The 127824-nt window shown below is 42.3% G+C and overlaps 1 protein-coding gene across 3 annotated transcripts; it reads right to left on the bottom strand.

Annotated features, from left to right (window-relative positions):
• Positions 1-32369: 32369 nt before the first annotated feature.
• Positions 32370-90725, bottom strand: ccdc9 (coiled-coil domain containing 9). Of its 3 annotated transcripts, none has more exons than XM_034231860.1 (16): positions 90286-90725; positions 88950-89029; positions 88674-88778; positions 86696-86845; positions 77742-78302; positions 77288-77371; positions 73825-73989; positions 73547-73728; positions 73166-73227; positions 61584-61628; positions 59074-59194; positions 57555-57690; positions 56526-57021; positions 56195-56356; positions 52626-52775; positions 32370-34740 (listed from the first exon to the last, which is right to left on the bottom strand). In XM_034231860.1, the coding sequence occupies exons 2-16, from the start codon at positions 88950-88952 to the stop codon at positions 34736-34738; spliced, it is 2427 nt and encodes an 808-aa protein (XP_034087751.1). In that variant the 5' UTR covers positions 88953-89029; positions 90286-90725; the 3' UTR covers positions 32370-34735. The 3 variants fall into 3 exon arrangements, with proteins under 3 accessions (XP_034087751.1, XP_034087750.1, XP_034087752.1); XM_034231859.1 differs by having other exon boundaries at positions 88950-88997; positions 90286-90724; XM_034231861.1 differs by lacking the exon at positions 61584-61628 and having other exon boundaries at positions 88950-88997; positions 90286-90716.
• Positions 90726-127824: the final 37099 nt, after the last annotated feature.

Raw genomic sequence — 127824 nt, 5'->3', positions numbered from 1 at the left:
AGAAAAGTTTTTTTTAATTCCATCAACACATTTCATTGTGTCAACATACTGAAAAATGAAACGTAAAAAACGTACAACATTTTTTTGTGTAACAGTCGGTTCACAGGGTAATAAGGCGCTCACAGGGTATCAGAGGTCAGTTTAAGCCTGGGGAACTTTTCCATCTAATCCATTTGTTTTTTGTTACATATATTGACCCAACAGCTCACCCACTTACACTCACATCAGGCTGCAGCACAGCCAGAGCAAACATTTAAAAAAGGCCCCGGCTTGTCTGCAACGTCTTGTTGCGCTCAACATAAAAGCAAAGAACATACTTTGAATCCGGAGACAAAGCAGGGAACATTTTTGCTCATAGATTGAAACGAATAGAAAACAGACAGATTATTCCAGCGATCAGAGATGAGCATGCAGGCTACAGTGTGATGCAGCCACAATCAACGAATCTTTCAAGAATTATTATTCTAAATTATATAGCACAAAAAAGAAGAAGCCTTAGATAGCTTTTTTGGAGATTTTAACCTCCCTAGCGTCAGCTTGGCTGACAGATCTGCTATGGATGCACCTGTTTCACAAAGTGAAATAGAAACCGCAATATAGATGGGTCAAAGAGGGGGACCCTCTTTGAAGATGGCATCAGGAAAAACTCCAGGGGACGTCGGTTTTGGAACCGAGTTCTATAACTGTTTTAAAGAACAGCTTTCACCATATTTACTGTTGTTATTCAATGAAATATTACTCCATGAGCCAGGCCATTATTTCATTGATCATTCTTTGATGGGTAACCACTGCCCTTTAAGCCTTTTAAACTGTGACTACAAGATTCTGGCCAAGCTACTGGCACTCCGTTTGGAGAAGGTTCCATCTGTAGTGCATCCAGACCAAGTTTCATCCCAGGCCGCCAATCCTCAAATAACATGAGGAGGGTTTTTCAGATTATCCTAGAAGCAAGTTCCAGCAATTTGCCAATGATTGCAGCATCACTAGATGCTGAGAAAGCTTTTGACCAAATAGAATGGGCATATCTATTTTACACGCTCACAAAATGTGGCTTTGGGCCCAAGTTGATTAGCTGGGTAAAGGCTTTGTATAGCGCTCCCTTCTCTTCTGTTAGAACTAATGGATTCATCTCAAAACCTTTCCCCTTACACCGTGGCGTGAGGCAAGGGTGTCCAGTTAGTCCCATCCATCCATCCATCCATCTTCTCCCGCTTATCTGTGGTCGGGTCGCATATATAATACAAAAAAAATACATAAAAGCAAAGAGAACAAAGAGTTTTATGAGTGACCAAGACAAACGTTTTCAAATCCCAACATCTGTCTACTGTTTCGTGATTGTTTAAGTGACAGTAATAATATTTTACAGATCTGTATTAAAACGTAATATTCTGTCATGTCAAATATATTTAAAGATGTTGAAAATATGTCATGATAGATCACATAAAGTTTGAGCCAGTAAATATTGTCTGCCTAGGTGCAGGAATACAAATGTTGTGGGGAAAAAAGAGATTAAGTAGAGCATTAAAGCTATTTTATTTTAAAAGAGGCACACAAACATGTCACCCTTTAAAAGTGCTCATATCTCCCCACATCTACACATATCTTATGGACCATTATCTCTGATATTGGCTCTTTTCATACTGAATTACATATGCACAAAATGCACAGTTGTACTTTATTTTTTTTAAGTTTCTGCAGTGACTACTTGCTTTTAATTTAAAATATATCTTAATTTGTATGCACACTAACACCAAGTCAAACACCTTGTGTGCAAAAACCTACTTTGTTATAAACCTGTTTCCGAGCAAGACGTTATCCCAGTGCATTTATTTCAGCAATGTTGAAGCTCTGTCGACTAATCTTTATCCTAATTATTCGGTACATTTTCTTTGTTTTAAGGCCAATAACACATTTAACATATACAAAGTTAATATTACGTCTTTCTCAGGCAGAAGAACCAGACTGAGATCAGTTGGGGACAGAAACCAGACTGCATGACCTCCTCCAGACCGTGACAGAGGGAAAACTCAGCTCGGAGATACTTTCAAACTGCAACACACTGTCACAGCTGAAGAAATGTTTCTGGGACTGGTTATTGATTCTCCAGGAGACACAGCGGACGGACAGCTGCTGCTGACACACTGCAGGCTCCAGCAGTCCCCCAGTCACTCTTTGGGGTGTGCTGCATGCACAGAAGACATGGAGCTGGTGCACCATCATGGTATCACTGCTTACAATTGTGTTTATACTTGAGAGATAATTGACCCTCCGTTACAAGTACATAGTCAATAACAAAAGCAAAGAGAAAGGGACAAGACAACAATAAATATACAGAAAGAGGAGGCAATACAAATAGGATAAGCCAACCATTAGGAGAAACATTTTGATGAGTACATTAGGGTATTTAAGATAAATAAAGTATAGTATTAAAAAGCCCTAGAATGTTGGCATATGATAGATAGATCATATGACAGATATATTAATATGTGAAATAATTCTTTTTTTAAAACAATTACATGTAGGAGGTTGGGAGATTCTAAATGTTAACATATTTAACATATCCAAAAAGAATAACTAAACAGACTTTAAGGAGGTGGTATATGTTTGCTCCACTAGCCAGTTACACAAATTAAAATCTCAAGGCAGAGTGATAGTCCAGAATTTTGCAGCGTTAAGGAGGCTGCATGCCTATAAATCACGTCAGCATAGCCCAAGACACATGAAAACTGACATAACATTATTTGTTGTAACATGTAAAGAGATTTAATGAAAGTGGTTTTAGTTCTGTAAGAATAGCCAACCTTTCGCCTAAGGTGGCAAGAGGGATTGAGCAGATGTGGCTGCCTGGTGCTGATAAGTGCATCAGCAGAGGCCCTGTGAGGGGGACGAGAGAAGACCGCTGAGGGTCAGACTGTGGACAGATCTCTCTCTGAATCACTCAGGCTGCCTCATGTGTGACAGTGTGACCTGCTTTGAGCTGAGCATGTGATCTGCAGCCCTGAAACTGAAGGGCAGGCTGCAGAGAGCGGCACAGAGGAGAGCTGCAGCTGATCCTGCCTCTCCATCCTTTCTCTGGTGAAACAAGTCATGCCAAACCCTCTGCTGCTCTGCCAGGATGAGGAGGAGGCGGCGGGCTGCACCAGCATGGAGGTAAAGCTTCCTACAGGAGGAGATGAAGACACCAGGCTGCACCCTGACTCTGTGCTCAGCTGCAGAGTCACCGCAGTCTGGAGAAAGTGGATGAAGAGGAAATACAACTCTAAAAACTCCAAAGAACCAATCAACAAAGCTCTCCATGGTTTGTGGAGGCGCTTGGCTCCAAGACATCTGCTGCGGGCTGGACGTCCTCGCCTAGAGACCGCTGACCTCCACATGTGTCGGTCAGCTGCTCCCTCTGTGCAGCCTCGCTTCACATGCAGCTGCTCCGTGCACAGGGACAGATGTTCCCTGGATGACGGAGAGCTCATGTCCTCACATAAGCGCAGAGTGCTTGGAAGATTTTTCCTGGAGGCCAGCCCAATCCCAGTTGATCCTCCTGCCTCGGACCCAGGTCAGAGCCTCAGTGAAGGGGAGGATCACAGGGCTGTAGACAGGGCTTCTTCTCCAGGCTCCTGGAACGTGTTCAGGGCTCTACGACGGCACACGGCTCCTGAATTGAGATTCCAGCTTGGGGAGGAATCAGACTCGGACCTGGAGGAGCTGCTGGATGAGGATGGGGAGGACGGTGGGGCTGACACGGACTGAGAGGAGGGGGGGGTTTGAAGAGACTTTTTTCTGTACTGTACGTGAGCTCTGTAATCTGTACAGAGCTCACGTTAAACACTTAATGTTTGAATGTAGTGAGTATCGTTTTTGCTGATGTGATGTGAGTGGGTAAAAACAACCCATCGACCCCCCCTTTGTTATTGCTTTTTAGGTCAACAGGACAAATGCATTTCATTGACTGTTGGATAATCAATACAGCGATGGGCAGAGTGAAATAGTGCTGCCTTCACTGCTGCTCGTAAAGTCACAGAATAATTACTCTCTGTTTTGTTTTACAAGCAGCACAGTGTAACCAAGTACATTTACTAAATACTGTTTGAAGTACATTGTTGAAGTACTTTAACTCGACTTTTTACTCCATTTCATTTCAGAGTAACATTTTACTTTTTATTACAATACATTTATAACAGCTTCAGATTGTGCATTAAAAAATTGGATGAATTTGTCAAATTCGCAAAAAATACTAAATTACATTTCAAGGCAGGAACTTTACTTGTAATGGATTAGTTCTATGTAGCAGTATTGATACTTATACTGTTGTAACATATCTAAATGCTTCTTCCACCACTGCCTGAAGAAACAACAATGAATAGACACAAAGCTGACATGTGTCTTGATGTGTCTATTGTTAAAACAATTTGAGATGACCAACATTTGTCTAGGAGGAGTATCAAGTAACATAATATACTTCAGTAATAATAATAATAATAGATTTAATTTGTTAGTGCTTTTACAGGTGCTCAAAGAAGCTTTACAGATATAGTGAAGAGAAAAGAAAAGGAAGGAACAACAAATAAATATATAGTTAAACTTAAAGTCAAATAATACAAAAACAATCACACATTAAAAGCCAGATTGAAGAGGAGAGTTTTTGTGAGTTTTTTGAAGGTGGTGAGGTCAGTGCAGTCTCTGATGGGTTGGGGGAGTGAGTTCCAGAGGGAGGGGGCAGCGACGGAGAAGGCTCTGTCCCCCCCAGGTCCGGTGATTGGTGCGGGTGGGGATGGATAGGAGGTTGGCTTCTGATGCAGCGGGAAGGGGCGTGGTGGTGCAGCAGGTCTGTGAGGTAGGGGGGGGCCTGATTGTTGAGGGCTTTGTGAGTAATGAGGAGGACTTTGAAGTCGATTCTTTGACGGACGGGGAGCCAGTGGAGGTTCTGGAGGACGGGAGTGATGTGGTCTCGGGAGCGGGTGTGGGTGAGGAGGCGGGCAGCAGAGTTCTGGATATGTTGGAGTTTATTGAGGAGGTTGGATGGTATGCCGTAGAGGATGCTATTGCAGTAGTCGAGGCGTGAAGTGATGAATGCATGAATCAGGGTTTCAGCAGCAGAGGAGGAGAGTGATGGGCGGAGACGGGCAATGTTTTTGAGGTGGAAAAAGGCGGTCCTGGTGATGTGATTGATGTGATGGTTGAATTTGAGCTGACTGTCGAAGATGACTCCGAGGTTGCGGATGTGAGGGGGGGAGATAGAGTGTGGCTGTCAATGGTGAAGTTGAAATTCTGGATGTCTTTGATACGGGATGGGGGGCCGATGATGATGATGATGATGTCTGATTTGGCACTGTTCAGTTGGAGATATTTTGTTTGCATCCATGCCAAGTAGTGCATTTTCCTTCAAATGTATGGTGCACTCAGTTATGTTCCACCAGGCCATGTTACTGTATAAGCTATAAAGTGTTGGTGTATAGTTTTTATATCTCAGGCTCCTTGCATTGTTTAATGTGTGCAACACTGATCTCTAGTGTTTAGGTGCTCTTACTGCTCTATAATAAAGCTTCCAAACAGATCTACATCCAGGGGCTCAGTGTTTTACTTTAATGTGCTTTGAGTGAATGTGTATGAATGAATTGTTTGATTTTATCATTTCACAATGAAAGTCTTTAGAATATAAATAGACCCTCTGAGAGGCTGTACAACTCAGTACACTGATCTGAAAGTAAAAACCTGAAGAATCCATTGTCAACAACCAACATGTGTTATTGATTTGAAGGGGAAAGCATTCATGGCCATATCCACAGTGGTCCCTTGACCTCAATCCAATGCAATTATGCAGTTTTTGGCGCACCGTAGAAATGTTTTATTTTTCCCTTTCCAAAAAAGGGTTTATTTAAATATTTCTGCCGACGGTCTCCCCAGGCACTCCTTGAATTCCATACATTTGATTTAATTGGAAGGGTATTCCATTGTGTTCAAAGAAGGATTCAATGAGACAAAATGGTTAAATGTGGCACTAAACTTTTTAATTCAATTAGGCACCTGCTAAAACTTAAAATGAGTTTCTGTTTTTGGTCTCTGGATGCTTTGCAGGTTATATATTTTTTCTCCAATTATCTGTCTATATTAAATATCATGTCGGGGGTAAAGTTCAGGTTTCGGATTTAGATGTAATGAGAAGTGAATTAATCAAATTCAAATCGAATCACCGAAATCTAACAGCACAACATAATGCTCGCATACAAATGTTATCAGACTTTAATCCTGGCAATAAATATACAAATGTAAACACATGATAACCCTCCCCCGAAAAGAAAAAAAATGTTGTGCTCGAGCTCATTTCACACCCAGGGGCGCCGCCAGGGATGTTGGGCCCCAGGAAAATATATTACATTGGTTACTTAAACATTTTTTTCTTAATGTTCTAAAATAGTTTGGGGCCCCTGTCAGCCCTTAGAATCGTCCTAATTTTTCACCCCCTTACGGCGCCCCTGTTCACACTTATATATTTCTGTTCCGTAATATATGATCAAAAATGCATTATAAAGTAAAGTATTAAGAATTTGAACATAATACATTATTGTGGTCCTCTGTTTCGGGCTCTAAAATAAATCTTAAATATTTCTCTGAGAAAAACATGTTTAGAAATGGCTCTCGATGCTTTTCTCATTTAAAATCCATCATTAATTCATGCATTTTGTTCACTGCATAGATTTCCCCCTCACATCTTTTTCAAACTCCCACATTAGTTTTTTGGATGTAATATGTTTTACTTTAGACCAGGCATCCTCAAACTACGGACTCTGGTCCGGATCCGGACCGAACCAGCACTGTCTCCGGACTCTGAGCAAATTATACTTTTCATATGTATGATCTCTCTGTATTATATGTGAGACATCGCCACAACGGATTCGCAACGAGTCAAAATTCTCCGCTATGTCCACTGCAAACAGCGCTCTGCATGTCTGACTGTTCCACTGTGTTCCACCTGTGTGTGTCAACGCTTTGGTCCAATCACATTCAGCATCCAGTCAGCGTTTTTTTCCCCCAAACAATCTGCGAATCAGAGGCACAGTAGGGCAGGTCTTCGCGGAATGCGGGGGGGGGGGGGGGAATGTGTGTGTCTCTTTCAACCTGTCTAAGTCAGAGCGAGAATTAAAAAAAAAAAAATTCAGAGCGAGAGTTAACAGCTCATCTAGTTCCATCTGTACTGTAGCTAGTAGCCTAGTTTCACCTACCGGGGTGGCAACTGACACCCTAAAAATAGGCCTTGCCACCCCAGCTGCCACCCCAGTTGGCAGCTTTGTTTTGAAAGAAAAGTTGTGGCTCATCGGACATTTATGAGAGAAAGTCTCTAATGTCCGAGTGCAAGTGAATGCAGCACAAGATGCACGTCATGTAACCCCTCCCCCGGTCCTGGCGCGAGCGTGGACATACGATTTGGCGGCGATTTAATTTTTAACTGGACGGCGCAAAACGAGAAGCATTCGGACCCAAGCGCTGAAGGAATGAGGTATTTGCGGTCTACAATGACAGAGAAGAGACTGTCAGTTTGACTGTACTCAGCATTGAATCAAAACGCACTAAAGCTGTTGATCTTAATACGTTTGTGAGGCGTTTCGCTGAACAAAATGGTAATCGCCGCATTCAGCTGTAATAGACATGTCAACTTGATGCTCTGCTCACGGATGAGCATACAAAACTATTAAGATGATGACCTTACGTGTGTAAATATATTTTTTTCTTTGAGGGGGTCTGCCCCCAAAAAACTGTTTTAAGTCCTGAGAAAGTCAAATAAGACGGTGTTTAAAACTACACTGCCCAGCCAAAAAAAAGTAACAACTTTGATTGAACTAGGCCAGTAGGTAAGGACTTTCCACTGGATAATAACTGAAGTATAAAAGAATGTATGACTGAAGTGATGGAGACCATGTTGAAGGCAAACAAAAAGAGGAAATAACAGGTCAAATCAAGCAAATCCCCTCTCAGATTGCACAGCAACCAGAAGAACATAAATACTGGCTGGTGATTTGATTAATCAGCTTTGTGATGGAATAAAAAATGCACAGTGCATTTCCTTAGCTGTGGGTGAGTCCACTCACACCACTGACAATGCTCAGTTGCTGGTGTTTGTGAGTTTTTATGATGAGGCAAAGGGGGAGTTTGTTGAAGATGTGTTGGGCCTGACGAACCTCAGTGGACGCACAAGGGGGCAAGACATTTATAAAGCAATAATGGGAATGCTGAATGAAAGAGGGTGCAGCTGCCTTTATTCATAACTGTGCAGCTCTTACACTGCGACTCTGAGGGGTCAAGCACAGAAACAATAACAATGAAAACTGCTGCATACAGATTATTTTTGTTTTTGCAACCTCGTGTTAAGAATCTTGTTGCAATTGTTTAAAAGTTTGAATGACCGTAATAAACGGACCTTTGTCTTATTGAAACATTTATTTTGGACCTTTAAGATTTGTATTTGAGTACCCCTGCTTTAGACCTTTCTAATCATACGTTTTTCTCCTCACAACCAGCGTCATATAGAGAGAAGAGTTACGACAGCGGAGGTCGGAGGACCAAAATGCTTGATCGTCACGTGGTTCAGGGAGACTCAATAGTTCCCCGGAAGTTCGTGGTGGGACATTTGAATGCATGATTACCGGAGATAGAACTACGATTTTTGGTAATAAGTAGTGAATAAAGGTTTTGATTTGCAATATTTATACAAAATATCGATGTGTATGTAGTTACACCAATATTTGAAAAAGTTAAATTTGCTAATATTTGAGGATTAAGATAAAATAAGAAGTACTTTATTGATACCAATTTGGGAAATGTTTGCTTTGCTGCAGCAAAAGACAAGGCATTGTACATAAGACAGTTAAAAGACTAGAATTAAACAATCGAAAATGTAAACATCTCAAATAGAAATAAAATAGCAGAAAATATACATAGTGTGAACAGCTATCTTACCTGTTAACATATACATGGTTAAAGAGCCTGTTGCTGTTGTTTATTGCTTTGAATTGTTTAAAACAAATATTATCTTCTTAAACTTGAATGGTAGTCAGGAGCATCACTTCCTAATGTTTGATATATTTAGAGGGAGGGAGGGAAGGTTTCAAAATTCAGATTAGATTCATTTCTACAATTTCTTTAATTCATGGTGGTTTCAGTAATCCCCTGGTAATTGAGGACATAAGTCATCTAAATGAATAATGTCTTCTTTATGACTTTCAGAAAGGACAGGAGACCGGCAGGTGCCTATCAATGATTGTCAACTGACAGTAAATAAATGGAATTCAATAAACATTGAATAGCATGTCATGCAGTTTGTCTGTGCCTTTTCCTCCGTGTTGTCCGGCATATAGTCTCCCCCATGGTTTGCTGTGCTGCCGGGGGATGCTCCAAGCGCTCAGAGAAAGGAGTACACATACAAGTTTCCCCACTGACACAGAGAGGAGGAAAGAATGTCTGGCTCAAGTCAGCAGGAGCAATGTAACTATCACTAAAGACAACAACAGCAACAACATGTGAGGTAATCATATTTTTCACAAAACGAAGACCACACCATTGGGAAGCTTAACGTCTGTTTAATCAAAATAAGGAACAGGGAGAGGCTTGCAAAGCTCTGGGAGTTGAGACTCAGGTGCAGGGTGAGGGTCTCATTGCAGGTCTTCAGGCTCCATTGAATCCCCCTGGGGTTCTTGTGCTGAGAGAGGGAGACAGGAGAAAGGGTTAGATACATCTAGCAACCTATAGGATGGGAAATTGCTGACCTATTTTAAACGTACCTTGTGTTTTCACTCTCACTTAAGTCCCTCTCCCTTTGCCATCAATCCAAAATCAGCTGAGCTGCAACATAATACAGACAGGTAATAATCAACAGAATCACAAGGACATAATATGACTCTGCTAAAAACACTCACCCATAAGTTACGTTATTGTTTACTGTTTAGAAGTCTCAAATATGCACTCTAAATCCATATCAATAGCGATGTATCACACAAATAGCTCTCTTCCTTATTATTGTGTAACGTTAACTATATTATATACTAGCGTGAACTCCAAGATGGATATCCTCATTTCACCACCTCCACCCACTACAATCACACGCCCCAATGTTATATTTAACTAATATGTAACTCCCTCCACCCCGGATAAAAGCACGTTAAGAAGCTCTTTTTCTCTAATTCCACAACGTTGGAGGAAATAACATTAGGAGAACGGATTGATAGGCTGTTCGTGGTTAACGTGTGTTGCTAACTTTATCCGGTATCCTAGCCTAATCTGTTATCTGTAAACGTTAAATATACTGATTGAAGGGATAATCCACTAACATCCTTTAATACACGTGTAGTTAATTTGATTCAGATGTTCTGATAATATCCGCAATATAAATCTTTAAACGTCTTCTTACCTTCAAAAGTCCATCACGAACGGTCTATTATGCTTCAACCATAGACTGCTAGTATAGCCGCAGATCCTCTCAATAGTTCCCCGGAAGTTAGTTTGCCGCTAACTTCCGGGGAACTATTGAGAGGCTCCACGATCCGCCATTGCTGTAAAAAACTGGTCCATTGGAGTGAACGGAGATGTTATAACTCTTCTATTACATGGCTCTGCTCACAACTAAACCCAATTTTAGATTGTCTCCCTTACCCGTATGTGGATCGTAGTATGAAGAGTATTTATTTACATGGAAAAGCTCAGTTAACACCATTACAATGTTCTAACCTCCCAGATATCTGGAAACAAACAACTGATAGTCTCCTAAAATGACTCTTTGTTCTTTAAATGCCAGAGGTGTATATTTTAGGGCATTTACTTCAGTCTAAGACATTACAATGCATTCATTCAAACTAATAGACATCTTTTTTGCATTCAAACTTTTTGTAATATTTTTTAAAAGGATATAAAAACATTTGAGATGAGCTTTGGCAGGATCCTCTGGAAGCATTGTGTCGGCGCCTCTTCCTATCCCCTGCAGAGCAGATCAATATTCTCTAAATGTGCTGACGCAGTGGATTGCTGGTTCAATTCTCCAAGTTTATTTATTCTCTATTCCCTAGCTGCTACATTTGCTTTGGTGTATTTTATGTTTTCCTTATAGATTTCTACATTATTAAACATGATACACTGTGGATCACAATTTTCTTCTCTTACTGTTATAACCATGACTTTTTAATTGTATTTTCCCTACCGTACATAGTAACCAGGCTTGGGGTGTAACAGATTACATGCAACGTGTTTAACCCTTGTGTGGAGTTCATCCATTCATCCATCCATCTTCTCCCGCTTATCCGTGGTCGGGTCTCGGGGGTATCAGTTCCAGCAGAGAGCCCCAAACTTTCTTTTCCCTGGCCACATCAACCAGCTCTGACTGGGGGATCCCAAGGCGCTCCCAGGCCAGCGAAGAGATATAATCCCTCCACCTGGTCCTAGGTCTCCCCCTTGGTCTCTTTCCAGCTGGACGTGCCTGGAACACCTCCCTAGGGAGGGTGGCATCCTTACTAGGTGCCCGAACCACCTCAACTGGCTCCTTTCGACACGAAGGAGGAGCGGTTCAACTCTGAGTCCCTCCCGGATGACTGAACCTCTCACCTTATCCCTAAGGGAGACACCAGCCACCCTGCGGAGAAAACGCATCTCGGCCGCCATTGTTCCCTCACTCAGGAACAAGACCCAGAGATACTTGAACTCCTTCACTTGGGGTAAGGACTCATTCCCTACTTGGAGTGGATAGTCCATCGGTTTCCTGTTGAGAACCATGGCCTCAGATTTGGAGGTGCTGATCCTCATCCCAGCCGCTTCACACTCGGTTGCGAACCGATCCAGTGAGTGCTGAAGGTCGCAGACCGATGAAGCCATTAGAACCACATCATCTGCAAAAAGCAGTGGTGCAATCCTTAGTCCACCGAACTGCAGACCCCCTCCCCCACGACTACGCCTCCAAATCCTATCCATGTATATTACAAACAGGATTGGTGACAAAGCGCTGCCCTGGCGGAGGCCAACCCTCACCGGAAATGGGTCCGACTTACTGCCGAGGACCCGGACATAGCTCTCGCTTTGGGAGTACAGAGATTGGATGGCCCTGAGTAGAGACCCCCTCACCCCATACTCCTGCAGCACCTCCCACAGAAACTCCCTGGGAACTCGGTCATACGCCTTCTCCAAATCTACAAAACACATGTAGACCGGATAAGCGTACTCCCAGGCCCCCTCCAGGATCCTTGCGAGAGTAAAAAGCTGATCCATCGTTCCACGACCAGGACGGAATCCGCATTGTTCCTCCTCAATCTGAGGTTCGACAATCGGCCTGACCCTCCTTTCGAGTACCTTAGAGTAAACTTTCCCGGGGAGGCTGAGTAGTGTGATGCCTCTGTAATTGGCCAACCCTGTCATCTAAAAATTACGTTCCCACAGAACTAAACTGCATTCTGAATTACGTTTAGCTAGAAACGTATTTACTCCCATGTTACGTTCGTTATGAACGTATCTCAAATACGTTTATTTTCTACATATCTTCTAGAAACATATTTTCTCCCACGTCACGTTCCTTATGAACGTATATTAAATACGTTTATTTTCTACATATCTTTGCCATTTATTGTCTTGCTTATAATAATGATAATAGTCATTTATAAATATCATTTTAGAGCACACATTTGAAATCGACAATCGGGCTCGATATATGGTTAAATTAAAATCAGTAGGCGAGACTGTAATTTCGCCAGCTGTTACTCTCATGAGCGAGGCAGAAAATAATAGTTTTAACATGACAAAAAGCTGCTGTGTCGTTTATTGCACCTCAAACATTAAAACAAATCCAGAGTTACGTGTTTCTGTACTTCCTCTAAGAAGAAAGGACAGTAACAGAAGATCTCTGTGGCTTCAGGCTTGATCGCCGTTCAAATGACAGCGTTGGTTTCCCCAAAAGTGGGCGGGGCTGTAAAGTGACGTAGATCTATTATTCAAAACCATTCTATTTATTCTAACGTAAATTACATGCCAGTGTTTTATCTTTTTATTTATTTGTTTTTATTTTAAATCGTATAATGTCGGACTTTTTTTGTCGTCTGTGAGGAAAATAAATTAGGTTTAGAGCCTCAAAATACTGAAATCTGTATTTTTTAAAATCTTTTCCTTCTAATTTGTTATTCTTTTCTAAATAACACACTGTTATTTACTCAACAATAACACACAATTATCCTTTTTTAAATTTATTCGTTTAATTCTATAATCTTGGGCTTTTTAGCATGCTTTTTAGCCGTAAATAAAGTCACCAGAAACAGACGGGACATTTCGAGATTTAGGATGGCCGAAGACACTACACTACCCATAATGCCCAGCTATCGTTTGGGACTACAGTCCCGTTGACTAACCCCGTGATGTTGGAGTGGCGCCAAGGTTACGCCGAGCGTCAAGCTCTTTGAAATGGACCGAAACCACGGCAGACTATTCAAAACTGGACTCGAACGCCCCCCGAGAAATACACATGCTGGCTATTGTGTTTCGCAATATGTTCTCTATGGCACGTATCTACTGGGAATTGTAGTTTTAAAAGACGTTTTTCCCAAAATTAGAAGCCAGTATTAAACTGTGTACAGCCCTGGAGGTTTAGGGGATAGGAAACACATTGGTGTGTACACATTTAAAACATGTAATTACTAAATGGGTGAAAATCGCTTGTATCCATAATGGGCAGCATTAATATATACTCACATGACAGCTCATTGTTACTTTGTAATTCTACTCCACTACAATTCAGAGGTTAACCTGGTATTTTTACTCCACTACATTTATTTTAGTTACTTTGCAGATTCTGATTAATGATGTGAAATATAAACAACCCTTAAAGCAGACTTTAGTTACACCTGAGTAAAATTCAGGGGAAGGTGATTGTCAAGTGCCAACAATCAGGAGAGATATTTGATAGTTGGTGCTTGAGAAGACTAAACATGTATCTGCAGATCTCTATAAAGTATATTCATTACTCGTTATTCTCTACTAATAGTTAATTAAAAACTGTATAATGACTATTTTGCACATCCCTTTCAAGATTTCAAGATTGTCTAAGGTGTATTGATCATATACACAACTTGGGTCACAGGTTCCTCAACAGTGCATTACAAGACATCTATCAATATGTGTGTATACCTCCACCATTAAACTGTCATATTCTGCACATTTCTTATGCTATCTACATACATAAGAGTATAATTAATGTGTATAATATCAGTTAAAATAAGTGCTTCAACATAGTTAACATTGCAGGAAAGCAATATATTAGACGTTAAGTACTTTGTCAGGCTTAATATTCATCGGTAGATAGATACCCCCAAAGCTTTTTTCTTGTTTAAAAGAAGACCTTAACCTAAAGTATTCTTTAATGTGTTAATAAAGGTTAATTCGTTTTTCTGTTTTGCACATCCTCCTATTAATATCTTTGTACATCCGGCACTAAACTGTTTTATTGTAGAGATCACTTATAGTATCTTCTTGACTTTTTATATTCTATATTTCTATCATTGACCTTCTACTTTCCCCCTATGAAAGTATGTACTCTTAATATTTTTTTCATCAAATAACATTATTCAACAAAAATAACATTATTCAACAACAATTATTCAATAACGTGCTTTAACCACTAGGCGGTGCACACAAGGTACACACAGCATACTAATAATAACTTTGTATTATTAGTGTAGGACACTTATGTATAACATCTGAAGATGTGTAGTTTTATTCATGTTTTTACATAATTTTACAGGATATTGCTATACTATTTCTCATGTTTTACTTCTAACATTAATATCTGATTTGTAAAACATCACAGACAGAAAGGTATCTGTCATTTAATGGTAAGCTATTGAAATTGTGATTTCATAGATGTGTCTCCCGTCACCCAAAACCCCTGACTATTCTCTCAACTCAGTATTTACATTCTTATATTCAAAGAAAATCAGTAATATCTTTAAAAACTACAAGTCCTTTTCTATCAGCTGTGCACCGTTATGGTGTAAATATAACCTATTGGATCAAATATAAAAGTCAGCCGAATTAGTGTTGATACTGCAAGGGGACGTATTTTGTGAAAATAAATGCAAGGTGTTGTTTAATTGTTGATATATTTATGATCCACGTCAAGTATTCAGTTTTGGCGGCAGTTCTTCAAGTTTGTCCAGAAGTCTTCTCATTAGGGCTCTATAAATAAAGAACTACAGCAGATGTGTAATATTTAATGCAGCCGAACCGTGTATTACAATGGCGTTATGTGATGACTTTCAAAGAGAAAAGCAAGAACACACTGAATTAGGTATTATTTTATTTTTCGTTTTAGGATATCATATCTTATTAACACCATATCCCAGCGTGCATTGCGGCTAAAACATCCAATCAACGAGCTTCAAGCTGAGGATCTTGGGTTCGGTGGGTTTGTGGTGTGTATCGCTCGAAATGTCTCGTCTGTTTCCGGTGACTTTATTTACAGCTAAAAAGCCCAAGATTATAGAATTAAACGAATAAATAAAAACAAGGATAATTGTGTGTTATTGTTGAGTAAATAACAGTGTGTTATTTAGAAAAGAATAACAAATTAGAAGGAAAAGATTTTTAAAAATACAGATTTCAGTATTTTGAGGCTCTAAACCTAATTTATTTTCCTCACAGACGGGAAAAAAGTCCGACATTATACGATTTAAAATAAAAACAAATAAATAAAAAGATAAAACTCTGGCATGTAATTTACGTTAGAATAAATAGAATGGTTTTGAATAATAGATGAGAGTAAAATCTACGTCATTTACAGCCCCGCCCACTTTTGGGGAAACCAACGCTGTCATTTGAACAGCGATCAAGCCTGAAGCCACAGAGCTCTTCTGTTACTGTCCTTTCTTCTTAGAGGAAGTACAGAAACACGTAACTCTGGATTTGTTTTAATGTTTGAGGTGCAATAAACGACACAGCAGCTTTTTGTCATGTTAAAACTATTATTTTCTGCCTCGCTCATGAGAGTAACAGCTGGCGAAATTACAGCCTCGCCTACTGATTTTAATTTAACCATATATCGAGCCCAATTGTCGATTTCAAATGTGTGCTCTAAAATGATATTTATAAATGACTATTATCATTGTTATAAGCAAGACAATAAATGGGAAAGATATGTAGAAAATAAACGTATTTAAGATACGTTCATAACTAACGTAACGTGGGAGAAAATATGTTTCTAGAAGATATGTAGAAAATAAACGTATTTGAGATACGTTCATAACGAACGTAACGTGGGAGAAAATACGTTTCTAGCTAAACGTAATTGAGAATGCAGTTTAGTTCTGTGGGAACGTAATTTTTAGGAGACAGGGTTGAATTGGCACACACCCTCTGATCCCCCTTTTTAAAAAGGGGAACCACCACCCCGGTCTGCCACTCCTTCGGTACTGTTTCCGACTTCCACGCAACGTTGATGAGACGTGTCAACCATGACAGTCCCTCAACACCCAGAGCCTTCAGCATTTCTGGGCGGATCTCATCCACCCCCGGGGCTTTGCCACTGTGGAGTTGCTCGATGACCTCAGTGAGCTCCCCCCGGGAGATTGGTGTTGATCCCCCGTCATACTCCAGCTCTGCCTCTACTATAGAGGGCGGAGTTGTCGGGTTCAGGAGTTCCTCAAAGTGTTCCTTCCAACGCCCTAACACTCCATCAGTTGAGGTCAACAACGTCCCATCCTTACTGTACACAGCTTGGATGGTTCCCTGCTTCCCCCTCCTGAGGTGTCGGACAGTTTTCCAGAAGAACTTTGGTGCTGCCCGAAAGTCCTTTTCCATGGCTTCTCCGAACTTCTCCCACACCCACTGCTTTGCCTCGGCCACGGCTGAGGCTGCTGCCCTTCGGGCCTCTCGGTACCATGCAACTGCCTCGGGACTCCCCCGGGATAACAAATCCCTGAAGGCCTCCTTCTTCAGTCGGACGGCTTCCCTGACTACCGGTGTCCACCAGGAGGTTCGAGGGTTACCGCCCCTTGAGGCACCTAAGACCTTGAGACCACAGCTCCCCGCCGCGGCTTCGGCAATAGAGGCTTTGAACACCGCCCACTCTGGTTCATTGTCCCCAACCTCCACAGGAATGTCCGAAAAAGCTCCGCCGGAGGTGTGAGTTGAAGGCCTCCTGAACTTGGGCCTCCTCCAGACGTTCCCAGTTCACCCGAACTACACGTTTGGGCTTACCAGGTCTATCCAGAGGCTTCCCCCGCCACTCGACCCAACTCACCACCAGATGGTGATCAGTTGACAACTCCGCCCCTCTCTTTACCCGAGTGTCCAAAACATACAGCCTCAGGTCCGATGATACGATAACGAAATTGATCATGGACCTTCTGCCTAGGGTGCTCTGGTACCACGTACACTTATAAGTTATGAGCATCCTTATGTTCCAACATGGTGTTTGTTATGGCCAATGCATGACTCGCACAAAGTCCAGCAACAAACCACCACTCCGGTTCAGATCAGGGGGGCCGTTCCAATCACGCCCCTCCAAGTGTCTCCATCATTGCCAACAAGTGCGTTGAAGTCTCCCAGCAAGATTAAAGAGTCCCATTCAGGAGCCCAATACAGGACTCTTTCCAGGGTCTCCAAGAAGGCCAAATACTCTGAACTTTTGTTTGGTGCATAAGTACATACAACAGTCAGAGTTTTCCCCCCCATAACCTGCAGGCGTAGGGAGGCGACCGTCTCGTCCACTGGGGTAAACTCCAACAAAGAAGCACCCAACCGGGGGCTTGTGAGTATATATTTGTTATTCAGCCAGTGTTCGTGGGTCTGGTGGACCCGCTGCCTTTTTGGGTTTCAATTCAACACAATCAAACTATTTTATGTTAAAATACTCAACAGATGTTTACTTCATCTCAATTACAAGCAATATAAACAGCACATATGGTTAATATTTGCCCTTTTACATTTGTTAGATCACATTAATTAAATAAAGTGCTACTGACCGGCTGGTGCTGTGGCTCGTCTTTTTTTTGTAACTAGCTGATGCTCAATCTCATCCTCTTCTTCAAAGTCACTGTCAGACTCAGAATTCTCAGAAATGTGATCCTCACATTCTGAAACCTCTTCCTCTTCCTCTAGTCTACAACATCATCAAATGGTCTTCTCGCTTCCAAACTCAATTGCAAGGCCCTCTGAGCAGAGAATCGTTTGGCCATCTTGATCAGTTGTGATAAGGACCCAAACTGGCGAAGCTTTATTTATGTTGCAACCTTGTGCGGGAATGGCAGGGGCAGACACACAAAAGTCACACACACACACACACACACACACACACACACACACACACACACACACACACACACACACACACACACACACACACACACACACACACACACACACACACACACACACACACACACACACACACACACACACACACATACACATACACACACACACACACACACACACGAGGCTCAGACCTACAATTTTCCACACTTTTTGACCCGAACATCCTGTATGTAATGTAATTGTTTACATTTACATTAATAAACAGTTTTTGGTTAAAACATTTTTAAATAAAGATTACAATCAGGATTACAGAGTAACAAACAATACATTTTGAAATAAAATGCAACATATCATACGTAGACTGAATGCATTTTCTTTATGGTTTAAATTTAGGCTACATTAATTCTTCTTTATTTTAAATACATTTATTTTTTAATGCAGTAAATGGACACCCGATTTATGAAACAAAAATACAGTCTATGCTTTTAATGAATGTTTTAGGCTTAAACAGCATTTGTAAACTATTACTGTTACTACATTTTTTATTTGAAATATCTTGGTTACATTTATTGCTATTTATTTTCTCTTGTTTTTATTTGCATTGCATACTGAGGTAATCCAAACATAGGGGAAAGTAATCAGGTGACTTTTATATGTTGATACTCAGAATAGGTGATTACATGTTTTGACATGTAACTATGTAACGGATTACATTTTTAAAGTAACCCTCCCAACCCTGATAGTAACTTCATCTGAGTCTAAATGTAGACCCTCTACAACCGCTTTATCACGTCTCTCCTAAATGTCACAGCTCAGATGACAGTCCTGATTGGATGGTGCAGAGCTACCTCATCAATCCATCTGCCATCAACGGCCAGCTAATTAAATTAATGGGGGGTCAAGAGAATCAGACCAGGGTGGTGAAGAAGAGGGGGGGGACTTCACTGTTTCCACCTCACAAATCAGGTTTTACTGCCTGAAAACTGGAAGTGCAAAACCGTGAAATCAGAATTCCTGTCATCTGCAGGGAAATATTTGTGATGATAACTAAATTAAATCTATGTGTATGCACCATTGTCAGGCTAAACAGAATGACAACCCAAACATCATTGCTCTCCAATAAAAGAACAAATCAAATCATTTAACATTTGGAATAAGCCATCTGAATAAAATATCAGGAGGAAATATTAAAGCTAGATGTTGTGTAATATGCACAAAAAAGTAATAAAACATGTTTAATTCAAGTTGGTTCAAGTTTAATAAATCAATCTATCAAACTCTAAAACAAAACGTTCATGCATATTTGTGTTTTTCCCGTCACGAACAACAGAGCTGAGCCTAGACGTAGTGACTCTACACACTATCAAATAAACTGCTGGAAAAATAACATGTTTATATATTAATAACAATTTTCCACTGAGGATAAATGTTTGTTTCTTCAGCTTTCTGCCTGCAGGTGAGGAAGTTCTGAACCAACTTGTCTGAGGAGAAGCTTCATCATCGTCATCATCGTCGTCATCATTGTCATCTTTTTTTAAAACTTCTTATAATTAAAGAAATGCCCAACCTCGAGAAAAAGGCACTTTTGAAAAAAACAAAACATTTCATTTTAACTACAAACTTGATTATCCTATAGAAAAATGATGCATTGCTGTAAATCAAACTCAGTATCAAAGCTTTTACAATAGAACCTTAAACACATGCATTAAAGCAGCAGTCACATGAATCCAGAAACACTCCATACACTGAAAGAAACTGAACCGTTGATGTATAAATGTATTATATGTCAGCAGATTACACATAACTGTGTTAGGTTAGTGGAAAGCTACGCAGTAACATTAACTTTAATTACAAATATTAGGTCCAACTTAATAGTATTGCTTTCAGCTAACCTAATACAATTATTTGTTGCCATAATATATTTAATTAGAGTCACCATTTCTGTTTTTTCAGTGAACATGTAATAGTTAAACACAACTTAAATACATACTTAAGTAAGGTTTAAATGCAGGACACCATAGTGCAGTATTTTGACAGTGTTTTGTCAGTAGGCTACTCTGACTAAAGGATCTTCTGTCCGGAGGTTTCTGCTCTGCACCTGAACTCATTCTGGTCACGTTGCAGTTCACTGGCCCTGAAATTGAAATCAGTTTTTTGTTGATTCAGCCACTTCATTCCGGCTAATGCTCTCAGATGAGTTCAGGCATCGGAATGAGAATGACTTCTATACAGTGCAGGAGATCCACTTGATGCCATTCAGTGAAATAGTTCAAAAGCGAGTTAATGTAATGTAGTTGTACTAAATATCTTAAATTGTGTGGTTTGATGAATTATTTTCTTAAAATGGTAAGAGAAAAGAAGAGTGAGTCAGAGAAAGGATTGCATGTCTTCAGACGAAACCATTACTGCAGGATGGAAATGGATTGATTTGACTCTGAGGGGAGAGAACAGAGCAGTGACCTGAGGCTGAAGAGGTGTGATGGAGAGGAGCTTTATAAAGCAAGAACTCACATATCTTACTCCAACACATCCTCACTCCCAGGTCGGCCTATGTTGACGTTATGTCAAGTCCCCTGTCGGCTTTTTCCAACGCAAGGGGGGGGGCCTTAGCGTCCATTTTCAACGCAAGGGGGGGGGCCCTTAGCGTCCATTTTCAGCTTTCCGGGATGTCCATATGCTTCTATGGACGCTCATGGAAGCACGGCATTCGTTTGTGTCGGCTGCCCTTAAAGGCAATGTGAGCGTCCATTCTCATTGGATAACGGAGAATTGTACACCCGGAACTAAGTATTCCCCTTACTGTCGATTGATTTTACAGTGATATCTGCACTACTCATCGACTAAAAAACACCAGATTATCCTTGTTAATTACACAACATTGATTGGTTTAAATTGTGTGCAATGCTTTTGTATTTTTCCCCTTCGATTCGGAGAAACAAATATGTTTTCAGAGTAAAGGATGGCAGAAGACACTACACTACCCAGAATCCCCAGCTATCGTTTGGACTAGACCATGTGCTCTGTTTGACGTCACGTGATCTTCAAATTTCTCCCTGCAGAAAAAAAAACATGGCCGAACTTCGTTTTATTCTCGATGGAAAATGCCTATTTTAAAGTTACGTTTGGCCATTAAAATGCGTTTTGATGTCATTTGATGCGAGAAATATGAGTTGTTATTTCAGATTATGTGTGCAGTGGATGTACATGATCTTTAGTTTGCTAGTTATTACGAAGATTACTTCTGGAAATTGCGTCCATAACGTTTTCATTGTTACCAAGGTGGTTGCTAGGGACGCTGCTATCGATATTATTTCTGTTATGTTGTGTAACTGTTTAATGGTGTTATCTTTATTGCTACCCCCTTCCCCGTCAATGTATAGTGTTGGTCCACAGCGCAAACATATTAGTTTAACAAATCCGCATCTAAAGATAGCCTACGTTATTTTCCCCTGTGCAATTCCAGTCTCACATCTCACAGCACATCGTCATTAACAAATAACGGAAACAGACCGAAAACATTTAAAAAAAAATACAATAATACTTTATTCCGAGTGTGCTTGCTTTTCTCTTTGGAAGTCATCACATAACGCCATTGTAATACACGGTTCGGCTGCATTAAATATTACATATCTGCCGTAGTTCTGTATTTATGAGAAGATGAGAAGACTTCCCTGATGAGAAGACTTCTAGACAAACATGAGGAACTGAAAACGCGGTGGACCCGTTCAAATCCAGTTTTGGACAGTCTGCGTGGTTCCATCCCATTTCAAGTGCTGTTCGAGGCTCGGCGTAACCCTCGGAGCACACTCTCCAATCACAGAGCTTGAGGACTATCACGGGGTTTGTCAAACAGAGCACATGGTGTAGTCCAAACGATAGCTGGGGATTCTGGGTAGTGTAGTGTCTTCTGCCATCCTTTACTCCGAAAAAACATTTGTTTCTCCGAATCGAAGGGGAAAAATACAAAAGCATTGCACACAATTTAAACCAATCAATGTTGTGTAATTAACAAGGATAATCTGGTGTTTTTTAGTCGATGAGTAGTGCAGATATCACTGTAAAATCAATCGACAGTAAAGGGAATACTTACTTCCGGGTGTACAATTCTCCGTTATCCAATGAGAATGGACGCTCACATTGCCTTTAAGGGCAGTCGACACAAACGAACGCCGTGCTTCCATGAGCGTCCATAGAAGCATATGGACATCCCGGAAAGCTGAAAATGGACGCTAAGGGCCCCCCCCTTGCGTTGAAAATGGACGCTAAGGCCCCCCCCTTGCGTTGGAAAAAGCCGACAGGGGACTTGACATAACGTCAACATAGGCCGACCTGGGAGTGAGGATGTGTTGCTTACTCCAGCAAAAGTAGCAATACTTAAGTGAACATTCCTAACTTCCTTATAAGTAAAATAATACAAATATCTACATCAAAAGGCACACAAAAAATAATACCAGAGAATCCAGATGTGATGGAGAGGAGTAAACAGACTGCAGGAGGAACTGCTGAGTCATGACAGGTTTCAGGAGGAACAGATCTGCTGAGTCATGAGAAGCTTCAGGAGGAACAGATCTGCTGAGTCATGAGAGGCTGCAGGAGGAACAGATCTGCTGAGTCATGAAAGGCTTCAGGAGGAACAGATCTGCTGAGTCATGAGAGGCTGCAGGAGGAACAGATCTGCTGAGTCATGAGAAGCTTCAGGAGGAACAGATCTGCTGAGTCATGAAAGGCTTCAGGAGGAACAGATCTGCTGAGTCATGAGAGGCTGCAGGAGGAACAGATCTGCTGAGTCATGAAAGGCTTCAGGAGGAACAGATCTGCTGAGTCATGACAGGTTTCAGGAGGAACAGATCTGCTGAGTCATGAAAGGCTGCAGGAGGAACAGCTCTGCTGAGTCATGAGAAGCGGCAGGAGGAACAGATCTGCTGAGTCATGAAAGGCTGCAGGAGGAACAGATCTGCTGAGTCATGAGAAGCGGCAGGAGGAACAGATCTGCTGAGTCATGAGAAGCTGCAGGAGGAACAGATCTGCTGAGTCATGAGAGGCTTCAGGAGGAACAGATCTGCTGAGTCATGAAAGGCTTCAGGAGGAACAGATCTGCTGAGTCATGACAGGTTTCAGGAGGAACAGATCTGCTGAGTCATGAGAGGCTGCAGGAGGAACAGATCTACTGAGTCATGAGAGGTTTCAGGAGGAACAGATCTGCTGAGTCATGAGAAGCTTCAGGAGGAACAGATCTGCTGAGTCGTGAGAGGCTTCAGGAGGAACAGATCTGCTGAGTCGTGAGAGGCTTCAGGAGGAACAGATCCGCTGCGGTAATTATTCCTTTTTTTTTTGTCTGTTTGTGAAATCCCTTTTTAAAGACCGTAATTATTATTTCATTTTTGCAAACATATCTCCACACAGTGGCGGCTCCAGAGTATTTTTGTTGGGTAATCTATGGTAGGTCTAACCCATACAGTGGTGGGGCTCAAGTCAGTATTTGCAATGTGAAACGTCACGCGTGAGGTTTAGATTATTTCCCTGTCTCAATCCAAATTGAACTGTATGAAATAAAAAGGCACATTTGTCTTATAGTAAATAAAAAGGGCGACCTGGAGCCAACCAATCCTGCAATTTCCCCACAGGGGGGATTCATTCTGGTACTCTCTTGAGAACCAAATAAATACATCTATTAATACACGACATATTTAAAAAAAAAAAATGAATGCCATTTTTGTTTTTGGTTACTTTGTTCTGAAAGCTGAGCCTGCTGCTCCTCAGAGAGAAGAGGCTGTGTGAATTACTTTACATTGTGGATAGCCCCCATTGTTCTGTGTGTCAAAATGAAAGACAGCCCACACACCTATCAATCATCAAACCGTGGGGTCTTATTTCATTACGTGTTGATTTCTATCAACACGTAATGTTGTATCGATATGGGCATAGATATGTCTCATAATTATTTGTGTGAACATAAAAATAATTTGTGTGTAAATATGTGATTTGTAAATGTAAAACAACATCCACAAATGCATTTAAAAGATTTGCAAACTCACAAATACATTTGCAAGTGTAAAACGGATCTGCAAATACGTTAAATATTTTCACAAATAAAAAAAAGATCTGTGAATATCTCTTTAACATTTACACCTTTCGATCAGGCATTTGTGAATCCAATTTGTATTTGTGGACCAAAAATGCGCTTGCGGATCTCAAATCTCTGTTCACGGATCTCAAATCTCTGCTTCTGGATCGTCTTTTTACACACACGGAATTTTGAGACATATTTTCCGCCGGTCTCGGCTAAAATCTACTCGTGTCACTCGGTTATTTTCGGAAACCACGTGATGGCCTGCTGATGACGATATTTCCGCATGATTTCAAAGTAAGAGCATGATGGTTTGTTTAATGCTCTGTTTTTGTATTATAATGAACAGCGGAACGTTCGATGCATTCTTCATCACCATCATCAGAGATGGGGTCGTTACTAAAAAAAAGCAATATATTACATATTACTTAAAAAAAAAAGTAATATATTACACTACTTCGTTACTCTCTACATAAAGTAACTCGTTACTTTATTCGTTACTTTACTCGCAGGGCCGGCCCGCCCCTCCCTACAGGCAGATCACGCAGACTGCGGCGCACCTACAGTGTGCGCGCCACAGTTTTGCCTCTGCGAGACTCCACTTGCACCCCCAATTACTATTGCATTAAGGAAGACATAACACAAGTCTTTCTTTTTATATGCTCTAAAATAGGCTACCAGCCACACAACAAGCTAACAGTCTGTGAAACGTCAAGACACTAATTAATTAAACCAGTTCAAGACGCATTATTCTTATCATTCTTTATGAGCGCAGTAACGGTAAGGTATCTAATTACTTATGTATTTAGTATTCCATAACTTAGTAACAGAGATGGTCAAACTAAAGTGGTAGAGACATAATTCCTACAATGAAGCGGGACATTGAACTGTTCACCCGTGAGAGGGCGATCAACAAAAGAGAGCGAGCGGCCCCGTTGAGGGAGTTTACAGATGAAAAGACTCAGCCATGTTTATGCAGCACTGCACGTGGAGATGTGGTCTCGCAAGTCGTGCAGATTACATAGGCCTACATGTATATAAACCTGCGGCGGAAACCCCTCTTGTCTGTCAGTGAGTGTGATTATTTTATAAAAGTAACGAAGTAACGCGTGTCGGGGCAATGTTAGTAACTGTAGTGTGATTACCAAAAGTAACGCGTTACACTACTCTGTTACCTACAACAATACTAGTATTACAGTAACGCGTTACTGTGTAACGCGTTACTGTGTAACGCGTTACACCCAACTCTGACCATCATCATCATGTTATAGTGATACAGTTAGTTTGTGTTATTGGTTCAATATAGCATATATCGAGCACTTTCGTTGATGTTGAAGTGCAGGCTATACGCCACTTTCGGGTCCCGGGGGAGCAGCTGGCAGTGAAACAGCCCAGATAAAAAACATCAGCAGGCCATCACGTGGTTTCCGAAAATAACCGAGTGACACGAGTAGATTTTAGCCGAGACCGGCGGAAAATATGTCTCAAAATTCTGTGTGTGTAAAAAGACGATCCGCGAACAGAGATTTGAGATCCGTGAACAGAGATTTGAGATCCGCAAGCGCATTTTTGGTCCACAAATACAAAATGGATTCACATATGCCTGATCGAAAGGTGTAAATGTTAAAGAGATATTCACAGATCTTTTTTTTAATTTGTGAACATATTTAACGTATTTGCAGATCCGTTTTACACTTGCAAATGTATTTGTGAGTTTGCTAATCTTTTAAATGCATTTGTGGATGTTGTTTTACATTTACAAATCACATATTTACACACAAATTATTTTTATGTTCACACAAATAATTATGAGACATATCTATGCCCATATATCGAGAGATATACTACAGCAAAAGTATTCTCCGTCGGGACTTCCTGCAACAACACCACGCCGTTATCTTGATTCTGATTGGCCAGAAGACATTATCAAAGATGTTCTATTGAGAAGACGATCACTACGTGACAAAAGTTTTCAAAACCGTTTCTAGTCTTCCGCATTTCCAGACAAGTGGCTACTGAAATCAATCTCACTAACTGCTGTCTGTGCAATTAACTCGGCGCGAGTTGGCGGACTTTTTTTTGCTAGCTTTAACATCATTTTTCATGGTGGGGCTAAGCCATTTCTTGGTATGTATATATTTGACCTACATTACACACTATCTTCCATCTTGGGCTTTAATTTATTTGTATATTTATTTTGTTATGCTTTTGAATGTTTGGCTGCATGTCCCTCAGTGGTGAAAAGTAATTTAGCAAGTCATTTGAAAGTCAGATGTTCCCTCAAAATTGCCCTGCTTTCAGCTTTGTGGTGATCTTAGAGCTTTTTGGAATGTTTATTTAGATAATAAGAATTATTCTCGGAACACTTCATTCTTAAGTTGATCAAAACAATCAATATCAACACAATGAAAATACTTGGTTTAACAAGATACGCAGGAGGTTAAAAAATTGTAATCTGAAAATGACCTAAAGTGACGTCAGCTCGGCCTTTCCAGTGAAATATGTGTCTGTTATTTGGGTGCAGAATGACATCTGTGTGATTGTTAAACCCCCTGAGTGATTTGTGATATGGTGCTTTATAAATAGAATGACGTGACATGGCTGGCCCCGCCTCCTCTGGTAACAGCAGCACAATGACGACACCCACACTGGAATAAATGCATAGTTTATCATATCATAACAATAAATTGTCAAGGCTACATCGTCAAAAAAACAGTCTAGTAGATTGAGGGATTGAAACCTAAATGATGAACAGGAAGTGAGGTGAACAAACCGTGTGATGAAGAAGAGGTACAAACGTGACGTTGCATTGAATAATTACGCTCATTCTGTGAGGCGCTGCAAGACAAAAGTTGCTCTAAAAAGGTTACATTTCTTCTACTGAGAGTATACGTAGTGACCGCCGTGCATTTCATAAAGCTACGAGCTACCAGAGATCACTATAGGCTACTTCTGCTACAGGACCGCTGTGAGTTCCTCTAGATACCTGAATAAAAACAGCTTCCTGCTGTGGAAACAAAGAGAGAAATCCATCGTTCAGCTATAGGCTTATTTCAAAGACTCCATTAGTGCAGGGTGGTGGATCTTAAGGGGGGGCGTCCTGTGGGGGGGGGGGGGGGGGGCACAGTGGTTTCTGAGGTGAGTTCTTGAATGGGGTGCAGTAGATATTTGGAGTTCTTCGGGGAGGTTGGTGAGATCTGTTTTGGGGTGCAATGGCTTAATGCTGCGTTCACACCGGACACGATGCGAATATTCGCTTCGCTCTAAACGCTCCTATCGCATCGCTCTAATCGCTCGAGTTTCACCTCGGCTGCCAGCTGTGTTTACTCGCATCATTCAAACAAGACGCGCTGGCTCGGGAGCTACAACTACAACAAAATGAACATATTTTACCGTGATTAAATTGTAATACACGTTTCTAAATGATGCCGAAGTAACAACATACTGATACCGGTTAGTAAAAACCATGACTTAATGCTTTGACAAGTCTGCAGACAGACGGCAGGCGAAACACCTTTTAAAATGCTTGTTTTCTGAATGGAGATTGGGTCGACCAGGCTAAGCTAACGTTGTATATGATCACTCCACACTCATAACAACGGCCTACAGACATAAATAAACCAGCGACTGTATTCGTCATGACACAGACAGTCTGTGGTTTGTACTTGTTTAACTTTTGTACAGTTTCTGAACAGATATGAGGAGCTGTGAGCTCTGAGTGCTAACTGCTAACAGCTAATGGCTGATGTTTTCTGGTTGAACGTCAGTGACGGCAGGCTGAGATCCTCACCGCTGATTGGCTTCCGCGAGAACGCGTCACGTGAATTTGACGCCCGAGTTGAAAAAATTGAACTCTCGCGTTTGACGCGGCACCGTTCAATCGCCTCAATCGCGTGATTCGCGCCGCGTCCACCGCTTCATGCGCGCCGTCGGAGCGAATTCGCGTATGATCGCATCTCTGCATTGACTTTACATGTAATCGCGCCGCCCCCAAACATCGCATCGCGTCCGGTGTGAACGTAGCATTAGACCTTTATAAACGTGTTCTTTAAGGTTCTCTAAAGTTCTTGTGATGGTTTTTGAAAAGTGTTCCTTGGGATCCCCCAGTCAGAGCTGGTTGATGTGGCCAGGGAAAAGAAAGTTTGGGGCTCTCTGCTGGAACTGCTACCCCGCGACCCGACCACGGATAAGCGGGAGAAGATGGATGGATGGTTCCAGGGGATGTTCCTCAGGAAATTCAAGGTGTTCAGGCGTTCCTGAGGGTGGAGGAGTCTTAAGTGGATTATTTATCTTAAGTGGTTCTGTTTGATATCCAGAAAACACTTTTCTTCAGGAGGCAGAAATTATGTTTTAAAATCACTGAAAAGAGAGTTGGATTATTGAGCGGACCTGCTGGGCACAGGATCAGGGGCCAAAAAGGTTGGGGGCCCCTCAACCAAAGCTTCTGTTTGCAATACTGTTCTGAAAGGGGAAGTCCAACATCAGAACACGTCACTGTTCACAGGGTTTGGAGGGTTCTCTGCATTTGAGAGAAAAAAGGTATATTGAGCCATTTGCGACTCCAAAGTGACTGACACAAATGACTGAACAAATTGACACAAATGAAGACTACAATTTGAAAATGTTAATAATGTGTGGTCTAACCCAACCTATTTAGCTCGCTGCTCTACGCTAAATTAGCAGCTGCTAGCATAACAACAACCAAATCCTTACCGAACTGTCCATGGCTTAGTGGTTATGTTGTCAGACAAGGACCAAAAGAATATTTAAATCACATTTGCTTTTGTATTTCCCTTCATATAACAGCTGCACTGCTCAGGATTAAGGCTGCATAACGAATGTTTCCACTATTGATGATTCATTCTGCATTTCTTTTCAAAATCCCATTGTTACGTCTCAAATGACTTGTTTAATCCGACCAACAAATATGCAAGATACTCAATTAAGAGCCAAATAAAACGTTGAAATGCTTGATGATCAACTAACAGATCGACTGTAAGTCCAAAGTAACATTTCACTGTAATATTGGAACATTACATCGGTTTGTCAGGAGAACTGCTTTTATCAAGCAGAACCTGAGCTGAAGCTTTTAGGACAGTTTCCTGCTATACTTGTACAGCATGCTGTCATTTTGAGTATTTGTTAGATTGTAGTTTAGTCAGGAACTAAAGAGAAGTTCATCTGCAGCTCTTGAACAGTTCTCTCACTGAAAGTCTCCTTCAGTCTGGGGGCTTTGACATGTCTGCCCAAGGGCCCATTGACTCATAATCCCCCCATGGGTTGATGTATATGACTTTCCGAAGAACCACCATTTTATTCCTCACACAGTGAAACACCCCGACACTAAATCAAGAACAAAGGCATCATTTCTAAGAGGTTTTTAAAAATCCTACTGGCGGGGAGGAAACATGTCTTTGAATCTGGAAAAAACAAGAACAAGCTAAAAACATATTGACCGCCTCAGGAAGGGGTGTTCTGGAAAACAACAATTACACCACCACCCCCCCCCCCCCCCTGCCAGCATCCCAAACTCTGGATGCAGTCAGGTCTCTGCCAGCTCCCATCAGCCCCTGCAGCAGCCGCATGTCAGGTGTGTGTGCAGTCACCTACATGATGTGTGTAGATGTGTGTGTCCGTGCGTGCTGTGTCATCCGAGCAGCGGCAGGCAGTCGGTGCGGTTGGGTGCCTGGGTGCTGGTGATGTTGTTGTGCTGGTCCGGGGTCCAGAAGAACACATAGTAGATGACCAGGATGAACGCAGCCACAGATACGCAGAGGAAATAGGCGATCGCCAACGCGACTTTCACCCAGATCTTAGTTGACATGTTGGCGTGTTTGGCCCGCAGCTCCCCGGGGTAGCTCGGCCTCCGCTTCATGTCCCCGTTCAGCTTCTCCGCCGTCACGGTGCCTTGCCTGCCGGCCGCTTTCATCTTGGTATTAACGCAGACACCGTTTCTAAGGATTTTCCCTCTGCGGACTGTTGTGTGTTCATTTGAGTCCGGACAGCAGAGCCAGATGCTCCCCTCTCCTCTGCGCGGCTCTTCTCTCCTCCGGAGCGGGATCAGGATGCAGTGTGACCCGCTGCTCCCCCGGTGCTGGTCCTCAGGACGGTGAGGCTCTGTGACCCCTGCGAGTCCTCCGTGCGCACTGCTGGGCAAACTGAACTCATGCAGGCTGACTCTGGCAGCATCTGGTGGGACCGCTGTCAGGCTGGCCGTGGTTACACACTGTGTTTCCGGTGGGAACTTTCAAAATAATACAAACTGTTAACTGCAAAAAACACAACATAATACATATGGTGCGTATACAACTAAGAGAATAGAAGAAAAATAAATTGGAAAATATACAAAATGTAAAGACAATCAAGAATACACGAGTGGCAGTAGTGGTGGTCGATGTGGACACAAGCTACACCTGCCTCATTGGATTGAATTAGGTGTGTCTGTATAATTAGAAAGATGTAGTAAATATGATAAAGAACATGATGCAAAAACCAGTAACATATTAACATAAAATAGCAGGAATTGTTTTCCCAAACTATAGCAGAATGGACTTTAGTTAAGATTGCCTTTTTATAGCACTGCAGTATTTGTATTTTATTGTATATGTTGCATCATTGGAGGAGCTCGGGTCATAAGATTTTAATTGCCATTTCTACACTGTAGTTTATGTGCATATATTAAAACCTTTGCAACAGTAGCATTTAAGTGATGAACACATTATTATGTAATTATAATACAATTATCATGTTATTAAAAGGCCGTTGTGCATAATATGTACCTTTACTCTAAAACATATGTAGATGTCATAACTTTTATTTAACAAAAGAAACATTTTAAATGCAGCTTGGCTTTAACTTATAAAACTATGCTACCTTTTAATGAAGTAGCACAGCCTGCTTCTTCCACCTCAGGGTAGCACAGACTCACTGAAGGCATGCTTACACTTGGTAGTATTATTATTTTGTGATAAGGATAGGGGGAAACCACTCTTATTCTGAAGGACAATTCGCTTCGTCTCCGGTGGCACTGCGCTTACTTGACGCAGTTTCGGACGAGGCGGGGCTGAAAGTACGCAACACTCAACGATTGGGTCATAGTTTGTGAAGCGTCCCGCAGCAGAAGACGGGAGAGATGCGGTGCTCGACCCCCTCTCTGATCCCCTCCTCTAGCCCGGAAAACCTGCTCAGCAGCCGGTCGCCATAGCACATAGGAGAGGCATGAGACCCAATTAAAAAAATAAATCCCTCCACAGATGAGTCACTGGCTGCAGATATCAAAAATAGGCTACGTATTGAGAGCTGTAACGGGACGAAAAGAAGAGCCATGGAGCCCGTATTCTTCCCTGCAGCAGTCAGCAAGGTCATAATCAGGCGGAATGGTTTCAGACTGCCTCATTGCTTGGTCAGCAGGACATCATTCCACATTAAGTCTCTGAATGAATAAAGAAGCAGTGAGGTCACCATCAGTCATATTTCAGGATGCAATCTGAATCAGCATTTAATCCAACATGGGCGCATGCACACAATATATTTCATTCCTTTAACCGGACTTTGAACTTCTCCCTGTTCAAAAACTTGGCACAAGTGCCCTTAAGATGCTTTTCAGTGGAGAAAAGGTGATGATCATGGTGTCCTAACAGAGGAGAGATTAGATTAAGCGCCTTTTATGGGGCCCTAACTATGGACACAACATGAAGTGCCCTTCCACTGGAGAAAGTGGTGCAGTGCCCTTACAAAACTATACTAAAATGCTAATTACATGCTTTTCAGTGGTGAACACAGGAGGAGCTCCATGGTGTCCTAACGGAAAAGACATTTAAAAAGTGCCTTCTAAAGTGCCCTTACTATGAAGAAAACATAATGAAGTGCCCTTACAGTGGAGAACATGTGATGAAATATGTGCTATTTCAGATGGTGAGAGGAGACACGGTGGAGGCTGCCCTACATGCTAGAAGACCTGCGCACTAGCCCCCCTGCATGCAGCTGGTGCCCCTGCCTCTGGTCCATCACCTACTGCAAAAATCACACTTGGCTGCAGAAATCGGAGAAATACATTTATTGGCTAAATAAGAGAAAGAAAAACTGATAAAGCCACACTGTGTTTTACATTTCATGTGAATAAAAACATAGGGCTTATGTTCCCTCGGATGTGTGAGCTGATGGGGGACATTTAATCCATCTATGGCTTTGAGAACATTCAAAAGCTACCATTTTGGATTCATGCTAGTCCTGATCATCTTTGAAAACAGCTGCACAGGGTCTCAGTGAGTTCATGTATCAAGCACGAAGACATTGTAGAAATGGTTGTACTTGGAAATATCTCCTGCTTAAATTACAATCAGTCATCAAAGCTCAGAAGAACAAACATCCATATGCAAAACACAGAATCATTTGTCATATAGCTCACAGGCTACATTTAGCACAAAACACCCAATTGTGGAATGTTAATTTCCATTTAAAAACTGTACATATTGCAGTTCATATGAATCAAAATGCATCAGCTTTGGTCATCCTATACAGAAAACAAAAACGTGAAACTGCTTTATCCCAGTGTCCACAGGCGTGATTCAAAGACTTGCAGAAAACAAAACACTCAAAGCCTTTGGTCTGCTGAGGTACGAGTGAAGGCTTTCATCCCAAAACAAACTTCATTACGCTACAAATATATCTTACAGCACTTCCATTTAATGCAGGTCTGTCTTTCCAAATTAGAGACAATTCATAATTCATAGATTTCAAAACAATTAAAGAGGCAGAGTGTCCTCTAGAGAGAGATAAACAGATTTCTGTGTATAACTGATGATTCATAAAATGACAGCAGTGTCAGTGAAAACATAATTACATTCTGATTTTGAAGGAAACCGACCTCCGCCTTGAAGAACACAATTGGTATTTTGATAGATATTGAGGTGAGGAGGAGGAGTCCTGTCAAAGTGCCCTAAGCCGCACAGCTGATCCTTGACTTAATCTGATCACCGTTATCTTACATCAAAACATCAGATGAATGCACTTAAAACATCATTATCTACCTGCAGTGAAGCTCATGATTCTCATATTTTGAAAACATGTATTGTGTCAGGATGTCTTTCAAAGAAAAAATAAAATAGATTCAGTGGGTCTGATATGAAAAATACAAATATTTCCATTTCCTGTCAGCAGGAAATCATTATTCCATGTCGAAGTCATTAAAAGCCACAACATAAAACCAAAGAGGAGGGAGGCTGGAGTCTAATCTCTACTTTCTGAACACTAATGGAAATCACTGAGATGTAATCAATGATGGCCACCACACCAACACCAGAAGCTTTAGAAAGTTGCAACAGAAAGAGCAACTGCACCCAGAGCTCAATGTGCAGAAGTGTTACATAAAAACGGATCAATTCATATTACAATAATATATTTATTTAGTGTGTGTAAATTAAAAAGGCCTGATGTCAAACTCACAGTCTAAATAACAACACTGGACATTGTAAATTAGCCAAGAGGCAAATCCTGTAAATCAATTGATAATCAAACAAAACGTTTTAAAAACGGCATAAAGCCTTTTGTGGCTTCAGGGGGAGCAGCACAACATCTTATTACCTCACTCGAGTCTGCGGTCAATTGCATTGTGGGTTTTGTAGGCACCATGTTTTGACACAGGATGCAAGGAACTCATAAAGACGCATCTCTGGTTCTGCTGCATTCATTCTGATGCTTTTTGAAAAACACAAATGTTATTGAAGTGCAACAGCACTTTGGGGGAGCACTGTATTAACAGAGTTGAACCCATTCTTCTGGTAAATGTTAACCATGTCACATGTGTTTACAACCAGACAGAAGGACGTCACATGCTAAGGTTAACTAGCTAACACGCTGGCCTATGGCCCTATTTGAGATACAAAATAATCATTTTGATCAGTGCATGATGAAGTGATCATTCTCCAGCTAAAAACAACACAGAAATCAGCCACATGTTCGTTCTGAAACAATATGTTGACCTCAGAACTGGTCAGCTGAAAGCCCTTTAGAAACTGATGTCAGGTCAGCTAGGGCCCTACTTAAAATCTTTAAATGTTTCTGACTGCTGAGGGCTCAACAGTACTTTGTCTCAATGATCTTCTGTCAAAATATATATACATACAATTGGATGCAGTTCATTTTACTAGCGCAGAAATCCTCAAGACCCCCCTGTGAGATCTCAACCAGCGACTGACAGGATATTATAAATCTTCATTTACTTAACTGAGAGACACCAGAAATATCAGACCCACTGATCCAATAGGAAAAGCTGAGAGAGACAGTCCCTCCTCCTCGTTATTGTTGTTCTATTTAGATGTGTGGCAGAGTGTCACTCTGGTGATGAGTAGTGGGATGCTCTTCGTCCATCTTCTTCCTCATTAGTGAGTCTCATTGTTCCCAGCAGCCTCAGCCTGTGGATACAAACACAGAGAGGAAGTGGTGAAGCGTGTGTTTACTTCTGTTCTCCCAAACATATCACAGTAACTGTAAAGTGTGCACATTTCAGAGGGAGCAGCCCCAGGGGAGTGTCCAGCAGCATCATTCAGCTCCTCTGCTCACTGAGGAGTGCTGATATATATATATATTAGGGATGGGAATTTGAAAGCAAATGTATATTCGAATATTCGACCCCCAAAAAAACGGTTAACCGATTAACCGAAATGTACATATCCTATAAAAAAAGAAATAAATGTGGGGAAAAAAAAAAAATTGTACAAAAAAAAGAAAAACATTTTTAATTTTGAAAAAGAAATAAATACATGTTCAATAAGTGTAGAAACCAAGTCGAATTTTGTCAAATGTATTGAACTGGTGATCACAGTTTGAACAGTTGACAGCTATAGGCCTACAGCTTTCATGCTTAAAACATAACTTGGTTTTTAAATGAAAGAGGGATCGTACACGAACAACATAACGGGTTAGGGTAACGTAACCCGTGACAACAGAGATCAACAACCTATAACAGGGCCTATGCACAGAATGCAGCTATTCAATACTCATTCTTCTTTAAGAATATGAGCATGTCTACTCAGGGGAGAGGCGGAGGCGATTCACAATCAGGCTAGCTGTAGAGAAGACCCTCTCAGCTGGAATTTGGGCATAAGATGAGGTTTGAGTCTGCGTGATCTGCGTGTAGGGAGGGGCTACAGCCGTATCATTGGCTACAACTAGCTAGATCTGATGGATTTGGACATAAATGCGAGTGAAGTATAACCGGATGCGAGAGAGAGATCAGCACCTGCAGCTCTGCTCGCTGTGAGGGACCGGTGAGCGGAGCAAAACACACCTTTAGACCTAACACACTTAGCTATGGCACTGTCGTATACATTGAATTATTACATTTGATAATATGTAATCAACTTAGGCACCCCTCCCAAAAAAAGAAAAAAAAGAAATTACAATTAAAATACTCATATTCGAACACCTGAATAATTTAGAATATTCGATTAATCGTTCCCATCCCTAATACATATATATATATATATATCTCAACACTTTCCTGTGGAACCAAAACCAGCATTGTGATCTTCAAAGTACAAAATGTGTATGTCATGCTTTTCCGGTTATTACCCGCCCCCTTTTGTGTTATGAAGGTGTTTATGCATGTAAACCAGGGGTGGGGAACCTTTTTCCTCTCAAGGGCCATTTCAATTTTTTCAACATCCTCAGAGGGCCGTACAAATGATTGACCTCTGCTTAAAAATACTAAACTCACAGCCCATTCATTTGGCCTTTCTTTCATGCTGTGCAAAGAAAAAGCAACCTCTTAATCCAGATATCTCACCATGACTCACGTATGCATGCACGTGCACGGTTGTGGCATGACCACCAAAACAGAAAGATATGGACACAGATGTGTGCAAATGTATTTAGTTTCCTATCCATGTGAACATGATTTAAGTGGGGGGGGGGCCTAACCTCCTCTAGGGGGGTCCGGGGGGATGCTCCCCCGAGAAGATGTTTTTTTTAAATATTGAAGTTAAAAGCATCAATCTGGTGCACTTTGAGAGCAACATTAAGAGATCTGTGGATACATCTCTCAACACCCATAAGAAACAGAACTGTCAACAGATTTTATTTTTCTCACTGGTTGTAGAAAAAGCTTCTTATATTCGTTAGCATAGCTAGCTAACCAGATGCTAATAACAACAAAGTTATTGACTGTATGATCAGTATGACAGATGAACAGATCGCCACTGGGCTTTCAACTAAAGACACAACCACACAAAAACTGCGGCATGTGTACGGCTCCTTGTGAGTACTGCAATTTAGCTAGTGGAGCCTCGGAGATGGGGGTGCTGCAGCACCCTCAGCATCCCCCCCTTCCCGCGTCCATTCGCGATGTCTCGCAGACTCCACGCAGCAAGCAGGAAATGAACCCAGCTCACACTGTCCGCTCCTCGCAGCAGCGAGCCGCGTAACGTCCCGCCAACACGGCCCCCAGACCCCACGCAGCATTCTCATCTGTTTGTCATCACTGGTGTCATTTTCTGGTTGCTAACAAACGCCATTGTAACACATAATCACTGATGTCCAGCTGTAACGGTGGTGGACTCATCAGAACACTGGGCTCACAGGGAGGGGGGGGCAGGAGCTCCAACCAGCCATTTAGGACAGAGAGTGAATATACAGAGATGCTGTTTGAGAAACCAATGTGAGATTGGAACATTGAACAATGTAAATCTATTCTAGTAGACCTCAACAATGGAATTATGATCAGTAGAAATGGCCATGACATGGAACCTTTAAAATCCAGTTTGTGTTCGTCACGAAAGATTTGTCGTCTGCTGCTCTCCATGTATTTCTCTCTACTGTCGCTGTCAAATTGAGTCATAAAAAAGCCTTTCTCCCAACCACTGCTGAATTCTATGGGATTGGAAATGTTGGTCAGACTAGAATCATCTCTTTTTGCGCTCTGGGAAATTGTGCTCAGCATTTCCTGACCTAAAGTGAAAGTCTGACATTTTTGGAAATAAACTGATAATAAACTGGGGGAGCAGCTGGCCTGGCTATGTTCCAAGATAACAAAACACTTCATGGTGTTTGGATTATAGGTACAAATAGTAAGTCTGGCACATAACCAGAGTTCAGTGATTCATGTTTTTTTTTTACTGTCAGAAACTCTTCATACTTGCCTCTTTACAAGTATTTTATTTATTTATTAGAAAAACAACCAAAATAAAGTTGTCATGTTTAATCTTTGCTAAGTTATTCTCAAGTTCCGCCCATATCCTCTGGCACTACCAAACTGAACTTTTGTTAAATGGTTGCTTGTGTTTTGAAGCTTTGTCTTTACCCGCCACCATCTTTGTCATAAGTGCCGGATTGGGGCACTATAGACAGGGGTGCACATAACTGGTACGCAGGTACGCATGTGCGGCAGCAATCTGAAATGCGTACCGTCACTTGTGTCACAAAGCGCATTTGCGTACCGACGTACTTGTGAAGCTTTTCCAGAAGGCGGTTAGATCACCGGACGACAGAGTCGGTCTCCGTGTGCACAGACAGGGCTGCTGTTAACGTCGGTCTGTACAACGGAATTGTGCTACGCCAACCGGCTGCGGAGGGAGACTCCCCCCTTCACAGGAGAACTGCGCTAAAACAGCCCCCCCCCCCGTCGACTTTCCTGAAGTATAATAACTTCATGTAATAACTTTGAGTGGAGCCAGAAGTTGGAGTACCAAACACTGACTCCAGGTACAAGATGCAAGATGGCTCACTCCTTTACAACTTCCACCATCAGCTCCAAAAAGCACATATTTGTCTATTCTGAAGGGCTGATAGCCCTATGTAAAAACCTGATTTGGTGATTATACACTTTAGTTTGTGTTTTGAACATGTAAATGAGTGAGCTACAGAGGTGCTGGTGGGCAGATCCATTCTAGCGGACCCCCCTGTACCTAGAGCTAGGTCAGCTTGTTGCAGCATCGACACAAGCAGGAAAGTGGTATCCATCTTTCCCAAAGCTTTGTACATTTCTATGGATAAAATAAAATGTGTTTGTTTCTGAATATAAACACAGAAACAGCTTTAGTGTTTATTTAGTATGGGCGTTTGCTGGTACTCGAGTGTCAGATATTCCACTGTGGAGCCTCACAAGGTTTAATTCAATCACACTTCAAAAGCGTCTCCGCTCTGTCTGCCGATCATCGGTCCAGCAGGCAGCAGCTCATTTCCTCGGAAAAACCTTTTAAAACTTAATTGTGCCTCTAATTCCCTGGTTTCCACACACACACACACACACACACACACACACACACCACACACACACACACACACACACCACACACACACACACACACACACACACACACACCCACACACACACACACACACCACACACACACACACACACACACACACACACACACACACACACACACACACACACACACACACACACACACACACACACACACACACACACACACACACACACACACACACACACACACACACACACACACACACACACACACACACACACACACACACACACACACACACACACACACACACACACACAATGCCCACATGAGCTCATCTGGCTTCTGCTGCTTATCACTAATGAGTCATCAGAAGAAATCTAACTGGAAAATAAGTAAACACAGAAACATTTTCCTTCAATCTCCATCTCAATCTTTATTTATATAGCACATTTAAAACAACCTTCAGTTGACCAAAGTGCTGTACAAGGCAATAACTATAATATTAAATAACACAATGGGAGTACAATATGCTAACTCACAGCTAGTTAGCAGCTACAAGGATTCCAAGGAACAGGAGGGCTGTGTACCGGGTAATAAATCTACAAGTGGTAGTCCTCCCTGGAACTCTCTGGGTGCAAAGCCTAAAGCCTAAGAGTAAATCATTTCCATGGGATTTGGGAGGACGGATAACAGGCAGAGCCCAGAGCTCCGAAATCTGTGATGCGACCGGCAGGCCTGCATTGTTATCACCCAGGAAGAGCGCCTCTTCAACCCCTATTCATACTAGGAAACAGCAGTGGACAGCTGCTAAAGGGAGAATTACAAACAATCCTCCTAAACCACCAAGTGTGCCAATCCAGAACAGATACGCTCCGCTGACCGAGAACCGGAGATCTGATGACCTGGATAACCTGTCCTCTTCACGCAGCAGGGTAAGGACCAATAGCTACTCTAAAAGTAAAAGGCTAGAGGGAAAGCTAACGACTGGGCCTGAAACTCTGATTGTGGGTGACTCTGCTGTAAGAGATGTAAAAGGTCTGTGTAATAAGAACAACACCAAAGTACTCTGTTTTCCCAAGGATGTGGTCTCTGACTTGGCTGAGAAGATCCTGCATATTGGGGCTGAACATCCGACTGTGAAGAATGTGGTACTGCACATTGGAACAAATGATGTTGTGAAACAACAGTCAGAAGTGCTGAAAGAAGACTTTAAATGTTTGTTGGAAACTGCCAGCTCTCTAAATGCAGATGTGTTCATCAGTGGCCCTCTACCGCCAGTCAGAAGAGGAGTGGAGAGATTCAGCAGATTGTTTGCACTGAATACCTGGCTTTCAACTGTCTGTACTGACCATTCTGTTCATTTTATTGACAATTTTAACTTTTTCTGGGATCGCAGACATCTTTTCAAGGCAAATGGAGTTTGCCTGAACAAGTCAGGAGTTAAATTGTTTATCTCTAACATATTCAACTGCCTGCGTCATCAATCTGTTCCCTCTGCCAAGGACAAGCAGCAAGAGGAATCAAAACAGGAGAAAGACACAACACATCACGCAGAAAACCCTGAAGAATTATCACTGCACCCGCCTGAGGAATGTTCTGATTATGGGAGACCTATGACACACATGGAGGAGTCTCCACCGACGTCACCCCCCCTGTCAACGCCTTTGAGGATACTCTTCATTCATCCCCCAGCTCTCTCTACTCTCCGCTCACCCTTTCACCCTCGCCCACCCCCCTGGAGTTCGATGACTGCATGAAGGCGACACGCAGGGTTGGCAGCATGTCCTTTACCCCCGCCCCTCAACGACACCCACCAAAATCACAGAAGCAGAGGCACCATCTCCCCCGGCTTCATCACCATGCCTATACCACAATCATCCAAACCACAACAATACAAGGAAGATGGAAGCAGATTTCCAAACCCCCCTTTCTACAGTGTAGCCCTCACCCTGCCCTCCTATGATGAGAGGAGCAGGGTGGTGGGTCCTCCCTCCCCTTCAAAGCCTGATAGGGATGTGTGTGTACAAAACGCTGCAAACTGATATGGGCTGGGTCCAGGCTCAAGGGCGTATGGCACTCTCAACTCTTTCCAGGACATGCCGGGGCCCTGCCTGCCTGTAGCTTTGCCGATATCTGTGTTGATAGGTAATAGATTAAGAGCGGTGAATCATCTTAGATGCAGGAAGCGCTGTATCAAATTTAGCAGTGATTCCATGTCAGCCACAGCTTGTCACAACAAGTCTGACTGATAGTGTGTTTAACAAACTTAAACTAGCTTTATTAAATGTCAGGTCTTTGGCAGGAATGACATTTTTAATCAATAATTGTATCACTGAGCACAATCTCGATTTTATGTTTTTAACAGAAACTTGGATTGAACAAAATAACAGTGCAGCTGTTCTTATCGAATCAACCCCTCCCAACTTTAGTTTTATGAGTCAGGAAAGAATGCATAAGAAAGGAGGTGGAGTTGCTATTCTGTTCAATGATTCCATTCAATGCAGGAAGACATCGTATGGAAACTTTGATTCTTTTGAATATGTGGCCCTTCAGCTGAAATGCTCCTCTCGAGCTCTGTTCCTAAATATCTATAGACCACCCAAATACTGTGCAAGCTTTTTGATGATCTTACCGAACTGCTGTCTATAGTGTGTATTGACTTTGACCGTCTAGTCATTGTTGGTGATTTTAACATCCATGTTGACAACCCCCAGGACAGAGGGGCAAAAGAACTGTTTTGTGTTCTTGATAGCTATGGACTGACTCAGCATGTGACGGACTGGACTACTGCAATGGTGTCTTCACAGGTCTCACTAAAAAATCTATTAGGAAGCTGCAGCTGATTCAGAACGCTGCTGCTCGAGTCCTCACTAACACTAAGAAAGTGGATCACATCACTCCTGTTCTGAAGTCTTTGCACTGGCTTCCTGTGTGTCAAAGAATAGATTTCAAAATACTGCTGCTGGTTTATAAAGCACTGAATGGTTTAGGCCCAAAATACATTTCTGACCTCCTGCTAAATTATGAACCATCCAGATCTCTCAGGTCTTCAGGGACTGGTCAGCTTTCTGTCCCCAGAGTCAGAACAAAACATGGAGAAGCAGCGTTCAGTTATTATGCTCCAAATATCTGGAACAAACTCCCAGAAACCTGCAGGTCCGCTGCAACTCTGACTACTTTTAAATCCAGGCTGAAGACTTTTCTTTTTGTCGGTGCTTTTAATTGAACTATTAATATATTAAACTGCACTGTAACTTTTATCCATGTAGTTTTTTCTTTTAATGTTTATTTTATTATCTTTTCTTTTTAATGACTGATTTTAAATGCCATTTTCTTAATGTCTTTCATTTTTTGTAAAGCACTTTGAATTGCCTTGTGTTGAAAAGTGCTATATAAATAAACTTGCCTTGCCTTATAATAATAAAACAATAATTAAAAACATGATAAAAAACACAATAACTAGAAACATATATATAAAAAAAAACACAAACAAATGTAAAAATGTAATGTTCAACTAGTATTAAAAGCCAGTGCAAAGAGGTGAGTTTTTAGCTGAGATTTAAAAAGTTCAATAGACTCAGCAGTCCGGATACGTGCTGGGAGGCTGTTCCACAGTCTGGGAGCTGCAACACTGAAGGCCCTGTCACCTCTGTTTTTTTTCCTGCTCCGAGGAACCACCAACATATTCTGCTGAGCTGATCGCAATGCTCTAGCTGGAGCATGGCGGTGCAACAACTCAGACAGGTAATGTGGTGCCAGTGCATGCAATGATTTAAAAACAACAAGTACTTGAACTGGATCCTGTAACTGACAGGAAGACAATGAAGGTCTGCCAAAACGGGTGTGATGTGGTCATAACGTCTCTTTCCAGTAAGAAGGCGTGCAGCCGCATTTTGGACCAGCTGCAGGCGACGGATCAAACACTTATCAACACCAATATACAGGGAGTTACACTAGTCTAAACGTTATAAATAAGTGGATTAGCTGTTCAAATTCCTTACTAGGAAGATAGGCTTTTACCTTCCCCAGAAGCCGCAGCTGGAAGAAGCTTGTCTTGACAACTGAGCTTATCTGTTTATCAAATTTAAAACAGTTGTCAAAGATGACTCCAAGATTTCTGACAGAGGGACGGCTGTAGGAGGCTAAGGGGCCGAGTACACTATTAAAGCCATCCAGGAGTTCAGACTGTCCAAATATTATAATCTCTGTCTTGTTTTCGTTAAGAGTCAAGAAGTTGATTTCCATCCATGATTTTATGTCTTTCAGACAGCTAAGCAAGGCAATCCTAGATTCCTTATTTGTTTTTATAGGCAGGTATAGCTGCAGATCATCTGCAAAGCAATGGTAAGAAATGTTATGCTTTTTAAAAAGACTGAACAAAATGGGGCCTAGTAGTGTTAATTTCGTCAGCCATTTTTTTATTTAGTTTTAGTCCTGTGTTTCATTTCCTTTTTAGTTTTAGTCATATTTAGTCACCTTCATCCTGTTTTTATTTAGTCAAGTTTTAGTCGACTGAAAGTCTGAGCATTTTAGTCTTATTTTAGTCGACTAAAACAGTAACTATTTTAGTCAAGATTTAGTCGACTAAAAGTCTGAGCATTTTAGTCTTATTTTAGTCAAAGAAAACTAATTATTTGAGTCTACTTTTTGTCAATAAAAACTGTTGAGTCTTTTTTAGTCATCAGATTATATAGAACATTTCAGTCAAACTAGTCTAGCCAAAACCAATAATTTGTCATTTTAGTCAAACTTATTTCACAATAAGATTATATCTTGTCCTTATTTGATGAAAAACACAGGTTGAATGATTAAGAAGCTTTGCAGAGAGTATCTGCTCAGGTTTGTGGTGTTAGTACCAGCTGTGTTATGGCCACATTGCTTCCCTTCTGATAAAACAATGCATTCGCTTTTTTTCTCCGCCTCATTGTAGCGAAAATGGGCCCAAATATCACGTTGTTTCTTTCTCCCAAGCAGTGGTGGCTTTAGACTTTTTCGTTGTCAGTCATTTTGACGGATCGTAACATTTCCGTCATAATCCATTATTACCCGTCGAGTGCACAATTTATCATTCACTCGCGCTGACGGGGGGTATTCGGTTAACGCGAGTGCGACCACTGCTCCCAAGCCCTGTTGCCATTTTATTGTCTGTTAAATAAGGTTAGTTAGACCACAAGTTAGACCCGAGTCTTCCTGACAGTTCATATTGTGCCGCTGCCCGGTGTAATTCAAATGTACCGCCGTGCGCACCGCAGACACACACAGCTGCTGCCCTGCCGCAGCCCCGGAAATGGAACTGCTGGGAGAAAAACTGACTATCAGAGATGTAACGTTATCTTTGATAATATTTTGTCTCCTCATTTTTCGTCAACGAAAGTAAAGAGAGATTTTGGCATAGTTTTTATTTAGTAAACTACATTTTCGTCTCGTCACTTTTCGTCAACGATATTGCATGATGATTTCGTTGCAGTTATTGTTTACTGCCGTCGGTGCCGTCTCGTCATCGTCTCGTTTCGTCATGGAAAAAAAGGTCGTTGACGAACATATTTCGTCATAGTTTTAGTCAACGAAATTAACACTAGGGCCTAGGATAGAACCTTGAGGGACCCCATATGCTAGTGGGGCTGCAGCTGAAGAATACTGGCCAAGATGCACAGAAAAGGTCCTTTCTGACAGATAGGATTGAAACCATTTTAGGACATTACCTTTCATTCCAACACACAGTTCAAGGCGTGATAACAGAATTTGGTGGTCAATGGTGTCAAAAGCAGCAGACACATCTAAAAGCACAAGCACAGCAGAATTCCCAGAATCAGCAGTTAAAAGAAGATCATTCAAAACTCTTAGGAGAGCAGTTTCTGTGCTGTGGCGTGATTTAAAACCAGACTGAAGCTTCTCTGATATGCAGTTTAAAACAAGGTGCGACTGCAGTTGCGCTAACAGCACTTTCTCTAGGACTTTAGACAGGAAGGGAAGCTTAGAAATAGGTCTAAAGTTGGAGAGCACAGAATGATCAAGGTTCTGTTTGTTTATAAGAGGCTGCACTACAGCGTGTTTAAAAAAGGTTGGAACGCAGCCTGAGGTGAGAGAGATATTTATCAAAGTTAAAATATATGACCCAATAGTAGTAAAAACGTCTTTCAGTAGTCTCGGAGGAATACTGTCTAAGGGGTATTGTGAAGGTTTCAATTTTTTAACCACATCAGATAGTGAAACCAGGTCAAACTGCTCGAAGACAGCTGAGCACACAGGAATCCTTCCTTGGAATTCAAAGTTTTGATCTGCATATGCTCTACTGATCATCAGAAATGAGTTTGTTATAGTTTATTTTAGAGAGAGTAAGTAATAACAGGTTGACCAACATGTAAGGGAGACACTTTGTAAAGATAAAAAGGCCACTGTCAAAAGGAAAGCAGAAAATGGCATATCATCATTTTGCCAACCACCGGTCCAAAACTCAATATAGAGTTAGAGATATAAGAGGAAAAAAAGACATGAATCCTCACACTGAAGGAGCTGAACCAGAGTATGTATGGCCTTACAATGGGATGAAATGATCAATTGATTATCACATTATTTTAGGGTAGAATCTTTTCATATCACAACATTGACTATCAAATACGTTATGCTGCGCAACCGTTTTGTACATTTATTCATTCTGTTTAAACTCAAATTGCAGATAAGGAATAAATCAAACTAATGTTACTTGTATTAAAGCCTTGTTTTTGTACACAATTTAGATTAAGAAATGACATTCAGTAAAGGCTCTCTACAGCAGCTCTAATGAAAGAGGACAAACAACAACGGCACAAACCTACTTTAATGTCCGACATGTGGACAGTCTTGTGTCTCTTCTAGTGTCCTTTTGACTGTTACACAACCTAAATAAAATGGACATCACCCCCTCACTAAATCGATTAAATGTTTCCTTAACATCCAGTACGTACACATCCTAAACCTTTTAATGAAGATATCCAGCTCAAACTCGTATTAGGATGACTTGGAGTATTTTTGAAGTGCAAGGAGAAGGTCATTCAGCGGTTCCCTGATGGTTTTAATACATGAATCTCATCAGATTCTTACTTCTAGGTTTTACACCATTTGAAGCTCACAGTAGGCACAGTTCTTACATTGATTTCCATAAACTTAGCCATTAGCCAAAGTGATAAGACCACAACTACAGGCTTTGTGGTTGTAAAGAGAGAATCTAAAGACTGAGTGATGGTCTGAGGTTTATTCACTCAGCTCACTTCCTGACCGCTGTGTGCAGAAACAGAAGCTGGAGGGATGGATCATGCAGTTTAGTGAGGACTCATTCCCATTATGGGGTGCATTGGATCCAAGAGGCATACTGTATAACTTCAATACCAATAAAAGGTTTTTCAAAAGATGGCATTGAATAAAAAAACAGCAATAGCCTGAAGACATACCGTTGTCCCTCCACACACTAAAAGCAAAGGGCACATTTTTTAGTATTTGTATTGTATTGTTGGCCTTTGAAATTGAAACTGATAGTTAACTTTGTCCCCAACTGAAAAACAACTATACAGTCAGTGGCCACTTTATTAGGGACACCTGTTCAACTGTTCTTTAACGCAAACACCTAATCAGCCAATCACATGGAAGCAACTCAATGCATTTAGACATGTAGACACAACCTGGTGAAGTTCAAACAGAGCATCAGAACGGGGAAGAAAGGAGATTTAAGTGACTGAACGGAGCATGGTTGTTGGTGCCAGACGGGCTGGTCGGAGTATTTCAGAAACTGCTGATCGACTGGGATTTTTACACACAACCATAGGGTTTACAGGCAATGGGCGTCCCCATCACAGCACAGAAACAGCACTGGTGAAAATCACTAACGACCTCCTCATGGCAGCTGACTCCGGACTATTAACTATCCTCATCCTCCTTGATCTTAGTGCAGCTTTTGACACCATTTCCCACAGCATCCTCATTGACAGACTGACCTCCATCGGGATCACTGACACACCCCTCCTCTGGTTTAAATCATATCTCTCTGGCCGCACTCAGTTCATCCAACTCAAAACCTTCAAATCACAGCCACTTCCAGTCACGACCGGTGTTCCCCAGGGCTCTGTCCTGGGGCCTCTTCTTTTTATCATCCATTTACTTCCTCTTGGCAATATCTTCCGTAAACACAACATCCACTTTCATTGCTACGCGGATGACACCCAGCTCTACTTGTCCTCCAAACCAACCACCATCCTCCCTCCATCCTCCCTGTCTGACTGCTTACAGGACATCAAATCCTGGTTTTCCTCTAACTTTCTCAAACTTAACAACAGTAAAATCGAGGTTCTCCTCATTGGCACAAAATCCACCCTAACCAAACCTGACAGTTTCTCCATTACTATAGACAACTCTTCAGTCTCCCCCTCCCCTCAGGTTAAGAGTCTGGGTGTCATCCTCGACGGCACACTTTCATTCAAATCTCACATCAGTAATATCACTCCGCCCGTCCCTTAACCCTAAGACCACCGCCATTCTTGTTCACACCCTGATCACTTCCCGTATCGACTACTGCAACTCCCTTCTCTTTGGTCTCCCTCTCAAATCCATCCACAGACTTCAACTGGTCCAGAACTCTGCCGCCCACATCATCACCAGAACCCCCTCCATTAACCACATCACTCCTGTTCTTCAGCAACTTCACTGGCTCCTCGTCAAATCCCGTATCGTTTTTAAGATTCTGCTCCTCGCCTTTAAGGCCATCCATAACCTCACTCCTCTGTACCTCTCCGACCTCCTGCACATCAACACACCCATCCGCACACTCAGATCTTCTGCTTCCCTCAGCCTCACTGCACCCCCCTTCCGTTTAACCACCATGGGGTCTAGAGCCTTCAGCCGCTCTGCACCCCGCCTCTGGAACTCCCTCCCACCTGACATCCGCAACACTGACTCTCTCCCCATTTTCAAATCACGTTTCAAAACACATCTCTTCACACTCGCATATCCACTCTGATCATTATCCATCACACATCCTCTGTTTTATTTATTTGTTATATATTGCATTGTCTTGTTTATGTTTCTTATGCTGGTGTTAGGTATTGTGTATTTTGTTTTTTATGTGTTTGTACGGCGACCTTGAGAGCCTTGAAAGGCGCCTATATAAAATAAATGAATTAATATTATTATTATGGTCCGAAAAGGAGGGAACATCCAGTGAGCGGCAGTTCTCTGGGAGAAAATGCCCTGTTGATACCAGAGGTCAGAGGAGAAAGGCCAGACTGGTTCAAGGTGATAGAAAGGCAACAGTTACTCAATTAACCACTAGATACAACCAAGGTATGCAGAAGACCCTCTCTGAACCTCCACACGTGGAACCCTGAAGCAGATGGGCTACAGCAGCAGAAGACCCCACCGGGTGACCCTCCTGTCAGATAGGAACAGGAAACTGAGGCTACAATTCACACGGGCTCACCAACAATAAACAATAAAAGATTGAAAAAAATGTTGCCTGGTCTGATGAGTCTCGAATTCTGCAGCGACATGTGGACGGTAGGGTCAAATTTGGCGTAAACAACATGAGCATGGATCCATCCCGCTTTGTATCAACAGTTCACGCTGGTGTTATGGTGTGGGGGGTATTTTCTTGGCATACTTAGTACCAATTGAGCATGGTTTAAACGCCACAGCCTACCAGAGTGTTGCTGCTGACCATGTCCATCCCTTTATGACCACAGTGTACCCATCTTTTGGTGGCTACTTCCAGCAGGATAACTCCATGTCTCGAATATCTAATTATCTCCAACTGGTTTCTTGAACATGACTTCATGAGTTCACTGTTCTCAAAAGGCCTCCACAGTCACCAGATCTAAATCTTATCGAGCAGCGGTTTTCAAAGTGTGAGGCGTGCCTCCCCTGGGGGGCGCCAGAGAGCTTCAGGGGAGGGGCAGCGTGAGAAAAAAATAACGAGAAACAGTGAAATCTAGCTGGTTAACTTCAGCTAACTTTATGCGAGCGGCAACATGGATCGATTTTTAGTGAAGTTACATAAAGTGAAAGAGGAGACAGCGTCTGGCAGAAAACGTCAGCTTTGTTTTGAAATAAAAGTTGTGGCTCATCGGACATTTATGAGAGAAAATCCCTAATGTCCGAGTGCAAGTGAATGCAGTGTGACGGCCACACATTGATTTAAGGTGTTTTTTCTAAACTGTAGTGGCAGGGGAAAAGGTTTAAGGCATGTTAATTATCATGAAATGAAATGAACTATGACATATGTATAATATCCTCGCAACTGCAGTTCTTAATGTCCACTGTTATGTTTGAGTGTGTGGGTCATTAAGCCTCATCTACATGTTCTCTGAGGGGAGGCTCACCTTCCACACTTTGAAAACCCCTGCTATACCTCATTCACACCAACGGTGTTTCAGGGCTGGTTCGGAGCTGGAGCTTGAAAAGCACCAGGTTTTCCTGTTCACACCGCAGCGGAGCAGCCTCTTAGCTCCGGAATCCGGTTAGTTTCAAGCACCAAAAAATTGTCCGGCTAGAGCAAAAGCACCGCATAAGTCACGCTTACGTCGAGGCTGGGGCGTCGAGGCGGGGGCAGGGGTAGGGACGGGATCAACTCCTGAGCAACAACAAAAAGCCTGCGTTTTATCCAGTTTGTACACAACGATGGAGAAACGTAACAAGCAGCAGTGGTCCACTGAAGAGACCAGCTACCTACTGGGAATCTGGTCTTCTGAAGAGGTACAGAGGAAGCTGGAGCACAATCGGCCATTGTTGTTGTTGTCGGTGTGAGCTGTGAGGGGTTTCCGCGCGGTTTGGCTTTATGAAGCAGGCACGCAAACGGTTACGTCATGATGCAAACGATGACGCAATGACGCAGCACCAGTCGGACTCTGGGCAGTGTGAAAAGAAGAAGCGGTTCTGAACCTGAAAATCTCTAGCACGGAGCTTGAACTGGAGTTGCATTGGTGTGAATGAGGTACTATAGAGCACATTTGGGATGTGGTGGAACGAGAGATTCACATCATGTGCAGCCGACGATCTGCAGAAACTGCGTGATGCTATCATGTCAATATGGGCCCAAAATCTCCGAGGAATGTTTCCAGCACCTTGTTGAGTCTTTGCCACGAAGAGTTAAGGCAGTTCTGAAGGCAAAAGGGGGTCCAACCCGGTACTAGCAAGGTGTGTCTAACAGGCTTGGATTTTCGTCATTTTAGGGGCAAGGCCATTTGGCCTTTGGTGTCACGCGCAAAGCCACATGCCAGGGCACAAAGGCCATTGAGGGAAACATTTGGATTTGGAGCTTACAAATAAATAACTTCACTTTCTAATGAAAAAAAACAAATCACTTTTTTAATATCAATAATCGTATCATCATATAGGCCTATGCCTCCTTAGTATTACCATATATAAAATGAAATACTTTACTTTGAATAATTAGTGTTTGGTATGTTTTCCATCTTCTCCCATTCACAAATCCGAAATGAAATCTAAAAATCAAAAATTCTATTAATATGTAACAAATATATTCCATTTCAGAGCAGAAGAAACAGCCTTCAAGGGTCAAACTCTGCACATACATCATTCAGCACAGTGAAGCTCCAACATCCAACTGTATGAACAAGCAATACTTTGAAATGCAAAAGTGTGTGTGAGAGTCTCTTTAATCAACTCCTCACAGCTCCTCATATCTGTTCAGAAACTAGACAAAAGTTAAACAAGTACAAACCACAGACTGTCTGTGTCATGGAGAATACAGTCGCTGCTTTAATTCTGTCTTTAGGACGTTGTTGTTAGTGTGGACGGAGCAGCTACAACGCTAGTTTAGCCTGATGGATCCAATCTCCATTCACAAAACGCGCATTTTAAAAGGTTTTGCATGCCGTCTTGTCTGCACACTTGTCAAAGCATTAAAGCATGGTTTTTACTAACCGTTATCAGTATTTAGTTACTTGTGCATCATTTTGAAACGTGTATTACAATTAAATCACGGGTTAATTTTGTCGTAGTTGGTTTCTACCACAGTATTCACATGAATATAAGCCCCGCCCCCTCTCCAGCGTGTCCTGTTTGAATGACAGGAGTAAACAGCTGACAGCCGCGGTGAAACTCCAGCGGTTAGAGCAATGCGAGTATTCGCATCGCATCCGTTGTGAACGCAGCATAATGCAGTTCAGAAACCACTGTTCTGACGCTTTTAAAGCAACTTTTAATAATAATAATAATAAATCACATTTTTTATTAGAGTGCTTTTACAGGTGCTCAAAGCGCTTTACAAGTACACATTACACATATTAGACATGTAAGAGTCATTACTGCGGACATTACCCACAGGAGCAAATGCGGGTAAAGTATCTTGCCCAAGGACACAACGGCCTGATGCAGTGGCGGCCGAGGCGGGATTCGAACTGGAGTTCACCAACGCCCCTTGATCTGATGACCAGCGCTCTAACCACTGCGCCAAAACCACCCCAACAGTGTGAGGGGCCCAAAGGCCATGGTGGCCGTAGGACGTACAATTATTTGTGGGGCATAACGGCCAGACCGAGGGGCTACGACGGCCATGGCCGTCATGGCCGCCGTGAAAATCCCACCCTGGTGTCTAATAAAGAGGCTGGTGAGTGTATATTGAGAGGAAAAATACTGGAATCTGGCAATATGTATGCATTTCTGGCAATATGTATGCATTTCTTTTATGTCGGAAAAAAAAACCCAACTAATATAATATCCTCTGAATTTGAGTTTTAAGTGCAATTGGGGATTTCAACAACTACTTACAAATGAACAATTAAAAGTGTGTCATCTGTATTTTCTCCAACACAATTTCTGGAGGAAGATGTGCCCTTCAAGTGTTTTTTGTTATTTACCCCTAAAAGCATGGTTTCCGCAGGGACTGCATGTGTCTTCTTCTGCGGCTGTACAAGGCCTTCGTTTAAAAACTAGTGATTGTTCAAATTCAAAAGATGAAAATGATCCTTTAACAAATCCTATTGTGATTAATCATTCCCTGAACACATCTCCTCCCACAAACAGTTCTGCAAGAAAGCAATTTCCTAACATGGACATGTGTGGTTTAACAAGTTGAGAAAGTTGATCAAATTGATAAAAACGCTTTTACTCCTATTCCGCAAATAGGAGGTCCAATAAATGCATCCCTCTTTGGACTGATGTTCAACTGTGAGCTGTTTGATAAACACAGGCACTGATTCGTGAAATGATCTCCAATTTGTCTCGGCTCAGAAACTTGTTGTCACCCTCTCAATCTGTGCAGCAGATTAAATCCACATTTGTTCAGGACATTCAGGGATAACTGCTGCCAGATGACACAAAGCAGCCAACATAGCAGCTACATCTAACATGTCCGCCTCTTGGGATTCTTATACACCTGGATATAGTGTTTGTTTTTATTTATGAGCATAACACTTTTTAAATCAGCAATAATGCAACAATTTAGATTGATTGCATTTTGTGTGGGACATTATAGGCAGATGACATCAATGCACAGGAGACAAGCCAGCATTTCACTTTGATAGCTCTTTTTCTCTCACCTCAACAGTAACAAATGAGTAACTTAAATTAAATGTTGCTTCGACACCTTGAAAAACTGAAACTGAGAATGGGACGCATCACACCGAGGTTTGGTCCTGCAGGCAGCATGCGAGCCACAGAAGAATGGAAAACAGAATAGATTTTGACATGACGAGGAAGATGAGGAAGGATGGAGCCAGCATGCACCACACAGGCAGAAAGTACATCACATAAGAGAAGATGGAGCTCATACTACAGTCCTCACAGGAGGAGCTGGATCACAAACAGGAAGAGGGGTCTTGATTGGGTGGAGGAGACTCATGTCAGATCAGACCAGGCAAAATGTTGCGTGTGGGTGTATAAATATATTTTTGGATTTGTGGTGCCACCAAACATTATTTATTTAGACGTTGAAGGAGAAAAAGAAAAAAAGCAAGGCTGAGTAAGCACGAGAACCACAACATTGAAAACAAAGACTCAAATAAACACCTTTACAAGATAAAAAGACAAAGCATGGGAGGGCTTTAGCACTGAGGGTTTCTTACAGTACGACACAATGTCTGAGTGACTGATATGGACTGTACCTGAGGGCGTCTGCTGGGAGGACTCCTCTGTCTCTGCTGCAGGAGCGTCTTCCCTCCCAGCGGGCGTCGTGTCCTCATCTTTCTCTCCAGGTGATCCAGAGGAGCTCTGCTCAGCCTGCAGGGCGGCTGGAGGGGAGTCCAGTTTCTCAGCTGTCAGAAATAAGTGTACGTTACAGTGTCATTCTTGCAATCTGTTTTACCATCCAAGACACTTGGTGCAGCCCAAAACACTTCAATGGTTTTTCTTCTTGTGTCACATGGGGTTAACATTCTTAGTTCAGAGTGAAATACAGTATATTGACAGACAATGGATGGATTGTCATAATACTGCACACATTGAAGTCCCCAATTAATAACGTTAGGGATTAACGGGCACATCTTCTTCATGACAGAGCATTGTGACTGGCTCTAACTTTGCTTAGAGAAACCTGGGACTAAGATGGCTACGGGCGTCTGCGCGATGTTGGCAATGTGTTTATCATTAACCTGTTTTGAGAACAAAAATAGTTTACAAGGGCACAAAGATCTTCAAAAATAACCTCTTTCTTTGCTGTTAAAGTACAAATGTTTAGGTTTAAGGTTCACGCAGCACAGCTTCACAAAATGATTGATGATCATTGAGGATCTATAATTTGGAGTCCTACTTGTGTCCTTTTTTAGACTCTACCTGGTCAAGTCCTGAGGGAAATATCTGGCTCTCTATGTGCTAAATGCTCCAGTCAGTGTTCAGCGGCTAGCCTCTAAATGTGCCCGTCTGCTGTTTGCCGCTGAGCAGGTACTGCACATTGAGTCTTTCTAGCTGTTTCTCTGTAAACAGCTGCCTGATGTGGCCGAGCACATCTCCATGAAAGCAATGGAAGTCATTAAAACACTTGAAAAAAAGGGCTGGACAGGTAAACAATGTGCTGCTGATACTTTGTTCTTGAAAAAAAAATAGATTATTGTGCTTAGACATCAGTGTTATTATCAGGTTTAAAGCACCTTTTTTTTCACAGAAATTCACTGTATTTTACAGACCGTTCTTGTTTTTCTATATTAAGTGTAAATACCATAAAAATACAGTAAATTACTTTTATTAAAAATAAATAAAGGTTTTATTCTGTAAATTGGTTTGATGAGAAATTATCGTTTTTTTACAAGATAATTCCATTGTTTAATTGTCTTGAATGTTAAATGACATTGAATTCTATGTAAAAACACATCAAATACACAGTAAAACCTTAAATTGAATGTAACAAAATGTAAAAAAAACTAAAAACTGTATTCTGTACTGTTGTAGTAGAATAAAAATAAATCTTATTATAAAACATCTCTTGAATGTTAAATAAATGTATAAATCTTCACAACATTTTTGATATATTACAAATACCTAAAAATTATTTTGTTTAAATAAAATAGTTTTCATATAGTATACTAGTATAGTTAAAGGTGTAGGGTGTACAAAAACATTATATAGAAACTACAATACTGTAACCTTTTGCAAGTATATTTATTTATACTACTGGCGGAAAGTTTGTCTCGAAACTCTTTGTTTGCAATCCACAAAATTGAGATCCACAAACACAAAGTGGATTCACAAATGCCTGATCGGAAATTGTAAAAAATATTTGCAAATGCGTTTTTTGTTATTTGTAGATCTGTTTTATATTTGATAGATAGATTGCAGATATACACACGGATTGTCATCTGTTCACCGATAACTCACAGACAGACAAACACACCCATGTGCATGCTTTATTGCACACTTAAATGTAGCATTAGCTTTGTTCTGCAACCCAGGTTGGCAACCCATTCTCATGGCATTTCGTGTTATGAAATTTGATCTATTGATTCGTGTACTGGAATCTTTATTTACTTCTAATTCGTTATTCTTTTCTAAACCACACACTGTTATTTACTCAACAATAAGTCACAGTTAACCTTGTTTTATTTATGTGTTTAATTGTATAATGTCAGACCGTTTTGCCGTCCGTCAGGACCGAAAGTCGGAGCGCATCAGGACCCTGGAAACTGTATTCTATTACTGTCCACACATTGGAATGATTTCTTACAACTAGGCTATATTAAATAGATAAAGGTGAGCTCTCTCTCTCTCTCGCTCGCTCACAGAGGCTGTGTGCTCCTCCGTGGTGATGACGGCTTGCGTTAAAAGATAATAATAAACATAGGCCTATTTGTAAAGTGGGGGGACACAAACGGGATTTCGAAAAGTGTCACGGTTAAACTTATGAAGTGGTGAGCTCCACATTGCTTTTCTTCCCGACTGTAACGCTGTTGTGTGTGCGTGTGTGTGTGTGTGTGTGTGTGTGTGTGAGAGCATTTCACATGTGCGTAAGAGAGATTTCTACATATGTCTGCCGTTGGTGGGCTGCTGCCTTCGGTGGGCCGCTGGCTCTGGCATAGGTGGGCCGTGGACTTTCACAGCGCCCCACCCACCGCCGCAAACGCCCGCCGTTGCGAGGCTCCAGTGCTGTAAAAGTCCACCGCCGTTGCGAGTCTGCGGCTGTAATAGTCAACTACCGCCCGCGAGGACTCAGGTTCGATTCCGGCCTGAGGTCCAAAAAGTTTATTTAAAAATAAATAAATAGAAATCTCCCGTTCATCGCGTCCATTCGCGACCCACCTATCACATCTCTGCGCCCCACCAGTGGGGCGCGCCTCACACTTTGAGAAACGCTGAATCACACACACACACACACACACACACACACACACACACACACACACACACACACACACACACACACACACACACACACACACACACACACACACACACACACACACACACACACACACACACACACACACACACACACACACACACACACACACACACACACACACACACACACACACACACACACACACACACTAAAAGTTGTGTTTCATTTAAGGTCTGTACTGTAATTCTACAAAAAATTAATCATTAAATGTTGTGTTTAGATTGTACTTCTATAGGTTTAACATGACATACTGTCTTTAAACATTACATCTAAACAAACACTGCAAGCTAAAGTTTGCAATGATTTAATCTGTTTTAGCACTTGCTTTCAAAATAAAACTGTTATTTTACAACCTAGAGCAAGTGTTAACACTTTATTGAAGGTGTTTGGTGTTCTGTGAAATAACAGTGTTTCTCTGCTGAGTTTTTAGTGCGTCAATTTATTGAAGGTGTTTGTCATAATTTCGAAAAAAACTGTAAAATAACAGTTACTCTAAAGTATGTCCATAATAAATAACACACTTTTAAAATACTTTCTGCCCTAGAAATGATTTATAATCATTACCGTTATTAAGGGGCTGCAGGAACACTTTCCCCACGTTTCAAACACTTATTCCTGGGTAGAAAAGCCATGTTCTAACTGGCACTGCTTCTGAATACTGTGAATTTACGTTTTTTTCACATTATTGTAATTAGGGTATTTCACTGTAATTTGACGGAAAGTGTTTGGAAGCACCAGCTGCCAGACTTTTTACAGTTGTTTTTGCAGTGCAGCCTCACAGAGATGCTAGCATGAGTGCAGACTTGTAGCCGTGTTTAGTTTGTTATTTGAGTTTTTTCATACCTTTTGTTAGAGCAGCAGGGGTTTCCTCGTCCACCGTCTCTGTAACCTCATGGACCTGAGAGGGGGCGGGGTCAGATGGCAGTGCAGCGGGGGATTCTGTGGGGTCGGAGTCTGGTTCTGACACTATGACAGACTTTTCTGAAGGAGAGGAGACATCTAGGGCTGAGCGTAGGAGATGGAGAGGAGGTGAAGAAGGGATACAGGAAGTAGAGTGAGAGGAGGCAGGGATGGAACGAGAGGGAAAAGAGAAAGTAGAGATGAGACACATGGACAATGGAGCAGAGATGAACAGAAGATAAACCTGCCTTTAGTTCCTGCCTTTAGTTCCTACCTGTGTTCTCCTCCTGCTGTGGCTCAGCACGTTCAGTCTGTCCCTCCTGCTCCTTCTCCTGCTCCTTCTCCAGCTCCTTCTTCTGGGGTGGGCTGGCCTCCACGCTAGGGGGTTTCAGGGGGCTCTCGCCTCCCATGCTGCTCCGGGGCGACAGCATCTCCATCTCCTCCCCCCAGTCTGAAACAGGCTGGTGGCTTTCCAGAGGGAGGAAGGGGCTGAGGGGCTTTCCTCCCTCCGGGGACTCCTGAACTGTTGGTGGGGGGATGTGGACCTTCGGCCTGAGGGGGCGCTGCTCTTTGGGGCTTCCTGCTGATGTTGGTCGTGAGCGAGGCGTGGGGGAGTTGTCTTTGCTCTTGGTTTGTTTCTCTCTCCCGACGTCTTTCTTCTCATCGCCTCTGGAGTCCTGTTCTGAGTCGCTGCCTTCGTCGTCTTCTCCACCACTGGCATCCTCCCACTCTTCATCGTCGTCTTCTCCGTCTCCGTCCTTCACCTCCACCTGAGGGGAACAAATGGAATGAGGAGATTACTGGGAAAGTTATTGAAGAGTTTGCTTTTTTTTTTTAAACTGCCACAACTAAGCATTTGCTGATAAGGTCAACCTGGTAGCAAAGGTTGGGCTATTTACACTCAACACTCAACATTTACTCTCCTTTGTTGACATTTAGATTTGTTTCTACCAACTCCTAAGGGACATTTCTGGCTTTCGCTTACTTTATATTAATGCTGTGTGTCGCAGGCAGGTAGAATACAGCATTCAGACATTCAAACAGCCTATAGAGTTGAGGGGAACTGTAGTCGGTAAAGTAAAATATGACAAGAAGATATACATAATAGCTTTATTTTTATTTATTTTTAAATGTTAGTTGAATGCTCCATTTATTTTGTAAATGAGGAGGAATTAAGTGTTTGCGAGTTAACAAGGAAATATCTAGTATCAATCATGTCTAGTTTAGTCCCTCGTTGTGCCTCCACCTGCTGTACATTAACGGTGATGCTGCCGGAATGGTTCGTCCCGATGAAGCCCCCTACCTTCTGTGTTGGAGGAGCGTTGGATTTTTCTGCCTCCTTCTCGTTCTTTTTAGCCCTCTGCTCTCTCTTCGTCTTGTCTTCCTTCTCTTTCTCCTCCTCTTCTTCTTTGTCTCCCTCCCAGCGGTTGTCATGCATGCTGCGAAAGATACGCACATATGTGTTCAACACAACATTTGTGATGGAAGCAGCAAACACCAAACTCTCATATATATATATATCAGTGACGTGCGGTGAGGTTCATGCTGGTGACGCACTGACTCTTTCAGAGTCAGATTTACAAATATTATATTTTGACCTTAATCGAAATGTTCGGTTATTATCAAAAGCTTTTTTGGTCTGATGCTTCGATTCATTTTAAACAGACTGTTCAACAAAAGGATACTCACAATCTAAATATTGGATTGTTCTTTCTTAGTAAGATCCCATTTTCATTACCAATGTGGTCTTACCTTGACTTGAAGATGAAGTCCATGCTATCCTTCTGGACAACAATCTCTATTACTTTTTTGTAAAAGTCCTCCTTATCTTCCTCTAGTTTCAAAAGTCTAGTTTGTTGTTTGCGTCTATACCGTCTCTGCGTAGAATAACAGTAGCAACAAGAACCTGTGGGCTCACGTTCGCCCCCTTCAGTGCGGCAGAGGTTATGGCTGCCTCCCCTGGTGCTTTTTTCATTGCCGTTGTATGATGAGACCAGCGGGCCTAAATATCATATATACGTGAAATAAGTTATTTAGAGACGATGGATGGCGAGGATAAATGTAATAAAGGGATCTACAAACATTACATTGGTGACAGTGAGATGGTGCAGGCATGCGCTTAGGGCCCGCTTTCCAGCCAGTTTCTGTGGGGTGACGCATTCTGAGGTGAGGCAGAGCTCATCTGTGCCTCACCTCACCCCAGAGTAACTGGCTTGAGCGCGCTCACAAAATAAGTGCCCGCGCTACATTAGTGCCCGCGCTACATTAGTGCCCGCGCTCCAGCAAGTTACTGTGGGCTTACGAGAGGCAGAGCTCGTCCCTGCCTCACTCCTCATCGCTCCCATGTAGTTGTAGCGGAGCTCGGCAAATTTGCTGATTTTGACTATAAAAAGCGATTGGAATCAAACATAAATCACATTTACAACACAGATCAGTGGAGACATTTTATTATTATTACTATTTAGTTTTTCTTTAGTTGTTTTTCCGTTACATTGGAGTATGACAGGTGAGGCTCTGCCTCCCCTGCCTCCCCTGACTGCACGTCGCTGATATATATATATAAAATTATAGTCTCCCTGCAAACATAACATACCTTTACCAAGTAAACTAATCAAGGAAGAGAAAGTAAAAAAAATATAGAGTAGTAATGCTTTATTATAAAATGTAAAATGAACATAAATTATCTTAAAATCCAAATCAAAAATAATAATTAGATGAACACAATTAGATGAACACCAAATCCTATTAATTATACAGTAGACTTGAGCATGATCTGAACATCTTTAGTTAACATGTATTAGAGGAGAGACTGTTGGATTTACCTGTAGCTGGCCCTCTGTCCTCGGCCCTTCCCTCTGCCGCGGTCCCCCCGTGGCCCCGGGGTCCGGCCCTGAGACATGAAGTCACCAAACGTTGGAGTTTGAGGAGGCCGCTTACTGTCGTCTGCAAGAAAAACAATTAAGAGGGTAAATCAATGGTTTTGTTATTCTTGACCTAAAAAGGGTAGGGCTAATCAGAGGAGAGGGACTGATAGATGAGTCCAGGAGAAATCCTCTGCAGGAAGTGAGATCATGAAGGCAGGAACTCATGCACCGGATCAGGCGAACAGTGTGTCAATATTCAACATGCCATCTACATGAAACCAAATACAAGACCTAATTTAAGACGGTTCTAAAAAAGTGCAGGTTAATGGTACGAAAGAGTATCTTAAACACATCTGCAGTCAGAGTGGATGTGTAACATCAGAGCTGTCCTGCAGGTCAGACTGCTGCAGAGTCTCTGAACTGAGGTCACATGTCTGATTCTCAGCTAGTGAGTGACGTGGTAAATCACCTCGGCTTTATGTAAATATAATGATCAGGAATGAAAAACATCAGGTTTGTGCTAAATGTTCTATAAAAGAAGCTGTGAATAATATATACGTGGGTTGTATTTTGTGAATGTGCCATGTCGTTAAACAAACCCTCTTAATGTCACATATGTATTATTTATCTCAGTAAGCAACCAGTGTGTTACAAAGGTCACTGTCTGATATCACTGTAGAGGACAATAAGAGATAATGAAATGAGAAACATGCTATAATGGGATGTAGCAGAGTAAGGAAATGATTCAGAGTTTATAGAAAATAAGAAGTAGGGATAAAGGAAAGAGAAATGTCCGAAAGATAGAAGAAAGTATAGCAGGAAGATGGACAGAAGACCTTAGAGGTGTGAAGCAATCAAATCACAGTTAAGGAAAGATGTGACAAGGAGGGAGGGAGGAAGAGCAGAGGAGCAGAGGAGGGAAGGAGACAGAAGGTCAGAGAGGAGATGCAGAGAGTGAGGTGGGGGGGGGGGGGGGGGAGTAGGCTTGAAGGGAGATGAGGAGGTTTGTGATAACAAAAAAGGTCAAGAAGAAGAAAACGCAAGCACAAAAGAAATGAAGGGATCAGAGGAGAATACTAAAAACTGAGAGGATGAAGAGAGCAGCCAGAGGCGTGAGGAGGACATTCGAGTCATTCCAGAAATTAGAAGTGGTTGAGAAGAAAAGGAACACACACATATACACACACAACGTGCACAGGCTTTAATGTGGGGACGGTGTAATGTCATAATCTGTAACATCCTCTGCAGCCAGACAGCAAGAAAGAAATAAAGCAGGATATGAGCAGCTGGTAGAATCATGCGCTGGTTTGAATCCCCTCATCCACAGCACGGCAGCCCTGAAGATCAAAATACTTTTGATTCAAACTCAGATTTGTGTTTGGGAGGCAGATGCCCTCTCCACATTTAAGACAGGCTTAAGACTTGACTCTTTAATAAGGCTTAAAGTTAGGGCTGGCTCAGGCTTTCCTTGAATCCTCCTGGATCCTATATTATATTTTTGTATTTTACATTAAAATTGCCATTATGTCAATTGTTTTGATTAGACTGTCATTCATGTTTGTTGATCTGTACAAATCGTACAGCCACCTGAAACAATTGTGTTTTAGGGATATATATAAACAAAAAGGATCTGCCACGAGGTACTAAGAGAAGGCAACACTAACAGTAAGAACTGTTTGAATAAAAAAGATAGGCTTAATAAATTCTCAATACTTTGATTTGTGATACAAATAGGTCAAATGTAAACAAGGCCAGTGTGTATGTTAACGTACAGAACAAGACACAATTCTAGTTTTTTGTTAAAGGTTTCAGAAAAGTGCAATTAAAACCTTTTAGAGCTTTTTTAAGATAACAGTCCTATTTCCAAACACAACAATCAAAGCTAGGTTTTAAGAGTTGTCATTAAATGCCTTCGCCAACCAATCAGGATGTACATACACAGTATGGGAAATGGTCATAATTAATACCTTGCCTTTTGACCACCAAAATATAAATTGGTTCATCCTCGAGTGGACGTTTTTGCCAAATTTCGCTTTGACTTTTCCTGGGATATCCCGGTCAGAAGGATATGAGTGTGGAAGGACATACAACAGGAACACATAACTACTCTAGTCTCGGCTGTCTCAGGAAATACAAATGGGAAAACAATTAACAAAATGTATATCAGATAAAAATCCTCAGGTGTTATTCTGTGTAGCAGAATGTTTTGTATGTGACAAGTTATGTACCGAGGTAGCACATTAAACGTTTCTGATACTTGTATACAGAAGTAAAAACTAGAATAATATGAATAGCAGTGAACTGAGTTACTGAAATGATGACTAAAGCTGATTTCTTCAGGAGGCAGAGTCAGGTTAGGGAGGCATTTGCTTTAGGGTGCAGCTGTTGTGCTTCAGACGACACAAATGAAAAAAATAAAAACACACAAACACACACAATGGAGTCTCATTCCCATGCTGTGATCTAACCTGAGGCCCGGCCCCGAGGCTCTGTTCGAGAGTTACGCCCCCGGGCTGCAGAGAGGACACACACACACACACACACACACATTACAGTACGTCCACCACACACACCTTGTTAACAAGAGATAAATCACCATGTAGACATCACTCATCTTGCTACCAAGAAAAAAACTAAACACCAGTGAGGTACACGCATGTGAGACGAGGGCCATGTCTCAATTCAGGGGCTGCACCCTTCGTACCCAGCCTACGCGGTCAACGGTAGGCTGGACGAGCGGCCTACGAAATGAGACGGTCTAGCCTACGGAGCGCTTTGTACTAACGTCACGTGATACGCGCTGTTCGGTTGCGCTGCTCCAGCAGCCTGCTAGCAAATCAGCTTACAAGCTAACTCAGCTGAAAAGGATCCAGAAACTTTACTTTTATACTTTATCCATTTTTTGGAGATCACTGACGGCAATGAAATAAAGAGGACCATGGCCAGGTAAATAAGATTAAGCTGTTCCTTTAGCCTCCAGTAATGTTACATTAGTAAGTTAACAAGTAAAATATAGCTGATGTAATTTAATCATATTATTTCATATTTAAAGTAAGTCCTACTGAAACCGGGTTAGCACCTCCACGTCCAGCACCACCGTGACCCCCCACTCTGCTGAAATACACAATTAAACATTTTCTTTTAAACCACACCTCGGAGTGCCATTTCTCCGCCATCTCCTCTGTGTGTGTGTGTGTGTGTGTGTGTGTGTGTGTGTGTGTGTGTGTGTGTGTGTGTGTGTGTGTGTGTGTGTGTGTGTGTGTGTGTGTGTTGCTGCATGTAGCAGCTGCGTTTGTGTAAACTGCCCCGCCCCCTCGCAAGCAGGCGGGGGAGAGAGATCTCTCGTCTGGATTGGAAAGATCGAAAATACAAAAAATAATGACGCATTTTGCTGTCTTTTTGCGTATTAGAAACGGAGTTAGCGACACTAAAACTGCAAATACAATGTTTGTGTAACAATAATACATATGACATATTTTTTACATAAAAAAAGACCGATAACGTCGGAGCTTAACGGTACCACGGTCTTTAATAATTCAGCCCCGGGGCCCATTTAATACCGGGGCTCGGTACCCATCCCTACGTACAGATATACTATACTATATTGGGGTGATGCTAGTTTATCATACAACTGCTGTCAACGTGGTAATATGTTGTCAAGACACTTAGAAAAGGAGCTGGGAAAGGCTTTGACGAAAGGGATGAGGCGGACTCTGCCAGCGTCTTTCTGTCAGAGAAACACACCATGAGGACACACAGCAGTGGAGAGGCAAAGCCACTCCAACAGGTCGACTCCTGGGATTACCACAGGCCCTCAGAGAATCTTTTCACCCTACGGGGAAATCTCAGTGGCTGTCAGGGTTAAATGTAAATTACCAAAGAAAGTCAAGGCACTAAAATCAAATGTTATCTTATGTTACTGTAAAGTTTCATAAACAGCCTCATATTAGCATCGTTATGCTGGCTTTTGTTTTAAATTCAAATTATTAACATTGCGAAACCCACACAAACCAAATAACAATAAATAAAACAAAAATAGGTTAATTATTCAATTTTTTTGATCCATACCAAAATAAGTAATAATTGAAAGAAGTAACTTTTGGTTTAATGTGGGATTAATCAGAAAAATAATCATGCATCCCTCTGGAGTTCCGGGCTGTTTTTACCTTTACTTCACAGAGTGATAATGAGTTGCGCCCATAGACTGTATATATAAATGGACGTAGTGTCCGTGACGTCACCCATAGGATTCTGCAGAGTTGCCGAGAAGCCCTTAGTAGGCGGAGTCGGCCACTAACGGCTCGACTGTGACGTCAGAGTCTAATCCCGCCTGCTCCAAATAAGGGCAAAGAGGCGGAGCCGAGGCGGGACCTGCTGCCTCCGAACTGGAAGTAAACAGAGCTAGCTCAGGCTAAGAAGCTAAGCTAACATGAAATACATGCATACCAAGTTACTGCTAACAGTGTAGTTCCCCTATATAAACGTTACATTCATAATCAAATGAGACAATCTGCAAGAGAATTAGCTATATTTTGTTATTCTTAATGCTTGTCATTCACACGTTGAGAAAAGACGGACTCCACCGCCCGGACCTAACGGAGCCGCAGTGGGCTAGCTCCGGGACGCCGGCTGGAGCTAGCCCCCTGCGGCTCCGTTAGCTCCGGCGGCCACCACTGGGATAATTGGGTCCCCTATTAACATTTGCTCCCGTTTAGCATTATGGGCGTCATAGCCATAGACTATAAAAGTCTTACCCAAGGCTGAATCATAAACTAAAATGTATATGTATGTATAAAGGGTTACGTCCTTAGCTGGCTAATAAGTAGCAAGCTAAGCTACCAAGCACACAAACACCTGCGAACGGGGTTAACATGTATAGTATTATAATTTTAGACTTCTTGGAAGTTCTGTTAGTACATTCAAGCGCACAGCACAACATTTTAATTGTCTGGTATTTGTAACAATATTCCCTAAAAGCAGCGACGTGCAGTCAGGGGAGGCAGAGCCTCACCTGTCATACTCCAATGTAACGGAAAAACATGAAAAAAACTAAATAGTAATAATAATAATAATAACATATCTCCACTGATCTGTGTTGTAAGTGTGATTTCTGTATGATTCCAATCGCTTTTTATAGTTAAAATCAGCAAATTGGCCGAGCTCCGCTACAACTCCTACATGGGAGCGATGAGAAATGAGGCAGGGACGAGCTCTGCCTCACGTAAGCCCACAGTAACTGGCTGGAGCGCGGGCACTAATGTAGCGCGGGCACTTATGTAGCGCGGGCACTTATTTTGTGAGCGCGCTCAAGCCAGTTACTGTGTGGTGAGGTGAGGCACAGATGAGCTCTGCCTCACCTCAGAATGCGTCACCCCACAGAAACTGGCTGGAAAGCGGGCCCTAAGCGCATGCCTGCACCATCTCACTGTATGTCACCGATGTAATGTTTGTAGATCCCTTTATTACATTTATCCTCGCCATCCATAGTCTCTAAATAACTTATTTCACGTATATGATATTTAGGCTCGCTGGTCTCATCATACAACGGCAATGAAAAAAGCACCAGGGGAGGCAGCCATTACCTCTGCCGCACTGAAGGGGGCGAACGTGAGCCCACAGGTTCTTGTTGCTACTGTTATTCTACGCAGAGGCGGTAGACGCGAACAACAAACTAGACTTTTGAAACTAGAGGAAGATAAGGAGGACTTTTACAAAAATGTAATGGAGATTGTTGTCCAGAAGGATAGCATGGACTTCATCTTCAAGTCAAGGTAAGACCACCATTGTAATGAACATGGGATCTTACTAAGAAAGAACAATCCAATATTTAGATTTTGGGTATCCTTTTGTTGAACAGTCTGTTTAAAATGAATCGAAGCATCAGACTAAAAAAGCTTTTGAAAATAACCGAACATTTCGATTAAGGTCAAAATATAATATTTGTAAATCTGACTCTGAAAGAGTCAGTGCCTCACCAGCCATGAACGTCACCGCACGTCACTGCCTAAAAGGCACAATCACCACGAACACGGCTAAAGGGTCAAGTACAGTAACTACAACTAACTAACGTTGTAGCCTCTATGGTTGTAGCCTAGCAGAGTGGACAAGTTGCTGTTAGCTGACAGTGAGGCATGTACATGTCCATCAAAGTGACCACGCCCTAATTTATGCAAAAACTTTAAGGCTTAATATTAATTAAACAGATGAGTTGAGAAAAAATTCACCCCCCACACAGTAGTCATGAAGGGGGAATCTAACTATACAGAGAATATGGTTTTTTGAACCACGATGTAAACATGTTTATTTCTGCTGTAAAGTTGGGCATTTTAACATGGGGGTCTATGGAAATTGCTCCCTTCTGCAGCCTGCTCCTACTGGCCACTAGATGAACTGCAGTGTGTGGCACTTCCGTATTGGCGTCCCGGCTCTTCCCCAGAGTTTGCCGCTTGGTTGCACCGTTAAAGGAAACTGGGTTTCTTCTGAAAGGCCCTAGCCACGCGGAAATGAAAACGAACCGAATTCGATATCAAAAAAGTCTTCCATCCACACGCATAGGCACCAGAAACGTGTCCTTCCACACGAGACCGCTCGACCCGCTGGAGACGCTGTAGTACCTTCTGGAGACGCTGTAGTGCCTAAGACCAGGCTTAAAACCAGAGGGCATCGAGCTTTCGCAGCGGCAGGCCCTAGGCTCTGGAATACTTTGCCCCTCCATGTGAGGTCGGCCCAGACCCTGTTGTTTTTTTAATCAACACTTAAAACTCACTTTTTCTCTTTGGCTTTTGTTTAATTATCTATTTATTCATTTATTTATTTATCTATTCATTTAGTTGTTTATTTTAATATTTATAACATAACATAGGATTTCATAAAGTATTTTAAAATAGTTTATACATTATTCAAATATAGGAATAGTAGATAGGATTACTTAAAATATAGTACCTTATATTTCATATTTTTTCATTTTAGACCCTTGCGGTTTATTCTTAAAAACCCTTACCCACCCCCCATTTTCCCTCTGCTGGTCTATGGCCTTGTAGAAGGTAACGGGGTACAGAGTCGATTAGATAAGCGGGGGAGTGCATCTGACGAAGAGATAGGTTGTTGTGCTCCCTATCTCTGTTTCTTATCCTATATCTAATAGAACTGCTCGGGTCTTGATAGATTGAGTGGGGAAGTTCATGAGATCTTTCTAGAGGGTCATCAAGAATAACTTTTATCCAATGACCTTTTCCCTCTCTGTCTGTGTCTGTGTATTCTCTTGTTCCGATTAACCCAGCCAAATCTTTGTTCTTGTTTTGTATCTATATCTACGCCGGGAACCGGAGTCGAGGCTGATCCTCTTGCTGTAGTCCTGTGTCTTGGATCCTCTATCCTGAGTTCTGGATTAAGTCGTGGACTTCGGGTCGTGGCTGAACCTGTCTCTGCGGTCCTGCCTTGGGTCTCGTCATGCTGCTTCCCTGATGGCTTCCACAGGATTGTAGCTGACATCCTCGTAGATTCATCTTCTTATTACAGACACATGCATTTCCTAACATTCGGTCTATATGTTGTCAAATGTATTATCTCTTCGATTTACACACGGCATCTATTGCACGTATGTCCGTCCTGGGAGAGGGATCCCTCCTCTGTTGCTCTCCCTGAGGTTTCTCCCATTTTTTCCCTTAAACTGTGGGTTTTCTCTGGAAGTTTTTCCTTGTACGATGGGAGGGTCTAAGGATAGAGGGTGTCGTTTTTCTCATACTGATATTCTGAACAATCTGTGCTGTTGTATTTGCTGTAAAGTGTCTCTACTGTAGGCTATTTTTATTATATGTACAGCACTTTGGCTCGACCAAAAATCGTTTATAAATGTGCTATATAAATAAAACTTGATTTGATTTGATCCTTTTCAATCTGGTTTCCGTACTCGCCACAGCACAGAATCTGCCCTACTCAAGGTGACCAACGACATTCTCCTCTCTGCTGACTCTGGTTCCCTCTCAATTCTCATTCTCCTTGACCTAACAGCCGCATTTGACACGATCAACCATTCCATCCTCATCAACCGCCTCCAGTCTTCCATTGGCATTACCGGTACTGCCCTCTCCTGGTTTAAATCCTATCTCTCTGACAGACATCAATTCATCTCCATTAACAACTCCAAATCCCCCACAGCCCCCGTCAATCATGGCGTCCCTCAGGGTTCTGTACTTCATCTACATCCTCCCAATTGGACAAATCCTCCGTCAACACCAACTCCAGTTCCACTGTTACGGCCCGTCCACACTACAGCTTCAAAAAAAGCTTGGAGCTGGGCGTGTCTGAAGCTCGACCAACAACCAATCACTTGAATCTCCCGCCCCTGACACACAAGCAGCGGTTTGATTGGCTAGAGCTTGTACTGGCATATGATTTGATTGGCTGACGCTTCCACGGAAAGCTTCAGAAGCTTCAAAAGTTTAACATTGCTCAACTTTTGCAGCCTGAAACGCCAGGAAAGCTCCGCTCTGCTTCCCACAATGCAGTTCGGCGAAAAGTGACGTCACCCCATTCAAAGTGAATGGGCAGACACGTTGGAAACCGTTTTTGAAGCTGTCGAAGCTGTAGTGTGGACGGGCCGTTATGCTGATGACACACAGCTCTACCTCTCAACAAAATCAATTTCTCCAACCACGCACTCCCAGCTCAGCACCTGCCTCACTGACATTCACATTTGGATGCAAAACAATTTTCTAAAATGTAACTGTGACAAATCGGAACTTATAATCATTGGCCCAAACTCACTTACCCGCTCAACCCAAGATTTTTCTCTTACCAGCGATGGCTCCATTGTCAACCCCTCCACTCACATCCGTAACCTTGGCATCATCCTCGACCCCACCCTCACTTTCCTCCCTCACGTCAACCAGGTCACAAAAACGGTTTCTTCCATTTAAAGAACATCGCCCGCATCAGACCCTCCCTCTCATCGACCGCTGCTGAAACTCTATAATATCCCGACTGGATTACTGCAACAGCATACTTTTTGGATCACCTGCATTCACACTAAAAAAAACTTCAATATGTCCAAAACTCAGCTGGCCGCTTGCTCACCTCCACCTGATGCTCCGACCACATCACCCCTATCCTCCATGACTTCCACTGGCTCCCCATCAAACACCGCATTGACTTTAAAATATTACTTTTCACTTTCAAAGCCCTCAACAACCTTGCCCCCCCCTACCTCTGTGACCTCATCCAACGACACACCCCCACCCGTCGCCTCAGGTGTGCTGAAGCTAACCTACTGCAGCCCATCAGGACAAAGCTCCGGACCTGGTGTGACAGGGCCTTCGCTGCAGCCTCCCCACACTCTGGAACTCCCTCTCCAGCCACGTCAGATCCGCCAACACTCTCACATCATTCAAACAATCCCTCAAAACTCACCTTTTCACTCTTGCCTTCAACTTCTAATCAACTAACCCCTTGCCCTTATTCCACCTAGCTTAGCACTTTTTTACTTTTGTTGTTATTTTGTTTTACTTGCTTGTAAGCGCTTTGAGCACCAGGAAAAGCGCTTTATAAATGTAATGTATTATTATTATTATTACATATGCCGGGCCTGTAAGTGGCGCTGTACTTCCGCCACAAAATACACCAAAAGCAGCGAAGAAGACTTCCCGAGCATGCATGGTTGCCATGGTTGCCCTTCTGTTTATTCTCCGCGGTGGATTTAGCAGCAGAGGTGGGGAGAGGCAGGGCTTTGGCTGTTTCTCTTTTTCTCCCTCCCCGAGGAAAGCATGTGCTCCGGCTGTGAATCTCCCCGGTAGTCCACCAGCAGATGAAAAACACCCACCTCTCCGCCTCTTCCAAGGGACGAGGGAACCATGCGGCAGAGTTTCCGTTAGAATTTCTTTTCGCTGGTCAACATGTGCGTTAAAGTTGAAATCTTCCGGACAAAATTATAAAATTGCCAAAGGTCTTCTTTGTTATTTATTGAGCTTTAAAACAAATGAATAACGACTCTATATAATCATATAAGAATACACGGAGTCTCTCTTTTCCTCCCCCTCTCCTGACAGCCCGTCAGTATTTCCGTTATCAGGAAATGATCGTATAGGGCAGGGGTGCCCAACCTTTTTTGAACCGAGAGCTACTTTTAAAGTTGCCAGTCTGCCGAGATCTACCAGGCGTAGCCATTACTGACCAGGTAAATACACACTTCTACTTGTATAAAACTGACCTTTGTACGATTAATACTTCATAAAATACTGCAGATCCTTTATCTTACCTCTTTCTAATCTACACACATACAAGTATTTAACTGAAGTTACACAACAGTGTTGTTGATACAGAGTTCAAGAAACATTGAACAGTGCTGCCACATATGACACAGGAAAAAAAGAAAAGACTCTGAACCCTTTTTTTGCCATTATATAAAAATAGTGTTGCTACAAAAGTATAAATTAGGCTTACTAATAAGACAACTCAGATCTGAAGCTACACAGGAATCTGCTGCCAAAGTGCAATAAAAAAGACAACATTAATAGAATCAAACCCTTTTTTTGATGCATTTTAGTAGAGTATAAAAATAAATGCCTTCAAAATAGGATGCAAGCAACACTAGTTTCTTAACCTGAATTGATAATAGACTATAATCAATTTAAGTTTGCATTCTTATACCATTTTGTACAATAATTATAATGAATAAGTTCAAACAAACTAAAACTTATAGCTGATTAATAACGGTATCTAACTTGAGTTTTTATTATATCAAAAACCTGTTGAAATGCTACTGTTATTTTTAGTGTCCCCAAAAAGCGCGTCGGCAGCCTCCAGGAATGCTTCTTTCACAACTTCGCCGTCTTTGAAAGACTTCATGTGTTTCGCAAGAACGTGACTGACACGATAAGATGCTATGGTAGCAGCCTTGCTCTTGTTGTTGGGCCTGGTGAAAATGGACTGCTGTGCATTTAGCTGTCCTTTCAGGCCCCTCCCCTTTTGGGAGCGTAGGGCAGAATTAGGAGGGAATTCCGTCTCGTAGCGTTTGTGCACTGTTTTGAAATGCCGCTCCTAAATTACCCTTCTTCAATAAAGCCACGCTCGCATTGCAGATGAGACAGATGGACTTTGAATTGGAAAAGATACAAAAATAATCATCCTCCCACTCGGAGTGAAAATTATATATTTTGGGCTTTTTTGCTTCTGCCATAATTGCGGTCTTGTGTGTGTGCGGACTGTCACTCCTGTGTTGACACGGACAACGTCAGCGAAATAGTGCCCACTGCCCACCAGCCACGCCCCGACACATGGGGTCACGCCGGCCAATCACAAAGCTTTGATGCGTCAAGTGCATTATTCTGGCACAGGAAGATTATGTTATATATGTTAACGATAAAACAGAATATTGTTGTTCTATTTTTAGACACATCTCGCGATCGACTGGGAATCGGTCGATCGCGATCGACTGGTTGGGCACCCCTGGTATAGGGCGTAATCACGGAGCCGTTTGGCCCCCCAGAGCGTTGCGTCCGCAGATCTACCCACCTTGGGACCCGTTATCGTTATCCGCGTTTCCCTGTCGGCCTCGTGTGGCCGAACCGTCTATAACAGTGGATCCCAACCTTTTTTCCCAAGAGCCCCCCCAAATGACTCCTGTTGGGCGATACAGCGGTAAGTAAAGTTTAAAAGTCTCAAAAATGCTACAACTACTGTCACAAACTAGATGAATGTGAAGTATTTTGTTAAAGGAGGATGAAAGCGTAATTAAGGAGCACTATTGGAGTGACTTTGATGGTTATTGGACTCAGGATTAATTCATTTGGATTCCCGCTGTATGAAGAAATTAAAGGACGGCGCAGGTGGAAACAATTCACAAAGGGATTAAACTGTTTAAAACACATAATCAAAGTAAGCCGGATTTTGCCGATGTGTTTATGTGGATTCAAAAGTCGTAAATAATCTACAAAATGGAGGAGACCGATCTGATCGGAGCAACTGTGACAAATAATCCAACTGAAACCGGCATGAACAATGACTATGTTTTAAAAATGCGCTTATGCAGAAAAGCCAGGTTTGGACACTTTACGGGCAGAAGAAACATTTCTATTAAAGAAAGAATTATACATTTCTGTCTTTTTATGCCTTTAGCTACTAACTTGAATTTTTATTCAAATTAATTAATCAATTATTTTTTATATTTTATTGTAATGTAGAGACAAGGCTTTTAGTGACAATCATATATTGCTTTACAATTATATGTAAAAAAAAAATATGATATTTGGCCTCAAATAGAGGCCTTGCTCCCCCCCTGCGATCTTTGGCGCCCCCCCAAGGGGGGCGCGCCCCCCAGGTTGGGAACCACTGGTCTATAAGATAGAGAACTGTAGCGGATACAACCCGTTTCGTCACCGTGTGGCTAGGGCAGTGGTTCCCAAACGGTGTGCCGCGGCACACTGGTGTGCCATGAGGCAAGTCCGGGTGTGCCGTGGGATTGTGTGACAACCATACGTTATTATTGCAATATACAACTACACAAAAATAATTATTTTTTTATTTACTACATCAGTACTTTGTAGGTTTATATGTACGTAATCTGCGCGATTTGCGCGTCCACATCTCCACGTGTAGTGCTGCATAAACATGGCTGAGTCAGCGATAACTTTCGAGGGGTGGAGGTATGGCCATTATTTTGAGTTCGTCCGAAGAATAGACAGGAATGTGACGGTGAGGTGCAAACTGTGTCCAGGCCAGAAGCTGTTATCCACTGCTGTAAACACCACGTCAAACCTCAACAAAAACCTGCAAAGAACACATGCTAAGGTGAAGCTACCGCACACGATATTTGTTGTTTGTTTACATCACGTAGTCTGTGCTTCTTCTCTGTCTTCCGGTTGTTGCCTGTTTTGAATGACAAATACACACTACCGCCGCCTGCTGGTAAGGAAAGTTATTGCCACTCACGCATGCGCAGTTCGTACGTGCTCGGCGAGTAAAGTAACGAGTTACTTTATGCAGATAGTAACGAAGTAGTGTAATATATAACTTTTTATTTTTAAGTAATGTGTAATATATTACATTTTTTTAGTAACGACCCCATCTCTGGAGTTGGCGTGCTCTACTCTGATTTACATGAAGAACAACAGGAGGTCACGGCTCTCTGTTGAACAGGACTTGCGAGTGGCCCTCTCAGCGCCCCGACAGGCACATGTATCTCACTAATTTGTAAGTCGGCAAAAATATTTACAATAGCACATGTTTCAATGCTGATTGCTGAAATGTTACATTTATAATTTGTAGTTCAGGACCATGGACAATGCAGCTTCCTTGCATTGACAGTTCTCTGTGCTGAATTTCTGCTGAGTTTCCTTTGCCTCATTTTTAATTGTGTGACCTGTCTGGTTTAAATGAGTGTGTTGCTGCTTTGATGAAGCCTAATTTGATAAAGTTTCAAATTAATTTCTGAAATATTTCGTTAATAAATATTTCATGAGTAATATAGTTGTCTTTGTCACATTTTATTTTCCATTAGTAAATAATTATGCACATTTACAGATATTTTACATGATATGAGTGATAACACGTGTTATAAGGGCTATTTTGCACAATAGGTGTGACTTGAGATTTTTACTTGTCCTTTGGTGTGCCTTGGGCACAACAAGTTTGGGAACCACTGGGCTAGGGCATACGATCAGCACGAGGGGTGGATTTGGACTCCGGGGAAATACAGCCGGCGTTTACATAAGGAGCTTAATCAAGCCTTATTTACATAGCCGCCTTAATTAGCTGGAGGAGGAAGGTGGTGCTGTGTCCTGTGGTGTGTTTACAGTGTGTGTGGTGACATGTTGGAGTGACAAGATGTCAGACGATCAGAGACATGGGATGGGTGTGCTGTCATACTCCTGACAGCTGTTTTGTTGTATAACCTTGGAAACAGCACACGAGTATGTGCAAGTGTGTGTGTGTGTGTGTGTGTGTGTGTGTGTGTGTGTGTGTGTGTGTGTGTGTGTGTGTGTGTGTGTGTGTGTGTGTGTGTGTGTGTGTGTGTGTGTGTGTGTGTGTGTGTGTGTGTGTGTGTGTGTGTACTTGCCTCTCCTGCTGCCCTGCTCGGTTGTGCTGCTCTCTGAGGTTACATATGGGTCTTCCTTAAACCTGTGAAAAAAGCCACAGGGTCAGAGACACAATTATAGCAGGCCCTTCTTAGTGAGTATTTATCACAGTCTACAGATTTTAATCTTTTTAAATCAACTTGTATATATTTTACTTTTTAGTTCCGTTTAATTTTCCATTTTGAAATGTTTATATTTTGTATTTGTTTATTTACTACTGCTGTAACGAAAACATTTCCCAATTTGGGATCAATGAAGTATATCTTCTCTTATATATTACTAACACACGTATTACTTATACTCCTAGATTAAAGAAATATTCAGATATAGGATTAATGAGGGTCTAATATCCCCTTCCTCACATGTTCTCTGTCTTCTGTGCGTCCCACTCCCGTTTCCACTGGCCTGTGGCGTTACGATGCCGTGCGAGTCTCTCTTCGTCAATCTCCTCGCGCTCCTTCTTCCAGCGGACGTACTCGGCTCTCTCCCGGCCGGTCATAGACATGGTCATGTCCGTAGAGTCTTTGGGACCGGGCCTCCGACTCTACAGACAGGAGGGTTAATGAGTGCTACAGCAGGAAGTGAAAAATGGTTATGCTGCCTGCTGGTCTGACATTTTAAAAAAAACGACAGAACTCACAGTCCACTCTTTCTCCATCTCGCCTCCTGTCTTGACGTTATCAAAGTCCAGCCCCCCCCAGTTCCGCACATGTCTCCGGCTGCCATCCTTGCGGTCTATGTCTGGCACTGGGCCTGAACGTCTCGGGTCATCCAGGAAGTTACGGAGCGGCTTGTCTCCATCCGCCTAAGGAGAGGAAATATATACTTCAAAATGTGTCACGTTTTTATTAATCATGTTAAGTGTAATAGTGCGTATTGGCATTTTAATGCTTCTCTGTTGGCCGACAACCATTTTTAAAATGTTTTTTAATTATTTTGGGAAAACTACCGTTTATCTAAGAGTGAGTACAATTCTCTTCAGCATTGGTGGGATGTAGGTAAAGTGAAGATCAAGCAGCTTTGCCTACAGTACACTTTCAATGTCACAAAGGACATGGCTAGATCTCTGAGAGCTCTGGTCTCGAGCGTAAGAATGGTCAGAGGAGGCTGATGCACTCCCTGCGATCCAATGCTGGGCAGCTGCTTCAGGAGTCCGCCGCCATTCGTCAGTGTGCTGTGGAGTTCTACAAAGAGCTCTACAGAACAGAGTTCCAGGCCGAGCCAGAGGTGGCGCAGTCGTTCTATGAGGGCCTTCCTAACGTCCCTGAGGAGGACCATGCTGAGCTGGAGGCGGAGCTCTCTGCCCAGGAGCTGCAGGAGGCCCTGCAGAGCATGCAGAGTGGGAAGGCTCCTGGCATAGACGGCCTGCCTGCAGACTTCTATAAGGCTCTCTGGCCGGTTATAGGTGACGACCTGCTGAGTGTGCTCAGAGACAGTCTAAGTAACGGGAGGTTGCCTGAGTTGCAGGAGAGCTGTGCTCACTCTCCTCCCTAAGAAAGGAGACCTGCAGGAGATTAAGAACTGGCGTCCTGTGTCTCTACTCTGTACCGACTACAAGCTGCTTTCCAAAGTGTTAGCGACGAGGCTGAGAAAAGTGATGGAGCATGTCATTCACGTAGACCAGACATACTGTGTACCCAGCAGGTTGATAACTGACAACGTGACTTTAATTCCAGATGTTTTGGACCTCTCCGGTTCATTGGGCTGTGAGCTTGGTCTGATTTCTCTAGACCAAGAAAAGGCTTTTGACCGAGTTGAACACCAGTACTTGTGGCAGACGCTGGAAGCTTTTGGGTTCAGCTCTGGTCTCATAGCCAAGATCCAGGTCTTGTACAGGGACATTGAGAGTGTACTGAAGATAAACGGTAGTTTGTGTGCTCCTTTTGAAGCTCAGAGAGGAGTCCGACAGGGCTGCTCTTTGTCCGGGATGCTCTACTCCCTGGCCATAGAGCCCTTTTTACACCGGTTAAGGTCAAAGTTACAGGGTTTCTCTTTTCCTGGCTGTAGGGATGTTTTTAAATTGTCTGCATATGCGGATGACATAATGGTCTTTGTTAAAAAACAAGATGACATCAATGTTTTAACTGAAACTGTGAGCAACTTTTGCAAAATCTCATCTGCTCGAGTCAACTGGGGGGAAAGTGAGGCCTTAGCAGTAGGAGAGGGCAGTATTGACAGCTTGGTGTTACCTGGGGGCCTTGGTTGGAAAAGGGCAGGGTTAAAGTACCTGGGTATTTATCTTGGTGATGACACATTTTGTCTGAAGAACTGGGACGGGCTTATAGAGAAAGTGGAAGGCCGGTTAAAGAAGTGGAAGTGGATCCTTCCCAAACTTTCTTTTAAAGGGCGTATCCTTATTTTAAACAACCTTGTTTCCTCCATGCTGGCTCACCGGCTGGCGTGCACCGACCCGCCCGTAAACCTGCTGTCCAGGGTGCAGGCTCTCATGGTGGACTTCTTCTGGGACCGCATGCACTGGGTCCCTCAGAGCGTCCTGTTCCTGCCAAAGGAGGAGGGGGGACATGGCCTGGTTCACCTGGCAAGCAGAGGGGATGCTTTCAGGCTCCGGTTCGTCCAGAGGTTCCTGACTGGACCTGCTGACCTGGTCTGGAGACCCGTAGCTCGGGCCTTATTGGAGCGCTGTGGTGGGCTGGGTCTGGCTGAGTCGCTGTTCCTAATGGACCTGAAAGGATTACGCCTGAACAATCTCTCGGGTTTCTATGGAGGTCTCTTCAAGGTGTGGGGACTACTCAAAAAAGAGAGACCAGAGTGCCGTGGCTCACTGTTCTGGCTCCTCAGAGAGCCGGTGGTCCGTGGATCTCGGTTTGTGTGTGGAGTAGGGCCTTCTCTACAACAGAGACTCTGTGAGGAGAGGATCTTCACGCTGGGCCAGGTGGTGGAGGTGTGTGGCCCTCATCTGGACAACGCTGCAGGCCTGGCCTCACGTCTGAGCCTCAGGTCAGTCCGGGTGGTCAGCCTCCTGCTGCAGAGCTGGAAGCAGCAGCTCAGCCAGTCAGAGCTGGCGCTGATCGCTGCTCACTGTAACGGACTGAAGTCTCCAAATGACAATGACTCTTTTCCAGAGATGCAATGTTTTCCTGATCTCAGTTGTGAGGGGTTTTTGTTAAAGTTGGACAATGTTACTGATTTTAAGTTTAGCACCATGTCCAACAAAACATTTTATTATTTGGTGACAAAGGTTCTGAATCAGAGCAGACTCCAAGAGCGAGTGGACACCCGGTGGAGAGCCCACCTGGGCCTGACGGAGGCTCAGAGGCCTGAGTGGAGAGCGCTCTACAAGCCTCCGCTGACTAAGAGGGGTGGGGACCTCCAGTGGAGGGCTCTCCATGCTGCGGTAGCTGTTAATGCGTTTGTTTCTGTGATCAACCCTACAATGTCTGACGCCTGTCCTTTCTGTGAACAGAGAGAAACCATTTTTCATTGCTTTACGGAATGTGGTCGACTCCTTTGTCTTTTTCAGTTACTCACTCAGATGTTGATTTTGTTTAATGTGGTTTTTTCTAAGTCAATGTTCATTTTGGGTTGGAGGTACAGCCAGAAGCAAAAGTGCAAAAGTCAGCTTTTGAATTTTTTGTTGGGGCAGGCTAAAACGGCCATTTACCTCAGCAGGAGGAATAAAGTTGCGGGATCTTTGGATACCGATGCAGTTTCGATTTTCAAGCGGATGGTTAAAGCAAGACTGAAAGCGGACTACGGTTACTTTTGCTTAACAAAAAATGTGGGAGAATTTGAGGCCATGTGGTTAAAAACGCTTTGTGTTCTGTGGAGAATGAGGATCTTATTTTCAGTCGTTGTCTGAACTGACAATGTGTGTCAATGTGTCCGTTTGGTTATTTGCTCTGTGAATAAAAGTGTTTTTTAAAAAAAAAAATTCTCTCTCTCTCTCTCTCAAAATGATGGGCAGCGAAAAAGTCTAGCGCAACCTCTGCATTTAACAAGTTTCTTCAGAAAGTTAAGTGTTTCAAGATCAACAATAAAGCCGACAATTATAACAGTGTGAGAAGAGAGATGCCATCTCATGAGTTGAAACACTTTATATGTATAGTAATAATAATAATCTTAATAAACAGAGACTCTCTTACCTGCTGTCCTCTCTCATATTCTGCTATTTTCTCCATTTCTTCATTCATCTTCTCAATGTTCTGTCTCCTCTTCTCCTCCCACTCCTGTCCAAAACACAGGGCAGCATCATCAGTGACAGATCACAATGTAGGACGTGAACTTGGCCTTCAGAATGAGGCTCAAACTTTTTTGCTGAACAAGCCTGGCTTTAATCATGCAGGAATAATGTTGGTCTGAAAGAAGCCTTGGTCAAATAAAATTCCAACACTTTCTCTTCCATGTAAACTTATAACAAATGTATAACGCGTGTAGTAGGGCTGTACGATAATGGCGAAACTGATAATAACAATTATTTTTGACCAATATTGAGATCATATTGATGTATCTCTTCCTGAGTGGCCAGGTTTCAAGTCTAGTCCCCTCTCTATCCCCATTTTCTGCACATTCACTTTGATCAATAAAGCTCATCCTCACCTTGGATTTCCTGTCTGGGCCACCTGGTGTCCCACCTGGTGTTCCACCTGGTGATCCACCTGGTGTTCCTTCTCCTCCTTCTCCTCCCCCCCTCCCCCTTCCTTCTCCTCCTCTTCCTCTCCTCCCTCCTCCTCCTCTGCGTCCCGGTCCTCCCGCCTCCCCAGGTTCTCCCTCTCTGGGTGTCCTGGGCTCCCATTCTCTCCTCTCCTGGCGCCCCCCTCTCTGACCTCCCCGACTCATTCGTCCTGACCCCATCTTCCTCTGGGGGCTGTGCTCGCTGTTTGGCCGCCGCTGGCCTTCACTGGGACCTCCTTGGGGGCTGTCATATGGCTCTCTGTGCCCGTCGCTCTGCCCTCGTTGGCCCTCACCGGGACCACGGCGGTGGCCCTCACTGGGCCCCCGGTGACTCTCATTGGGCCCCCGGTGGCCCTCGCTGGGCCCCCGGTGGCCCTCGCTGGGCCATCGCTGGGCGTCACTGGGCCATCGCTGGGCATCACTCTCCTCTGAGGTTTTCCGAGCTCGAGGCGTTACAGGTTTCCAATCGTTTACGACTCTCTTGTCCTGCAGGGAACACACACAGAGAATTTGTCTAAATTTACTCAGTCACATATTTTAATCTTTACTTGTAGAGCAAGGACTTTTAGGGGTTGTGCCGGCCATCAGCGAACCGAGCCGGCCGTCAGCGGGCCGTTGACGGCTGGCTGTTCTGTGATTCTCCAGAACACACAGATGGCAAGTCTGCCCCTGTATTCCACCGGGTCACCGCGGCGCAGACAGACCCGGTGGAATACAGGGTCTACCGCGTTTAGGACCCGTATATCAGAACCGAAATTGTGTATTTTGTATGGGTACCCAGCATTTTCTTATCGGTTCTCATCTGGAACCGAGTTTCGGTTCCCAACCCTACTTTCTGGTCATCAAAATGTCAGAAATTGGAGTCAACATCCTCAATAACCTCCCAAAAAAACTCAGAAATGGCCTAAATTGGCCAAGCCATTTATTTCGCAGTTATCTGCATATGCTAATTAAGGCAATTTATGCCAATTGTGCATATTGCCCAACATATGCAAGTCCGGCAGTTTCTATGTGCGGGGGATCCGTACTATACATTTCTATCATAAAACGTTGGGGTACTCAACATTTCCGGGTTCACAATAGACTATGAGCTGGCAAGTAGACTATTAGGCCTGATTATCAAGAACCTCAGCGATGCAACGCCAGCGTAAATATCCTGATCAATAACGGATTACGTAATGTACATTTCTCTCATATGATGTTTGAATAGAAACAGAACAGTCTGGCTAATAGAAGAACAAGATTTTGAGCCAACAAACTGAATAATACTAAGTATCAACTTAAAGGTGATGATATGTCAATGTTGTGTGCGCTGGGTGCCCTAGGGGCAGGGGCACCGTAAGGGGGTGAAAAGTTAGGACGATTCTAAGGGCCCGTTACTGACAGGGGCCCCAAAAAAATGTAGAACATTAAGAAAAAATGTTTACGTAACTTTTCATCAATCATCAATAATTAACATTAATATAACGTCATATTGATAATGTACTCACTAAACTTACGATTCATTTAACTTATTTTCTTCCAAAAGTTAGTTATCCAAAGCATCGAACACCCCCCTCTATTTACATGTAATGGTTTGGTCCTGCCTCCAAACGCTGTGCGGCACCGGCCCTTTCTAGCAGAGAGTGAGAGCATGTGAGGAGGGATGCTAGTACACTTACGTGTGTACGATGTCTCAACGACTAACAAAGTCAGGCTTTCAAGAAAGAAAAGAAAGGAGAGAAAGACAAGAGAGAGGGACTAAAGGGTGACAGTATGTCACCCAGTTTTTCAAAAGAAAAGGTAGGTGTGGCCCATGAGTGGTGGAAATTAGTCTGTTAGCTAAGCGTAGTCCATTTTAGCTGGCCCGGCTAAAATAACTGGATGGCCTACTGCCTGTCAGCCTTCCATCTGTGCACAAACTTATCTCGTGCCCTCATTGGTCATGTGCGCGTTCGTGTGTGTTGGAGGAGGGGCTCTGTAAGGAAGTGGCAGATTTTTTCCTGTTGTGTATTTTCAAATTCAAAAATTTCAAAATGACCTACCCCACCTTTAAGTACTGTTAATATCTTCACAGAAAATGCAGAAGTTTTTCATTTCACTCCTCTTTTAGCTGACATTTAATAAATGCAGGTACATTTTTAGCAGCTATTCATACTAAATCAGTTGTCCCTCCCCCTGGTGCCAGGACCAACAGATCCATCTTTAGGCTCCGCAGCCCTGTCCATTTACACTTTAATACCCGCTTATTTTGTAGTTGGCATGTATATTTAATTTAAAAAATCTGCTGCTTATGTTATTTTTTTTGTTATAGCATTTTATAAATGATAATATTGGTGTTAATGTTCACTTTATTTTAATTTAAGAGGTCATGTATATTTTTAAATGTTCCATTCAAAAATGTTAAAAAGGCATGTACACCATAAAAGATTACTATTGAGATCTATTGTCAGGAATGTTAGTGTTATATCAAATAGTGAATTATACTGCAGCAGAATGGTGCAGTAGAATTTGCAGTCTGCACAGTGTTATATTTTCACCGCTCAGTGTCAGTAAATATTGTGCAGTTATTGGACTACAAGATAGATGCAAGCCTGTACAGGTAGAGTTATTTAAAGCATAAATGAGTGGGTTGGGTTCTGGAGGTGTGGTTACAGCAATTGTGCTTGGTTGGCGTGGCCTGGGCCTGGTGGTGGGGCCCAATGTGATATCTTTTCATGGGGCCCAAAATCCCTGACGGCACCCCTGCCTAGGGGCCAAAAGAGTGGGCCCCACAGGCTGCAAAGCACTTCAGATCTGAAAGTCTGCACACATGTCAGACAAAATGTCCCTACAAGTTTATTATTCTATCATAACTATTGCAATAATTGCATGCATACTGTTTTAGATTTTCTTTTTCTACACCTTCTCAGAATGTGCAAGATGTATTCAGCTGCTTCCCTTGTTTCCACTTTAAAGGAGACTTTGCTGGGCCCAGACAGCCGTTAGGTGCCGGAACTCTCTTCCTCTGTTTATATTGTTGCACTCTATTAACAGCAAAGATCTTCAAAGAATGAATCTAGAATATTTCCTAGTGATGATAAGATTGAAATGCCCATCCCTATTGAAAGGCAGACTGGACATGAAGATAATCTAATCAAGAATAGGCAGAGCAATTTGGATGGCACACACTAAACTGATGAAAACCCTTTTCAACCTGGAACCTCTCATACAATACAGTGTGTGTGTGTGTGTGTGTGTGTGTGTGTGTGTGTGTGTGTGTGTGTGTGTGTGTGTGTGTGTGTGTGTGTGTGTGTGTATGTATGTTAATTGTTACAGCTCAAATGCATTGCAATAACTTCCATGTTAAAAAAAGACTTTAAAAAGCTGAATATTTTAAAAAGTATAACATATTTTGAAAAAGTTGAAAGTGTCCCATCATGTGCTGAAAAGGCTGAATAGTTTGATATTTGAATGGTTCCTGCAGCTGAAATTAGGCTGAAGGAGTTAAATAAAGATATTAAATGTAAGCAGTAGTGATTGAATGTTTACAAACACCTGTGTGTGTAAACCCAGAGATCAAAGGTTTCCATGGTGTCTGCTCTGATGATGTCACTCACACGTGTGTGTGTGTGTGTGTGTGTGTGTGTGTGTGTGTGTGTGTGTGTGTGTGTGTGTGTGTGTGGCTCCAATCTGCCCAGCAACACCATGTCAACCAACTGCAGCACTGAGTCCCATAAGAATGCATTGGGGATTATATCTGACAATTTTGCCACCTGTTCAAAAACTATGGCTCTTGTCAAAAAATGACCAGACCGTGAGCATCAGGGAATAAGTGTTTAAAAAGCTGAATATTTCAAAAAGTATAACATATTTTTAAAAAGTTGAAGCTTTCCCATCGATTCCTGAACAAGCTGAATAGTTTAATATTTGAATGGTTTCTGTAGCTGAAAATAAGCTGAAGTTATGGAGTGCCAAAGTATTGGCTGAAATAAGTTTAAGTTTAAGTTTAAGGGGAAGAATAAAGATTTGAAGAACTATAGTGGAATGCTGTAAACAGCATTCCACTATAGTTCTATGAAAACAAGCCCAAAAGAAGCAACACATACATGATGTTGTGTAATTTGAAACCAAAACTAAGGCCTCAGGATGAATTTAAGACGTGAACATGGTCATTTTTGTTTTGTAACATTAAATAAAATAATAAAAATATTCTGATCTCCCCCTTGATATGTGGCAGGAGTATGGCTCCTGATGGCTCGCTGAGCTGATGGGCTTGTAATAGGGTCTGATCTCCCGGCCCTTTGGTATATTTGGTTGCATGGAGTGAGGCTCCAGTTTAGAGAACGAGAGTAGAGAATGAGAGACAGTAGGGGCAGGGAATGAGAGACATTGCATGTAATACGACGTATCTGAGAGATATAATTACTAGGGCTGTCAGTCGATTAAAATATTTAATCGCGATTAATCGCATGATTGTCCATAATTAATCGCACATTTTTGATCTGTTCTAAATGTACCTCAGAGGAATATTTTTCAAGTTTTTAATACTCTTATCAACATATGAGTGGACAAATATGCTTTATGCTAATGTTTATTATCATTTGAACAATGACAAATATTCTCATGAATATTAAACACAACAACCTCTGAACATTACAAATATTCGCCTTCGTGTGTGTGTGTGTGTGTGTGTGTGTGTGTGTGTGTGTGTGTGTGTGTGTGTGTGTGTGTGTGTGTGTGTGTGTGTGTGTGTGTGTGTGTGTGTGTGTGTGTGTGTGTGTGTGTGTGATGGATCGTTGGAGCTATGTGCAACTCAAGGCATATGCTCGAACGGGAGCTGCCTGGACGCTGCAATCATGTTGCGCACACTATCCGTGCTGAGTGTGCTGACTTTTCGTACAATGTCCCACTGTCTGGCTTCCTGCATAAAGTCAAGTGCTCGGCGCAGTTGTCGGCGAAATGTCGCTCCTCTGTTTTCATTTAAACAGCTCCATATCCGTTAGCGCAGCTAGCTAGCACCAGATGCTAACAACAACAATGCACGTAAGGTCTCTCTCTCGCTCGAGCTACACATACACACACCCTCCCGGTCCTCCCAATAGCCAGTCGGTGCCTGCCGGTGAGCGTGGAAGTGTGGTCTGCCACAAGTGGGCGGCAGGAGCGGGGCTGTCAGCATCAGCTTGTAGATGGTATTTTAAACTCGATGCGCTCTGAAACTACGGGGCGGCCGAGGAAAAAAAATACACATGCGTTAAATCGCGTTAAAATAATTAGTGGCGTTAATTTTTTTTTGCGTTAACGCGTTATTAACGCGTTAACTTGACAGCCCTAATAATTACACCACCACCAGTTATATGCGTATCTTACCAGTGTTAAGGTTTGAGAGATCTTTGGTTAGCCAACGCTGTGTGGATAACGGTCGGATCTGAGAATAAGTTTGACTATGGAATAAGAGAAAATGCTGCGGAGCTGGGGTCATAGCATCTGATATTAAATTGGATGCCGACGAGCAGGCTGCAAATGTACTGGGGCTTGAAATGCCGGTCATCCGTACAATAGCAAATAAAGGCGCACGCCTTGTTGATAGTAACGGGTTTAAGAGGCATGCGTAGTGTGACGCAAGACATGGCAAATGTATGCCAGGCAAAGTCGTACGTTTTGATAGTAGACTTGGCTAAGCCTTCTCATAAAGCTCTAGCTGAGTCGAGGTAGCCCGTGATGGGGTTGAATTTAAATATAGAGCTATGAGGTGGAATGGGGGAATCCTGATCGGTCGTGGATTGGCGTCTGGGCAGATTCTCCGGAAAGCCTGAAAGTTGAACGAGAGAGAGCGTCAGCGAAAGTGTTGAGGTGACCAGGAACGTGGCAAGCTGAAATTATGAAGTTATGAGTGATTGAAGACCATGTGATGCTTCTCATAAAGGGCATCATGTCTTTAGCGGAAGACCACCCTTTATTGATGACGCATACTGCTGCTTCGTTGTCGCATAGGACTGAAATGCGTTTGTGTGTGTCCAGAGATGGCCCCATACGTGACAAGCTACAGGGTACATTTCGTGCATTGCGGAGGATGGAGCGAGACGGGAGATGGGGGACGGCCATGAGCCTGCGAACCATTCTCCCTGGAAAACCCCCCAAAACCCGCGGAAGGGGCCGCGTCTGTGAAAAACCTCAGGGAGTCAGAGGAATGCACCAGGTCATCGTAGAAGAACGAGATGCCGTTCCAGTGGTCGAGGAGGTGGGACCAGAAGCGTAGATCGGAGCGGCAGCCCTCGTCTAGGGAAATCAGGTCGTGGAGATTATTGACGGAAGACGCCGGCGTGAGAAGGCGGGAGATGAAGGAGCGCCCTTGCGGGATGACGCGCGTGGCGAAATTCGGGTGCCCGAGGAGAGAGAGCAGTTTTTGTTCTGTGAGTTTTTTTTTTTGTTGTTTTTTTTGCCTCGCTGTGGGATTTCGCTATATCTCGAATGCGCTGCAGTTTGTCGGAGGGAAGGGATGCCTTCATATCGATGGAGTTCAGGGTGATGCCGAGAAACTCCAGACTGGAGACGGGACCCGATGTTTTCTCTTTTGCCGGAGGAACTCCGAGCGCCTGGAAGCAGTGTTTAAGTTTGTTAATGGACGTGCCGGAGTTGTCGCATGGAGGGTCTAGGAAAGCTTTTATGGTAATGCAGGAATACGTTTTGCGTAATTCTGGTTTAGATCCCCGATTAGCGCCAAGTAGCAGTCTAGCTCGTGTCTTCTCTCGGGATAAACTGAGCAAATCACGTCCCTGTAAACTCCGAAAGCTACAAGGAACTGCCCGATATTAAGGTCTCTATTGAGGCGGGGATCTGATGCCTTAAAGACTGCTGTTATTCCTCCCCCGGAGGCAATATTTGCTTCGCACTCGGGAGAGGGTAGAAGGAGGCTGACCAAATTGATGACTTTGCCTTGTAGTATTTTTGCCCTCAGCCGGTTTGAAATGTTAGCTGCCTTTGGCATGTAAGGTCTGCCTAGGGGTAGGGCTAGAGTGGCTGAGGCCAGGGAATGAGCATAGGCCCCGTCTTGCGGAAGTGAAAATAAACCATGGTGTTGGTGATCTACGGTGTTGTCATTCTTATTTGAACAGCAAGACCGCTAATACCCTATTTCAACAATCACACTCCCTGTAATTGACACCATTAATAGTTAGTTTAGCTTCTCACCATAATTTGCTGTGGCCCACTGATGTTAACGATCGTAACTGAAAGGCTGCCTGCCAAAAGTAAACATTCAGCCACGTGACTTGCAAATTCTCGCGAGTTTTACACGAGACGGATCCTTTCTAGCCATACCCCTGGGAGCGACGTAGAAAATTGAGCTGCAGTGATAGTGGAAGAGGCGGAGGTGGATGCTCTCTCCAGAGATTGCAACCGTGCATCGATGTTGTGCAGGGAGTTGGCCAGGGATTGTAGCGATGAGATGATGCTGGTGTCTGCTGGTCTGCGGAGCTCCCTGGGAAGAGAGGGTTGGCGGGAAGAGGGTTTTTCTTCTTAGCCGGAGGGGCCTCTGCGTAGGCTGATTTGCAAGATCTTTTGCCCCTGCGTGTGCGCCCGGTTAGGGGGCCTGCTGGATCGGCTGACTCCTGCCTGGGAAGACGGCTTGTAGCGAGTACTGCCAAGTCGCGGAGCTGAGAAAGGGGAAGGCCTGGAGCGGGGGAGATGCCCTGCTCGTCGAGTTGAGAAATGAGAAAGCCTGTCTCTGCTGAGGGGGAGCCGGTTTGGGAGGCTAACCGGGCGCTGGTGCGCCGGCCGCCTGAGGATGTGGAAGCAGTCTCGCAGATGTTGCTGGGATCGAATCCTCCTGGAAGGGATCTTGGTCCGAATCGGACAGGATTTGTTTTATCGTGTCGAGTGACGCAGCGAGTAGATAACTGTGCTTGCATCAATTCTCCTGAACGATGCTACGGGGGAGAGAAGAGCGGATTTAAACGTTTTGCCTGGTGTGCTGATTGGCTGTGGGAAATAAGACGCAGCCGATTGGTTAGCTGGGGTGAGTTGCGCCTTTTGCTTATTGAGAAAGGGGGCGAGTGAGTGAGGGAGAATTGTGAATGAAAGCGTGGGAACCAGTCTTCCTGAAAGAATTTATGCTGAGCTTCATTTGACAGGATGTTTGACATTTTTAAAACAAACAGATGTATAATTTATTAAACTAAACACATAATGAAGATTAAAGGTGCTTTCCAAATACATTTGTTCTCCCACACTTACGCTCTTATTCCATCCCTGCAGCTCAGCCTTTTGTGATATCCATTAGATTTTTTCTATTCAAAGAAAATAATCCACTATTTCCAACAATTACAAAAGCAACATTTCTGTCAAATACATTCCACCAGGCACCATACAGATATAACCTCATTTTGTTCATCATATATTTAGAATAGTTTGTGTAACAAAAAATACAATTATCACTAAAGACATATTTTGCTCTTATTTCTATTGTTTCTACAACTTTCTTCTACAATACGTTGTTGTATTTTTACATTGGAATATCACTTTTTGCTGTTATTTTAACCAGATGTTCCTGCAGGTGTCACCGTTTCATCTTTTCTCATATTAAGTAGTTTCTTCATAGTTCTGATGATGATGCTTGTATTTAACAACTCAGCCTTTTTAACATGAATGTGCTTAAAGCTGGAAAACAACACATATCAAATGTCTTACGTGACTATGATCTGGCACTTCGTTTTGATGTATGTTTGTAAAAACCTATGTATTCCAAATGTTTCTACCACCCGAGATATGTAACACAAGAAGCAGGCAGAAGGCTGGTGCAGGGCATGATGGTTAAATCAAGGTTTGTCATATTATATAGTTTTATGGGATGAATGTGATCATGATTAACTGTCCCTATGCAGAGGTGGCATGATTTAAATCAGGTGCACATCATGTCTTACCCCTGTCTGCTTAGAGAGGTCGACTGTGACGGTGAAGTTCTCTTTGTCCGTCTTCCTCCTGTCTGCCTCCGGCTCGTGTGGGCGGGGTTTACGCTGGGTTGTCACGGCGATGCCCTCCTGCTCTGCTTTCTTCTTGTCTTCTTCAATTTCCTATTGACATCAGGTGACAACATGAGTGATATGAGACTACAGATTTGTCCAAAATATATTATCAAGGCTAATCCTGAGCACATTTTGGGCATGTATGTTCGAACCCCATAACCAAAATATTATTTTTGTACCTATTAATTACACATCACTAGGGTCATTTTGATGGATTTGAATCAGTGCAGATACGGTGAAAAACATTGAATGAGCTAACCACCCTATTTAGTAAATTGGTGGATTGACCATATAATTGAATTCAAACCGTAAACCAATTGAATGGCAATAGATTGTTGGGGAAATATTTTCCAAGGCCCATAACTTTGACCCAGTGTATCAGCTCATACTGTCCTGACTGAGCACATGCACCTGGAACCTTGGCTGCTGTGCTCTCAGTGTTCTGTCTCCCTGTTCCTGCCTGTTGGCGTCAGCTGATAGAGGTGTTATGATTCTATCTTGTTATGCAGCATGTTGATGATGCTCTCTGAACTAGCTAAATACATGGGTCTGGGGTAGAGTTCTTCAGAATTGATTGTGGCATCTCAACCGTGTGGTCAAACCGTGGCCCGTGACAAGTCTTGTGAATTCTCCGGCCGAAGCTCCAAATAAACCATCATTGTTTGCCATCAAAGCTCCAGCTCTCCTCATCTCTCTGAGTCCTGACTCCAATTGCTTCAGAAGTTTCCCCCACAGATATATAAAGTAAAAGCCAATCTTTTGCAGTTATTGTGAAGAAAAGCTTCTGGTTTTAAAAAAAAAGTGAGTGATAATCCCCTATATATATATATATATATTTATTAGGGCTGTCAGTCGATTAAAATATTTAATCGCGATTAATCGCATGATTGTCCATAGTTAATCGCACATTTTTTATCTGTTCTAAATGTACCTTAGAGGAATATTTTTTCAAGTTTTTAATACTCTTATCAACATATGAGTGGACAAATATGCTTTATGCTAATGTTTATTATCATTTGAACAATGACAAATATTCTCATGAATATTAAACACAACAACCTCTGAACATTACAAATATTCACCTCAATTCAACCTGGAACCTCTCTCATTCAATAATACAATACAAAGTGTGTGTGTGTGTGTGTGTGTGTGTGTGTGTGTATGTGTGTGTGTGTGTGTGTGTGTGTGTGTGTGTGTGTGTGTATGTGTGTGTGTGTGTGTGCGTGCGTGTGTGTGTGTGTGTGTGTGTGATGGATCGTTGGAGCTATGTGCAACTCAAGGCATATGCTCGAACCGGAGCTGCCTGGACGCTGCAATCATGTTGCGCGCACTATCCGTGCTGAGTGTGCTGACTTTTCGTACATTGTCCCACTGTCTGGCTTCCTGCATAAAGTCAAGTGCTCGGCGCAGTTGTCGGCGAAATGTCGCTCCTCTGTTTTCATTTAAACAGCTCCTTATATCCGTTAGCGCTGCTAGCTAGCACCAGATGCTAACAACAACAATACACGTAAGGTCTCTCTCTCGAACGCTCGGGCCACACACACCCTCCCGGTCCTCCCAACAGCCAGTCGGTGCTTGCCGGTGAGCGTGGAAGTGTGGTCTGCCACAAGCGGGCGGCAGGAGCGGGGCTGTCAGCATCAGCTTGTAGATGGTATTTTAAACTCGATGCGCTCTGAAACTACGGGGCGGCCGAGGAAAAAAAATGTATGCGTTAATCCCGTTAAAATAATTAGTGGCGTAATTTTTTTTTTGCGTTAACGCGTTAACTTGACAGCCCTAATATTTATATATGTGAGTGTAGTGCAGATGTATCACCAACTGTGGGTAGATGCAAAGATACATTTAGTGAGCGTTTGTGTGAAACAGTCCTCCATACCTGATACCTCTTGACCAGAGCTTCATTCTTCTTCCTCAGGGCTTCGATCCGTCTGTCCAACTCGGCATCCTTCTCCTCTTTAGTCTTGAGATCCACCGCTGAAGACTGCCACAGAGAGGGGGGGTTAGGAGAGAAAGGGAATGAGTTTGAGGCCAGACTTTAGTCCATGTCTAATATTGTAAGTGGTTAGATGGTCAACTGTCTCCAGAAACATTGTTACAAGTTTAACATTTGGTATTTCCCTGCCTTTCTATGGTTTTTCTCTCAATTACTCACCATTGCGGCTTCTGTCTTCAAACACAGTTGGCTGGCTGCTTGTTCCTCCTGCGGTGAGGAAGATGAAGACGATGATGATGCTGCAGCGTTAATCAGTCAAAGATTTGCCCATTAGTTGATTTACAATCCACTCAAATATGAGTTTTGCTCATTGTCCTGTTCACATTATTTTCTTTTTAAACACATTTGTATGAACATTGTTGGGGGGGAGCCAGAGATCTAAGAGTTTCATTGATGATTATTTTCTTTTTTAGAGAGCTAACCTACTTTATGTTGTGCAGTAATTATAATTTTGCGAGTAGTAATTCAATTTTTACTATTGCAATATTTACAATAATAATGATTATCTACGGTGCAAAAAATGAATTGATCGATAATTATTTGCAGACCCACTTGGCTCCAGTCTGAAGGGTCCATGGATAGAGGGTGTCGTTTTTCTCATACTGATATTCTGAACAATCTGTGCTGTTGTATTTGCTGTAAAGTGTCTCTACCGTAGGCTATTTTTATTATATGTACAGCACTTTGGCTCGACCAAAGATCGTTTATAAATGTGCTATATAAATAAAACTTGATTTGATTTGATGGCTGACCCTCTTCCCTTAGGACCTTATTGGGCGGGTCTACTATTGAGCAGGCCACTGCATTGAAGTACATGGTCCTCTTGAGTAATCAATATCATTTTTAAACTCATGTCTCCCTCTGTGACTCAAACTGATAAATAGGAAACTGCTGGCTGATAGACAGGCCGGCACACACATAACTGCAGTGTTTGATTGTGTGTACTTATTTTTAGATGTACGTCTTGAATTCCTATAGCCCTTCAAATAGTACAAGGCCTGTGATTAATTTGTAGGTTGTTTTCATATCAGGCTGATGTTTAAACATGTATTCCTGCTTATTGTAATGTCTGGTCTTGATGGAGCAATATCTTTGAGGCAATTCTCGTAACAACTTGTGACTACTTTCAGGAGTGAGTGTGTCTGAGTGTGTGTGTGTCACAAGAACCCAAATGGATAGATCCTGCATGTGTTCCAAAGCTTCTGTAAGCGTATTAGAGCTGCAGGTCAAAGTTACCTGGGTCACAACAAGTAACCATGGTACACAACGCACAGACTGACAGTGACTTTAAACAGCACGCTTATAAAGAGTTATGGATATTAATACACTCAACTCTTCTGGTAGTAACGTTAAGCACATGAGCCTTGTCTGTACTGATGCAGAGCACTGACCCGCCACGATGGAAACACAACACACACACGAAACCACGGACACACAACCAAACAGCAGAATATAAATATTTAAAGGCGTTAAGGAGAGACTTTGTTTGTGTTACCTGTTTCAGGGGGAGATGTAACGACTGTAACGACTGTAACGACCAATGTTGGACTCGTTGCTCTTTGCCAATTCCTGCGCCTCAATGAGTCCTCATAATTCGGCTTCCTGTTAGCTGCTAGCTAACTTCCTGCCAAATACTGACCTCCGTCTCGGTCGATTTAAAGAGACAGTTAACGATAAACTTCGTATTGCTACCACTTTATTAATACAGCAAACTGTTATTGTTGTTGTTGTTGTTTTTTAACAATGACTAAGATAATTGTAACGAATATGTTTTCTGTGCAGCACAAGTTTGCAATTCGCCAACGGTCCACTAGAGTGAGCCAGTGGTCAGTGAAAACTAGCCTACATATTCTGCCCATGATCCGAAAAGCCCCTCAATCATAGGGCCCTTCTCACTTCTCTTATTTTTCATTTCCTCGCTCTTCGGTATCACCGGAAGTTGATTTGTCTGCGCCATCTTGAGTAGCGTCCCAATGGCCTTATTTCTGCCAGAGGAGCGAGGAACGAGGAGCGATAATGGAGGAGCTATAACCGAGGAACCACCAGACCATCCATCGATGAAATACTCAGACACTCGCCCCGCCCCCTTACTGTGTATCGCTCACTGATTGGACGATGCAGCGCATGCACTGATCTGATGCTTCTTGACATGAGAGCAGTTTCCCAGCGGAGTGAAGAAAACACATGAACCTCACGGGAGTCACTCCTCAGTCTATACCGTGTTTTGTTGCAATTCATGTATCATTTAGTTACAAATATGTGATATATCTGAACAACAAAGTGGTCAAAAATCATTTTATTCATTTATTGGAAACATTTTCATGATCGCTTTTTTCGTTTTACATTTTCATTTATTGTCATTTCCATTCAGTCAGTCATTAAGTGCTATTAAAATGTTAATGTGCTACATATCCAAACAAACAAAGTGTGCATCCAATGAATGTTAATCTAACTGGGTTTTGATAGATAACATATCTCTTTTTCTTCTCTAAATTATTTTTATTTCTATTGTGCACTCTAATCAATATTAATCAAACTATTGTTCGTTTATACATTTTAAGAATGGCGTTTATCTTTTTTGAGAATGAGTTCTTATTTGATTTAATGTATTTGGGTTCTACAACAGATGATACAAATGTTTGTGAATGGCTGTGATTACAGCAGCATTGGATATTCCTGCACCACCTTTTGGGTTCTCTGAATCAGTGTGTTGGTGAAGAGTTGCTCACTGCAAACAGAAGAAGTGTGCAAAGAACGCATCTCTGAGGAGATATTGACATGTTGCTTGTGCCTCGTTGCCAAGGCAACAGTGGTGTGAAGAGGTACTGCGGTTTTGGGGGATTTCTGCTGTACAGAGGACAACGTGTGTCTGCCAAGTGATTCCTTCCCTCATCCCAATGCCAGGGAGAGTTTCCTTGGAGCCCACTGACCAGGGCCGGTCCTAGCTTTTTTGGGGACCCTGCCACTAACTACAGCTGCATCACTAACTGTGCTCATTATGACAAGATCTTGAGACATGCTTGTCTCAGATTGTTCAGACTCTGAAGGAATGATGCAATGATTTTACAGCATAATTGTGCAAGAGTTTCCCAGGGGGTGGTGTAGAAACCTTCATGCTTAGTGTTTAGATAAGAGGCTGCTGGTTTAAATGATGGTCTGGAATACTGAAAAGATTAAAGTTTAATATTCTTGGTTAGCAAACAAGACATCTGATTATTATGTCACACATAATAATCTTGTTATAGAAACTAGCTATGGGTAAAACGTGTGGTTGTTATACCATTGTTATCATGAACAAAAGATAAATAAGGAAATAGTATCTGCTTAAAGATGAACGGATTTCATAGAGAGGATTAGTTATTGTGAATACTCCACAAGGTATCTACTAATGTATTTTAAAGAACCAAATTTAAAGAACTTGAATTGACTTGATAAATAAGTGAAGATAAGAAGATGTATTAACCATGAATTAATCAATTGGTAAATAAAAAATAGCAGTAAAGAGGAAAACTATTAGAGTGAAGTGAAAAATCATCCTAAAACACACTGATGGAAAAGGGGGGGGGGGGCATGATGGAAGTATGCACTAGACTTTAAGTAGTGGGTGTTTGGGAGTTAGGAGTATAGTGTATAACCATATTCTTCAATCTTTTCATCATATTTACAAATTATTCTTTTAGAGTTTTTATTCATGTGTGAATTTGGTAGTGTTTTAATTTGTTACAGTATTGATCAGTTCAAAGGGAGAGTTTTAGTAACATCTCTATAAGATCAGACAAATATGTATTTATATAGGTCATGTTGAAGGGAAAGCACGTTCTAAACCAAATATAGTATTTCAATTTGAGGTACTGGTTTCACCATTGTGGCATTGTTATTACCATAGGAGGGCTTTCGGATGGACATACGAAATGACTTCTGTTTTTAAATTCTTGATAAAAGGAAGGAGTAATTGTTGCATGTTCGGACACCCAAGGTTCCACGCACTGTTAAAGAGGGTAACATTGTTCTTTAAGTGCACCAGAATTGAAGATAAATTAATATAATGAGTTATGAAATACATAGCAGAGCTTTACAGATCCTAATCATGTTTTGACTCAAGAAAATAATTATATGCACAAGTTTCTGATCTATTAGACATTTTAATATAAGATTAGGTGTTAATGAACTGCAGTAGTAGTACTATAAGGAAGTGAGTTTTGTACCAAGTTGCAGGGAATGTGGGAAACAGCTGTCCCAATGAAAAGTTAGAGATATCTGGAAAATTATAGTTGTAATCGTGAATTAATAAATGATGACTGATTTTTGTAGACAAAGGATACTGGCCTAAGCTGAAATATCAAAGTCTCTGCAGAGCACGACACATGGCCAAAAAGACTGAGACCAAATGACCTTTGACCCTGGACAGTGTGACTTGAGAAGGCACTGTCAATGACTGACTCTGGGGTGAACCTGACCAAACAAGACTTTACAACCTGACAGTGTGAGTGAGTGTATGTCTGCATGTGATCAGTGCAACTGCATGATTTAAAACAATGACTAATCAAGCATGCTTTTGGACTAACACATTATTCTGGGGCTCTGTGGGAAATGAGAGGTTTCCTAAAAATGTGTGACCCGTTTCTAATCTACTTGATATTTCATTCCCACAGAACTCAAAACTCAAACTAAAACTAAAAAAAAACTAAAAAATATTAAAAAAACTAAAAACTCAAACTAAAACATGAAGATTCTGTTTCTTTTAGGACTGAAAGATGGAGAGAAACACTTCATTTCACTGGAGTGTTTACTGTGGAAAATGATGGATGTACATTTGTGAATAATGTTTGGTATTTTCTTATAATCAATTATTACCTAAAGGTTTTCTTCCCATACAGGATTTTGTTACACATGGGTTCATGTGTAACAAAAGGGGGAGTGTCTGACCATTGATTGACAGTTTTAGAATTAACCTGCTCCATATCTGGGGATAAGATACTGTTTGGTGAATGTTGACATGTTTCTAATATTGATTGAGTTATAACAGGTAACACAGATACAGAATCAGTGGCCAAGGGGCTACTGTGAGAGATGTAATTCCAGAATGGAATACTGAAGAAGTTGACCTGTGAGTAATGTTTCAACAGGTATAAAAGTAACTGAGGTTTAAAATGAAGAAAGAACATATTACAGTTAAAGCTAAAACATAGTAATGTAATGAGACAGCATTTAATTTAGACAACATCATGTAACTAGCCTGGTAAAGAAGTAAAAGCCATAGACTTTATTGTTTAGGTCATTATGGGGATATACATTTCATCTAAATTCATAATAGAAAGACATTTGATGACAGTTTGTTGGAATTCTGTATTCATTTTTTCAGCTTGATAATATCTAAGCACTGACAGGTAGAAGCAGTATCACCAGGAAATCATTCACTTTGTCAGTATCGTGATTTTGGTTGTTTTTGAATCCATAACATTAGTGTGTTTCTTTACCAGAAACATTAGCAGTTCATATTATATTTAGATTTTAAATGGGATCTCAAGGATTTCATTTAAGAATAACACAGATGCTTGTCAGAAATTCAGAGCTATTGAAATATGTTATTTAGTTTACCTAAAGATGTTGGGGTTCTTATTTAGTTGGCACAGTCCAAGTATTAAGATTCTGAAGCTGCACTGGCAGATAGGAGGTCTACAATTAATTTAGAAAACCTGTTCCCAGACGGCTGTTGTTTTAAGACACCCCACCAACAGGCTCCAAGCGGCCTACGCAGTGGTGGGTCAAACAGCTGAGGGCCCCGGAGCCCTGAGCGTAGGCTTGAGGGATTTGTATCAGATTTCTCCACACAGGTTGCTGGCGCCAAAAGAGGGACCCAGGAGGCCGACACAGCGGAGTTCATCTGGCTGAAGGTCATCAGGACAAAGTGGCTCAACCCCAGGCTCTCCGGCCCCGACCGAGTGACCCAGCGGATCTCTGCCGTCCGTCTAGGAGGAAAGGGGGACAGCTGGAGCCAGTGTGCGGCGGGGAAACCACCTGCTAGGACCAGGGGACGACATCAGGACGGATCTGGCTCTCGTCAAGGAGGTCGACTCGGAAGCTGTCATCAGCAGACTGGAGGAGAAGAACCTCGAGGCGTCGTCAGCGGGCCGGAGGATCGGGAGGCATCATCAGCAGGCCGGAGAAGGAGGATCGGGAAGACATCTCTCTAGCAGGCAGCCCAGAAGCCGCCGTCAGCGGATCGGGGGGACAAAGACACGGCAAGCCAAGACGGCACAGGGGACTCCACTCTCCGCTGAAACAGGTGGATATAGCCGGTGTGGACTTTGTTCCAATATCCCATTTTTTGAGGAACTCTGTTTCACTATCCCATTTTTTGAGGGAGAAGCTGCCCCTTCCCCTTCGTACCAAATGCCCTTGCTGGCTTACGCGTCGGAGGAGGACGAGCACGATGACTCAGCCGACAAGGACAATTTTTAACATATTTTGGTCTCCTTAGGGTTGGGAACCGAAACTCGGTTCCAGATGAGAACCGATAAGAAAATGCCGGGTACCGGGTACCCATACAAAATACACAATTTCGGTTCTGCTTAACGGTTCCTAAACGCGGTAGACCCTGTATTCCAGCGGGTCCGTCTGCACCGCGGTGACCCGGTGGAATACAGGGCGGACCTGGAGAATCACAGAACGGCCGGTCGTCAGCGGGCCGTTGACGGCCGGCTCGGTACGCTGACGGCCGGCACCGCCCTTAATTTTTTTAAACGGCATCATATAAATTGCGCTGACAGGCGACAGAGGTCCACAGTTGCCCCGCAGCGATGCTCCCCCGCCCTCCCGTAGACATTTCACGAGCTCAGTCACTTCATAACACCAAAGATAGGTCGCGGTAAACACTCTGAAGTGAGGCTCCACTACACTAAAAAAGAAAAAGAAAAGGCAAAGTGTAATGCCTGTTAATAGCTTGCCACAGGCGTAGCTCAGTTAAAATAAAGCACAGCTATTGTGCAATACATTTGTATTGCATGTATATTTTTTAGTAACAATTTCAGTTAAAGCTTTTAAGAATAAATATATTTTTGTTATCTAAACGTTTGACCTCTTTATTTTACAATTTTGGAATCGAAACGGGGAATCGATAAGAACCGGAATCGATAAGCAGAACCGGAATCGAAATCGGAATCGATAAATTTCAAACGATACCCATCCCTACTCCACTGTCATAAGAAGTTGTTATGATGGACTGTTTCTAAAGGTTTAAAAGTGCTCTAAATCCCAGCTTCTGATGGATTTATATAAATGTTGGGGAACAGACAGTAGAAAAGAATGACAGTAGGTTATGTTTCAAATGCTGTGTATAAATTGATCTCTGAAGGTGAGATCAAAAGAGGGATTAAAGCACCCAGATATTGTTCTAAACTGTATTAAAGTAAACAGGTATTATCTTGAACTGTATTGAAGTGAACATGTATTATTTGGGACTGTTTAAAGTAATCCTATATATCTAAACCTTCTTACTTACACTCCATGACCCAGAGACCCTGACACACACACACCTCCTGTCTCCATGCAGCACACACACATAAACTCCTTAACCCAGATATCAGCAACACTTTCTGGGAATAATCTCAAGCACCAATATATCTGTGTACAATGTTTGATTGTTTTAAAAGAATAGTTTGTGTGAAATCTTCCCTGGGAAATTAAAGGAGTTAACCCAGGTATAAGATAAAAAGTGATTCTGACCTTGCAGTTCCGAGGTTCTCACGCTCTGTTCAGAAGAAAAATACTTTTTCCCAGAACTCTGATTCGCTGTATTGGGCCCGACCCAAAGTGAATCCAACCAGTAAGAACACCTAGGGGAGTGAGCAACCGACCCAAACTCCTCCCCACGGACTGGTCTGATTCGCTTAGGAGTAAAATGGGACGGAAGAGCCGACACACATCTCCGCCCCAAATATGTCCATATATACTGTTGTTTCTTCATGCAAAATGCCCCCTGTTTCTGACTGGCTGGTCCCGATATCTGTATCGCACGGCAGTAGAGCGGGGAGCCCGGAGTGTTCTGTTTCAGGGCACTCTGTATTTGGTATTGTGTTTTTTACTGTATTAAAATCAGATTATTGTTATAACTTTTATGCCGGTGTTTTGAACTCCTTTTATTAAATCTGACCAGGCTCATCTAAAGGACGGCGCGGAGCAGAGGTGGGCTTTAAGCCACCACTATTGTGTTTGCTCCTACATTACCTATTGCAGATTCAGTCTTCCCAGCCTGGTGCAGGTCTACAATTTCGTTTCTGGTGTCCTTTGACAGCTCTTTGGTCTTGGCCATAGTGGAGTTTGGAGTGTGACTGTTTGAGGTTGTGGACAGGTGTCTTTTATACTGATAACGAGTTCAAACAGGTGCCATTAATACAGTTAACAAGTGGAGGACAGAGGAGGCTCTTAAAGAAGAAGTTACAGGTCTGTGAGAGCCAGAAATCTTGTTTGTTTGTAGGTGACCAAATACTTATTTTACCGAGGAATTTACCAATTAATTCATTAAAAATCCTACAATGTGATTTCCTGGATTCTTCCCCCCCATTCTGTCTCTTGAAGTGTACGAAAATTACAGGCCTCTCTCATCTTTTTAAGTGGGAGAACTTGCACAATTGGTGGCTGACTAAATACTTTTTTGCCCCACTGTATACCGGGCATCCAGATGCACATTTTTCTACTCCGAAAATCCTATCCCCGCAGTTGTTTCCGACAGACGGTCTGTCGCACGGCGATATCGTCATCACAACAAACAACGTCATCCGACCAAACCTCCCGTTCGCTCTATCTACCTGAGGTCCCTGGCCTGTGCTGACAGTGTGCTGGTTTCTCCCTCCTCCAGTGTCTATGAACAACCATGTGACATTTATGCTGCTGAATACCCGCTCCCTCAACAATAAAGCACTACTCATCCACGACATTATCACTGACAGAAGCATTGACATCCTATGCTTAACAGAAACATGGCAAAAATCAGCAGGACTTTGTGACACTCAATCAAGCCACACCCCCAGGCTATCTGTACATCCAGAAGCCCAGCTCCCTGGGTCGTGTCGGTGGATTGGCTGTTATCCACCGAGCTGGCATCCTGGTTAAAGAACTCCCAGTACCTACTACCACCTCATTTGAGTGTGTTGTCTTCAAACTGGCTGGGTTTGCTCCGCTCCAGGTTGCCCTCATTTACCGCCCAACTAAAGCTACCACTACCTTCCTGTCTGAGCTGTCTGAGTTACTCACCTTTCTCTGCTCCATGTCTCCATCAACTCTCTTGCTCGGTGATTTTAACATTCACGTGGACTCCAGTAACTGCACATTTACTGCTGAATTCTTCTCACTTCTGGACTGCTTCAGCATCAAGCAACATGTCCAGGGCCCCACGCTGGACCTGGTGTGCTCTACCGGCACTGCCTAACCACCCTCTGTCCCTACATGGTGGTCATCATCAACGCTTCTCTGGCTCCTGGTATAGTCCCCACCAGCTTCAAAATGGCCTCAGTCACCCCCATACTAAAAAAACCTGGCCTGGACCCCGACGACCTCCAGAACCACCGGCCGATCTCCAACCTTCCCTTCCTAAGCAAAACTCTGGAAAGAGTGATCGCCGGCCATCTCCATCTGTACATGTCCAACCATGAACTCTATGAGCACTGAGACCGCCCTCATCAAGATCACCAACGATCTCTTCATTGCTGCTGACTCTGGCCGCCTAGGCATCCTCATCCTCCTGGACCTCTCTGCAGCGTTTGACACCATCTCTCACAACATCCTCCTCACCCGCCTCTCAGACCTCCTAGGTGTCACTGGCACAGCGCTGTCTTGGTTCACATCCTACCTCCATAACAGGAAACAGTTTGTCTCCATCAATGACTCAAATTCACCCCCGGCCCCAGTCCACCACGGTGTACCCCAGGGCTCTGTGCTTGCCAGTTCACCATTTACACGCCCCCCCTCGGCCAGATCATCCGACATCATGGACTCAATTTCCACTGTTACGCTGATGATACCCAACTGTATCTCAGCACTACTCCATCCTTCCAGCTCCCCCCTCAGTCTCTCATCAACTGCCTGCATGGCATCAAAGCATGGATGTCGTCCAACTATCTCAAACTAAACAGCAGGAAAACAGAGCTCATGGTTGTGGCACCCAAGGCGCTGCTCCGGAAGGTTGGTGACTTCATCCTCAAGGTTGACGGCTACTCCATCTCCCCATCTCCTGAAGCCCGCAACCTGGGTGTCATCCTCGACTCCACCCTTTCCTTCCATTCCCACGTCAAGTCTGTGACCAAATCGGCCTTTTTCCATCTAAGGGACATTGCCAGACTCTGACCGTCACTCTCGGAGTCGGTTGCCGAAACCCTAGTCCATGCGTTTGTCACCTCCCGCTTGGACTACAAATGGTGTCCTGTTTGGGGTTCCCAACAAAACCCTGGACAGGCTCCAGTCTGTTCAAAACTGTGCAGCTAGGGTACTCACACATACAAAGGCGTGGCAGCACATCACTCCCACCCTCATCCACCTCCACTGGTTGCCGGTTGAGTGCCGCATAACATCCTCCTCCTTAGCTACAAGTCCCTCCATGCCCATGCCCCCCAGTACCTATCGGACATCCTTCACCCACATGCCCCATCCCGGAACCTGCGGTCTTCAGACTCTGGCCTGCTTACCACCCCCCGCACCAAACTGCGAACCTTCGAGGACAGAGCCTTCAGTGTGGCAGCCCCCACCCTCTGGAACGCTCTCCCTGCGGCAATCCGCAACATCCCCACGCTTGACGCCTTCAAAAGGGCCCTCAAGACCCATCTGTTCACTAAGGCATTTGGCCCCTAATCTATTTGTTGTTTTGTCTGTCTGGCTGGTTGTCTGACTGCCTTTTGTTTTTGTTATGTTTGTTTTGCCCCTGTTCTTCTTTGTAAAGCGACCTTAGGTCTCATGAAAGGCGCTATATAAATCTAAGCTATTATCATTATTATTTGTGATATTGGGCTATATAAATAAACATTGATTGATTGATTGAAGTTGAATTTAATAGCATTGGATACTTTCTTGATATGTTTCTTAAAAGTCAAGTTTGAGTCTAGTATGACTCCAAGATACTTGAAGTGGGGGACTAGTTATATTTCTTCTCCGTTTAAAAACACGTTGGATCCTTCCATTTTGACTGGTCGTTTACTGAACATCATGCATACTGTTTTTTTTACGTTTAACTGTAAGCAAATGTTGTTCAGCCAGTGTTGAACCTTGTCCAAAGCATTAGACAGACAAGATGCGATCATTTCAGTGTTTTCCTGTGTATAAAGATGACCGCATCATCGGCATACATTTGCACATTCAACTCAGGACATACATTAGGCAAGTCATTAATGTACAGTGAAAAACGTAACGGACCAAGAATGGAAACTTGTGGAACCCCAACAGGGTTGACAAGGTAGGGGGATTTGGCACCGTTGACCAAAACACACTGTGTTTCTGTTCGATAAGTAAGACTTAAACCAATGTATCGAAACTGCTGAAAAATTGAAATGAGTCAGCTTTGTAAGGGGCACTTGGTGGTCAACAGTGTCAAATGCCTTCTGATATCAAGGAAGACAGCACCTACATATGGGCTCGTGTCCAACATACATTTCCACCTTTTCCACAAAGACACAGTTAGCTGTCTCAGTGGAGTGGTGAGCACGAAAACCAAACTGCATTGGATGGAGTGGAGCAAAACCTTTGTCTAAATGTTTGGTGATTAGTTTTGACACCCATTTCTCAGCTATCTTAGACACCACAGGGGAGGATGCTGATAGGTCTATAATTGGACATCATTGCCTTATCCCCAGATTTAAAGATCGATGTCACCGTGGCCACCTTCCAGGATGATGGAACTTCCCTCGTGCTGATAGATTGATTCACTAGCATACTAATTGGTTTTATTAGACCGTCGATATTTGTCTTTATAAAGTTGGTGTCGAAATCATCTGCATCCCTAGCCTTAGAACCTCTTAACCCTGAGATTATATTTTTTTACCTCAACCTCTGTGATTTCCTCCAGGTCAAAAACGGGGTGTGTATCCACAGGTATCCGCTAGGTGAGACCTCAGATGGCGGGAAGAGCTTTGTAATGTCCGATGCACTGTTTATGAAATACTCATTGAGAGAGCTGGCCAACATGGCAGGGTCTTTTATCAGGGCATCATTGATTTTTAATTCTAGAACATTATTTTCCTGTTTGGTTTGTTTACCTAATAGTTTATTTAAAATTTGCCAAACGTTTTTACCGTTACCTTTCGCACCTTGAATTATATTGATGAAAAAGTTAGCTTTGGCCTGTCTTATTATTATATTACATGCCATTTGTTAGACGCTTTTAGCCAAAGCGACTTACATACATTCAGTACTGTGGACAATCCCCACAGGAGCAATTTCGGGTGAAGTGTCTTGCCCAGGGACACAACGACTGTCACGGTTTGTGTAGGAAACAGGACCCAAATGCAGACTTAAGTGACAAAAATAATTCCTTTATTTCAAGGCTACCATATCTAGACACAGAACAGAACACTCACCGCAGAATTACTCAAAAACACAAGACTAACCGACAAAGACAAACGGAAAAACCAGAACTTAAATACACACAGGACTAATCAAACAAACACGAGACAGGTGAGGAGGTAGGAGAAAACACAGAGGCACCAGGTGAACACAATCGGGTAATCAGGGAGGGAAAACAGACAGAAAGCAACAGGCAGGAAACGGGGGTGAACACTTTACAAAATAAAACAGGAAACCCAAAGATAGAAAAAGACAAGACAAAACAACAACACAGACAGATCGTGACAACGACATGCTGACTGCAGTGGGACTCAAACTTGCTACACTGTGATTCGAAGTCCAGCACACTACCCACTGAGCCACAGCCTCCCATTGTCTGTTTTACCTTGTTACGAGCATGAGTGAATTTCTGTCTAACAATGGATAGTCCGGATTTCAAGCTCTGCCTTAATAGTTGGTCTCTGGATTTCATGAGATTCCTGCATTGTAGATTCAGCCAGGGAAGATGATGTTCCTTCCTAAGGCACCCTCTCCTTGAGAAGGAAGACATTGTATCATTAATTTTAGATATGAACATATTACTGTTTTCACCAATGTCTTCAGAGGAGAGAGTGTCTCCCCAATCAATAATTTTCACTGCCTCCATAAAACGTTGTTGCAGGTTTTTGCAGATGAAGCGTGAACCGAAGGCAGGGGTTTTAAATGTGGCCATGAACCTTTTTTTTGTGAGTTTCCTGGCAAAAAGAACAAGATTATGGTCAGAAAGACCAGTCAGTAAGTTGTAGGTTTTAACTATTCTGTCAGCTTTGTTAGTAAATAATACATCTATCATAGTCTTGGAGGTTTTGGTTATTCTGGTCGGTTGATCCATTAGTTGTATTAAGTTGTGTTTATCCGCGATCCGTTTTAAGTTATTTCTATTTTGTTTATCATTCCAGTTGATTTTAAAGTCTCCGACAATAATTAGCTCTTTGTTGGAGTCACAGGAATTCAGCATGAGTTCTATTTCGTCCCTACTGACCGCCAGAGGCGGTGCTTTAGCACTGGATGTGTCCATCGCGCGCATGCGCAGCTCGAGTACCAATACCAACAAAGTCACCTGTGACCCACGTGACACCAGCTATATCAGCCGGTGTCGTCAGTGGATCTGTTCCTTTCATCTTCTCGCTGCGCGAGAGTACCTTGGCTTCATTTTTTGTAGCCTACAGCGTTCGTTCGGTTGGAATATTTGTTAAGGACTCGCCAAGTCACCTTTCAAAAAAGAAAAATGGCCAAGAGACGCCTCGATATGGGTTTAATCAGTGAGATGCCTGTGACAACTTACCGCCATCCGTCCGGAGCGCCAATCAAGAAACGAATGCAGTATCTGAGCCAGGTTCAGACGCCTCCAGCCGAAGAACTTCATAAAGAATGGACTCTGAAAAATGGCGATGTTTGGGGTTATGTATTCAACTATATGGCGAATGAACTGCATTTCTACAATCTGAAGAATGGAGAAACGTATGGACCCCGTAGTGTTAAAGCGACACTGACCTCAACAGATTGGGCTGTGTTAACTCTGGTGTCCTCCAGAGATCTCCACGCAACCACTGTATCGGAAGAAGTAGTGCATCAAGAAACCATAGTGGAACCAAAGGTGTACAAGATATTTGCAAAGAAAAGCAAAGAAACGCAGACAGCATGTGAGATCAAAGAAGAGTTTGCACCGCTGCCCCTCAAGGTGGAGGAAGAAGAAGGAGATATTCCCCCGCTGCCAGAGGTGAGAAGAGTCCTGACAAGCACCGTCTGGGAAACTAAAAGCGGACCATCGGGGCGATGGTATTACCGCGCAAGCCGTATGGTGACGCTGGGGAAGGACCCCTCTGATGATTTTGTTTTGGAGTATTTCAACTCTACATGCGGGGTTTTTCAGACATCCTTGCGGGTGAATCTGACTGCTTGGCTGAAAATGATTGATGGAAAAGCTACAAAGCTTAAAGAACTTTTGAAACAGAGTCAGACATCGATCGACATTATACTGGTGAAAAAGACTCTCACTTTTGCAGAGGACTCCGCCTCCCAATCAACATAACAAGTCACACCCTCCTCACCAGATCATTTAAGGACCCCTCAAAGAAAAGCATTGTGTTTTCTACCTATGTAAAAAGAGCGTCGGGGTTGTCTTACGAAAATGTGTTATCTCTGTATCAAGATGATGTGTTTAAAAATGAATTTTGTGAAAAATACCAACTGTGTGAGAGACGTCATAAAGACACTCATTTTAACCACAGTGTTTGTTCTCTACAAATGTTTTAAGATTGTTACAAAATGTAAAAAAGAAAAAGGTCTGGAGACAAAATTAATTCAGGTGACTGTCTTTATTAGGAAAACAAAAATATAATACAAATGGTTTAGGGGGTAAAATGTAACCATCTTGGACTTAATAGTCTAACAAAATACTTTATCTGAATACTTTCTTTTTTTTTTTAAACGCACTTTTTGAAATTATTTATTTATTATTTCAGTGGAACAATCCAGTTTTTGTTAACATCAATGCTTTTTTCTCTTTTTCTTGTGTTACTAAGATACTTTTAGACACACTTTGGCGTATGCAACACTTGTTCAGTTAAACAAGGTTTTTTCTTTTCTGATAACCTTGCATATTTTAGTTATTTTCTGCTACCAAGATACTTTAAGATACACCTTGATATACGCAACACTTAACAAAAGGGTATACTATGAAGTACTTGGTAAGGAATGGGTTTTTCTTTAAGGGGTGCAAAACTTTAGAACTGGGTAAAATATTCATTAATTTGTAATGAATTGAGTTTTCTTTTCTTTTGATTTTCAACATACTATTTGTACACAATGACTTTTCCATATTTCTGACAAACTATACTTTTTTGACTTTTTCCGTAAAATCTTGACAAACTATTACTTATTCTTAAATGTTGACCTATTGCTGCTTGGTTGGAGATGATAGATGAAAAAGCTACAACGCTTAAAGAACTTTTTTTTTTAAAAACTCTCAATTCTATAAATGACTCCCCCCATTCAACGCAATAAGCCCCACCCTCCACTCAGCAAATCATCTAAAACGAAGGACCCCACTAAGACGACCGTTGTAAACTAGCCATGGATCTGAGAAAAACCAAGACTCCCCCCCGCGAGTTGCAGCCAGGAACAGACTCCTGGACTACCATCATCACCACCATTTTGGACACCCGAATCTTGCAATTCTACTGCTGCTGATTTTGCTCCTTGGGCCAAAACGTCTCTGTTTATAGACACAGTGAAATCGGTGTTGGTTGATATTGTGGAGAGGGTGATACATCGGTACAGAGAAGAAATCTGCAACGGGTGCCGAGTCAGTCACCCCGGCCAGAGGCAACACGATTTTCTGAATGACATGCCCGATTTTTTCTTCAGAAACAATTACAACGTGTTAATGAAAAGACTCTGGCTCACCGACTTCATTACTGAGATCGACCAGACTCTTATTGATAAAGACATTTTCACGGATGATTGGAGGATCCAAGGCGCTTCGGAGGCTTTTCTTCACAATCTCAAAAATTGCAGACGCCTCAAGGAGAGACTTGAAAAGATCCATGCCGAGTTGGATGGAGAAGAAGAAGCCTAATAACCAGCAGTTGACTGAAGCCAGGGACTTGTTCGATACATTGACTTTTTTTCTTTAAAGTAAAATAAAAATGGGAAACTACTATGCAAAACACTCTGTATATATTGATCAGAATGTAGTCAATACCCTTTTAATAAGTGTGGTGATGAGGACGATTGAAAACAGAACGAGTAGTGACCCCTGTGTAAAAAGAATGGCTGAAGTTTGTAAACTGGAAGACATTTTGGATATCGTTCGTTCTGGCAGTACTATTCCGGGTCATTGGGAAACGATTGTAAACTAAACATTTAAAGTGGTCCTGGAATCTTCATTTTCCGAAACATTCTGTAACATTATCTCAGAAATCAAACAAACATCAAAAGTGTATCATGTGCTCTCATTGTATGCTGTTTGTAGATGTAATGCATCTTTGTGTCGAAAACAGCATACACATGAATATTCTGACTGAAGTGAAAAAACTCCATCACGATATTTCCAGTAATATGGGGAATTCTAAGCTGGAGACGGTCCTGGGGATGTTACAATCAGTATAACTATTGATTTTGTGTGTGAAAAATAAAAAAAGTGGGTTTTTTTTTACATTTAAAAACTGTTGTCTTCATTATAGCAAGGGGAGCGTGTCTGATACATGTGTATTACAGTCCTTCTTTTTGTGTTTTTCAGTGTTTTCTGTGTGTCTGTACACACAAAGCACAAATAATTTAAAACAAACCCTGAATCAAATTTAGAGAGGACCATTAAGAGTCAGATGCTTGACGAAATCTACTAAAACAAAGTATTTCATTATCTACTTTTCAGCTTTTATACACAAAAGTGTATCTTTCAGTAACTTTCTCAGAGAATTTAAGCATAAATCTGTCAAAATGTTTAAAACAGCCTTGTTTCCCTGAAATAGCCTCAAAATGACAAACTGCCATTAAGAGTCAGAATCCTAATTAAATCTACTCAAACAGAGTACTTCATGGTAGTGGTCAGCTTTTAAACAGAAAAGTGTATCTTTCGGTAACTTTTTGAGAGAATTAAGCATAAAAGAGTTGAAATACTCCAAAACAAAATCATCAGAGGGGTCCTTCCCCAGCGTCACCATACGGCTTGCGCGGTAATACCATCGCCCCGATGGTCCGCTTTTAGTTTCCCAGACGGTGCTTGTCAGGACTCTTCTCACTTCTGGCGGCGGGGGAATATCTCCTTCTTCTTCCTCCACCTTGAGGGGCAGCGGTGCAAACTCTTCTTTGATCTCGCATGCTGTCTGCGTTTCTTTGCAAAAATCTTGTACACCGCTGGTTCCACCATGGTTTCTTGATGCACTACTTCTTCCGATACAGTGGTTGCGTGGAGATCTCTGGAGGACACCAGAGTTAACACAGCCCAATCTGTTGAGGTCAGTGTCGCTTTAACACTACGGGGTCCATACGTTTCTCCATTCTTCAGATTGTAGAAATGCAGTTCATTCGCCATATAGTTGAATACATAACCCCAAACATCGCCATTTTTCAGAGTCCATTCTTCATGAAGTTCTTCGGCTGGAGGCGTCTGAACCCGGCCCAGATACTGCATTAGTTTCTTGATTGGCGCTCCGGACGGATGGCGGTAAGTTGTCACAGGCGTCTCACTGATTAAACCCATATCGAGGCGTCTCTTGGTCATTTTTCTTTTTTTAAAGGTGACTTGGCGAGTGGAAATGACTGGCTTGTTATTTAGTTTGAGCGTATTTCTTTTTTCATCTATTTCCACCCCCACTATTTGTTGCGTCATAGCCACAGGAAGGGGTGGAGAAAAGGGGGAGAGGCCGGGGGGCTAGACAGTCTCACGCATGACTTCAAAGAGACACCTAGATTAACATCAAAGGCTTATAACACACCAGTGTGAAATCACACCTGCCTGCTATAACACCTCACATCAAAGGGCAAACATCAAAGGCTAATTAGATTAGTCAACTCTGAGGGGCAGGGGCCAGACAGCATAACTTCAAAGAGACTGCCTTAATCAACACCTAGATTAACATCAGAGGCTTATATCACACCTACCTGCTATAACACCTCACATCAAAGGGGTGTGAGGGGACAGGGGCCAGACAACATAACTTCAAAGAGACTGCCTTAATCAACACATCAAAGAATTAGACAACAAAGACACTACACAGGGGGGCTTTTCACAACTACCTGTTATAACACCCATCAAAGGATCTCGAACAAAGGGAGGCGGGACTTAGCTCATTAACATGATTGTACCCACTCACATCAAAGGATCTCAAACAATGGGAGGCGGGACTTAGCTCATTTGCATAATTGGGGGCGTGTAATCTGTCACTTTTTCATGCATACTAATGAGACGAAAGGGGCATGAATATCACTACTAGCGCCTTTCATGAGACCCAAGGTCGCTTTAAAAAGAAGAACAGGAGTAGAAACAAACATAACAAAAGGCAGTCAGATAAAACAACAAATAGATTTGGGGCCAAAGGCCTTGGCAGACAGATGGGACTTGAGGGCCCTTTTGAAGGCGTCAAGCGTGGGGATGTTGCAGATCTCCGCAGGGAGAGCGTTCCAGAGAGTGGGGGCTGCCATACTGAAGGCTCTGTCCCCGAAGGATCACAGGTTGGTGCGGGGGGCCAGAGACTGAAGACCGCAGGTTCCGGGGTAGGGCATGTGGGAATTGTATTGATTTGATACAAGCAAGCCAGTGTTTCATTGTGTACTTTCAACTACAGTAGGCTATATGGTCCGGCAAGTTCAGCATTCACTGTGATGTATATAAAATAAGACACTGATACCGTTTTCCTCAATGAACATTTATTGAACAGATCATGTGGAAAATCAGAGCTGGTCAACTTAAAAAAATATTGACCTGCAGGAGTTTAAAGCCTATTTAAAAACTCCTTGGAATCTTTCACTGAAGTCCTTCAGCCTTTGGTGCGCTTCCTCACTCATGTTCTTGGTGAGGTCATGAGAACAAAGTTCCATCTCACTGATAAGACAAGATGGTATGAAGAAGTCATATGTAATATTATAAAATCACATGCATCAGGGGTTGTACACTTTAATGTGTCCATTCACTAACCGACTCTTTAGGAAGGAAGCTGTAAGGCCTCCTGTTATAGGAGTGGTCCTCGTCAGTGTCATCAGACAGTCAACCATTATTTTGACATGCCCGGTTTTACTCCTCCAAAAATGATCCAGGCTCGATTCAGAATGACACAGTTCCACACAAAACAAATGTTGCATGTACCATAAGTTCTATGTAGTATGTGTTTTAGGAGTAGTAAGCCACTACCATGTCTGTGAGAATCCCTTCATCGTGAACAATAGGTGAATTGGTGGCCAGAGGGCTGTACGTCAAGGACTGGACATGGACGCAGTCAAACCCGACTAGCCCACTTCTCCGTGCATAGTCATATGCCCTGTTGCACTTTTCCAACTGACAGGTGATACCCAAGTTAGATGTTTGGACATGAATACACGGCACAGGACCCTTAAAGGTCCTGGAAACTGCAAAAAGTCCCCTTTTTTTAATCTATGCACTGTGATTTTAGGTGGCGATTTGCTGTGATGTCCGATGTTTTGGATAAGTGGTGCCTTTGTATGTGCATTTGTAGGTTTTTCCTTTTTAGTTGTAGGCTACAAAAACAACATGTTGTGGTTTAGCGCTTTGACATCAATTTTGGGGGCTGTGGAAATATTGTGCCATGTTGCTGCAGCAGCCGAAGCTATCACTGGAGCGGCCGTCTGAGCTATCACTGGAGCGGCCGTCGGGGCCATCACTGGAGCGGCCGTCGGGGCCATCACTGGAGGAGTCGTTGTGGTTGCTGGGGCCGCCGCCAACGTAGTTGGATGTTCGGTGCAGCAGTTTTTAAAGTGACTAAAGAACATCTCCTTTCTCCCAATGATTGTTGGGCAAAAGCCACAGTGATAATGGCTGCTGGCCACACATTTGAGATGGCATTTATAAACATTATGTTACGATCTCAGGCACTTAGGATGTTGGACCCAATTGCAGACAGGGAGACAGAGGTAAAGTATTGGTAAGGTACTTTATTTTTCCAAAAAACACGATGAACTAACTAAATTAGGTCACTAACTAATCTCAGGATGAGATGACAAAAAAATGAGACCAAAAGAAAAATCGCTCACGTAGTGAGGAACAAAACTATTCTTGAGCATAAAAGAGCATAGACCTGACCATGGCAAGAGACAATACGAACTGACACTGAACACTGGGAGACAGGGGAATTTAAACACAGGGTAACTAGACACAGGTGGGAACAATCAGGGGCGGGGCTGACACTGATGAGCACAGGAGACACACAAGGAGTGACAGGTGAAAACAATCAGAAAATTAGACACACCAGGGAAACTAACGACAGACATGAAAACACAGGGAAAAGAGACCAGACAATATACAGGGAGGAAAACATGACAAAGAGAACAGAAAAACACCCACACCTAGACATAGAAACGTGACATGACAAAATAATCCTGACACATTATAACCTAAAAAAGAGACAGAAAGTGGTTTAGAGAATTCTAGAAACAAAACAAAATGAATTTCTTGAAAAAAAAAAAATATATATAATCATGTCACCAACAATAATATTTTTGCCTATAAACTGAATTGTTGCAGATTGAATGTGTGATTATGTTCATATTGTGCCTACCCCAAATAAGGATACTATTCGAGCATTATTAACCTGAATATAAATCAAATTTGTAATGTTCAATTTCTAATTCAAAATTAATTTACACCAAGGATGTCCTGGGGCACAGAAATAACACATGTAATGAGTGAGGCATTAAACACATCAAACGAGTAACATGTAATGTGATGAAGTATACAATGATCATATAGAATTATAGATTTACTTACCTCCATATTTCACAAGTGACCTCTGGTGGCTCTGCAAATGAGCCATCAGACCAGGGTGTGACCCGGTCCTTTCACAAAATGGACACTGGAAGGTGTCCGAGTCCAATTTGTTGAGCTCTGGGCGTGCTCCATCACGGAGTGTTGTGTTGTTTGTCTATAGGTGAATAAAATAGAGTACAATTTAAGTGACTTTAATATTGGAAATAGTTAACTCCTTAAACAAGCAGCAATGGACTGGCCTGTATAATCCTATGGGACAAAGCTGGTCATACTTCCTCACTTTCAGAAGGTAACCCTTTAACTGCCAGCGCCACCATTTGGTAGAGCACATTTTGTGTCTTGATATCTTGTTGAAAAAAAAAATGAAAAAGTTTAACTCCATCTGATTCAGCCAGCTCTACTCTTTGGTTGATATGTTATGCACAAAACAACCTCTAGATGTCACTGTGGTTCGAACAGAAAGCCCTTCAGCTAGTTTAAACGTCAGGCCTACAGCATGGCCACAAACCCCATCTAAAAACAGAGGCTCTGTCCTAATTACCTGATTGCATCCACCTGGGTTACTTGGCTCTACCCAATAATAACTACCATTTAACTTTAAACCACACTTAAAATAATAATTATACATATTTACATGTCTACAGTATAGCAGCTAATAGGCTACATGTTTTAAATAAAAAACATTCAAATGTGAAAGACACCTTCAATTAATATTTAAAACGTACACAAAATCAGATTCTTGTAAAAATTAGAGTACATGCATTGTTACATCTGTCAAGCTAAGATATATACATATATCTTAGCTTGACATGCTAACTGAACGTCGAGCATGTCAAGCTAAGAGATATAGATATATATATATATATATGTATTCCATTCCTTTACATTTAATATTTAAAATACAAATCAGCAAAATAAACACAATTACACTGCGCTAAACAGCCACATCGACAAACAAACCTAAATAGTATGTAATTATATCTAAAACCACAATACATTAATTACCTGTACTCGGTGCGCCATATTGTTTGTTGTCTGTAAACCTCCATGTCTCCTTAAATATCCTTGCGTCAGCGTCTCACGTGTTGAGCGTGCTCTCTTCTGACCATATTTGGAAGTACAACTTTCGCGGCCGCAGCTAGACCCTTCTAAGCCACCGTAGTGTCGTGTCAGGTGGGCGTGTCGTGTAGTGTCGTGTAGTGTCGTGTACTGTCCGCGGCCGCAGCTAGACCGTGGTTGCATTCCAATAGTCCATTTACTTTAGGAACCTTCCTAACGGAGTGAAATGACCCGGAAGTACGTCACTGGCAGCCATGATAAGTGCCGTTCCAATTCTCCAAATGAAAGGAAAGGAGGTTTCAAACTTCCTTTATAACCTCCTTTAGCTTAGGAACCACTGGACCTCCCTAACCGAAAGGAGAGGAGAAAATGCTGCCCCACAATGCATTGCAGCCGCAGCATTTGCCGTCACTCAACAGTCGGCCGTTCACAGAAACAACCGATTATGACCGAGAAATTATATCATGAAAGTTACGGTGCTTATTACGCATTTTAAAACGTATGTGGTAAGTTGCCAAAGTGCTTTATTCTGAACGTTCATCAGTATTATAATCAAAGAGAGAAATATGAACGTTAGTTTTTACTGAAATGATCAAATTAAGTCAACATCTCACAGTCTTTACTGAGCTGTGTGGGGTTTGTTCAACTTTTAAAAGATGTTTGAATGGTGATATACACAGTGATAGATGTTAAGGACTAACGTTTATAATAAATACATCTGTATTGATTTTAAGATCTTTTCATCAATCATACGTATTGGGATCATTTGTATTAATGTGGACCGGAGGGAGAGGGTGACGAGCATAAGTTTCACTTTCCTTTTTTATTTCAATTCCAACTTTGGTCATGAAGAATATGTTTCTCTGTTGTCCACGTTCATAAAGCATAAAGCAACAGCATCAGAGCACGGTGTAGAGCAGGCATCCTCAAACTACGGACTCCGGTCCGGATCCGGACCGAACCACCACTGTCTCCGGACTCTGAGCAAATTATAGTTTTCATATGTATTATCTCTCTGTATTATATGTGAGACATCGCCACAACGCATTCGCAACGAGTCAAAATTCTCCGCTATGTCCACTGCAAACAGCGCTCTGCATGTCTGACTGTTCCACTGTGTTCCACCTGTGCCCCAAACAATCTGCGAATCAGAGGCACAGTAGGGCGGGTCTTCGCGGAATGCGGGTGGGAAAAATGTGTGTGTCTCTTTCAACCTGTCTAAGTCAGAGCGAGAATTAAAAAAAACAAAATTCAGAGCGAGAGTTAACAGCTCATCTAGTTCCATCTGTACTGTAGCTAGTAGCCTAGTTTCACCTACCGGGGTGGCAACTGACACCCTAAAAATAGGCCTTGCCACCCCAGCTGCCACCCCAGTTGGCAGCTTTGTTTTGAAAGAAAAGTTGTGGCTCATCGGACATTTATGAGAGAAAGTCTCTAATGTCCGAGTGCAAGTGAATGCAGCACAAGATGCACGTCATGCACGTCCCCCGGTCCTGGCGCGAGTGTGGACATACGATTGGCGGCGATTTCATTTTGAACTGGATGGCGCAAAACGAGAAGCATTCGGACCCAAGCACTGAAGGAATGAGGTATTTGCGGTCTACAATGACAGAGAAGAGACTGTCCGTTTGGCTGTACTCAGCATTGAATCAAAACGCACTAAAGCTGTTGATCTTAATACGTTTGTGAAATGGTAATCGCCGCATTCAGCTGTAATAGACATGTCAACTTGATGCTCTGCTCACGGATGAGCATACACAACTATTAAAGGTGGGGTAGGTAAGTTTCAGAAACCGGCTCGAGTGCACTAACATTTGAAAATACACAGCCGAAAAGAATCCGCCCCTTCCTTCAGACTTCCTTACAGAGCACCTCCTCCAACACACATGAACGCGCACATGACGTCTGCAGACTGGTGAAAGTGGCCGCCTGGCGAGTCATTGAAGTACTGCTGCAATGCACGCCCAATGAGGGCACGAGATACATTTGTGCGTGCACGAGATGGAAGGCTGACAGACAGGGCGGCAATCCAATCCGTTTAGCTGGGCCGGCTAAACGGATTGGTTGTACTTTTTACAGTACCACGGCTTCCACAGATGACATTTTTTTATGGATTTTTTGTCAAATACTTCAGATATTCATTGCTATCGGGATGTTAAGAGCATTCCATGGAATATAACAAAAAGTGTATCTCGAGCCGGTTTCTCAAACTTACCTACCCCACCTTTAAGATGATGACCTTACGTGTGTAAATATATTTTTTTCTTTGAGGGGGTCTGCCCCCAAAAAACAGTTTTAAGTCCTGAGAAAGTCAAATAAGACGGTGTGTAAAACTTCACTGCCCAGCCAAAAAAAAGTAACCACTTTGATTTAACTAGGCCAGTAGGTAAGGGCTTTCCACTGGATAATAACTGCAGTATAAAAGAATGCATGACTGAAGTGATGGAGACCATGTTGAAGGCAAACAAAAAGAGGAAATAACAGGTCAAATCAAGCAAATCCCCTCTCAGATTCCACAGCAACCAGAAGAACATAAATACTGGCTGGTGATTTGATTAATCAGCTTTGTGATGGAATGAAAAATGCACAGTGCATTTCCTTAGCTGTGTGTGAGTCCACTCACACCACTGACAATGCTCAGTTGCTGGTGTTTGTGAGTTTTTATGATGAGGCAAAGGGGGAGTTTGTTGAAGATGTGTTGGGCCTGACGAACCTCAGTGGACACACAAGGAGGCAAGACATTTATAAAGCAATAATGGGAATGCTGAATGAAAGAGGGTGCAGCTGCCTTTATTCATAACTGTGCAGCTCTTACTCTGCGACTCTGAGGGGTCAAGCACAGACACAATAACAATGAAAACTGCTGCATACAGATTATTTTTGTTTTTGCAACCTCGTGTTAAGAATCTTGTTGCAATTGTTTAAAAGTTTGAATGACCGTAATAAACGGACCTTTGTCTTATTGAAACATCTATTTTGGACCTTTAAGATTTGTATTTGAGTACCCCTGGTGTAGAGCATGGGTCGGCAACAGGCGGCCCGCGGGCCATTGTTGGCCCGCCAGCAATAATATTTGGCCCGTAATTTTGAGAATCACTAATAAAATATTATTTTGAGATTTTTAAAAAAAAAAAAAATTTACAACATAAAAGCCGCTGATCGATTGGCCGCCGGTCATTATCGGCCGATATTCACTCTTAATAGTTTGATCGGTGCTCTCTATAAAGGCCGATCAGGAGAGCTGGATCTGATCGATATAAACGCGAGTGAAGTATAACCGGACAGAGAGAGATCAGATCAGCTGCTGAGTCTGACGGAGACATGCAGCTCTGCATAATCACCTGAAGCCCCGCCCACTGTTTAGCGAGCTGCAGGAGCTGCATGAGAAACTGACGGGCTGTCAGGAGAGAGAGGGAGGGAGAGGGGAAAAGAGAGCATCCGTTTCTCCCGTGTGATTATTCAAAGTTAATGTAAACTCTTGAATAATGTACTTCATCTACTACAAGTAGTTTGTTTGAATGTAATAATTATGTTGTTTGTTGTTTGTGGAATCATTTATTGAAAAATGAATCTGAACTTTTCGATCTGTAACCATTATAAACTGAAGCAATATAAAAATGAGCCCATTAACTGAGTTTTAAACATCAGCATATCTGGTCATAGTCCGGTGATTAACTGCTAACGGAAACTCTGCTACACAACTCTTATTATTATTATTATTATTGAAACATGACCGGTAAGTTTCAAATTACGGTAAAATAAATTCTGTCCCGACATATCCGCTTACATTCATAATGTCAGCGGAGGGAGGGGAAGCGGCACTGTGGAAGAGCAGAGTGGAGGGAGAGCTGTCTTCTTCCCTTTACAAGCTTCAAACATGTATTTATCGTGTGATTTTGGAAATAAAAATGTCATATTCTGAAAGCCAAGACTTTGTTTATTTAAAATCAAACAAAACACCCGATCCCCGAAAAACTAGTTTTTTACGCAAATCCACGTTTATTTTGAAATGAGCCGTTGCGACTTTCGACTGATTTCAATAGAGCGGGTCACATATGGCAAATTGGGGGGAACCAGGTCAATTAAAGTACTTATTTAACTATATATTAAATACATTGAGTTTGAGTAAAATACTTGGTTACTGATTAATTTAGGTTATAATATATTAAATTGCAAAGCAAAATGCTGTAATTGATTTATTTTGTCTTTTGGTATTTTTTAAAGGTTTTCAACCTGAAAGAATCCTAATGTGTCCTTGAAAAGTTTAAATAAAGAAAAGGAAAAAGGATTCCAGTTGTCCATGCGTCCTCTGTTGCCCCTCAAGCCTCTCAAATGTGCAAACACTCAAATAAATGCCAAAACCCAGAGAACTTGACAATAGGCTACTTATCAGAATAAAAGTATGTTAAATAACACTGCTACCTAGTTAATAACTCTACTTTACTCAGTGGAGGCTCGTCCATTGAGGAAAGGGAGGACCATCCTCCCTACAATTTCAGAGAAAAATAAACTTTGAAGAGAACAATAAATACACCTCAATTTAAAAGATAAGTCTGTTAAAATACAGATAATAGCCCTGGCTTTGGGACTGAAATGGGGCTAGAGAGGACGAGCCTCCCTTTGGGCGGGTCTAGCCAGAGGCTCTGGATTGGGCGCCTATATCATCAGTGAACCAATCAGCTGATCTGACTGCCATCAGAGTGTTGATGGGAAGGGTCATCAGCGATAGAGTTTTTTCTGAACCGGGGAACAGGGGCGCTGCGCCCTCTTACCAAAATCAATTCCTTGAATTAGGCTTTGATTATGTTCTGGCCCGCCATCTTGCGGCTCAGCAAAAAATTGGCCCACGGCCAAATTTACTTGCCTACCCCTGGTGTAGAGTCTCTAGATGAGTTTACAGTAGTCCCTCGTTCTTATTGAACATCCATGTTGTAGTCCGCTGTATAGAAAACTGTAGTTTCCATAGTTTCCCCACAGCAGCAGACGCACATTCATGACGTCCGCTGGCGCATCATAAACACGTCGGATAGTGAAAGTGCATTCGGATTCTCTAAAGTACCGCAGTCCTTTTGAATTCTCCTATCCACTATCCCTTAACCCCGTGACGTTTCACTCAGAGGTCAAGGAATAGGAGATGGGGTTAGAATTTAGGAGCTGATTTTTGGATTATCGGAACGCAACCCATATTGGAAATTTCCCCCAAACCAAGGACGCGGCCTCGGTGGAATTCCAAGTATGCTGGAGATTGGAACAGTCCTTCGGCGGCACTCGATGACGTAGCATCCTTGAAATATTGGCTTGGAAGCCAAAATCCTCGCGATTGAGACCGGTCGATCGCAGAGGTAGTGTGGGTAGATCGCATGGCATTGAAAAAAATATAAGGAAAAAAATATATATATTTTTTTTTTAAGTTAGCCTATCATCCATCCTTACTATGGCATTTGCCACTTTATTGACGTACAGGTAAGCCAGTCTGAGTTGTATTGTGCCATACGGGTTCATGCAGTTATGAGGAGGCCTCACCTCCTCATCTGAAGCGCAAATGCGGCGCACTATTATGCGCTTATGCGGCGCAATTTGTGTAAGCGTGCCACAGTTTATCCGCCGTTCAGCACCCCCCGCGTGCTCGCGACACAGATTGGGCAGGGGCGGCCCTGTAGGTAGATCTTTTGGGCTTGGTCATTTTAAAAGTAGCTCCCAAGCTGAAAAAGTGTGGGCACCCCTGTTCTAGCTGTTCATGTTTATTACAGATGCTGCGGAAATGTAAATGTACACTGAATAGTCCCTTCGGCTTGCACCGATATGATAACATTGTACTATGTTATGTTATGTCAGGGTGGTGTTGTGGCAATTATGGTAGTAAAGCTTAATACAGTGTAATCCTAAATTAAATGTAACTGCTGCATCCTGAGAATGTCATGTGAATGTTTGTGCAACACATTCTCACTCTCAACTCGGCCTATGTTGACGTTATGTCAGGGTCCCTGTCGTCACTTTCCAACGCAAGGGGGCCCTTTAGCGTCGAGTTTCAACTATCAGGGAGTCCCATTGACTTGCATAGAGCTCCCTGAACGTTGGTAATAGACAAGTTGGGATCGCGGGGAAATGCTCTCCGCAGATCCATTCTCACAGCGTTTATCAACCTTTTTCTTACTCAATATCAAGCCACACTTATTGTTTTTACTTCTTTATTTTAATTGAATAATGTAGGACTTTTGTTGCCGTCAGTTATGGGGAGAGTAGGGGCTCAGAAAACTGAAATCTGTATTGTTTCATCCTTTTTTCCTTCTAATTTTGTATTATTTTCTGCACACACTGTTATTTACTCAACAATAACACACAATTATCCTTGTGTATATTTATTTGTTTGATTAATAAATACAAGTTGGAGTCCGTCAGGATCGAGGGTCGGAGCAGCTCATGCTTTAGAGAATATTACACCCGGAAGTAAGTATTCTCTCCGCTTCGCTTGACAAACCCTGTGATAGTCCTCAAGCTCTGTGATTGGATGTTTGAGTGTGCGCCGAGGGTTACGCCGAGCGTCGAACAGCACTATGAAATGGGATTGAACCACGGCAGACTGTCCAAAACTGGATTTGAATGGATCCACCACGTCCCCCCCTCCCCCACCCCGTCCCCAGAACTACACATGCTGGCTATTGTGTTTCGCAACATGTTCTCTATCTATGGCACGTCTCTACTGGGAGTTGTAGTTTTAAAAGACGTTTTCGTATTTCCCATAATAAGAAGTTGCCAGTATTAAACTGTGTCCATCCCTGGAGGTTTAGGGGATAGGAAACACTCAAATGTAAAACATATAATTAATAAATGGGTGAAAATTGCTTGTGCCCATAATGGGCAGCATTAATATATACCCACATGACAGCTAAGGTCAGAAGAGCTTTATTTAACAGCTGGTCTTATGTCTGTGACCCCTCCTGTTGTTCATTGATAAGCCTGAAACATGCACTTGTCAAGGTTCAGAGGCACATTTTGCAAATATGGCAGTAGCCATCGATCATCTTAAGATAAGATATACTTTATTGATCCCAAGTTGGAAACATTTTCGTTACATCAGCATGTGTAACAGTTGTAAATATGCAGTGGTGTTTATTTGTAAATAATTTAGTATAATCACACAAATTCTGTGTTTTATATTTAACAATTCTGTGTTTTTTATTTATTGAATGTTCAATACCTGACAAGGCCGGAGATGAAAAACTTGGGTCACAGGTTCCTCAACAGTGCATTACAAGACATCTATCAATATGTGTGTACCTCCACCATTAAACTGTCACATTCTGCACAGACCAATCACCAGAGAGTTGCATGGAAATAAACATGTCTTATTGGCTGACAGGTACCTATCCTGTGACAATGTTTAAACTGTCAGTCGGACTCGGAGTTTTTGAAGATGGACATAAGAAAAATTGTTCTGGCTCACACAACAACCCCAGAGCCACCACTTGAGCTAGGTAAACAAGGTATGTAAATGTCAGTAAACTTCCAAGTTATGCGAACATGTAAGCAAAGCATACAAATAAATTACAGCTACGTTGTTGACGTTACTTTGAATCGTGCAGGTAACCTAAACTGTTAGCAAGTAGCTATAGCTAGCCAGAGATATTAAATTAACATTTTGTCATAATGTTTTGTTTTTTAGCGTTACCTGGTGATTTAAAAAAAAAATCGCAGTTTTTCATGTATACCAGTAGTCTGATACAATATTTACAGTTTGAATGGGTGTTAAATTAAATTTGGTGATGATTAATGGTTTTTATGTTAATGTAATAGCAGTTAAAACAGGACCGGTGAAATTGACCACGAACACCAAAAGTAAGGGGGGAAAACGAAGACAATAGGAGGGTTAAGTACAACTAGTAATAACAAGTTCAACATAAAAATATATTTAAAATATAAAAAGTAAAAGTTCTCATGCAGAACAGCCCATTTCAGAATAATATATTCCACTTTCAGTTATTATGTTTGTCAGTAGGCCAACTTAACTCCTGGTGCGCGGAATTTCAGAGTTTCCATTAGGACATTTTACGGAAAGCCCCCTTCAATCCGATTTGTCCGACTCGGAAAGTTGGGAAAATATACCCAGCCCGACCTCAAAATCTGAGTTTCAACAAAATAAAAGCTGTAGTAATTTTATGATTTGAGATCAAAACAAATGTCGTGACTCAAGCTTGCTTTCACTTCCGAGTCAATTCTAAGATTTGTAATCTTTTTAGCTCTGCTCAGTAAAAAGAACAGGTTCAACTGACAAAAGGATTAAGTTATCTAATCTTTAAACCAGTCTGTGTTTCAGACTGCTGACAGACTTCATGACCCTGAGGTTGTTCATTGATCTTATATTGAATAAATTCCACTTTGGACCGCACTTTGTCTTTATCTGCTAATTTAACAACGTTTAACTGTGACTTCTGTCTGAGCCTTTGATTATATACATCCAAACAGTCTATGTATCCATCCCATGATAGGTGGCATGACCAATGAGTATATCACAATCATTGAACGTCAGAGAAAGTTTAGAGAACATGTCAATATTTATATAGATTGTCCTACTTGTGTGTATTGATATTTGTACTTAAAAGTATTACTTCTCTGTTTCCCTGTTGAAGAACATACTGTATTCAAGCCTTTATAGATTATAATCTTTAAACTGAACATTTTTTGCACCTACTTGACATTTCCTCAGTAAACACCGGCATTAAATATCTGAGATATTGAGATACATCTGTGAATATTTCTCTATTCAAATGACCCACACTTTCCTGTGTGTGAATAGACGTGATGTGCTGCAGATGCACATTCCTCCACACTGTGTTGACTTGAGCTATCATAATAGGGATTTGTTGAGCTGTCAGAGACTGAGAAGAAATACACACACACACACACACACCATTACTGAGGCAATAGGCAGTATTGAGACTAGTTATCCTCACTTAAACTCCTCAGCAGGACGAGCCAATCAGGCAGCCCTTAGAGCAAAAGCAGGGATCTGATTGGCTGCAACAGCAGACACACACACACACACACACACACACACACACACACACACACACACACACACACACACACACACACACACACACACACACACACCAGGTCCATCTGCCCAGCTCCGTTTGAAGGATGAGGTAATGGTGTTGCTCTACAGAAGTCTGACACCTTCTGTCTTCCAGGCGAAAGAATGTATGAATCTCTTGCACATACCAGAGCACTTTCTACTCAGTCAGTCCGACTAATTTATATCAGAGAAATGTTAGCTGTAGTTCTGAATGTAACTAACAAGCAAGCTTCTTCTTTATTTCACTGGTTGCTAACACAAAGCATCTTATCGTCCCATCAGCACTCTCCTAACATTACCACGTTCATGTGGTAAGGTAACAGTGAGATGCTGGGATGCCCCTCAGGTAGCTTTACTTTCACCTGTCAACAGGCAGAGAGAGGACTGCTGCCAACCTCCTGTGGTGCCTGTTTAGCAGATCATTATCACAACAACAGTAGGAGCTCATTTGTGAGATGCAGGAGAAAAAAGAGAGGGAGGGGGTGATGATAAACAAAGACAAAAGAAGGAGGGATTCAGATTTTAACAGGGTATTTAAAACACCACAAAGTTACACATTACTAGAGAGGAAACGTAAACAAGACCAAACAGGGGAGACAAAGGTGAAAGAAGTTAAGGCTCATTGTTTAGCTTAGTTTTGGTTCACTTTCTCCAGCCTCATTGAATTAACATTTGTTTAAACAAACAAATGTTTATTCTTTGAAGATTCGAAGATTTCTTTTCTAAGATAAAAATAAAGCAAAGCTATAAGCATGAGTATAGGAGAGATAATGATAATAATCATAACGTATGCACACATTAAAGCTTTCCATATTTACGACAGCGGAGAATAAACAAAAATCGTATATTAACAAAATACTGATTATGTAATGTTGCTTTAGGCTAGAAAAATTAAAAAGATTACAAATATACCGAAGAACCAGGGCTTTAAACTTGAGTATTCTTTACTTAATTTACAAATGTTTCCCCCCTTCTTCCCATTTTGAATTTGGTGCCCCAGTCTACCCCCTTCCCATGTTTATAAGTCTGCCCCTGGATGAGGGGAGGATGAGTTTCTTAATCTATATGTGGAGGAGTAGGTGAGGTTGAAACCAATGATGTCATTATAGCAACCCAAACCCTGGCTAGGCTTTCAGTTGGGGACACATGCTGAGGCCTTCTGTTGTGGTTACCACAGGACAAATATCAGACACACACACTCAAAATGGATATGTATTACCTGGCGAGTAGGGGGTATGTACTGGAGAGAAAGAGAGGGCGAGAAGGTTAAAGTGTGGGAGATAATGTCACGTGTTTAATACTTTAAGGCCAGTGATGGCATTTCCACTGGTGGGCGGATACATCTTATCTCCAGAAATGTCAACTTTCAAGGAACTAAGAAAAACAAAAAAGCCCTGTTTGAAACCTAACAACCACACATTTTCCCTTTCTGTAATTAGTTGGTTTCCGATACGTGTTCCTCGAACCAGAGGACAAAATCAAACCTTTCATTTAAAGTTGGAACAAGAATATGTACAAAATAATTAAAGTGTGTGAATTAAACAGATTTCCTAAACTGAAGAATGTTGAAATCCACCTGGATCCATTTTCTTCTTTTGCATTATCTTTTCTAGCTTTGTTGTAAATGTGTCATCTTATATAATTTACACACGACATCTATTGTACGTCTGTCCGTCCTGGGAGAGGGATCTTCCTCTGTTGCTCTCCCCGAGGTTTCTTCCTTTCCCCCCATAACTGGGGGATTTCTTTGGGAGTTTTTCCTTGTCTGATGTGAGGTTCCATGGACAGAGGGTGTCGTATTCATATTCTGTACAAACTGTAAAGCCCCCTGAGACAAATGTAAAATGTGTGATATTGGGCTATATAAATGAACGTTGATTGATTGATTAACCTTCAAAAAAAGTAATGTATTACAATGACATTAAGCAGTGACAGTGATGAAATAATAGGCTACTGTTAACCTTAAGACAAATCACCTCACTCTTAGACACGTGTGAAGCTTAACATCATGTCCTCAAAACAGTCTGGATTTGTAATCAAGATTTTGTATTCAAATTCTGCATGATGAGATTGGGTACATAGATAATACTAAATTGTTTATCATCAGCATGGGATGCTTGCATTTGTAAAGCCATGGAAACAACTTGGTTTCAAAGGTTTAACTAAATATATTGAATAGAGACATGTTGAGATATTAGATGACTGTTCGTTAAACGTTTTTGGAGGAACTGAAGAGCAGAGAGAGGAGCGACCTGGTTCTACTGCAGCAGGAGTTAGACACAAGGCGGCAGACCTCATTTACATGCTTATCACTGATGCAGAGGAGCGAGGTGTGTGTGTGTGTGTGTGTGAGAGAGAGAGAGAGAGTTAGAGATGCCGGTGAACACACAGGCAGGGTCGGAGAGAGGTACACCTTATCTAGTGCCGTCATCTCTCTCGAGTTGCTTTCTGCACTCGGGTTACATACAAACACACACACACACACACACACACACCCACACACACACACACACACCCACACACACTGCAGGACTGAAAACAATGCTGATGATGCTGTTTGGCATGGTACCTGCAGGTGACATCACCTCAGGTGGCATCAGCAGGTGTTTTGATGTGTGACGACTCTCCAGCCAACACAAGTTCTCCTGTTGAACCCATAAGGCTTAATAAAGACAATCAGAATCAAACATCTAATGAATAAGAAAAAAATCTGGTTACGGTAATCAATCAAATTTGAACTCAATATGAACATCTTGATTAGTTGATAGAGACACAGCCACAGAAAAGGTTTCAGTACACATTTGCTCTGACACAATAGTAATACAGGGAGCACGTTACTGCATTAAAATGTCTAAAAGAAACACTAACTTTGGAAAGAACCCATTATAACGATCGTGGCCAATTTTAACTATACATTTTACCCATATGAAGGATTTTATTATTATTCACCAGACATCTGAATGTAATATTTTAATGTTCATAAAATGTACATGGAACTGGAAAATATTACAAGCATACTGTCGTAAGAGTGAGTAAAAAGAACACACATGAACACACGGACAAACACTATAGACAGCACTTCTTTTATAAGTCATCATACCACAGAGAGGTGTGATGACTTATAAAAGAAGTGCTGTCTATAGTATAACTAATAATAATGCATTTTATTTATGGGCACCTTTCAAAGCTCTTAAAGTGCCCGTGAAGTGCATGTTTTTGCGCCAAAATGAAATGGCAGTTTCATTCCTTACATATCATTGTGCCTGTTCATGGCTAAAATAATTTTTAATTATTAATTAATTAATTATTAATTGTAATAATATCGGCCGTCTAAGCCTACCGGAAGTTGCAGACGATAGCGGCTGTGACGTCACAAGATGGGCCCTGTTGTGATTGTAAACATGGCGGAGAATTTGGAAAGTGATACAAGTGCGAGAGAAATGATTGATTTTGACAGGATAGATGAGGAAAGTGGCACAGAAGATGGAAGTGCAGGACATCATTGAACCCTACAGATTTGAACCGTCAGGGACGTCAAGTGGGGAGGATAATGGCGACGACATTTATAGAGAAACAATAAACTGTGATGAATGTAAACACTTCGGCGGCGAACATCTCGTGACGTCACGCAGTAGATCGCAAGCCACGCCCACGAAGGCGGAGGTCAACTGCGGATTTCCCTGCGGCAAATTCAAAACTCGTCAAATTCGTTGCTATTCCAACATCTTTTGATATGGTTCCAATGGACAATTTTGGTCATTAATATACGTATTAGCATAACAGATAATGCACAGGCGCACACTTCACGGGGTCTTTAAGGACACCTTACAGAGCATAACTAAAAACAAGCAACAAAGAAGGTCAAACAGTAATTCGAGACATAAAAAACAAAGACTTAAAAAACAACAATCAGTTTAGAGGAATTATGATATAGAATACGCCAGTTTAAAAAAGGTGGGTTTTCAGGCAGGATTTGAAGATTGAGAGTGAGTCCATATTGCGGATGTCTTGTGGGAGAGAGAACTGAAATGTATTAACACACACACATGCAAAACATGCGTTTACTTATATATAGAGGTATATGGGTATTTTACAAAAAATATTTGTATTTATAAGAATGTGTGTTCTAGAGAGATGAAACATTGTGTTCATTTTTTTAATGGAGATTGTGATTGTGTGTTGGTGCTGCCGTCAATTCAGATCTAAAATATTCATGAGACAGTTAAGACATTAGTAAGAACTACTGACTTCATTCAAATTACACTTCTGGACCTAAGAACATTTTGACAAGCTTTTGGCAGCAAGAAAAGTAATCCAGGGTTTTCACGATAAAAGGAAATCAGCAACGCTATAACAAAGGCAGCCTAACAGGACCACTGATGTTACAATGTTGACTCGCATTAGCATTCATTATCCCATCTCTACCAGCTAACTATGGACCACGTGTCAGGCAGTGTGCCTGGCAGAGGGTGTTGCCCGGGCATGTACCTGAGAGGGGACTCAGCCCCCCCCCCCCTTTACCAAGAGGGTGTGCACCAATCTGCTGCTGGAGGAAGAATGGGGGCGTTCTTCAGACAAGCTGCCATTTCCATGCCCTGCAGCTGGGACAATGATCTGAGGGTCGGAGGTCACCACAGCAGGGGTGTCTGAAGTCATTTCTCATGCTAATGCTATGCACGGTTTGCAGACTACAAAGTGTAAAAGCTGGAACAATTAGCCTGCTGTAATGACAACTTTAATGCAGGTTCTTCTCATTAAAGATGACTATCATAAGTGCTGCAGCCCACACCCTGAATATTAACATGCTATGTGTCAAAGTGAGATTAAAACAAGTCAAATAAATCAATGAACACCAGACATTTAAAAAAAATTTGTTGAGCACTTTTTATTTAAAATGTGCGTGGGAAGTATTTATTAATTATGCCATATGTGTCATTGGCTCACTGCATATTTGGATTAAGCGATTTGTCATAAATGGATTCCAGTGTTTACAAAAAATATTCGCTAATCCGGGATTATCATTTCTAACGTTTGGGTTTAGTAAATCTCTCCCAAATGCCATCAAAAGGATTTCTATTGAAGCTTAAAGTGCAAAGATTCTGTTTACATTTCAAAGAAACGGACAAACACACACACCTGTTTGGTCTGAGGTGGGAACAGGTCTGTATTTTCAATTAGTTTTAGTGTTTAACTGCATTCAGTGAAAAGTAGCAAAATCACCCATAAGAACAATACAAATGTGTACATAAATATATATTATTATGGGCAGATGTAGCTTAATATCACCTTCAAAATCTTCAAAACAAAACAAATGTTCACTAAAGCGGATTTTACATTGAGCACCAACAAAACATGAGAATGTTTCCTTGGCTTCATTATTGAAGTCAAAGACAAAACACATGAGTAGCTTTCTCAGAAACAATGATTTTGTCCCCGTTAAATAATGCAAAAGACAATCTGCTGGATAACTATAGCTCCATCAGTGCAGCTACTTATACACTTCATTGGACTGGATCAAAATGATATGCATTTATATACATAACATCATATGTTTGTGTAACCATGATGATGTAGTTTGTGTCTGACCAGTGACTAAGTATTTTCAAGTACTGTATTAAATTAAACTTGAGGTACTTCGCTCCACTACATGTATTATATATATTAGCTAGTTAGTTAACTTACTTTTATAAATGTAGACCATTGTTGGAAAATAGAATTAAACTATTTATGATCCATTTTTTCTTCTGATTAAGGAAAACTCTCCTCACCTTTTCCAGCTTTTGTACTTTAAATATATTTTGATGGCATTTCCTTTTAGTTGAGTGAAACATCTGAATAATTCTTCCACCACTACAAATCTCAGAATGAGATCATCTCTTAAAGATTAGAGCACATAAATAAGAACAGGGGTATTGGCACTCTTTATTTTCCCCATCTCAGTTGCAGTCTGTAAAAGTAGAACATCTAGACTCTAATCACAGCTACTCCAAAGTAAATACCGAGGCGCTTTTTGCACAACACTCAAACTGACACACTTGTTGTTCCACATCACCTTTTTGGAGTGCATTCAAATACTCAAAGTAACTTTAATCATGGAAATGGTTAATTTTGCAGAAAATCTAAGTTGGTTTTCATCCCAGTGTTTTGTTAAAAGGCTAATAATAATCAAAAGCACTGGACTAAAACATAAAGAGGACATGTTGAAAACTCATTCAAGAGGAGTCTAGCCTAAACTAAATCCCAACTCTAAGAAATGATAGATCATAATAGTGTTGACACTTGCAATACATGTGTTATAATAAACAGATCGACTGCACACAAAGGGCTGACTCAGCTCTAAGATCACATTGTGTTACTTTATAGATGTGTCAAGCTGTGCAGGAAACGAAGGGAAGCCAGCTGGGGTGAGGAGGAGGGTGTGTGTGTGTGTGTGTGTGTGTGTGTGTGTGTGTGTGTGTGCGTGTGTGTGTGTAGGGGGATGTTTTGTTGATTCCTGTGAGAAGTTGTCACATGATGAGGAAATATCTTGAGTCCTGAGATGAGAGATAAGAAGTGGGAGGAGGGAGGTGGAGGAAAACCACAGGATGTGAGGGGGGTCAAATGTTAAATCTCTAGGACTAAGTGGCATGTGAATGCACTTACAACTATAACATATATAAGAAAGTATTATTATTATGTATTTATATTGATGCAGAAAGTCGCAGTCTGTTACAAAAAACAACAGAAGAAGAAAGAGAGAAAGTGAGACAGCAGCATCCTGTCAGGAGCATGTCAGCACTTGTCAGGGAGGAGGAGGAGGAGGAGGAGGAGGAGGAGGAGGAGGAGGAGGAGGAGGAGGAGGAGGAGGAGGAGGAGGAAGAGGAAGAGGAGGAGGAAGTGGTCTAGACCAGAAAGGACTGGCCATCAAAATAAAAGCAGGAGTGAACTAAAATATATAAATGTATTTATTCGGTGCATGGTCCAGAATTTTTTTGAAATAGAGGATACAATTAGTATTTAAAAAAAACAATGTTCATTCACTACGGTAAAGCATGTTTGGACATTGTATGTCAGTATTTTGGATCCTCGGAAAACGAAGAATGGTGGAACAGGCTAACAGGTGTGCAGGTTTGTGTCATATGAGAGGCCCCGCCTTAAATGGAACACGATTTCCGCCAAAGATTTGGAAATTGGTCCGTGCGCAAAGCATTGTGGGGATTTTAAGACCGCCGAGGATACACACTTGAAATTTCTCGCTACGAAGGACGCCGGGCTCGGTGGAATTCCAAGGAGCCTGGACATTGGAACAGTCCTTTAGTGGGACTCAATGACGTCCTTGAAATAGTGGCTCTGGAGCATCCTTCCTTGACATTGAGAAACATTGAGAAACACCCAGAGTTCCACAGTGACGTGTCCTAAAACCCGGAAGTAAACTCCTTCCGGTTCCTTCGACAAAAAACAATGCAATTTCTCATAAATCTAATCGATAGATTTTTTTTAAATCTAATCGATAGATTTATGATACAAAAATTATAAAAGTAGGGTAGACATGTGGAGATTATCCGAATGAACAAAACGTGATCTGTCTCTTCCATGTGTGTCAACCACAGACCTTATTTCGAGCTATTTTCCAAAATCCTATGGAGAAATTGCATTGGTTTTTGTCGAAGGAACCGGAAGTGGTAAAATGCTAACTAAGGCCCATTCCCAAACCGCCCCCTACACCGTACCCCTCCGTTTGCGCGTTCACGCGGAGGGTCCGCCATATTGAGGGCTGTTCCAAACCAACGAGTATGGAGCGGTGTGGAGGGGGAGTGGGCTATCAAGCCCTCAAACAGCGAGTCTGCAGCGGTGCTGACTTGAGACCGGTCTCTACCTGACCGGAATCACGC

The sequence above is a fragment of the Gymnodraco acuticeps genome, unplaced genomic scaffold (genome assembly GCF_902827175.1).
Source record: "Gymnodraco acuticeps unplaced genomic scaffold, fGymAcu1.1, whole genome shotgun sequence".
In the NCBI taxonomy this organism is placed as follows: Eukaryota; Metazoa; Chordata; class Actinopteri; order Perciformes; family Bathydraconidae; genus Gymnodraco; species Gymnodraco acuticeps.
This window is presented reverse-complemented; position numbering and strand designations above follow the sequence as displayed.

Coding starts and splice junctions, on each gene's coding strand:
- ccdc9 (XM_034231860.1), bottom strand. Junction 61,629..73,165: donor CGAGCAGGGCAGCAGGAGAG/GCAAGTACACAC, acceptor TCCTCTCTGCAG/CCCGGGGGCGTAACTCTCGA. Junction 57,022..57,554: donor ACGCTCCTCCAACACAGAAG/GTAGGGGGCTTC, acceptor TGTTCCCCTCAG/GTGGAGGTGAAGGACGGAGA.